The 142,195-nt window shown below is 39.8% G+C and overlaps 1 protein-coding gene and 2 long non-coding RNA genes across 9 annotated transcripts; 1 reads left to right on the forward strand and 2 right to left on the reverse strand.

The window, feature by feature from the left end:
• Nucleotides 1-866: 866 nt before the first annotated feature.
• ARMC2 (armadillo repeat containing 2) lies at nucleotides 867-69,171 on the reverse strand. Of its 7 annotated transcripts, none has more exons than XM_071806657.1 (20): nucleotides 69,148-69,171; nucleotides 68,427-68,474; nucleotides 64,326-64,544; nucleotides 62,978-63,050; nucleotides 62,562-62,699; nucleotides 60,787-60,955; nucleotides 59,323-59,530; nucleotides 45,444-45,514; nucleotides 41,733-41,825; nucleotides 38,941-39,119; nucleotides 37,574-37,676; nucleotides 34,940-35,163; nucleotides 29,470-29,615; nucleotides 27,167-27,266; nucleotides 15,412-15,733; nucleotides 13,755-13,877; nucleotides 10,619-10,732; nucleotides 9,309-9,441; nucleotides 6,914-7,071; nucleotides 867-1,701 (listed from the first exon to the last, which is right to left on the reverse strand). In XM_071806657.1, the coding sequence occupies exons 3-20, from the start codon at nucleotides 64,538-64,540 to the stop codon at nucleotides 1,565-1,567; spliced, it is 2,706 nt and encodes a 901-aa protein (XP_071662758.1). In that variant the 5' UTR covers nucleotides 64,541-64,544; nucleotides 68,427-68,474; nucleotides 69,148-69,171; the 3' UTR covers nucleotides 867-1,564. The 7 variants fall into 7 exon arrangements, with proteins under 7 accessions (XP_071662758.1, XP_071662759.1, XP_071662756.1 ...); XM_071806658.1 differs by having other exon boundaries at nucleotides 38,941-39,116; nucleotides 69,080-69,166; XM_071806655.1 differs by having other exon boundaries at nucleotides 69,080-69,166.
• An 11,697-nt stretch (nucleotides 69,172-80,868) lies between these two features.
• Nucleotides 80,869-101,520, reverse strand: LOC139827602 (uncharacterized). Its single transcript, XR_011738424.1, has 4 exons — nucleotides 101,400-101,520; nucleotides 97,809-97,900; nucleotides 85,260-85,361; nucleotides 80,869-85,020 (listed from the first exon to the last, which is right to left on the reverse strand). It is a non-coding gene; the product is annotated as an uncharacterized lncRNA (long non-coding RNA).
• Nucleotides 101,521-101,582: 62 nt separating this feature from the next.
• LOC139827601 (uncharacterized) lies at nucleotides 101,583-104,069 on the forward strand. The gene is made up of 2 exons (XR_011738423.1): nucleotides 101,583-101,713; nucleotides 102,875-104,069. It is a non-coding gene; the product is annotated as an uncharacterized lncRNA (long non-coding RNA).
• Nucleotides 104,070-142,195: the final 38,126 nt, after the last annotated feature.

A 142,195-nucleotide genomic window follows, 5' to 3' on the forward strand; every position in this document is an offset into this window, starting at 1 on the left:
GCCACTGCCAAGAACAAACGCCTCAAGCTCCCTCCCCACAGGGGAGTACTTACCCATCGGCCTTTAATGCCTCCCAAAAGCAAATCCAATATTTTTTCAAAGACACAAGTGGGGCACTGAAGCCATTTATCTTATCAACTTCAGTGAAAATTTAAATGGCAAAAGGAGGAATGATAATTGAGATGTTTCTGAGCTCAGCAGAGCTGTTGTTGGAGCCAAACCTGACAGAACTGCTGAGCACCTCTCTCCTGTGGATCGCAGCAGTGGAGGCTGCTGCTCCTCGTGTGATTCACTGCAGGGCTGCCTTGCTGGTCACAAGAAATACCCAAGCTGCTGGGTCAAAAAGAACATTGCACATTTCATTACCTTCACTGACGTTTCCTCCTCACCGCTCCCAAAACCTGGACCATGAGATCTCCTCTCCCCTGTCCCATCAACAATAAGGAAGTCCCCAAGAATGTAGAAGCAGGGACCTAGACTAGGTGCCCTCCTGACGCACCCAGTGCAGTGTGAGGCTGCTGACCCTTGGGATCGGACTCCGGTGGCCCCTGCACAGCAGGTTAGTCACCTGAGGTCAGAAAAGAGACAAATGGGTCAGGTCTGCAAAGCCTTCTGCAGTCAATTGGGCTGTTGATGCTTGAGGCCAGTGATGCACATGCTGAGCTAATCCACGGGCTACAAGCAAGGACTTATATGCACTGGAAGGATGAAAACAGCATTAAACAAGGCAGCAGCAGTCAGAAGGAAGGTGAAGGATGTACAACCTTTTTCTTCTGCCTTGTGGATGGAGACACAAGCCCAGGGGAGACAACTGGCCAAGGTGGTTTGAGAAGTAAAGGCACACACGTGGTTCCTGGAAATGTGGGAACATCTGAAACAAGAACATACCCAGCCATCTAAAATCTTCTCTTATATCAGGGTTATGGGTGTTTTGCCTTAAGATGTGAAGTCCCAAATCAGAAAAGCCTCTTACTGGCACAGCTGTACCTACATCCCACAAGGACTGAGGGAGGAGCTGGGATACTGTGGCCACACAGCATCAGGTAAAGAAAGGGGATCTCCAAAGGAAAAGGGAGCAACTTTCCCCCAACCACTGACCACATTTAATCACATTTGGGTTAGTCTGTCATAGAATTTCATATAAAGCAAAAGTATCCAAGTTTATAGGTGAGATGTGGCTCCTGTCATGCAACATTCTTTTACAGTGCACAGTGTTTTTCATATCACAGAGGTCCAGCTACTCAGTGGTAAACTACCTTTTAAAAATTACTAGTTTAGCAAATAGTTTTTGTTTCATTTTCCTAGCCAAGCAACTATGTAATTAATAGACAAATAACATGGAACAGCTGCTTGATCAGCTCAAATATATTGTTAAAAGTAATTACACATGCTAAAATTTCATTCAAGCTTCTCAAAATATAGTATCCAGTATATAAATACCAGGTTTTACTGACTTTTTAAAAATTAACTTCCCATGCTCTCCAGCGTACAGGTATATTAGAAATATAAAACTGTACAATCTACACCACAAAAAATAAAAAGACTGATTAAAATGGAGTAATAGTCACAGTGGGAAGGAATGATGGCTTTGAAGTCTATGAAGAAGTTTTTCTGCCACAGGTTTGAACTCTCTTTCCCAATACAGTCTGTGGTAGTCCCTTAAGTCTCTGTTGAGGCTGTAATCCAACACTAGCTCTTCATCTGTAATAAAAGAAAATATCATCATCAGTTCTGAATAAAAATATACCCAACCATGTATTTTATGACCACAGCACATACAACTTATGAGTTGTGGATGCTGATGGCTTAAAAACCACCCTATGTTTAAGACAAATTCTGTGTGTCACTGTCTGAGGGATTTCAAAGTAATTGAAAATAAAGGATGTTAAGGTTAATAAAACAGTTAAAACGGTATTGCAGGTTCTTTCATTCTCACACCACACAGGCGCAGCTAAACTGTACTTCCAAGATCAAGCATGTATTGTGACTGCCTGGAAACTAGCTGGGTTTTAATAATACCCACAGCAATTTTGCCAATGTAAGTCATCAATTCATCTAACTACAACTATGTTTTTCCTGTCAAAAATTGCTCTGTTAATCTGGTTCATGAAGACTCTCTCAAACTGTATCTACTATCATACTTAAAGACCTTGAACCACATTAGTTACTGTATCACTGATGCCCTCCCTCCCTCACAAACTTCATAAATAAAATAACAGGGTACACTTAATAGAGACAAGCAATGCTAGGAATGAAAGGAAGTCATCACTCATTATTCCCCCTCCATTCTGCCTGGTGGCAATGAAACCTTTACAGAAAAAAGAAATCAGTCTGCAAACAGAAGCTTGCCCCTGAATTAAGAAGCTACAAACACAACTGATAATGCCAAACAAATCACAGAATCACAGAATGATAGGGATTGGAAGGGACCTCGAAAGATCATCTAGTCCAATCCCCCTGCCAGAGCAGGAACACCCAGATGAGGTTACACAGGAAGGTGTCCAGATGGGTTTTCAATGTCTCCAGAGTAGGAGACTCCACAACCTCCCTTGGCAGCCTGTTCCAGTGCTCTGTTAACCTCACTGAGAAGTTTCTTCTCAAATTTAAGTGGAACCTCTTGTGTTCCAGTTTGAACCCATCACCCCTTGTCTTACCACTGGTTGTCACCGAGAAGAGCCTGGCTCCATCCTTGTGACACTCACCCTTTATATATTTGTAAACACTAATAAGGTCACCCCTTAGTCTCCTCCAAGCTAAAGAGCCCCAGCTCCCTCAGCCTTTCCTCATAAGGGAGATGCTCCACTCCCTTAATCATCTTTGTTGCCCTGCGCTGGACTCCCTCCAGCAGTTCCATGTCCTTCTGGAACTGAGGGGCCCAGAACTGGACACAATATTCCAGGTGTGGTCTCACCAGGGCAGAGTAGAGGGGGAGGAGAACCTCCCTCGACCTACTGACCACCCCCCTTCTAATACACCCCAGGACGCCATTGGCCTTCTTGGCCACAAAGGCACAGCGCTGGCTCATGGTCACCCTGCTGTCCACCAGGACCCCCAGGTCCCTTTTCCCTACACTGGTCTCTAACAGGTCGTTCCCCAACTTATACTGGAAGAAACTAGAACTTCCTACCCAGATGCAAGACTCTACAGTTTCCCTTGTTATATTTCATTAAATTTTTCCCCGCCCAACTCTCCAGCCTGTCCAGGTCTCACTGGATGGCAGCACAGCCTTCTGGCGTGTCAGCCACTCCTCCCAGCTTGGTGTCATCAGCAAACTTGCTGACAGTGCACTCTATTCCCTCGTCCAAATCACCGATGGATATACTGAATAATACAGGTCCCAGTACCGACCCCTGAGGCACTCCACTAGATACTGGCCTCCAACTGGACTCCGCACCATTGACCACGACTCTCTGGCTTCTTCCCTTCAGCCAGTTCACAGTCCACCTCACTACCCGATCGTCCAGACCGCACTCCCTCAGTTCACCTGTGAGGATGCTGTGGGAGACTGTGTCAAATGCTTTACTGAAGTCAAGGTTTTCATACAGTTTAAGAGGAGGACATTTGATAGCCTTTAGGCCATAAATAGACCTAAAATGAGGACACAATCCTGCACCCAATGGGCAGTGTGACTTACCTTTGTCGTAGATTACAGAAGAGCACCAGATTCACAATCTGTTAAATAAATCAATCCCTCTGTGAGAGAGCTTACTGCACATTCACAGCAGGAAAAAGACAACTTGGAGCTGAAGAGAAACTTCAGTTACCCACATTTTGAGTCAAACTTTGCTTAGGAAGGACACTCAAACAGCGTCCATTCCCATTTAAAGGAGTGTCAAGCTGCCCATGCAGAGCACATGGCCTGAGCTGCAGCACCAAGAAAGGAAGAGACAAAGTTACTCGTGCACGGAGATGGGCTCCATTTCATAGAAAGTGGCCAGTCACGGCAAACAGTACTGGACTTCTATGCCACTACAGTGTTTCCAAACTACCAAAATCAAAGAGATGCTGAGGTAGAGTTCAAAATAGGTTCTGCATTAAGAGAAGATGCCATTTAGAGGCTTTCTGTAATAAAATAAAGATAAAAAAAAAAATCAAAACAATATTCTTTCAAGAAGGAAGACATCGTATCTCTGCAGGAAGAAACCCTGGAATCAGAGAAAATCCAGCCTCAGACATCAGATCTACATTTGATGGTATCATAGGATAACTGAGGTTGGACAGGACATCTGGAGCAGAGTCACCGTCAATTAGGTTGCTCTGGTCTGCATACTGTTGAGTACTGAACGTTTCCAAGGATGGAGATTCCATGGCCTTGCTGGGCAGCCCGATCCAGTGCTTGACCCCTGCCATGGTGGAAACTTCTTTTCTTAACATTTAATTGGAATTTTTCTTATTGCAACTTGTGCTCTTGTCCTATCTATGGCAGAGTAGCCCAACACATGTAAAATGAATCTCAGCAGCAGAGAAGCGAGAGACCCTGAAGAGGAAGATAAGGTGTTGTGGTTTTTGTTTTCAGGGAGAATTGCTTTGCCTACTCCTGAAATGATTCTTCTACCCAAATTAACTATCTTCTAACACAGGACAAGAGACATTTCTCCCTTTTATTGTGCTCTCCAGGAGTTGGTTGAATGTTTATGGAATCACTGAGGTCAGGAATTCCAGCCTACAAGCGCAAGGGTCAGAACCAGTTCAAAAACTGAAGTGTTGAACCAAAGCAGTAAATTTCCCAAAGCTCAATGTGAGTAACACCAGGGATCAGCAAGTATCAGTGTCCCACACGCAAGCTGTGCATCCTCAGATAATTTAATTTTCCCACGATTCTCCTCAAAACTAGCAAAATTGGATACTGGCCAAACACTGTATGAACTGGCTGCAAGCCCAGGAACACGACAAGCACACTGGCTCTATGTGCTACGGGGGAAGCTGAAAACGAGACTATGGACTCTGGTCTGCAAGGGCTACCCATCCCTGTAACACCAGCAAGACAGGGGCCAGGATCCCTGGAAGTTCATACCATGCGATGTGGGAGTTCACGTGTACTGAGATTCCAAAAATACCCTCCTCTAATTGATAGTGGAGGTAAAGGTGAGCAGAAGCAAAGTCTGCAAAAGGAGAGGGAAAGAAAGGAGGTTTCACTGAATGACGAAACAGAAGAATGTTCTGGAGACAGAAGAGCCTGGAAACACCAGCCTGCAGCAGCTCTGAGCCGGTGAAGTGACAGGGAACTCAGGAGCAGCTGAGAGAAGGCAAATGACAGTGCCCCTGGAAAGCAGTGCCACCGCGTCTCAGGCTGCTGGCATCAGGTAGGGAAAAAGAAAAACAAACGGCATCTTTTGTCCAGCCTTTCTCAGGCCCAACATCTTTTCAGGCCATTTCCACTCTCTTTTGGCTCCCTCATCTCTTTTGTAGTCTCGTGCCAGGTAGGGGAAAGAAAAACAAAGGGGAGGAGGCCAAGCACAGCAGGTGAAGTGAGGTGTCTGCTGTGCCATCTCTGCGTTTTCCGCTTCCTGAGGGCGTGCTGATGCTTAAATACCGTCCAGCGACTGCCAGCAGTTGCCTCCTGCTTCCTGAATGATAGAATCGGAGCTATGAGGGTTCAAGGCTGTTACTGGACACAATGGGAGGAGGAAGACGCAGGACAATATTAACCAGTTGCTATTACTAAAATTTGTTGGCTCTTAACACACAGAGGAACCAGAGCTGATGAATAAGATGCACTTTTTTTACAGCCACTCTTCTGACTACAATGTGAAGAAAGACTAGCCTTCTGATTTCATTCTGACCTATTTTTAATTAATTGTCATTACGGTTGCATTAGAATTGCAATTGTATCTGCAATTGTACATGAACTTCCAGTTGACAAAAGCTGTACTGGTTAATCAGAGTTCCAATTACTACCCAGCCTGGACTCTGCAGTCAAATTAATTGCTGGAATGAGCAGTGCTAAAGGCAGAAGAAAAAATAAGTAAGAATTTTCCGAAACAAAGACATCTATTCCTTGCTGCATGCCAGAAAATTCCAGCATGATGGTGGCTGTAAAGTTCGCAGTTCTGTTGCAGAATGTTAAAAAGGGCACTAATGATCTTGAAACACCGAGTATTTTCAGATAAATAGACGGAATTACTGCTCACATTAAAACATGCTCTATCATAGCAAAGAACGTAATGCAAGGAATGATTACAACAGTGAATAACAGCAATTGTGCTGTAACTGGGAAAAAAAATCCTCACAAATCCACCCACTTTTCTGATTGTCTAAAAACGAAACGGACCACGGGGGTCTCGCTTTCTATCTGAGTCTGACTAACACGCAGCCTTCTCCACACCAAGCATACGTATTTAGTAAATTTCTAATTAAAACCAAACAAAATTAGTTAAGGTTATATTTTATTTCATTTTCATTTTCAAGATCTTTTTAAAAGATAATTGCAGATGACCTACCCAAAATGAAATCATAACCAAAGCAGTGCTCATAAAATAAAGGAGGAAAATGACATACAGGTAGAATAGGACGATGACATAGCAGTTAAACTTCATACATTTGAAAAAAACAAGTGTGCAGATTAAAAGATCCAACTAGGTAAGCGAATCGAGGTCTGAACATTCCCATGTAGGCACCTCCCAGCCTGTGTTTGCGGAGGAGTACACCCTCCCTAGCTTTTGGGAGCAGATGAGAAATGATCAGGATGTTGTCCCTGCTCACAAGGAGGTGATGATGAGGGGAAAAGCCACATTCTACAGGGTGCACAGTGTCTGCAGCGCAGTGACTGGGTGCATCACACAGGGCCCCCACTTCTGTCAGTACCTGCAAGGACCTTTGAGCCAGAAGGACCACCCAGCTAACACTGCTTTCATTTTGCTCCTTCAGCTTATTTCTTTTATTAAGGAAAAGAGATCAAGATCATGGATCTCACCTAAGAGCGATGTGAGCAGCACGAGCAACGTGTCGGTGTCTTCTCCAAAGCATGAGGCCACACTTGTCATGTTTTCACTGTAGTTCCACAGGGTTTTGCATATCAAGCAAGCCAGCTGCCAGTCTGTTGGCCCAAAGTCCTCTAAACAGTCAACCAACCTGCCAGTATCAAACAAAACCAGAGTTTTGCTCCATGTAGTTTTCTCCTGAGCCCTTCAAAAGCTGATGGTCTAGAAATGTATGCAGAATCCACGAAAGTTTGTAGGAAAATTCTATATTAATAAACTGAAGATGCTACTTTCTTCCTCAGTAACTTCCCTCTTTTCATTTAGTCTAGTTCCCTAAGGACGTGACCATGCTTGTTCGTCTACACACATGTGTATGCCTGCCTGCATCTGTCCATCCCCTGGAACTTTTTAACCTAACTGACCAATTTCAGTCACATCTATCACAAATGTAACCATCTCAAAGACACTAAAATTCCACCAAATTTCATGACAACTTGTGACTGTCCCAAATCTGTGCCTACTACTAGAGCAGAGATTGAAGTGCGAGCCAAACCTTATCATGCACCAAGAATTCATCTAGAAAAGATGGTATGAATGCACAAAAAGCCTCGGTCAGAATATTCAGCTTATCACACACCAGAGGATCTGACCAGGACACAAAACCAAAGGAATTCTCTACTTCCATGACTCACAGAATTACCTTTTACATTCTGTGAAGTCTGACTGTTTTGCAGATCTCTCCTCTTCTTGTGTTTCCCCAGCCTGCACTCCCAATGGGCTCCTCTCAGAAATGCCAGTTTTGTTATGGACCATCATCTTCTTGACATTTCTCCAAGTCTCGCTTCCTTACAGATACCACATGCAGGCTAGATTGTAAGGAGGACTCCAAAATTAAGCTATAAGTTTTCTGCCTGCACCAGCTATGTGCAGTAGCTACCTAGAGTTCCCATTACCAGACAGCAGCGTTCACAAGTCCTGAGGCACAGAATAAGTGTTGTTTTTCACCTGCTGTCCCTAGTGACTTCTCTAACAGTAATTCTTCACTGCTGTTCTCTTCCCCAACTCTACAACCTCCTCTTCTCTTTCCCTCACTTCACTGGAAGGTTTATAATTTGGTGCTTACTATGATACTCGGGATAACTACAATCCTTGCTTACAGCTGAAAATAGTGGTAATTCAAAAGCAACCAAAAAGAGGTTTGCATTTTTCCTCCTCTCTGAGGCAATCATTGTGGAAGACCAGGAGGCATCTAATGAAAAGCCAAAGGAACTTGCCCTAATTTTTTAAAGTTTAACTCTCTGATGAGACTAATTCCATGTTTTATTAGGGCCACTATATATCGGTACATATTCTCATTTCCAAAAGTCCACAGAGCTGCTGGGATGACCTCCCAGGATGACCTCGCTAACAATCACTTCCAAATTCTCAAGATTTATTCCATACTGTTACTGTTTCTTCTTCCTTCTTCACAAATTTTCAGACATAGTATAGAAAATTCTATATTCCACAGAATTCTGCATAATAGAAATTTCTCACATTTATTATTCAATTCGCCTGTAACTTATTTTTGTTCTTTTTCAGCTTTATATTTTGTAAGCTAATGAGAACATGGGAAGGAAGGATGAGCAGACTGTGCATCATTCACATTGTATAAAGAAGTAATTATATGATATATGAACAAGAAGGCATTTCAAAGTTAGGCGTATTGTTTCATAAATGTGGGTTGTATCAACTGCTTTACAAGCATAGGAACACGATCTTTCATGTTGCTCCAATTAAGCTGGATCCACTATTATCTGAACATCAAAGCCACAACTGTTGCATCCACAGTGGTTCTTCAAGATCTAAAACCACTTACAATATAAGTGCCTTAAACTTGAACTCTCAGAGAGAGGGGACTCAGGAGCTATTATCTGCTGAGCATGGCTACATCAGATACTCCTCCCTGCAGTACTAAGTAGTTACAAAGAATTGCAAGAGACCATGTGGGTATCGTGGTTCCTGAAGTAACCTTTGCACTTATAATACAACAGATACACATTAATTGTGCCCATTAGCTGTAGCCCACACAGGATCCACGTAAGTCAAGCATAAGCAGCTACTGTAAGGACCTGCTTTAATCGCTTTGTTATATGGTTCTCTCCTCTGCTGTACATATTAGGAGGATCTCTGGGAATTTATTCTATGGTTTTTTGCTCTGCAGCAGGCTAAACCACCCTAATGCTTTTGCAAAAAAGGCTCTTTATTGAAGAACATCAGACGCTGAACATCTATCAAGTATGTATCCTTAATACTAGCTGTTTGCCCTAGTAAAAAAGAATCCGTTTGAAACTTCTTGGCCAAACTACTCAAAATTGTCTTTTTCATAAAGCATAATCAGTAACTTACTTTCCAATTCCTCCTTCTTCCATCAGAAGAGCTCGTTTGTTCTCATCTACTGTGAGATTGAGCAGAACTCCACAGGCAGAAAAACAGACATCTTGGCTCTTGGCATCAAGCAAAGCAATCATGAACTTGTATACTGGATTGTAAAGAAGGAAACAATATTACTGGGAAAATGGACTTGTTACACAAGTGGCATTATGACATACTTATTAAACATATATACCTAGGAAGCAGTCAAATGCAGGACACCCTTCCCAAAAATTTAACCTTGTAGCATATTATAGTGGCATTTGTAGAGTAGACACATGACCCAGAGCAGCGGCCATCATAACATCATGCTGAACGCCAGTTTTCTTAAAACAACACACACAAAATTCTAGTTATAAAAATACACCGAAGTAATGTGAAAATCCAATCGGAAGAGGTTAAGTTGACCAAACTGAATTACAGCATATTTCTTAGAAGTATCAGCTTCCTTTCAATCGCACAGTGGGCTCCTCCTGAGCGTAGCACACTGATAACACCATCTCTCCAGGTGGAAAATTCTGTCCTTTGGCTGAGACCACCAGCACCCAGCTGCTGTCAGTTCTCACTTTGCAGAGACCTTCTCCTCCAAAAGCACTGATACATCCACCCGTCAAAGAAGGGGTTGTACACTTTGGCATATCACCGCACTTTCAGCACTGACAGGTAGATACAAAAAAAAAATTTATGGTGCACGAGTGTTTAATTAAACTTCTGACACACCTTCTGTGGATAGCAAGGAGTTGCTGTTTTTCCCAAAGTTCTTTAGACACCCAAAGCAAAAGGACTTGAGAAGACTTGTATCCTACTTCACCCAGGGGCAAATAGTAGGTCTCTTTGTTGAGGCTGTCAAACATCTTAAATGCATGTTACAAAATGCTAACAAGAAGTCGAACACGAGAATCAAAAACCTGTGATTACGAACCGTAATGAGAACTTAGTTGGATTTTCATTTTATATCATATGACTACTAACCTGTAGGAGTTAGTAGTGAAGGAGTGAAGGGAAATTTCAAAATTATAATCTTTGGGAAAAACAGCTCTTTTGTAGTATTTACCTTTGTGAAGGCAGCATGGCATATTTCCCCTACTCCAATATTTCCATTTTAATGAAACTGAAACAAAATGGTGTTTGTAACGACTGCTATTGGATTCTAACATTTGCCCATTTGAAAAACATCAGAGAAGATTGCTTCTACCCTTTAACTGAGACAACTTATTAACAATCTTTCCTTTTTAGAACTATGGACATTTAAAAACAGGGCTTTTACAAATACAAAAGTAACTCACTCTTCTTCTGTATGATGAAGTCACAGATCTCATGATACTGGGAAAGATTGCCAAAGACTCTGACAGCCTCCACAACTCCATCCATATTGTTGCTCATTAACAGCTTTAAAAGCACTATTGGTTTGCAGAAAAATGAAATAAAAACAGTTAGTTGTATATCACAAACACGTGCTTGGCTTTTTATCAATAAATGTCAGAATGGAAGCAGCAACAGCAATAAATGTAATAAATGGGAACAGTTATCTAACTGACTGGTTGCAGTGAAGGGGGTGAGCAGATGGTAGAACAAGAGCTAAATTGTGTAGGGCTTTGAAGATGAGACAAAGAGCTCCAATATGGGGCTAAATGCAAAGGAACAAAGGAGAAGTTACGAAGATAGCCTAAGTACAGTTGTGATAACGGGAGCCAGTTCTGCTATACAGTTTTGAAGGGGCTCATGTGAAAATCCAGGAATACAAAGAAGAAAAACAGTTGTAATATGTAAGAGAATTTATTTAGATCCTGAACCTGATGCACTCTCTAGAGAGGTGTGCTGTGTACCAGGGGCTCATATTAGGGATGTCAGTGAAACACTACCAAGCCTCGTACATCCACTGACTTATCTGCTGCCATTGTTTCATGTGGGCAGCGGCGATACAGCCAGAAGCAGTCCAAGGAGCATCAAGAAGGATAAAGATAAGGAACTGGCTGGTCATGGTCAATGGCTCAATGTCCAAGTGGAGACCAGTGATGGGTGGCAATCCTCAGGGGTCGATATTGGGAGTGGCACTGTTTAACATCTTCAGAAGGACTGAGTGCACTCTCAGCAAGTTTGTGGATGACACCAAGCTGAGTGGTGCAGTCGACACACTGGAAGGAAGGGATGCCATCCAGAGGGACCGTGACAGGCTTGAGAGGTGGGCCTGTGCAAACCTCATGAAGTTCAACAAAGCCAAGTGCAAGGTCCTGCACATGGGTTGGGGCAATCCCAAGCATAAATACAGGCTGAGCAGGGAATGGATTGAGAGCAGCCCGGAGGAGAAGGACTTGAGGTGCTGGTTGATGAGAAGCCCAACATGACCCAGCAGTGTGCACTTGCAGCCCAGAAAGCCGACTGCATCCTGGGCTGCATCAAAAGTAGCATGACCAGCAGGTCCAGGGAAATGATTCTCGCCCTGTACTCCACTCCTGTGACACGCCACTTGGAGCACTGCATCCAGCTCTGGGGCATCCAACATAAGAAGGACAAGGACCTGTTGGAGCAAGTCTAGATGAGGCCACCAAGATGATCAGAGGGCTGGAGCACCTCTCCTATGAAGACAGGCTGGAAGAGTTGGGGTTCTTCTGCCTGGAGAAGGCCCCAGGGAAACCTTTTTGGAGCCTTCCAGTACTTAAGAGGACCCACAAGAAAGATGGAGAGGGACTTTTTACAAGGGTATGTGGTGACAGGACAAAGGGTAATTGCTTTAAACTGAAAGAGGGTAGATTTAGATTAGATATACAGAACACATTCTTCCCCAATGAAGGTGGTGAGGCACTGGAACAGGCTGCTCAGAGAAGCTGTGGATGCCCCATCCCTGGAAGTGTTCAAGGCCAGGTTGGATGGGACTTTGAGCAACCTGGTCTAGGGGAAGGTGTCCCTGCCCATGGCAGGGGGGTTGGAACTACATGATCTTTGAGGTCCCTTCCAACCCAAACCATGCTATGATTCTGTGATTTCCTAGGAAGAGCTACCACCATGTAGGTTTTCAGTGCATGGCAAGGGAGAGATGTTACAGAAGTCACATTTGTTGGTCTTCTATGAGTATGAAGTGAACCACTGAAATCAGTCCATCATATAAAGGGCTCAAATCACTTCTGCCACAGAAAAGTGAGAGCAAAAAAAATATAAAAGAGGTTGGCTTTATTCCCATTACTTCTATCTTTGAATGTTGCAGTTCTGAATATGCCTTGAACTTGTCTTAAAGAGACATCCAAAATGATTTTTTGTTTATTTTTGGGATCCACCCTTGTATTAAACACCAAGTATTCCTAAAATGTCTCCTGAAGGAGGAAGCCTGCTGGTCTTCTATCAAAAGGCTTTCTCTCTCTTCAGTTCAGGCAGAGGAAAGGTGATAGGACTGGTTCCGCATGCCAACAATAAAAACAGGAGAGAGCGAGCAAACAGGACTAGCAGAGAAGTCATCTGTTTCCACATTTCTCCAACTAGCAATAAGAGACTGCTGGCTTATGGCTGATAAAACGGCTCATGACAGAACAGGAGAACTGTTACCCAGAGAGAATATGAGATCTACCAGTCAGAGCACTAGCTTGACAGCCAGAATATTAGGAAAAAGTTCTTCACCCAGAGGGTGGTGGAGCACTGGAACAGGCTCCCCAGGGAGGTGTCACAGTCCCAAGCCTGACAGTGTTCAAGAAGAGACTGGACAATGTCCTCAGAGACATGGTGTGAACTGTGGGGTTGTCATATGCAGGGACAGGAGTTGGACTCCATGATCCTTGTGAGTCCCTTCCAACTCAGGACATTCTATGATTCTACCTGTTGCGTGAAATTCAGGCTCTATTTCTCCCCAATTTCTTGTCTATTTGGAGAGAAAGGTGTGCAAGACGTAGACTCACTGATTTTTGTATAACATTGACTCCCAGAATTCGGGTGCAGTTTTTACACATCACTGAAACAGAACTATTGTCGGTACTGTCAGAGGGAAGAGAATCACACAGCTCCTATACTGCCAATGCATTTATAAGCCAGAAACAGTCATAAACCAGATTTTCCAGGTCTACAAGGTACTAAGAAGAAAAAACCTTTCTTACCATACTCTGATTAGAAGTAAAAAGCAACATAATTATTTTGGCTCAGGTGCATGGTTTTTGAACACGTCTAGCAAAAAGTACTAAACAGAAAACAACATGACAAATTCCTTTGGGGAGGAAAACAATGGGTTTTGTCAACAAGCTGACTATTTTCACACAAGTCATAGAACTATATTTCAAAAGAATCATTATAGGAAGAATTTAACTCTATGAACTTCGTATTCCTGCAATATCATACCATAAAACACTACCCGGGTCTTTATTTTCTATAGCGTCTAAATATAGTATGTATAACTTCCACTTTCAAAAACCTATACAAAAAGTACTGTTTAAAAGTCCTTACTTTCAGCAATGTGTATCTTCTTGTCTTGAACAGCAGAACTCTCCACTTTGTAGTAGGATAAATTGTTGATTGTTGTTGCAGCATTGATGACCAACTCCTCACAGTCATCAACTGACTTGTATTCTGACAGTGAAAAAACACAAAACAAAACAAACCACATATGCATATATACATACACACGCACATGACTCGAACTTAGCAGTGCATTGTATCTCAGAAGCAAACTGAATCATAGTTTACATGGCCACTATTACAGACACCTATTCTGTTTTACAGTAACATGGCAGAAGCAAACAGGAACAGCTGATCTAAAAATGGCAATTCAAAGTCATTCTTTCCAACTCTTCAGCTACAGAAATCATTGTGACTAAGGCAACATAGTTTAAAATCAAGTTAGTTAAGAAATTTTACAGATCCTGTTTGCTGCTTTAAGATGGAACTGAGGAAAGTCCACATGCAGAAATAGGCCTGTGTGACAGACACAGAGAAATACCAAGGACTATTATACTGAAATGTCAGGTACCATTAAAAAGAAAATAAAACAGAAAAAAATTAACAATATTTGAAATATTTTCTCTCTTAGAGTTCCTGACAGAATGTTAACAAGTGCAAAATCACATCAGCAATTCTGAAAGTTGTGCATACCGATTTCTCTGGCCTCAGAAACAAGGAGTGAAGGAAATAAAAGTGGGATAAGCTCATGGGGAGAGAGAACATTTTGTGGTAAACTAAACTGATAAAGTGCTCAGAGAGTGGAGGGTGACAGAGAGAAGCTTCGAGGCTTGAAAGCACTTACACAACAATCAAGACTGTTCCAACCTGGGAATCTCCTACAGAGTTTAAGACAGAACAGACAAAGTTGGGAATCTGCGTTGTCTAATCCCCCATGGCTGGTGGGTAAGACTGGTAAATTAGCATAGCACATAACCAGACTGACTGCCTTTACGTAATATTTAATGTTCTCATCACACACTGAAATATACTGAGTTCTTTGAGACGTATCTTGTCACTGCTAAACTCTGCTATGGGGAGAGCAGACTGACCAGTCCTGGCCTGTAATTAGATTTACAAACGGATCAGTAAGCAGTAAAGGAACTGCAGTCATAAGCATCTGTTCGGAAGGAAAAAGACACGCGCTTCCACCTGAAAGAGATAAAGACTAAAAGTTCGAAAAAGAAGAAAAAGTAAGAGGAAATTTTTTTTAGGAGGCTGAAAATTATGGGTGCAGGGAAAAAAGGAATACTCTATCCAGAACAGTCACAAAACCTGCAAACCTTGAAAACACCAAACACATGTATGTAGCACCTGATAAGAACAGACTTCCCTTATAGATATGAAGTCTTACTGAGATGTATTTAAAATAAAATTTGTTTCCTTATCTTTAAGGATCATATCTGCAAATCTTATTACTGAAGGGAACACTTTGACATCTTTCCCCAGACATTAAAATGCCAGTACCAAAGCAGCAATGCTTCCACTGTCTCAAACAGACTTTCTACATTAAACAGTTTATGAATATCAGCAGCCTGACTTTGTTATTTTAGCAATGAAACCGATTTAGTTATGGCTCAACCTAGGTAAGAAGACCACATAGAAAAACACTAAACTCTCCTTACAGACTGAACAAAGATAACACACACAACGTAGATTTTATTACCTAGAACTGTAACAAGTAATTCTACAATGCGAGGGGCAGCTGCCAGAGCTGCTCCTACACTGGGATGAATGGAGAGATTGGCCAGCACTCTTATCAGTTTTATCAGAACATCTTCTGCTTCTGAAGGATGCTTTGGGTGTTTTCTTTCTTCCCCTCCTCCTTCATGGTACGATTTCTGTGCATCCAAATCAAGTTCATGGTAGGTTTGGAATAATGATATCAAGGTGTTAACACTTCCTCTTTCTTTAAAAAATTGCTCACGGGCCTGGTTATTCTTTTCTGTTAAATTACCAAGAATGAAGATGATACGGATAACCAAATCCTGCGATAAAAGAAAGAAACCGTATTACACAGAAAACATCAAAAGCTATTAGCTGCTTAAAAAGAAGATAATACTTAATTTGCTTCACAATTCAGTTAATAGCAGGTTGAGAACAACTGAAGGAATGCCAAATACACCAACTAGAAATAATTTTTTATGTTACTATTTTTCCTAACCTTGTTTACAAAAGAAATAAAAAACATCTGACAGAACTAGTATAGCACTGGGGTAATTACTAATGGGATATACTTAGTATAGGTCATCTATTTTTACCAATCCCACAGTAATCTTAAAACAGCACTTTATATAACTAGAATAATCATATGGGCCAGAGCTTACTAACCTTTCAAGTAAGCAAATGTCAGCTGTGGTGGCTCAAGACCACCACTTCCCCTGCTGCTCCAGGACTCTTACCCACTGCAGAGGTTAACGAAACAACTTTCCCGTTGATTTCTTACCGTTAAATCCATGTTGACTCTTACTTATTTCCTTGTTAAGTCCAACTGCTTACAGAGAGCTGAATTGTTTGTTCCAGATTTTTACCAGAAATGTAATCTTAACTGACCAGTCTGGTGTTCCTTGGTTTTTTGTTTTGTTTTTTTTTCAAGTTCCTCCTCTTTCTCCTTTTAAAGACAGGTGCCCTACAGCCTTTCCATCCTACAGAACTTTTTGAGAATTCCAGAGACATTACCCCTTTCTGTCCTTTTGTAAACACCAAAGGGTAAATTTCATCAGGCCTGGCTGGTTTGAAAACACTTAAATATGCTGCAGCTCATTTGATAAAGAACTCCGGCTGAAATAGAGATTAATCGTTTGACTATACTTCACCCTTTCAGAAAAAGAAGCAAGAAAAGCCATTCCACACTTCACTATTCACAGTGGTATCTGTCAATAATTTTAATCTTCTGAGCACTGCAGCAATTATTTCCTTATTTTCTTCTCACTATTAATGCACTATAGAAAGCTGATTTGTTTCTTTTTATGTCTCTTTCTAGTTTGATCTCATTTTGTACCTTTTTTTTTTTTTTTTTCTGATTTTGATATTAGATGTTCTTGCTACCCTTTTGTTCTGATCATTGCTAAATGAGACCTACTTTCTATTTCTATACGGTATCTGGAGATCTTATGGTCCAACCAAGGTGCTCTCTTAAAAGCACTTTCCATCCCTGGCCTTTAGCGGGATATAGAATTACATCCTCTTGTTGCTTCATTTTGCACATACTGAGAAATAGCCTTTTTTTGGCAGGACTCGTGGATCCTAACTGAATGGTATGCAACAACATCCCCCTCTTTTTCTTACCCACCTGCATGGAAGAAGAAAAAACTAAATTCTGAAAGTCTGAGCTAACCCAGGTATAAACTAATTAAAACATTGACCTTTGTCACTTGCATCAAAACCAACTCATTTCCAAAAAGAGAAGTACATAGCTTTATCTTAAGCGCACAGGAAAAGTAACAGCGTTTCTTCAAGTACTGCACAGCCCTCTACCCTTAGCTGCTAAATTACCATACTTGCACTCACCTAGAAATTTGCTAAACAATTTACATGCTGTTTTAATTCAAACAGTTATATTCACAGATATTCTAATCCTCTCTGGTATTAATAACATAAGTTAATCAGGCACAGTGCAACTTGTTGAAGTATTGAAACTAATACTGAAGGGGGAAAAAAAACATATGTGTAAGCAGTGAATCCTTCTTTCATACATCCCTTCATCAATAAGTTCCAGGTCTTACGCCTCTGCCACAAGACACTTGCAACAGCATCCTCTCAGGGTCAATACAATGAATGTTATCCCTGAGTATAAGAAGCAGGCAGTGTCCTAGGCGAGAAATAGGTTCTCAAATCCATGTATTTAATATGATCACTCTGCAGGACCCACTTTTTTATTTAATGAGGCATCATATTTTTGCTTGTATCTAAATGTCATCAAGACCAATTTTACAATCATTCTTAGTGATTAACCGCTAAAAGCTTTCACCTTTGCTGGCACAACCCCCAATTCACAAAGGCTGTAAGAATTTGAAACAAACAACTGATGAATCAGAAGAGAGAACTGAAAAGAGCAGGCAGTCTAGTTTGACTTGTTTATATTGACTTTCTAATTTTGGGCAAAACAGTATCAGCCCAGCAACAGCCGTACCCAATGGGAACACAGACAAACAGGTACCTACAGCAATCAACTGGTATTTTGAGAAGTGTGATCTCAGCTATGCTTTCCACCTCCAGGCTAGCAAAACCAACTTAGAAAATACTTCCTTTTCGCTAAGCGCATCCGGTTTTAATAGCACATTACCCAAGTTTCATTATCTTTCAGTGAAAGTTTAACTAGCAGAGTCAAAGAGAAAAGCTGGTACAGCTTCTCCTGAGTAGCATAATACTGAGAGGGTTCATATTATTTTTTGCTATATTTTTAAAAAATCTTCATAGGTTAAGCACTGACAGAATAAGAAACACCAGTTGTATAAAGAAACACATGTAAAAATGAACGGCATTTTGAAACTGCTTGCAAGACTAAACCTGTACAAGGCCCACAGGCCTTTTTGTACATAACAAAAAAAACCCCCAGTATAATAAATGAGATTATACATTTCCAAATGTTTGGAGTATTAAGGCATATGGCATTTCGGACATTCTTGCACACTTAGAGAAAAATTACTAGTCATTTGTATATGCTTTATATAATATGGACGTTTTAACACTAAAGACAAATGAAAGATAGGAATTACACTCAATTATTTCATCTTTTTACAATGAGGTGTTCCTGTGAGACATGTTGTCTACAGTGGGTACCCAAACCTGATTGGAAAGTTATATAGGAGACCATGCAGCTTCAATTATACAAACAAATTTGACAAAACATACCAAGAAAAGCTGAAAAGGAGAACTGATTTTTGTCTTTGCTTCTTCAATCTACAAAGAAACTGCTGTTGTTTTTTTTTCTAAAGGGATTAATGGCACCACATATTCCACCAGCATTTAACTGTTATTTTCTGACAACCAGAACCATATATGTTTGATCACTGTTGGCAAAGACTCCTTTGCTTATCTACTTGTAAAAATCTATTTCTTGCACTGCCCCAGTACCAAAGGTACCCAGTGTACTCGGTGAGTCGCAGAACTTGACAGAAGTTTATCTTGGCATTTAAAAAGTACCTGCCTTTCAGTGTAAAGCATGATAAACAGAGGTACAAATAGTACAGGTTTACTTATCAGTAAGAAAGGAAAGCCAGTTAGGTCAGTAATTTCGAAGGAAAGCAAGATAAATAAGGGAGTCCATTCTAGAGCTGGTACATGTTGGCCAAGTACTTGTTGTTAGTCTGTTTGGTATTTGGACCCTCAGAAGGGGAAGGATAGGATGAAAAAAAATTTTAAAATAATAATTAAAAAATCAGATGCCAGCAGCTGGTTTCCTATTGAATCTCCAGCTGTTAAATGAAATGTGGTCCCCATGTTACATAAACTCAAATGGAGGCAGCCAAAATTCTACCACCCGTCCAGCAGTACGAACTGCTTCTAGGGCTCATTCAAATCTCATTTACACCTCACTTCCAAATTTGTATTTCTGCTTTATTGTGTACCTTGGAAAGAAAATGTAAGGCTTTCATTTGCAGAGTAATCAGAGTAATCATGCTATCCTGGAGCTAATCTCTTCCAAACACAGCAAGGATTCACCTAGAGGTGACATTCTGGCTGTGAAAATTCCTGCTTAAACCCAGAAGTAACAAATGGTCCAAAAGGAAAATTGATTTAAAGAATAAATAAGGGGGAAGGGGAGGAAGGATGTGTGTATGGGAGAATCCAATCCCTAACATTCTGTGATTCTGTGAATACCCTGGAAGTATCAAAAGCAAACGAAGCAGTTTTTGACTGAGGGACCTGAAACAAGGAGCAGAGAAGCTTTGCCACAGTGACAGCAGGGAGTACTTTGTCAGTAAAAAGTGAACCTCCTTCCCCTGCAAATATAAATGCATTTGAGGAGAAAGAGCAGCCATTAGAAGAACGTGTTTATATTTACGTGTATCACACACCACAGGACCCTACCCAATAACTCCTACATCCACAAATCTGATCTGTTTAGGTAATCTTTTCAGAAAAGAGTTCATTTGCACTTAGTGACTTTTAGCAATGAAGAACTCATACCCTGAGGTTTGTTTGTAAAAATCTGGGAAAAGTAATGAAGAGAAGCAAGCCCACTGTCACCAGAGCAACATCTGACAAAAAGCAGTTTACGCTCTCTCATGAAAAACATTTCAGAAATCATGAACTGAAAATAAAAGTTGAGAATCGTATCCTCCATGGTATTGTTTCAGTGCTTACTGATCTCCCTGGTTAAAATATGTATTGTTATTACTAGTTTAAATTTGTACAGCTTTATTTCTTCTTATCTCTTTTGCTAAAGGATGGTCTGCTAACAGAAAGGTCTTTCTTGTGCAGATACTATTAATAGCCAACTTGCTAAACTTGCTAATGGTCTGACCTTTGTCACTGACAAATTAATTTGCTTAACCTTGAGTTGTTTGGTTTTGTTGTTTTTTTTTTTTTTTTTAACTCTAATCATCCTTTTAGCTCTTTTTAGAGCTGTTCTCAAGCTTTCAACAGCTTTTGTAGAAATGAATACCAAAAAATAAGGCAAAATATTTTAGTGACAGTTTCTGTCACACCAGGCAGTAATACCTTCTTATTATTCCTATCTGATAATCTAACGTTTATCTATCCAGTAATTACATTCACTCTCTTGTATCTTTTGATACACCAGAATGGCAGGTTTCTATATGATACATGCCAATGGAGCCTGGTTGACTACAAACTTTGAGATCTACATTCCTGGTAACTTTATATTCAGAGTACGTATCACACATTTTGCACATTCCCTACTACATTTACCTTTTGAGACCAAAAAAAACCCCTCAAAACACGGTATTAGGAAGATGCAAATACACTATCAGCTCAGCATACTGTCAGAAATCATACTGTATGGAAAGGGTGGTTATTCAGATTTATGAGCAGAGAAATTCCTTCAGAGTTCCCAGAATATCCTAAAATGGATACTTCCTTCTTGGAAAAAAATGTTAATTCAGGGAGAACAAAGGTTCAGTTATGAATATGTATGTGCACATACAAAACACAGGAGAAAAATCTTATATATTGGTTCTTTAATGGTCAATATCCCCTTGCAGCTTTTTCTAATTGTTCAAGGTACTATTATGCTGCTGGGCTAGACGGGGGAGGAATACAACTGAAAATATGTATTTGTAAATATAAGAGAAAGGATTCACATGATCTATGCAAGTTCTTCAAAGGGTCACCCTGACAAGGATTTCAGCAGAAGTGGTGGCAGGAATGGCACCCTCTCCTTTCCAGTCAGTTTGGTTCCTCTCTTGTATTGTTCCCCCAATATTTGTGAACAAGGAAATGTTTATGTGGCTGTTCAACAAACTAGACGGGAAAGCAATGCAGGTGATAACCCAGCAAAGGACTGGGGTTCTTTTTTTCAGTTTTTAAGGAAACTGGATTAATTCTGTGACCTGATGTATCACACAGTCACACAAACAGCTGTCCCCTGCCCCAAAGAAGGATGGCACAGAAAGGAAAAGTAAGATAGCAAAACACAAAGAACACTTATGTCAGCACTGATGACCATTTATTTCTTCAGAGGCAAGTTATGGATACAGAAACACACCACCATACCCAATTAAAATAATAAAAAAATATTCCATGCCTTATAAGACTATGATGGTACTGAGCAGAGTATCAATAATACTCTCAAAGCATTAAAGAGGCAGGCATGTATATTTAAAGTGAACACAGCTGCAGCATCAGATTCATGCTAAGTGCCTGTGGTTGCTTTGGGGTATTGTATGACTTATGTGACCGACTGAAAGAGTCAAATAGTGGGTTCCTGGGAACTCACCACAGAATTCTCCATAAGCCAGACAAAAAAACAGCCAGGAAGGCCAGCCATTGCATGCAGATAAGCCACTGTCTAATAAATAAAGCCAGAAACTAAGTGGAGATATTATCTGCATTTACAGGCGCCCACTGCAACAATCTTCCTCCCTGCAGCAACACTAAGAGCAAAAAAAGGACATGCAACAATCCTAAAAATGAGTCTTTTTCTCAGAGGGAGACAAGAAAAAGTCTCACAAGCAGAGGCCTGCTTGCTCACAGAAGACTATAAAGTGATTTGGGACCCGTCATCTGGCAGATGCATTTGGGAAGAAAGCTGGGCAGGTCCAGGGATGGTGAATCCAATAAACACGGCTATCTCCTTAGAGAAGATGACAAAGCAATATCAGTCTATTCTTCGTTTAATAAATTGTTTCTGACAAGCTGATTATAAAATCAAACAGGTAAAGCAGCATGCAAATTAAAATTGTAAATTAGTGCAGTTCTACTAGCTGATGCAAGAGATGCAAAAATAATAAATATTTTCAAATGTATCAGGACCAGGAAGTTTGCCAGAATCTGCAGAGCTGCTTAATGATCAGGATAAACCAGGAGCATTCAGAGAAGAAAATGCCACTGCAGAGAAGCTACATGAGTTCTTTGCATTGGTTCATGCCTGCCATGAAAGCAACTGGGGAGATCTCAATGCTACAGGCTCCTCTGGGGAAGACTCATCACAGGATCTGCCCAAAACTGAAGTGATCGCAAACAATTTTAAGGCACCAACTGACAAAACAAACAGTAACAAATCATCGCCCCTGGATAATCACCCAGCAGTTCTAAAAGAACTAATGACTTAAATAACAGTGATGTGCAACCTCTCAAAACTGCTTTGATTGCCTAAGGACTGGAAGGGTAACAAACATGAAATCTATTTCTAGAAAAAGATCCAAGTGAGATTCATGCCTGGTGTCTGTACCAGACAAATTAGAAGAAACCATAAAAAAGAACAATAAAATTAGTGGACAGTCAGAGCAATCAGTTTTAAGACTTCTAAGATCTCACCCAGTTCCTGAGTTCTTTGAAGGGATAGACAACCATGAGTAAAGGATACCCACTGGATGTCATCCATATGGCTTTCCAGGAGACTTCTGACAAAATCACTCACCAAAATCCTAGTGAAACTAAGCAGTCATGATGTACTGGAGAATGTCCCAGGGTGCACAAATGACTAAAGGATGGAAGACAGAATAAATCAGCAGTTCCTGCCATGGCAGAAGATGACCAGTGGAGTTCTACAGGGTTCTGTGCTGGGAACTGTTGCCTTCAGTTTCTCCACAAACAACATAGTAAAGTGGGTTACAGCAGTGATATGGAAGAGTTTGCTGATGACACTAAGATATTCAAATTAGCAAAGATAAAGGCTGACTGAAAAGCAGAAAACAGATTTGTTGTCAACTGGTAATAAAATTGCAGATGAAATTTAAATGCAGATAAGCATGAAATGATCCATGTGGAAAAACATAGAACAGCCACACTTTCATGTATAAAATTAGAGCTTTTGAACAACCATAACCACTTGGAGAGCAACCTCAGGGTAAAAGACAGGTTCCTTATGAGGGTCTAATGCTTACAGGAGGTAAGGAAAGCAAATAAAATTGGGAAATTCCTGGAAAATAAACTTATGCAGGAACACAAATCCATGATATTGCCACATCTTAACTTCCATTTTCTGTTATCCCTATATCAAAAAAAGATGCAGGACATGAGACTGTAAAAAACTCTGAGAAAAACAACATAGATGCACAATGTAGGGAATAGCCTCTATATCAAAAAGGACCAAACAAGCATGGACTCTTAAGTAAGCAAGGACTCTTCAGCCTGGAAAAGACAGAACTCAAAGAGGATATAATAAAGGTCTAGAAAGTCAGGAGTGGTATGAAATGAATACTAGGGATTAAATATTCACCAACTTCTCAATATAAGAACCAGAAGGAATCAAATAAAGATAGTGAAGGCCAAATTAAAAACAAGCAAAAGGAATTATTTGTGCAATGGGCAGTTGCTACGGACACTCCTTGTCAATGGATGTTTAAGATGTTGGAAGTTTATGTGGGATAGAGGGAAGACTGTAGAAATTTCATGAAAAAGAAGTCCACTGAGGTTTATTTCATACACAGAGAACCACAGCTGGCCGAGGAAGTTTCCAAACTGGAAAGAGCCAGAGGTTTGGTGGGTATACGCAGGAAGTATCATATATGCTTGCTATGTTTTAACTGTTTTCTGGGCATCTGATTTTCACCACTGCTGAGTATGGACAGTCACCTGGATGAAACTTTCATGTGACCCAGCATGATTATTCTTTTGCTAATTAGGCAATTGCTGCATCCAGTGATGTCAGATACTTAACAAATGTTTTCTAATTAAGGAGGCAGGCTACACAAGTATAAAGGGACTTTTCTATACAACAGGCACAAGATTTCTTCTATGCAAATATCGGTACCACACGTTGTGTTTGCGTACGTAAGATTGAAAACAAGAATCCTCATTGTACACTGATAAAAGTTGACATAGAAGCTGGCAGGGCAGAAGCTACTGCCCGATTCAGGCAATCTCTCTGCTCCAAAATCATGGCGTCCTTGTGACTTATGACATTAACCATAGCCTGAGAAAGTCATCCTTTATATAGCTTATCTGAAAAGTTTAGAGATGATCTGGGAGAGGGGTACAGCATCATGTTAAAAGATTTCTGGAGACAGGCAAAAGACTGTAATGCTAACTAGAAACAGAAGCACACACAGCTCATCCTGCAAGGTGGAAGCTCTACAAGAACACTTCTGACATCTTTTGCAGCATCTGGCAGCCACCAAGGGCTTTTTGGTTACTCCACAAAATTAAGCTCCAAAACCAACCATGAGTGAAGCCCAGCAGAACATGTACTTCAGATGTAGAGAAAAGCACTGCCGAATTCCCCAGTCCTACCTTGCAGATCCAGCTTTTCCAATCTTCTGTAGTCTCCTTACCTAAGACTATAACACATGGAATTTAGCAAGCCTTGCCAACTCAATCTCCCCAAAAGTCTTTCTCACATAATTAAATTACTATTCTCCCATTCCTTCTGACGCTTTTTACCCAAGAGAGAAAACGAGCTGAGGGGGGGAAAAAAACAAGAAAAAGGAAAGAGCTGAACCTGCATGTGGTAAGAAGAACAGACTATTTGAGTGGCAGCTGTGGAATTCAGTGTGTGGTATGGGAGCAAGTCATTAATCCTATTTCCACTGCTCACATTTTTATTTTCACAATATTTAATGCTTATTTTAAAAGTCACAGTTATGAAAGCACTTGAGAAAATCTGAATGCTGGTTTTCTTTTAGTTTTTCCTGCAGTATGTTTCTAGCTGCCACGACTGATAGTTAAAAAACCCAACCCCACGAACTTTGCAACCTCAAAGTTTAGAAAACACACTTCCTTTCTTAACGTATCAGTTCTTAGTCCTGATGACTTTTAATTATTTGAATTAATAATACTGATCTATCCTCCTCTTGGCTGCTTCTTCCCATGGCAGACAATTTTACTCACACTGCTGTTACTTGTTTTCAACAGATACCAACTCACGCTATAACTCACTAGCTGTCAGCATTTTAAAAGAAAGATTAGCAATGCCAACTACACCTCAGGAAAAACATTTGCACTCCTTACAGCTCAAGTGTTTATTATATACTACAGAAAAAGTCGTACATTACATTATCCACGTCCCTCTTCTTGTTTCTGCAGGGCTTCCCTACACTGACAGCTGACAGTTGCATGCTTGTTTAAAAACTGCAGTAAGAAATAATTATTCTGAAGAAACTGCATATACAATCATCACAACATAACTTTTTCATTACACAAGCTATTTCTTTACTAATTTGTATTTTGATGAAACAACTGACAGTTTAACACAAAAAGCAATACTAATCTGGTGAACAAAGAAGTATTTTAGGACCACTTAATAAAGTAGACAGATGAGAAGCTAAACTCTGAACACTACCTGACAACAAACAATTTGAATTTGTATATGAGCCTATAATTCATTATGACACAAAGCTATTATCTCAAGAGCCTATAAAAGTTCCCCTTAAAATTACAGATGAAGACTGAGACGAAGATGTTACTCAATTTAAGCTCCTTACTCCCAGTTCCATTATTTTTTGAGTTCTTAATACAGTGCTCACACAGAAAAATAACTATAAATCTAGTAAAATATCATGCCTTTGATATTTCTTGTATTATTTACATGCCATTTACATAGCATTTTACTAAGGTGTCTTTGAAGAGTGTACAATGCAAGAGCAGCCTGAACCTAGAAATACTCCGATATGCTGTAGAAGTGTTAATCAACAGACATTTAGAAAAACAGAAACAACTTAATCTTTGTTCCTCTTCCATGTGTATTATCGCAGAAAACAGGGAGGCAGGTAAATAGGACAGGGATTAATTATTTTTGTATTTGGCAAGAGAAAGAGTAGACTGTTCAGCATAGCTATCTGGTTACCTTCATTGACTCCTTTTAACAGCAGCAGCACAAAAGAACCTCCTTCCAACAATTCTCTAGGAATTACTAACCCTGGGATAAATTCTGTAGGATAACTAAATGTCCTCCAACTAGTTTAGATGCTGAAACAACCAAGAAAGATCCTTACATTTAAGAATAATCTTAATGTAATTCAATGTTCCATGTTTTGAAACTTCGTTCCACCTTTGAACATCTATGCTTTACATATAAATTAGCTTCTTCAGTCTTACCTGGCAACAGAACTGAGTAATTTCCCATACATGGGGCACCCCACTCTTACCAACGTGGCAAACTTCCAAACTGTGATCCCGCACCAAACTCCCATAGCCTTTCAGTGCTCCGGTAAACGCAGGAAAGATCACTGTGCTATAGCAGGACGCTACAGCAACACCTGACCCTTGAAGTTCTAATGAAGTTGGTAGCAACTACACTCTTAGAATTTTACCTTGCAATACGAAGCATTGTGACAAACCCTAAACACTTACTTCTAGGTGAATGTTCCAAACGCAGTATTCTAGGCATACAGTTTTCTCTGGTAGGGGAGAGGTAAATTCTGATATCTTACGCAGTTATCGAGGAACAAATTTTCCCCTGCTTTCAAATTGCTTAACTCTGGAAAATGCACACTTCTTTTGCAGGGGAGGAAGGCAGGAGAAATCCCAACAATTTCCTACTATTAAATATTCTGATAAACTATTTGCTTTAAAACAGTGTTTTTTAAAACTAAGAAAAACAACTACTCAAGGGACTGTTTCTACACATGCAAAGGATAGACAAGTTAATCAACTCTCTGTCCTCTGAATTGCTTTGAATTTTTAATATAAATTATTTCCTTTATTTACTATAATACTTAGGAATGTTGTCAACCATTTAAAATTTTTATTTGGTAAATGCATAAAAGTAGGTCACTGAAAACAAGCTTATACACAATAATACACAGACACATCAGAGGATTAACATATAAAAATCAAGAGATAAAAAAACTGACCTGCTGCTTCTGGTGTTTGTTTAGTAGAGCTAAAAATACCATGTAACATCTGGAGCAGTCTGCTAAAGCTGCACAGAAGTCATCGTAGGATGAAAGTTTGCTACAAAGGTACAAAAATAAAATATAAATGAATGAAAGTACTTTTTCCCACAACAGATTTTTTTTTTTTTTAAATCACTCTGCTTTTGAGTCTCAGAGCCGTGTTTTCCAACAAATGAAATTAATGCCAATACTTTGACTCCTGGTAGAGGTATACGCGGTTAAATAAGAGCACAACAGACGCCCAGCTATCCTTGCCACAACGAATTACAGGAAGACACAAACATAAGGAGCTTCCCAACCTGCTTGCCATATGGGCACAGTATGCTAACTCTAGCACTTCTTAGCGTTCAACAGGAGAAGTGTAATTTCAAGATGACATGGGAAGTCAGACAGGAGTGGAAATGAAGGGTCCCCTCCTAATGCAACAGCAGCAACAGAACACGTCTCTCACCAGCAAAAATAATGGAGAACACATCTTCTTGTGGTCACGGTTTTACCTCTGCCCGTTCCCTAAACGGCTGCTCCAGTCCTACACTGCTCACCTAGACCATTACAAAAATAGGGAACTGGACATGCTTTGACCATACCAGAAATACTACAGTAACAGAATAAATGAGGATAACTTATTATTTCCCATGTAGTCAAAACTAGCAAATATCTGTCTTGAGGTTCAATTACAACAATGCAGCAAGACTTACAGACTTAGAGAAATGAATAATATGAATAATTTGAAAATATTCTCTACAAAGAAGCTGCCTAAAGTTACTGAGGGAAAAGAATAATAATTTTACATTACTAGAAGACAAAATCCAAATTTGTGCTCTGTGCTGCATAGTATAATTTTGTTTTGGTTTGTTTTTTGTTTTTTTTTTTTTTGTGACTGCAATTTCCAGGAAGCTAATTAAATTGATTTTATGGCTAATTTGTATCCTCAGAGTATGCAGTTCACTAAACTTAAGAAAAAAAAATTGAAGCACTAGGAAACTTTAAGACAATTACTTTTACTCCATATTGAATTCTAGATCAAGTAAATGTCCTTGTCAGAATTACAGTGTAAGTATCAATTACATTTAATTACAAAGCCATTACCCCACTCTTCATGGCATTTTCCAAGTAAAAGAAATGCTCTCTCCTTAGAAGAAGTAAATATGCTCAAAGTGCTGTAATAATTGCTAGAACTCAACTCATTTTCAGGAAAAAATTAGGCAGATATGGACAAGGTGGCATGGAATCTGAGAAGCAATTCACGTGCTTTGCAGGTAGCACAAAAGGCAAAGGACCAGATTTGCCTGTTTTCAGCCGTGGAGAGGAAGGAACAAGAGTCTCTTATGTACCTGCTCTTCAAAGCACAACCAGTTCTCATCTAGCAAGGTGAAAGTGATAGATAATTTGGAGGAGCTGAACAGGAAGAGAAGTCCATAGCAGAATGACTTCTCAATGAACGTGGAGCCACAGGCAACATGGCTCATGACAATGACAAAAAGCAATGGCAAATACTTCATGCAGAAGGGCATCCATAAATCATGGTTATAAATCAACTTCTCCTGAAATTACCAACAGTTAATTTCACAACTTCTTCAAAAATCCTTCAACTGTTTGCAAGTCCATTTAGCATTGGATATTGCAAGCTGGTGCTTACAAAAGGATCTCTTGGGGTGATTCACTCATACCAGTCTCCCTCTAAAAAGCACATCTTGGGAAACCACCACTGAGCAGCTCATAAAACAGAGATTCTTCCAGTGCTTCCATCTGCACACTCGAGACCTGAACACACAGACTAATCTCTTCAAACACACTGTGACAGCTCAGTACAATGCATGCTGATCACATTTTCTCTTCCCCGTATTTTATTTCACAATACACAGTCCCCAACATAACTTAAGCTTGTGTAATTTCTGTCATTCATTTTTAAAAACATGGACTAAAATAGGATTAATAAATATATAATAATGCATGTAGCTTTAAAATATGAGAAACGGTACTTTAAAAAACTCAGAATCTGTGGAATCAAAGAATAACACAATACAACGAAACACTTTTAACAGGGATAATGAATGCAGATTTGTATGGCTACAATTAAACAATTCTATCAGTATTAATAAAGACACAGTTATCATACAAAATCATCAAAAACTACACAGATCTTTAAAAAAAAATAAAATCAATGTAATCCTCCCCATTCTAGTGCTTGATCCCGCCCTCCTCGAAGCAGTAACACTGACTTGCCTGCTTGCAGCAACAGCACTGTGTTCTATACATACCTGAATATCCTGATGATATAGGTGCACACGTCCCTGTCGCACTTACGCTGCTCTAGCGCCACGCAGAGCTCAGCGGCTGCTCCCCTGCAAATGAGCTGCTGTCTTGCCGGGGGCAACTCAGCCAAGTTTCGCAAAGTCGCTGTCAGCTGCATGGAGAATATTGAAAGATTTATTAATCACAGCCTGTTTTGAAAATCTAATAAAGCTCATATGTCCTTTATAACATCTAAGGCAGTGTGAATGCGCTGGGAACATTCTGCAGGTAGGTATCTACTAATAAATTATAATGGGAAACGTGTATGTAACAAAATTGTGTATATTGAAATAATTGTTTGAAAATGGAAGATTGATATGCTGGCCTTTGCCTGCTTGTAACCTCCTCCTTTGAAGGAAATATGATCTTCAAAATCTTGTATGCATGTATACAATCATACACCAATGGGAAATTAGGTGAAATGCTGCGGATAAAGTGATTTTTTTGCATAATGTCTGATCTCACAAATTTACATTTAAGTCTTGCAAATTAATACTGATACATAATATATATTTTTATAATAACTGTAAGTTGCAAACTCAGATAAATTGATTTTAAAGACAATAAAACTTATTTTTATTTAAAAATTAAAAAGCTAATCAAGATCAAGAGAAAACTACTATTCAAACTGCATAGAAATGAAAAGCTCAAGTCCTCATGTTTATTTTGGAGAAACTTTCAGAAGATACTGTTCTACTTCAAGGAGTCTTAAGGATAAAATATCTATCACTTGTAGATATGCAAAATGAATCAGCTATTACATATTTTGAAATGCTCTGGTTCTTTTCCAAGATAAGGGTATTCAAATGCCAAGGTCAGACAGGTAAGGACATGTAAGTTAACTGTGGATCTAAACCAGAACTTACTATAAAATTAATGTGAAGTCATTTAATCTAATATGAATGTGGGGATTCTTCAAATTTGCCTTATTTTAAGAGTAAGGTATTTAACTTAATTTGGTTATAAATGTAGTTTGATAAGATACAAAGACTATCTGTTCAAATTGTCTATAATCACAAAAAAAAACCCTCTAAAAATTAAGTATTTATCACTGAATTGGACTGCTTGTCCAGAGACATGTAAATGCTAACTTTAAAGAAAAATCTGACAAAGAGCAGGTTAAGTTGTTGTGTTTGAGGAACTTTTGCTTGAAGGATTCTATGCACTACCCTGTCCATTGTTCAGCAGCTTTCAATTTGCTGTCCTACTGCAACAAATCTGACATAATGTGCATGTCCTCAGTTACCACATGAATGAAGAATGAAAACACAATTCAAGATGTCATGTAATGGAACAACAGGAGAGGGAACAACGTGGCAAAATGGAGAAGCAAGGTACAGAGGGAAGAAAAATTATGTGCCAATGTGAATGTGATATGCGAATGGATTTAGCTTCAGCACTAAATATGGATTGTATACTATATTCAGAATAACCATAAACTGAACCTATGGAAGCCATTTGCTTTTACCTCATTTTTTAAGAATATACCTGGAGTTTTTTACTTTAACTAAAGAACTGAAACACACATTTCCAGATATGCATTCTTTCACAAGTCATGGTGCTTCAAAAATCAACACAATCCTGAAATAAATATTTTAAAATAAAAATATTCTGATCTAATACTTTGCTATTCAAAAATTTTGGTGGAACATTTCCTACCAAACGGAACAGACACAAAAGACTCCATTCAACACTCACATAAAAGATGTTCACAGTCAGCCTAGGATGGTATTTCTTGAGTTCTGGCTAAACTTTGCAATGAAGAAAATTAAGGATAAGCCACATATTAAAAGTGTTGTTCAAACTTTCACTGCAGCAAAAAGACTTATATATTAGATGATGAAAAAAAAAAAATCTTTATCAATAGATAATGATGCAGAGGCCTCCAAAAAGAGAGTAAAATTTTTCACTGCCTGAGACAGATAGTTCAAAATACCCTAGAAGCAAATTCTATGAAGAGGCATCATCACACAAAGACAGGCTGGAAAGGAAATGCAATGTAAAATAACGTATACACTTAAACGTGTGACATAATGAAATTCAGAAGTTCATAGAAGTACATGTGCACAAAAGAAGAGCTAGTACGCAAGTGAAATTTGAAGAGTACAAATTAAAAAATAATCGAAGCTACCCAGATTGCAGATGAATTCAAGAGATACACTGACTGCTTCAAGCAGACACCGTGATTCAGGGAGAAATGCATAACAATTTGCTCTAGCAATCCCCACCAGCCCTAATCCCTATATTGCCATGTGGAAGATCAAATTCACCCAAATAGAAAATTTAACAGTAGACAAATGCTATTTTTAAAGGAGAAGACATTTAAGTGCTTTTCAATTAAGGAACACGGAGTACTTGTTAAGTCTCGTCAGTGACACTTTGTAAGTCTCGGCTTTTGAATAAACATTACCATATTTCGTATAAATATGATCAGACTATTAGGTGAAACAATATATAATGAGTCAAAGATTACCTTGGTTTCACGTCCTCTATTAAGGAAAAACAATTATTATTACAAACATTTTTATTCCTGTACTGTGGGACTGCTGAATAAAATCCATTGTGTAACAACAAAGAAATCAGAGGGACTTTATTCTCACTAAAAGGACCTGGCAAGATTGTGTATAACACTGCCATCTGGTGATTGTGCAATTACGCGGTTAAAGAATGAAGAGTTTGTCCTAGTTAACTGAGCTACTTCAGTTACCGGGATTAAGAGATGGCAGAGCCTCCCTCAGAGATCACTGTAACTATTACACCTGTTTTTCTCCTCCAGTATAATTTGCTCTCATTTCCTGGAGACTTGTATTTATTCATTATCTTTTGCTACAAGTTAAAGTATGCCACAAAAACTCCCTTTATTCTTTAAACATGAGTCACTGAAGAAACTTTCTTCGATACTATATTCCTGAAAACAGAACTATTCCTACATCTGTCTATGATGACTGAACAATTAAATCACATGGAAGAAATGGTGCATATTAATGTAATTTGTTGAAGGAACTGATAGGAGAAAATCACACAGGAATTCCATAGCAGCAGGAATCACTATGTTTCCCCCAAGAGGAAGAAAAAGGAAATATTTGTACTACTACAGAAGAGAACACAAGTGAAACAGCAACCTCAACAGATGTCACTATACTCAAGGCCTTGTCAGAAACAGCCAGTCTGTTCCAACTCTACAAAATAATTTTGCTACACTTCCAATCATACTGAAAACAGCAGAGATAATAACGGCGCAAAAAAAAAAAAAAAGAGTGTAAAATATAACATTTTCCTTTTACACATTTGCAAATTAAACCCTTGATTTAAAAAATTAAATTTATCCACGTGAAAATGATGGAAGAATAAACATTTCTGCAAAGTTGTGGGGAAGATCAGACGGCTAGTCAAACAGCTGAAAATAATCTGATTCATTAGTTTTATTCCTTGGACATCACTTGTTATTTTAAAATGCTGCAACTGACAAAAACTTCTTTTTTCTATCTATTTAGCATTAATTTCGCTCTCTTTCTACTCAACAGGATTCCCAATTATATGTATTATATGATTAATGCCAACAGCAGCCACCAAACATCAGTAATGTGCTTTGCTTTTAACCATCCCCTTCCTGCTACCAGAAAAATCAATATTTTTAAACTACATAGACACTACAAGAGATACAGGATACATATCTCTCATTTAGGTTTTAAAATGCTCATGCAAAACTACAACCTAAATTTCCACTCACTGAAACCACTGCATAGCTTCCATATGCGAGGCATAATGCTCTACTTCTTCATCTAAGCCTACTTTTCTTATAGTTTAGGTGTTTTAAGTCACTGTCTATCATCTTGCAAATTACACTGAGAACAGAATCTATCCTGGACCCCCAGTCCCTCCTCAATACTTTTCAAAAGGGGGTTTCTAACTCAAACGATTGCCCAAGGCAGCACTATGGTAGTACTGGGATTTATGAAGTCCAGCATTCAAGAAAAAGAAAATCTTAATAAAATAAAATCATTAAAATCTTGATTGCATGCAGACCTGAAGTTTGCACACCTACTCTTGAAAAAGAAGGCTTGGAAATCCCATATACAATTTTTGTATAGAATATAATGTATGATATCGCCAAAATGGCACAGATTATTTTATAACTGTTTGGAAACCCACAACTGGACAAGAAATTTAACATTCCCAATTCTAAAGATAGAAGCATATAAAAAAGAATTTTATGATTCATATAGGAACTTAATGATGACGGGATCAGATAAGAAAGAAAATAGGAACACAATAAGCACAAAATTTCCAGTTTCATCATGTATTCTCCCAGTCTTCAGCAATTTGCCACTTTGGGACTTCCATAGCCAAATGTAAGTATTAAGCCACATAATTTCACTCAGTGCTTTGTAGCATCTCCCAGTCTGTTTATGTTTGTATTAAGAGTGTATACACTATTCCGGAGAGACATACCTCATGGCTTCACTGAGGTAAACAGCCAAAATCAGTAATAGCAATGTGATTATGCAAGCTATCTGTTTTCTCATACAATCTCAAGTAGTATAAAATCTCTTGTTTGTAAATTAGTAAACAATTAAAGAAATTAGGTAGAGAAATTTAGTGTAAACACTGCCTCAGAAAACTGTCAAATTTATTTTCCTATGAAGTCTCAAAAGCTTACAATTATACCATTCACTAATATTTACATCAATAATTTCGAAGACAAAAGCCAGGAAACTACCTGGCAAATCCTTGACAAATACAAAAACCCCCCCTATGCATAACTTAGGATTTACCTACATAACCTCTTTATAACCTTTTTTATTTTTTTCCTAAGACACTAAGATGTAAACAGTTCTAGGGCAAAGGATTAGTTTTCATAGCCATCAAGGTACTTCACATGTGAAAAGATAGTTTTGAGTCTGCTGTCTTCAAAAAGTTTCAAAAACTGTTCGCTTTTACAATTACCTTATCCTTAAATGACAGTTCTTCAAAACCACTTTGTCAAAAAAATGTAGCTATATTTCACATGCATTTTTTAAAAGGCATTGTGCTTGTAATAAAAAGCTTTTGGTAATCTCCTAGAATATTGCAAAACTGGGTTTCATGTATTATCTCAGTTTAAGTAATTTACACAGGGAACACATTTTTTTTTCCAGTTTACTATAATATCCAGAACATTGTCAGCACCATAAAGTAATAATAAGAAACTGGTTTTATTAGGTACCTAAAATTATTTCTATTAACTTCAGAATTTCTAAAGTTTTTAAAATTGACAACACAAAAATGTCTACAATAACTTAGGTCCTGAACAACTTCATGTAAACTACTTAAAAAGAAGCCTATTCAAATATAGGTACAACTCTGTCAGTAGCACGCAGGGTTAGCTTATCTCCTCTAATTAAATTTTCAATTTGTCCTCAAGTGTGTACTTGCAGAAAAAAAGTAAATACAAACCTGGACTAATAGATGGCCCAACTTGGAGAAATAGATGTCATTTCCTTTTGTATTATTATTAATCTGCTTCATTAATTGCAGAAACATTTCAATAGCTCCTTTGTTGACCATTTCATTAAGGAGTACTGCATTTCCAGACATGAATTTTATAGCTCCCATGCAATACAGGAGAGCTTCATGGTTTTTGTGTAGATCTTCAGTTCTCAGGACCTCCAACAAACAATCTAAAAGGAAAATCAGTATTCAGAAAGTCTAATATAAACATTTATATTTGAAATAGTTCAGTCACTGAAGAGATGAACTGGGAAAAAAAACACATTCAGATTGAACTCTTTACTATACATCTCTAATAAGTGGGCTAGAAAAATTGGGTGTTTGGATTGAAACCAAGAAACAATTATTGATGAATAAGAGAATGGGCCTGACTTTTGTTCTCCCAGGCTTTAAGAACCAGCACCAGTTGTAAACACATAGCAGTAATCATTGAAATCCTCAGTCAACATTTGCAGAAATCCTGTGTGTGCTTGGAATTTTGTGTACTAAACTTTACACATTCCAAATAAGTTTATTCCCATGACTTACTTAAAAATCAAATGTCTTAAAGCATCTCAAATAGAGTACGAAAAAGCACATCTCACATTTGAAGTCTACTCATAGCCTTTTTAGATTTACTTTTTATGTAGGTAAAGTTACTGTAACATTTTTGTTTTATGCTACTACTGCCAGGTATCTGAAATGTTAATTGCTGTTAGCATAAGCCCAGTGTATCCTTCACAGTCCAACTGAGATATTCTAGATTTGGTGGGTATATCTTAAATAAAGAAGTAATCCTAACCAATTTTATACTTTTAAACTTCTAGTAACTCACTGAAACATATATTTACTTCTGCTTCCTGTGTTCCATCCAGGTGAATAAAAATATCTTCCCATCTCATTAAACTTGAGATATTTATGAAGTTTTTTCTGTCTCACCTCAAGTTGAAATTCTCCTTAAGTATAATATAAGGGCGTGTACGGATGAAGTACACACGATCCCAGCTCATGCCCCAACTTTTACCCTCAACAACTGCCCTTCTCAGTATCTAGCTATTTTGAGATGAATGGTTAATTTATTTCTTCTACTGGAGCTGTTCACGGGGCCAGAAGAAAGAAAACGGGATCTACAACCCAGAGACTGCAACAGTAATCAATGTGATTGTGATGATGACCCAGGTTCACGTCTTCAGCCTGGATAAGGTGGGTCCAAACCATAAAGAGAGAATAAACAAACAAACAACCCCCCTACCAAAACCATTCCTTCCTTCATTAGTTTTTAAAATACAGGGAAAGAAGAGCAAGTGAAAGAACAGTGAGTGAAGCTGAAAATCAGAGCAAAAAACCCAACGCTTCCACAGACATAGCCACTCAACTTGACCAGGTTTTTGTATAGTGCAAACCACTACAAGACTGTAGTTCTCAGTATCTGAAGTCAGTTGAGTCATCTGAGCTCTCTCTTTTCTCCAAGTCCTTTACTGTTGATCTTACTACTGGAAAGGCTTATCCAGTCTTTATCTCTGACAACACTCGCATACTAAACTTTAAAAATCATGACTACTCTCATCATCTATTTAAGTAGATACATACATATGCTTTAACTCATGCACATGCAAAAATGCTTGCAAGGTCAAGGCCTACATTAATAAAACATACTGTTTTAATGAAAAGAATGGCCATCAGTTGATACTGACTATCATACACTGCCATTTTCTTCATGTTTCTCATATTTGCAAAGTGTGTGTGTATGACAAAGTTACAATCATGAAAGAGATCTTAGAGCCATTGCTGACAATTCTCCAAAACCATTGTCTAAAAAAGCCAGTGATCATTCTCAATATCCTTCCTGATGACGGCCAACAACATAAACAGCATTATTTTGCTTCAATAACATTTGGTGCAGACGCATCTTGACTTCCACAGTCAGTTTTGTTCTGTACATCTCAAAAAGGATCTACTGGAACGGGAGAAAGTATAGAGAAAGGCTACTAAACAATGGAGGGAATGGCACAATATCCTTTCAGAGACAGAGCTAAAAGGCTGAGATTCCTCAGGCTGAAGAAGAGAACACAGAGATTCATGATATGACTGCAGTTTAAAAAATCATGAAGGTGGAGGGTGAGCTGACTGCAGAAACTCTTACAAATCCTGCAAAACTACAGGCAGAGGAATGATGAAAAGTAGATACGTTTAAAACAGCAGACAGAGAACTTCTGGAACTTGTTGCTCTATTAGACTGCAAAGGCAGACAGAATCAGAAAGTTCAAAAATGAACTAGACAAGTTAACAAACAAAGGATCTATAAACAGATACTAAAAAGGATTAGGCAGGGATGCACCATCTAATGTCCCTAATAGAATGTAACAATTCCAATTGCTGGGTTAGTATAGTGGAAACAGAACACAGGAAACATATAGACCTCCATGCTCTCCCTAAACAGCATCCCCTGTCGCCATCATTATACACAAAATCCTGGACTAGATGGACTGTTAGTCTGACCTAGTAGGCAATCTGTAGGGTGTGCACAATGTTTCTTGAAAGATGATCAATCTAACTATTGAATTTCAACATCTAACTTATATACAAGAATGGAATACATACCCAATAATTTATCATTTTGAATGACACCATCATTTTCTTCATTCCTGCAAATTTTAAATGCAAGCTTGCAAACACTGAGAAGATTTTTTCCATCCACTTTCATCTGCAAAGAAAAGACATAAAAACCACAATTAAAATCTACATACAAAAATGCACCATAACATTTTATAAGTTCAGACACCACGGCAAACTTGTATTCTCACAAAACTATTAAATTCCAGCAGAAGCCCTGACTGTACACTGAGCCAAACTGAAAAGTCTGCAGAACTAAAGGAGTCTGAAACATAGCTAGTTTAAGCTCTACTTAGCAAATTGTGCTGACTTTAAAATAACAGATGATATATAAACTTTTAATGTATTTTCTGCAGGTAGGATATCAGTAACTTGCAATTTTTTTTTTTTTTTCCTAATGCACTGTTACAAAGAAATTCAGCATAGGATTCACTGGTTTGGCAACTATGGCCATATCACAAAGAAGTCCAGTACAACAGTACGTCATGATGGCAGTTATCCTCAAACATCAGAAAATAAGATCTTGTGATGTACTAATTGTCATTGACAGCTCATGAAAGGGAAGTAAAATTCTTAAAAATACAACAACAAATCTCTTCCTCTGCATTTCAAGGGCAATTTCTTGTCTTGTTCATGACTTTTATAAGATTCCCACAAAAATAACTGTAACAGAACTTTTTTTATAAGCGCCATTTAACATCCAGGTAGTATCTAAATACATAATTATATCTTCTGATCAAAGTAACACATGCTACCTTAAAGGAGAACCCTCCACACACACACATTACTAAAACGTCTACAATACAATGCTAGTCTGTATCCTTTCACCAGCGACTGTCCACACATACTTAATAGAAGATGAACCAATAGGTTCAAAAGCACCAAATTAATTTAGAGTTTTAACCAGAAATACTAGAGAAACAGATCATTACACTTACATTCAAAAGCCCCATTTTGGTATTTTCAGATAAAGCTTAATAAGGTCAAGATATTGTTAAAAAACTAAGCTTCCTTTCCATGTGTATTTTTTTTAATTATTGTTTTGTTTAAATCCCTGCACGTGTACCACAGCATAGGATACCATCTCTTTTTCCATGCCTAAGCAAGATTCCCGCCACCACACACCAACTATGCTATTTCATACCCCTCCTTTTTCTCTCAGATGTAACTTCCCTGCAAAAAATTGCCTCCAGCAAGTGCCGATCTGGAGACCCGTATCTTTATGGCAAGAAATGGTGTTTCGGAATGGATTACTTTAGACACAATTTAAAAGTATGACATGAAAAACTAAATGCAAGTTGTAATTCACAATTTTGAGCTTCACATTCTACCAAACAGCATGTTAAAACACTTACAGCCAGAATAATCTTTGCCAGTTTCAGACAAAGTGGATCTGAATCAACATCTACAAGTTTATATAATGTCTTCAGAAGCACACTTCTTCTTTTAAATCTTTTTCCAAGCATATTTCCTTCACTCAAGGCTTGATAGAGCTTGGTGCAAGCCAGACAAAGATTTTCTATATCGTCTTCTACTTGAAAGGGGTGGGTAGGCAGAGAAAAATAAAGAATAATTATCAGTGCCACCTTTTCCAGAGCATCTCAATAGAAAATGACAGGTGAGAACAAAATAAAGAATGGCCTGCACAACAACAAGATAAAAAGGTGCTCAATAAATCTGATAAAATGATAACGCAATCTTCAGAAACAGTTTTATGCTGCTCTTTCAAAAAGGTGAGGTTCAAGCCAAGCAACCACAAAGCCAAAATAATATCAAAAGCCAAAATGAAACTCACCTTTAATACCTAATAATCAGATTGACCAAATGTCTACCAGGAAACTGTGAATCTGCATATACTCTTTAAGGAGCTCCACCAAACATTACATTTGAAAAAGAGACAGTTAAGGAATATTTTTCTGCCTGTATACATAGACTAATACATCAAACCTTGCTGGGATTAAGAACAAGTGAATGTAAAAACTTGTTAGAACTCTCTAATGCATAGTAGATGTGCAAGATACATCTGAGTGACTGTTGGCCTACTGACAAAGAAGTCATCTACATCCTAGCCAGTATCTCTTAGGCACTATTTAAAAACCACAAAAAAAAAAAAAAGGAAAAAAAAAACCAAACAAAACCAAAACAAAACACACACACAAAAAAACCCCAAAAACAACAACAAAAAAAACAAACCACAAAAACCTGCAGTAAACTATTACAAAACCTGCATCTCCATACAATGGAATCATGTACATGTTTACTTTAGATAGAAAAGGCAAAGCCTTGCCTATTTTTAAAATTCAAGAGTGAGGGTTTTTTTTTTTTTCTTTTCTTACATTTGCTTGTGTCTATAAGATGACACTAATAAAATACCATATAAACCCACTTAAACTGCTTGTATTGACTCTGCATTTACTAAGGATGTACTGTACAGCTGAAATAGAGCCATATTCAAGGAGGAAAAACATGTGTGATGAAACATATATGGACAGGAAATTACATTAGAAAACATTATATCTAAAGCTCCAAACCTGTAGGCCCATTCAAGGACCCACCTCTCATGCTGAGCAGTGCCTGGAAGCTTTCGGTTTGCAACCATCACACTCAAGGAACAGCAACAACTATTTCATTTCTGCTCCCATCATGACAAAAAAGTTAACAAAATTTAAGATTCCAAACCCCCTGCTCCAGTAAGCAGTGAAACAGGAGTGGCAAGGAACCAAACCTGAAAGGTCTCCATCCCATTTCATGAAAATTAACATCAACAAAAATTACTCATCACTCATCCCACGGGGCATTTTTGAAGCTTATCCTTGCTTGAGTACTGGAATGTAACAAAATTAAGTGTTTGCTCCTCTAGAAAAAGAGACTTTAGGGTTCTATTTCTTTTTGTCACGTAACAACCATCTCAAGTGCATAAGATTTTACACAATACTTAAGTTTCAGGTTACACTTCAGATTTTTGAATTGGAAGTTTTCTGCAAATATTTTTGAGGGAGAAAGGGGAAGAAAAAGGCTTTTCTATTAAAACATAAAAAAACAAATGTGACCTAAATGCATGTGCAGCGTATTAGCTGAAATATATGAAGCAAGTGACTGCACACAAAATTAAAAAATACCAACTACCAACAGATCCACTCAAAACACTAAAATGATGAAATTCTAACATTCATTTTGATAGGTGAAACAGTCATTGTGCAGTAAACAGCCTAAATAAAGCAATATAACAAGCAGCTGCAGCAGAAAATTATGCAGTTCAGTTACAATCTGTGTGAACATTCAAGAAGCAGCAGAACTCTTAACTTCAAGGTTTTTGTAGTACTACTAGTAAGAAGGAATCATTAGGTGATTTCATCTGTTATTAGAAAAACTAGGCCATAATCAAGTTTTTTAAAAGCTAAAAAAAACCCAGCAAACTAACCAAATCAAGTAAAGACTGAAGAAAAGGGGCATGAGAATTGCTTTTCCATAGTTACATTCATGACAAGGGAAACACATTATTAGATTTTACCTCTAAATAATGTTTTGCTTACCTACAAAGAACATCTCACTATGCAAAACCCTAACTCAGGGTCTCATATTTGACAATCTCAGGAAAGAAAATGTGAAGTTGCACAGTTGTTTTCAAATTTCCTGATTGCTGTTTTTCTACATTTCAGTGACAGATGTGGAAATGAGAATCCCGTCTTTTTAAAATAATGATATATTTTGGAAATCTGTGTTATACAGGTGTTTCACACTCAACAACACACATTCTATGCTTAAAACAGTAATTGTGTGCAGTATTTTATTGTTAAAATTATTACCTTGTCAGTGACTAAGCTGGCAGACCTATGTTGTCTAAAATAAGGTAACTGAATTAGACAAGATCTTCTCTAAGCCAGTATTTTTTTTACAGAATCACAGAATGGTTGAGGTTGGAAGGCACCTCTGGAAGTCACCTGCTCCAAGCCCCCTGCTCAAGCAGGGCCACCAAGAGACAGTTGCCCAGGCCAGTTCTACACTGCAAAGTCACTGAACATATGAAAGCATAAAAGACAACAGAGTCCAACTACTGTTATTCTTTTGTAGTAAACACTAATAAGTCCCATGTTTACTGCAGGAAATAGTGTGGAAAACACACCCTTTCCAGAACAGCGTGACCCACCTTTCTCCAGTTCATGAAGAATTGGTAGAATCTTTCTATGCCAAAAGATTTCTTCCTCTTCTGATTTATCTAGTCTTGTTTCATCCTTTAAGCCTTCAAAATACATTCAAAACAAAAGCACATATTCAGTGAAGGTTTCAGCTTCTACACAAATAAATAGCTACAAATACTTTATTCATTAGTCAGAAAAAAAAAAACATAAAAATGTAACATTTTGCTATATTCTGGGTTATTCTACGTATTCAAGCTCTTGTTTTTACTTACCTTTTCTCAAAAAAAAAAAAAAAAGTTCCAAACAAAACTAGATGCATAAATGTTTTGATATGTAAAGCCAGATTTGTTTTTGTTTGCTGACATTAATTTTTTCTTTATCACTTAACTGGAAGGTAATGGCTACTTTTACATCAACATGTCCTACTATTTTTCAACTCTGTGTCCAAGTGACAGCTTATTCTGCGTTAAAAACTGTCCATACTACAGACAATCCTCTAGGATTGTACAATTTTATCTAGTACACATGTGCAATATTACACCAAGCTCGGTTAACTCTTTGGTCAGTTAGGCCTTGTTGGCAATTCTAACCAGTTCATATAATTAGTTTTGAGAATGTCTCAACTCTAATTTTGTAAAAATAATGTTTCCCTCTTATTCCTTGTTACATTAGACAATTTTTCACACAAAATCTTGGGAAATGAATAGCAAACTACAGATATCTGATTTTTTTCCTCCAATAAATATACCAAAAAACTTGAAGGCAACCAACTCCCAGTTTTCTTGGCCACTCTCAACAGATTTCCTCCACAGTGACAACAAATATCAAGTTAAAAAATGGCAGAGCAAAAAATCAGCAGTCTGGAATTCTGGAAATAAGACTGGGAGTGTGGACCGCTTTACAGGTTGGACAAGCGAGTTGTTGAAACACAGTTTATTAAAACAAGGATTCCAGGACTGACTTTCATCTGGATGAAATATTACTAGGAATTATTCCGACTTGCTGAACATCCTTGTCACATTCACCCGGCATTACGTGAAGCAACAGAATTCTGGTCTTGACCATTGGCCCACTACAGTTGGACTGCACAACTTGAGTTTTAAAGGATCTAAGGATTGCTTACAAGGTGCATGTAGGCATATTTTTGGATTTCAAGATGAGGTCAAGCTCCTTAACTCACAGGCAACCAAAGCTGTTGTTACAAGGACAGGGTCTGGTTTGTTGTTTCTTTGTTTGTTTTCAAATAGGAAAACAAAAGAAACACAACTCCCCTAAACATGAAGAAAGCCTTTAAGACTAGAACGTATACAACTCTTGAAGTAACAGATTTGTCAGAAAGTGTCTCCTATTATTCATTACTTTCGCATTTAAATGGCAATGTAAATTTTTAACATACTTACTATCAAAACAAAAAAATACTGTACTATATGAGAACACTGATATTGAAGGGTTTGTCTCATGAGGACAGTATCTCAGACCTTAAAAAAGTTACTGACTACTGAGCATTACTTGGAACAGTGAAACACTTACAGATTTCCTGACTATTTTAAAAGCCTGCCCTTAAAAAAAAAAATCCAGACTCTTTTTGTCTACCTGTACTAAATTTAACTGTCTACCTATATTTTACACAGAATGAATCTATTAATTGTATCTATTTCATCAGATTATATAAAAATGCTGCTATTTCATAAGTAATACACTCGTAAGTATGTTATTACAATAACTATATATTGTTGGTATATGCATATATACATATTGGTATAAGTACATGTTGTTAGGTAATACTATTGTTACTTATCTGCACACCTTTTTATTTTCTAGATCAAATGAGTTAACTGTCTTACTTAGATCAATGAGTAGCTTAATTAATAAAGCACTAAGCAGCATTTGCAATGAAGTGAAAGTTCTACTCTAGATAATGTAAGAACACAGCAAATGAGAACAGTAGAATAGTTTGCGTTGTTCCTTCCTGCCACAAAACCCACATATTGACTCAGTTATTTCTTTTGTTTCCAATTTGTAGCTACCTCTCAAACTGAAAGATGCACTGACTTTCTAACTATGCACACGCTTAACTTTATTATACAAGAAACAGAATAGTTCATGTATGCATTTCCAGATATGACCCAACTTCTTACTACAAAAAAAAAAAAAAAAATTAAAAGCCATTCAATTTATAGTTCAGAACAAAAACAAGTGATTTTTTTCTTTTTTGCAACTCTTCTGCAAGTTGTCTCACATTCACCAGAAAAATACAGGAACCTAAAAGGTATAAGGGCATAATTTTTTAAAACAAATATCTCTTGTAACAAGGGAAAAAATATAATAATCTTCTAAACAATATTGATCCTAGCAATAAGAATGACCAGGAAATACATTATTATAAAGAAAAGCAACATTAATACATTGTAATGCATTTGTCTCAGTCCTGGGATATTTTTAAGTGCTGATTAAAAGTTATGGCACTAGTTGTATTTAAAATATTGCAGAAGCTGTCCTGAACCTCATAATTGAGCAAATCGAAATTCAACAGTAAAAATAACTCAAGCAAAAGAATTCAGCAAGTTGAAGTTCATTGTCTTAGTTTTTCACAGGTCTTAACCACAGCTTTGCATTCTGGTCAGAAAAAAAAATATCACTAATCAGTCAAAATTTATTGGTTGCTGTTTTTAGCATGTAAATACAAGAGCCTTAGCAACACTGAGCTCTCAAAAGCTGTGTACTGCCTGACTTATCATGTTTAGCCTTTTCATGGAATACTGAGTGGCTATTAATACATAAATATTAAAACAGTCTACCTCCTCTTTAAAATGTGAAAATATAAATACAAGTCATATCAGAAAATAGGAATAATGTGTAAATGAACACTCTTTCCAGGACCCCACTATAGAGAAGAAACAACTGAGATTTCCTTCTGCCATCCCACTGTTTATTCTGAGATTAAAGATATAGTATGCACAAGCTACAGAAACTACATAATGTTAAAAAAAAGCAGATATAAAAAGAAACAATCCTAATAACACACATGATTTTTCAACAGCACAAATAAATTAAAATGTTTATAAACATAGAAAATACAGTCCCACAGAATACTAATTCCCATGACATGTTAAATACTCTCAGTTCCTCTGGAGCAAATGAAATCAAGAGTACACTACAGCCTTTGCTAGAATGATCCAGAATAATGTAACTTCTCAGTTCTAGAAGAATATTAACAAGGCATAATAATAGCAGAGTAGAAACTTCAGGTTTCCATAGCAGATTCTCAAATGTGCACTTGCCATGTATTAAACGTGCCAGCTATGAGGAAAAATGAATTAAAATCTGTTATGTAAAATTAGCAAAATGCATCCCTACAGGGCAATCCAAAATCTGTATCTTCAGCTAATATAGCTTGGCATAACTTTTCTAGTTCCTGTGCAATTACGCCAGTTAACAAAAAGTGATGGGCAAACAAGGTGTTAATGGACTGGCAAATTATTAAGCCTGCATGTGGGAAAAACAAGAGAAAATATCAACGGATTTTTAGAGTTACAATCCCTTGAATAGTGTTTCTCTTTAGTAACAACAGTAAAAAAAAAAAAAAGTACATCTAGAAAACTAAAATACCGTTCAGTGATTAAAGAAGAAAAAGATCTTCAAATCGCAAAATCTAGATTATTTCTATTTGACTGTATTTCACATTTTTTGACTAGAGATTGAAATGCCTTATGAAGTACCTGTTACTTTTCTCTTCCAGCCTGTACTCCTTGGCCATGATGAACTTGTGCCAGGCTTTTTCATTTGGTCACTAAAAGAAACAGTACGTACACATACAAAATATATCAGAACAGAATGCTCGAAATGCCTCTTTCTTCACAGGTGCTCAGTATGAGATCTGCATATTAATAACTCATTGGAAAAGATTATAAGTTATTTTACTAAGTTAGTAGGTTATCTGCTTATTAAAAATGACATAAATAAAACTCCCTCCAGCATGTATTACAGAAAGATCTTTCAGAAATGCTGACATATTTACACCACAAGAGGTCACCATTATGGAAGACAAAACCTAAAGCATTTCCACTTGTACAATAAAAGTGAAAGCTGAACCAAACTTAACTCGGAAAGAGCCAATTTTTACTTTATCATCTGTTTCATTAACTGAATATAAACTCAACTAGCTTAAAACTGTAAGTTCATCCATTCACAAGGACAGTGATCTCTTCTGACAGAACTAATACTTTTAAAAGCTTTAATGAGAGAATTTTAAAAGAAACAAACACTTTAGTAACCTTCAGTGAAAATATTAGCATTTTCAGGTCTGTGCACTATTGCTAACTGCACAGTGGTCACTAATTCTCTTAGCGTAAGAAACATGTATGTCGACGTTTCTTTGTGAAGTGACAGTGAATAATGCCATAATTCTGGCTGATTGTATGATCAGTCTTTCTTTAGTCACAGGAAACTATTACATATACCTGCGATAAATCTATTCTGTTTGCCCAGCTACACACTCAAGCAGCACTGATCTAAAAGAACTAAACAAGATATAGACTCTCTTTGCTATTAAACAGGAATCTCTCCTCCTTTAAATTCTGTACTGAAGACAAAATTCTTATCTATGTTTTCTATTCTCAGTGTATGTTTAATTTAATACTTCTTATTCGATTTGCAGTTCATGTACCAATACAACCAAATCTTCTAACCTTCCTTGTAAACATAATAGTGGTATGTTAGCAATGTTATTTCTGGGTTTTTAAACCTGTTAATTTAGTTGCTATAAGGCTTAAAGCTAAACTGTTGTTTAAGTGGTTTGCCGGACTGGCGCCTAAATCCTATCTGCCAGTCCAGACAGAAGATGTAACTCATCCTATCAACAGATGGGGACAGAATAAAAGACAAAGCTCTTGTAGGGTCACTTCCCTACAAAAGGGACTGGATGGCTCCCTGTGATCAGTTAAAGATTTCCAAAGCAATCACATTACAGAGGAACACTTGCTTCATTATGGTTAACAGTGGAGAACGCTTTCCTTTTACTGCATGAAGATGTAAGTGCTCCAAAAGACAAATGTGTATACAAACTATCTTGACATATTTTCAGCTCATATACAGTGATTCCTACACCTCTGGGGAAGCAATGCTTTAAAAAAAATAGGTAACTGCTTACATCTCTAAAATAAACCAACATCTGTAAAAAACAGGGTTTCTATAGCACACAATAAACACAATTCAGTGTATTAACAGAAATCAAAATTTGGTTCCATTTATCTGAAAACCTCCTCCTACAAACTTTAAAAGTTTAGGAAATTATTCCACGAGGTTCGACCATCCCTGAAATCAAGACTATAACCTGAAACAACACTGTATAGGCAAGAGAATAACAGCTTCAGTCACCTGATACTAACCCAGCTACATTCAGAAATGTATATAGGCATGATACTATCTGCCTATATGAATATGGATATTTGAGTTTGCTTCCCTCAGAAAAAAGTTTTGTAACTATATTCTGTCTGTGCCTCTTTCCCTAAAAAGTAAATCCACAGGATGAATCCAAGAAGCCGTAACAAAGACAAACCTGCAAGTTTTGCAGGAAACAAAAGCAGCTGAATAGAAAAGACACTGAAGCAAAGGATGTGGTAACCAGAACACTTACCAGCTAAAAACACCACATATTTGAGATGAAGGGTAAGATCATGTCACAGTCTGAACTGTATTTTTTTTAAAAAAAAAAAAAAGTCTGGTTTGAACCTATGATTTTTTAAACACTGGTATAAACCAGTTTAGAGACCTATGCGAGTAGGAAAGCAGATTGCTGTACTGCCAGTATTCACAGAACTATCTGTACTTTTGGGAAACATCCTCACAAGTTAAACAGCTTAACTGGAACTCTCATTATTTTGAGAAAAAGAATACATTGAGTACATACATAAGAATGACTGGTGGGGAGGCTTGTCTTTAGGGAGTATGCACAATTTATGACTTTTGTGCGAGATTACAAAATCCCTTCATGTATCTTTACCATGCTGCCAACTCCATTTTAGTTACAGAGACTTTTGCTTCTTTGTTATCTTTTCACTTTCTTGTAAGGCTGAAACTTGAGCAATATCTTGTTAAGAACTATGCAGTTAAAATGTAATCAACCTACTCTAAAAAATGTTACCTACTATTGAAGGGAACTGGCTTGTCAAGAGAGTGGTTGCCTTGGAAACAAAGTCATTTGGCAGAAATCTGATCATCTGATAAGGGACTCATCAAGAAATCAACTGACAGAGGCTCTGATTATTTACAGAGGAAAAAGAACCTGGCAACTGGATCATCTCTATCCCTCTCATATAAGGGCAATCATAGTAGTCCCAATGAGGAACACTGCTTTCTTGAATGCTTACAGACTAAGTGGACTTCCAAAAGGAAGGTGAGCCAGCACTGCAGTAGTGTGTTCAGTATTTTTCCCTGCATAATTAAGTGAAAGCAGCATTTATTCAGAAATTCTACATGTTTAGATGTTTACTTGCTTGTTCTTGCCACACACCTCTTGTTAACGGTTAAATCTGCAAACTCTCACCTTCAGTGGTATTCCAGGGAAAACCACATTTCTAGAAACTGCATCCCAGAGGCAAAGAATTGGGGTAGTTCTCCCTAAAGAAGCTGCACACAACAGCAAGGTGCGATTCACAAATGTGAGTGCAAGATCTCAATAGAGGAATAGTGCCTGGGCTCTTCCCTCATGCTGCAGAACCTTAAACACCCGAGAATCCAGCTACGTCGTTACTTGTAAAGCAGTCTGGCAACGGGCTTGAATGTTGCACCACACCTTTCCATAGTGTTAGATCCTCAGCATGGTCCCTGCTACAGTTTTGGCCCAAGAAAGGCAGTACTTTGACAAATGCCTCTGCACAGGCCACAGACAAGCAGAGGCAGGGGCATCCCCAGTCAACACTTTTTGCGTGGTGGAGAGAGGGTTAAAATACTTTCATTGTATTACCATAATCCATGACACAGCAGTTGGCCACAAAGCCAGAGACTCTTTGTTTAATTTTTATTAATTATTAGTACAGACATAGCCCTGGTGCCCCATGGATTATTCAGTTACCATTTAACAGGGACACATAGCCTAATACTAAAAAGTCAATGCTGCTCTACAGAATTGTCCCTCACAAGCACCTTTGATCAGTGAGGTAGCAAAGCTTAACTGGAAAGAAAAGAGAACATGATTGTGTTTTCTGAATAGTCAAACTGAAAGGCATTCCCTCTAGACACTACTCTCTCTTCTCATCATGGTACGGTTCTTGTAACACCTACCTATTCTTACAGCTTTGAGAGGCAAAACTAGAAAATATGGAAGTGGGAGAAGAACAAAGGAGCATAGTAACTGAGATAGTGCAATAAAGGATGAAGAATATAAGGGTTAGTTTTCAAAGAGTTTTCAAAGAATAACGGAGAATGAGCAAAAGGTAAGGGCAGTGTGTATGAAAAAGGCCATTAGCCCCCTACTATCTGCTTCTGCAAGTGCCAAAATCTCACATGACTTTGTCCCTCCAGAGATTATGAACCTCTGCTCTTTCACCCAAGTAAACTGAATCTGTGGATCCTCTCTCTTGAAGTGGAGAGAGGAAGTGGCACTATCCCATGTTTACCAGAATCTGAACAGTGTCTTAAAACGGCCATGAGCTACTCACATGCAGGCTGTGCACAGCGTGTTTTCAGTAAACACTGTGAGGAAGCCATACACAGTAGACACTAGCTGCTGTCTGGAAATACATTTATTTTCCATTTTTAAACAAGGAAATGAAACTCAGTTGTGAACTTTGTGATCCAGAACTTAACAAGATTCTGCAAAGCACCCATAAATTTGTATTTATAGGTATCTTGTTGGCAAATTCTATATGACTGGTTAAGGCAACTTCTTTGGGATGAGGGGTGGTTGAAGACATTGCAAGAACAAAACTAGATTCCATCATCAGAAATAGAAGGAATATGAGGCTTAACATCCAAGGACTTTATGGAGACTGACTACCGAAACAGCATTTTCTCTCACTCAGCTCCACACAAAAATTTCAAAATCACAGTAAATCTTAAACATGAGCAATATTTAAGCAACATTTCTAGGTAACTTGGAAGATAGCTTGCAAAAACCCACAATACTAAAATTTATAGAACATATGTTTACGTACATTTCATAAAAATATGAACTAGATTATAGTCTAGTTAGTCCAAAAGCTTGTCTTCAACTTCCTTTTTTAGTGTATCAGAAGAAGACATAAAACTGGTATAGACACCATAAGAAAAACCTCTTCAGAAGTTCCTTCTGATAAGAAGCATTACTCTGTGTTGTCGCCACATAAAAGATCTCTTATCATCCATGTGCTCTCCATAAAATGTTGCCTCATTGCTAACTTCTAGTAGCATTTTCTAAAGTAAAGTAATATTTAGTTGAGGGGTGGAATTCAGTTTATTTTTAAACAAATTTCTAAAGCATCTGAGTTTATTGCCTTTACATTTCCTTTTATTTCTTTGGTGCCCTTTTTCTTAAGTCAGAAAACTGTAATTATGAGCATACAATTTTTGAGCATCTATATTTGCAGAGCACTTTCTATACATATAGCACTACAGTTCTAATCTTCTAAGTTCCTTCCTCATAAGCAAATCTAAGCCCCGATAGTCTCATTGTTTGGCCTTACAGCCCTTTTATGTCTTTATTTTGATAAGGTCAAAACCAAAAGCAATCATACTTCATGTAAAAATACGCTAGCAATTTATGTAACAAAAATATGCAAAAGTCATAATAGGTTATGCTGGAAGTCCTACTTGTCCAGCATCTTCTAACAGTGACCAAAAAGCTTCTTAGATGTCTCCAGCAAAGAGGGTGCTGTTAGGATGCCCAGCCTGCACTTCTCCTTCAGCTTCTGCCTTTGTGTTTTCTACCCTGATGCATTCCCCACCACCACCCTGTCTTTCTTCTTCCATTTTTCCCCCCATAGTCATGCTATTTCTCCCCAGTATATTTTCCTTCATTCCTTCATTTCCTCCATTAATCCCCTTCAACCCCCAACAAACTTCCTTTCTTCTTGTCAATTTTAAACCTGAAAACATGACTCAAATTTTTATAAATTTTTTTTTGATCCTTCATATATTGATGTTTTCAGTTCCTCAAACATCCAGGAGAGCAATTTCTAACTTTTCACAAGGCTCTAAAAACAGCTTAAGCACTGCAGTAAGTAAAAGATGCAGACTGTTTATACATAAATACAAGCTCTGAACATCTGATTTTACAAACACGCATTGTGTGCATTGGAAAGCCAGACATGACCTATCTGCACACAAAAATCAAGACATTTCACTAAGTGGGAAGAACAACAGATTTAGAGGAATGCTAAGCAGATCCTGGGGGTCTGCTCAGGCAAGCCACATGTATCAAAAAGACTACTACACACAAAGGTGTTCCTTCAGACTTGATCAGAGCTCAGTCCCCCGATTGTGGGTAATCCTGAAGCAGGTATGTCCTTCAGAAAGACAGTTCTTTGAGACGTTACTGACAAGTACATTCAGACTGTGACTACATTCGCACTGTAATGTGGGTTTATTTTTAATGCTAGCAGTATCCAGGATGGCATGCCTTCTGTTGATAAGGATCATTTGGCTATTTAAGCAGTTGTGTATTCTCCTTTCAGCCAAAGATTCCCAAATTCTATATAGACTACAAAGGGATAAGCTGCAAGGATGTGTTGTGAAAGCATATACAAAACAAAAAGTCTCTAAAAAGAACAGGTAAATAACTAGTTTTTCCTCTTTTGAGTGCCCGCTACTGGGGAGAAGGAAGAGCTCTTTTCACACAACCAAAGAGGATGTCACAATGCACCCTCCCTCCAGGTATCTATGTACATTGATAGGACCCCTTCCAAGCCTCCTGTTCTCTAGGATAAACAGTCCCAGCTCCCCCAGCCTTTCCTTATATGAAGGACTTTAGTAGCTGGACTCCCTCCAGCAGCTCCATATCTCTATTGCACTGGGGAGTGAAGAACTGAACCCAATACTCCAGATGCAGAGGAGGTTTTCGAGATGCAGATGAACAGGATGTTAGGTAATCTCATTTAGGCTCCCTTTTCCACAAAAGATTGGACTAGATGACCTTTTGAGGTCCCTTCCAACCTGAGCTGTTCTATTAACTTGGAATCCACCAGGACCCCCTGAGTCTTCTTCCACAAATCTACATCCCAGCTGGAAGGCTCCCAGTACATACTGGTGCCTGGGGTTGTTCCTCCCCAGGTGCAGAACTTTGCACTCACCTTTGTCATTCTTCTAAATTTTTCAGAACGGTGATCTTATGAATCAGGTCTCTTGGGAGGACCACAGGAGAGCATGGTGCAAAGACACCGAAGGGTCCAGACCAAGTTTATCAGGACACAGCCAGACACAACAGCTTCATTTCAAAAACGAGCATGGCAGCCCCGGGAAAATTAAAAAGGAACTAAAGGTGACCGTGGGAATCCGAGCAAGAAATATGATGCAGCAGACCCTGAGTCTGCAGCAAGGAACAAGGTGGTGCAAGAACCCCAAGGCAAAGGAGAAGGGGAGTCTGATGTGGAGCTGGAGCAAGTGAGAGAGATTACAACTGGTTTTCTCAGACAACGTTCAGTTACACAATGCTTAAGAGCCACTGCTTTAGAACATAAGTCCTCTGCTACTGGGATTCTTCTACCACAAGTGTTCAGTGATCAAGAAACAAGAGTTCTAACTCTAAACTATAGTTACTGATTTTTAATAACAAAGACACTGTTCCGCAGACTTTGAAAAGAAGTGTAAACAACAGCCTAGTATTTTTGCCAAAGCAACTAATAGGAATTGGTTTCAGCTTTTGGAAAAATGAGAAAAAAAATAGTATTTTATTGTTCATCCTCATAGAAATTAATTTTTTCCATATGCCAATTAGCATTTCCATTTTTCATTAATGCATTTACTCCTATTTATACTATGCAGACCTTTTACATTGCCAAAAGGACATCACAATTAGTTTTCTGTATTTCTTTTCATTGGTTGAATAGTAGGGAATATGTTTTTGTGGGTTTTGTTTTGTTTTAAACCAGGTGATTTCTTCCTGACCCACAACTTAGCACCTGAAAGACACTTGGTGTCTTTTTAGAAAAAGAATTTAGATATCTTTTGAGGCAAAGAATTGTCCTTCACTGAACCACTGAAGAGAACATGTCCCTATTTTGCTCAACTACCACTGAACTTTCCTTTCTATAATGTCATCTCAGGGACAAACAAGACAGATACAAACACAATGTGGAAACAATTAATAGGTGGGCCTCAAAAAAAAAAATGACTATAGCAGCCCAATTTTTAAAGACTATTTTCCTTTTAGAAAACATAACAGAGACATAGTAAATTACTTGCGGACACCTAAAGGAAATATAAGTCGAAATATTAAACCAATGACACAAACTTCTAGTCAGTTCTGTTTCTCAGCTACTAAGATTTTCAAAAGCATGCAAATTATTGAAAAACTGATAATATAGATGTCCTGAAATTATTTCAGGAATTGTAGAGGATTATGTCATAAGTAACATCACCAGAAAAGACAAAAATAAATGCAGTGAAAACTATAACTGAGACTATAACTATAACTGATTCCACTGATATGAGAAAGGATAAATAGTAGAAAGGCAATGTAATTTGCAAAAGTATGTTGACAGATAGGCCAACTACACTCTGAGTCATCCCAAAGATGAACAAATAACAATTCCTCTATAAACACAGCGATGGGCATAGCCCATTACTGATGACGGCTCCAGCGATAAAAAAAATATAGCATTCTATTTACACAGGCTGTTGATAAAGAACTTCATGCACATGTTAAATAGTACGGCCTCAAAGAACAATAGAGGTTGATGAAAAACCTATATCCTTACTCTTTTTATTCTTCACAGTCTTTGCATCTTCTGCCTAATACAGAAAATATTAACAATACGTATTTGTGGCAGGGCATCTTTAAGCAAACAGAAAACTGATAGCCTAATTCTAACCATTAAAAAAATATCTAAAATACTAGCCTAAATAGATTTAAATCTGAAAACCACAGCACCTTCATCTTCCTAACTTGAATTTGCATAAGCATTCTCATTCTAAGCAAAAATTCAATCTAAATCTGTTGTTATTATAGTCCTACCTGGACTGAATTTGCATTCCTTTTTCACCCCTTGCATGGCATACTATCCCATTCTAGAACTAACATTCAATCGGTCACAAGGACCCTCAAGACCTGCATCTCCCAGATTTGGAGACCAATGCCCTTATCCTGAGACTAATGACTAGAGTGGAAAGACTCCCTGTGGAGTAGGCTGTAAAAACGAGCCTAAACCCCACTCTCTCTTTCACAAGAGGCCAGAGATTAACAGCTACCTGTTGCTCTTTTTTTCAGAAGTCTATAAAATTCTGAAAAAAATAATTCTTCATTCCCAATTTTCTCTCAGTATCCCCTGACCCTATACAAAAATACGCACCTTCTTGGAAGGGCAAGTGTCCTATTTTATTTGGAAAACACTGTAGAAAGCTCCACCTGTGAAAGCTTTCCCACCACTCAATTGTTTCTTTCTTAAATCAGTGGTCTAAACAGCTAGTGCACCTGAGGCAGAAATACAGAAAGATTAGTTAGGAGTAGATTAATGTCCTGTTCCCATGTCTGTATGAGAACTCCAGAAGTTGAGAATACAGGTAATGGGAAAAGACAAATCCTGAAAGAAGTCTGGACAATCTGCAGCAATATCAGCTAAATCATGGTGTGAATATTAGTTTGTTGTATGTCATTCATTTCAAAAATTCACCCAGAGCAAAACAGAACAGGCACTTCCTTCAGGAAAGAAATATCTCTCTTCTGTTGGAATTCTTTTCTCTGAGAAGGACTTAATATTTTGGGTGCAGATGTGAAGCTAGTTTAAGCAATCAGACAGCAATCATTTGTCCCCTGCTTTTGTAGTTTTCTATTGAAGCATTCCGAAACTCTAAAAAGCACAAGAAAGAGAAAATAGTCTCACGGAAGCAGTTGATAAACACCTCTCAAGGATTCTGTCAAACAGGCATTTAATAAGGACAGCAATGAAGATGGAAGGAAGGACACAGTATATCTTCTTTACAGCACCTTCTAATCCTTTTGTAGCTATTTGTGGTAATCACTTTTTTAAAAAAAGTATAGAGCAGCCCACTTGGGAAGCAACTGTTTCCCAGCAAGTTTTTCCTCATTGAAGGCATTTATGTTTCTAAGAAGTCCTGGAATGACATCTAAGCTTTCAGAATTTTGAGAAATTGGAGGAAAAAATAAAAGTCATCTTTTCACACCAGGGAAACTGCTGCCCTTCATCAACAAATCTGCTATCACTGTTGACACTTCTGTTGAAATATATGAATGCAGAAAACGTTTTAGAAGTTTCATTTTTTATAGCAATCACAATAGATGGCAAGGCACAATGGCTGGATGAAGATGTAAACAAAACTTAGCTTCCTTATGACTGTCAGCAATTGTTCCTTGCTTTCCTGAGGCAATATGTCAATAAATTCAATCTGCTTCAATTAATATACCTATTCTGTTATAACTAGATGGTTATTTCCAAAACAGAATTGCAAACAAAATGACAAATAACTCTTCCCTTAAAAGGTCCTTTTCTCTTTTTTTTTGCCCTAGTACCTTTATAAAGGGGTAATGATTTCATTAGCACTGTTCATTCTTTTCATCAGCCCTTGGGACAACAAAAGAATTTGAGATGGAAAGTGAGCAAGTCTCTTGCTGGAATAAAATACCTCCCTTCTGTTCTCCTTGAAATAAATGTAACAGCACTAATGGCAGGAATCTGCCATACTATTTTGGCATGCTCCACAATTTCATCATAAACCAAAACAGAGTTTTATTGGAAAAGTAATTTTGGTACATATATAAGAACTTGGGCAAAGGAGTAAAGAGCCGCATGCACTTCCTCCTATACGAGGTATACTATTTCTATAATCCCCTTGCTTAATTAGAGCAAGGATTTTAAGTCACTGGGATACAGAATGGAGGATGACAGAACTGCTCCATGTGGAGAATGACAGGAACTCCAGGTAATAAAAGTCTTCACATTCCTTTAAGCTCTCAACCTATTAATCCTGAATACAATGTACTCTAAATAAAAATATCTTTTAACTTCATACAAGATGCCTCAAGTATAATATTTATGAGACAGACAAAGATGCAATCTAATCATAGTGATAATCTGGTAGCTGTAAACATGTTCTATTGAGAAAGAATTCCAAAATTCTCTTACTGCAATGACCTCTCTATGGTATTGGAACCTTTCATATACAATGCCTATCAAGACCAAACTCAATGAACTATACTGAAGGGCAGGTATTTGATATGTTTCAATCACCTTGTCAGATGAAGAATGACATCCCTGCACTCAGAAAAGATCAAGGTCTGCCTGACTTGTATAGTACCATATGTGAATACTGAACTGACATGTTTATTGGTCTAAGTCTTAGCCATGAGTTAAAATGTATGAGAGCAGCTGAGATTACTCAGAGCCATTCTATCATACGATAGCATGAACTGCTTGGGCTGATACAGATAAGGAATCTTTGTCCTTTACTAAAGGGAAAGTATCTGTTATTATTTTTGTGCATAATATCATAGAATCATTTTGTTTGAAAGACAATGTTCCCCCAGGATCACTGAGTCCAACCATAACCTAACCTAACTCTAGCACTAAACCATGTCCCTAAGAACCTTATCTAAATGTCTTTTAAACACCTCCAGGGATGGTGACTCCACCACCTCCCTGGGCAGCCTGTTCCAATGCCTGACGACCATTTCTGTGAAGAATTTTTTCCTAATATCCAATCTAAACCTCCCTGGTGCAACTTAAGGCCATTTCCCCTTGTCCTACCACTCGTTACTTGGGAGAAGAGACCAACACCCACCTCGCTACAACCTCCTTTCAGGTAGCTGTAGACAGTGATAAGGTCTCCCCTCAGCCTCCTTTTCTCCAGACTAAACAGCCCCAGTTCCCTCAGCCACTCCTCAGACTTGTGCTCCAGGCCCCTCACCAGCTTCATCACCCTCCTCTGCACTCTCTCCAGTAATTCAGTGTCCTTCTTATGATTATTATTGTTTTATTTTAGAAGTCAGAATAGTTTTAAATGTCCTTTATGTAAAATAAATAAAATGTCCTTCTTATGATGAGGAGCCCAAAACTATTGCAGCTTTACAGGTATGTCTGGTACTCTAAGCCATATGAGCATCCAAATGTTGTTAGTGATCCTTGGTCCAAGGGTATAAAGCAGCACAGGCAGCATCTCTTGGGCAGAATTGGCAAAAATTATTTCTCTCTCAAGTACACAGAAAGCATGCAAAACCCACAGGAGAAGGTAAAGATGCATTGTGCAAAAATACAGATCTTGCATTCAACACAGAAAGAGGAAAGAATGTTACTTCTCTGTTTTGGAGAAAACTAGTCAGAATAAGATTGGAAAACTTTCTTCTGTATTTTCTTAAGGCTTGTAATTTGAGGTCTAACTTAAGTGATGGGTGAGATTCAACTACTTCTAGTGTTATTCTCCCTAGTTCAAATGTGGATATGACAAGTTACATGAATTAACATTCCCTCTTTTATGGTTAGAATCATTAGTATCTTAGCTATCACGTTCAGAATGAGAAAAGTAAGTAACAGATCATAAATTAAGCCAGCAAAGCTTGCACAAAATGAACCTTGACAGCTTGTTCTTCAAATATGCATAAGGATAGCTGAAGAATATAATATTGAAAATACATAACTTTCCCCTTTCCACTTTGTATAATTTCTAAAACTCCCCTGGAGAAGTTTAGAGAAACTGAACTGAAAACATCCTATAAAACTTCATGTTGCAACAAACAATCTTTTTGGTAATAGGCTTTTTTGCCTGTCCCTTAGAGTATTTCAACAGAGAAGCCATTAAATTTCAAAAACTATCAAGGTAATCAAGGTTAATCGTGACATCCTGTGGTTCAGGCTGCCAGAAAACTCCATGATCATGGTACACAATGCCACATGAATGAGTGTTTGTGAAAAGTACCAGTAACAAAAACCCCAAATCAAAAACTTGCAGAGCTCTCAATCTTATAAAGGAGAAGTATTTAACTTTGAACAGATAGCACAGATGTATAATGGGTCAACTATTCAATCATACCTGCAAGTTTTAAAATTATGACTCGGAATGGCATTCTTCCAATTAGTAAAAGTATCGACTGGTGCTTTCTTATTAGAGACACTCAGATACTATTAACTAACTACCCATTTCAGTTGCAACAGTAAAGTACTCCACACTACACTAAATAGAAGTTAAATTACAATAACTTATGTAGTATAATAATCATCCATCCAGTCCTCACCTAAAAAGTCTTTTGGGTCACTGATTTTCATGGGAGAAAATTATTCTCCTTGGTGCTTAACTTTCCTTCATTCACAATTTTCCATCGCTGGGTTTGTTTTCTTATTTTCCCTCCCTCCATACTCATGAAACTTTTTCTTTGCTCCCACAAGTCTCCAGTCTTTCAGATTTTTTTTAATCCTGTTTTCAGTCTGATACAACAGAAGAATGTTACAATAGCTCTGCTTTGTATTATTTGCTGTAATAGCCTCAATAGACAACATTCTCTAAACTATTCAGTATAATCATCAAGTTAGTAAATGAAAGGTGTTACATTTTCTGAAATTAAGAATATATTACTTAGTATCAAAGGTGCTTAAGAATATCCATGGAATTTTTTTTCCTAAGCATAAAAACATACTAGAAGAAAAGGTATCTACTGGTAATTATTTATATTTAAGAGTAACCAAGAGTTTCTAGGATGTGTTTTGAAAATAAACTGTTATTCATTCTTTGTTGTAGAGATTGTCAGATCTGTCAATGTTATCACAAACCAGTTGTTCATCCAACTGCTCATGCTGTGACTGATACACCTATTGAATACAGAGCCACAGACTATTCCTCCCTGTGCAAGAATTCAGACCTGTGAACTACAGAATAGATGTAATAATCCAGGTTCAGTAAAAACAGAATGCATGCACATAAGTGTCATTCATCTCTTAGATCTGTTTGGTCATAAAAAAAAAAAAAAAAAAAACTAAAAAAAAATTCAAAGACACAAAAAAATGCTGTCTCTGTTGCCAATGAGTTTAAGCCTGGTTTTTTGTGTATGAACACATATTTCCCCAATACCAGAACTGAAAACATAGCTCTACCCATCTGCAGAGCTAAGGGAAGAATTATAGCACCTTCAAACAAGAGGCCTGAACTATAAAAACAAGCACATTGAATTTAAACTTGAGTATTCTACACGCAATTATTAGAAGACTTAGTTTTGAAATGTTAATTAACAAAGAAAATTAAAGTTCTCATATCAAGCAATTCCTACCAACAATTTTTGGAAAAATTAGTCTTTTCAGTGTAGAAACTTCCTAAGAACAGAAGTATAAATATTTTTGTTTTAATGTATAAATAGTGCTACCTTTAATTTCCATCAATTTTAACCATTTTGATACTTGCACAATTGAATATGTAGGCAGAAGGCTGTGTGGAGTGTGCACATTATCACACTCAAGCAACACTGACCTTTCTCCTCCCAGTTGAAAGAAAAATGTTCCTGTTGTCCCTTTTAGGAAGTCTTCCCTCTCCAATCTGCTGATATGCTCATTACAAATTAATTGTCTACTGTCATCATTAAATGGTGTGTGTGACCTTTGCTCTGCTAAGCAGTTATCATTACTTCTGCAAAGATTACTCTTCATAGAGGGTTCTTCAGAATCTGGATTCTCTTCATCTGAAATTGCCAAAGAGAATATATTTTGTAGAAGTGATATAATAACTACATGTGATGGAGTTCAAAATGAATTACTGTTTGTCATGTTATGTGATCAAAATTTGCTTATATCTATTTAAAAGGTGAGACAGCTTAAGACTATTTAGAGCAAAGTAGTCAAAGTCTTCTTATGAACATAATTTCTAAAAGTCTTTTGGATTTGTGTTTTAACATTTTAATTTTTTTTTTTTTTTAATTTCCATTTTACATATAAGTTGATTGTACCTTGTGAAATGAATGTTTATATTTCAGGATCTGTATATTATGAAGGACCTGAAGCAAAAGATAACTGTAAATCTTATACCTTGGTATGTATATATGATAAGAATCTGCACGAAAAACTTAGGTGAACATTTGCCTGATCCCCAAAGGGAAGAAGAGGTAAACTCAGGCTATAATTATAATACATTAGGTTCTCAACTTGTCCAATTAGTAACATCAACTTTTAAGGCTAATGGATTAAACTACATATAGGGGTATAAGATGTAAATACATATTTATAGAATATGTACATAATAATGAAGTAAAGTTTAGTACTTTTTGTATAAGACTTATTTTGCAACAAGGTTAAAAGTGAGATATTCAGTCTATCGTGTAAAGTAACAATCCCAGGCAATGTAAGAATTGTCACTATTACAAATAAGTCTTCATTAAAGACAGGGTTCCAGCACGTTTTATCATGACCCAATGTAAAGGAAACCAAAATGTCAAGTCATTCCCCATCTGCAAGAAAATTACTTTTAAATCCCACATTTAGCAACTTTTATTAAGTCTCTGCTAAGGAAACTTTTAACAGCAAATACGGTGTAGTTGGAGGCTTGTTAAGACATATAATTCCTTTTTACTCCTCCCTTTTTGCTCAAAAATCCACCAGGGAATCTCCTTAGATGATGCCATCTCAATATCTCTTTAAAAGATATCAGCATTTAATGTTATTTTTCTTCATTGAAGAAAACTTTCAGTTAAAATTCCTTTACTTAGACACCTATAGAAAAGAAATGCACCTGAGTAACTTTAAACTCACTTTCACAAGTGAAAGTCAGTGTCATTTCTGGAAATCGCATTTTCAAATGGCCTTAAAGTCATTTAAATATTTTAAAAATTTACTCGGAAAGGACACCTAGGTCCTTTGATATAATAATTAATGTAATTAACACTATTAAAACCCATCATGCAGGCTTTTTTCTACAAAATAATATGTATCAAAACAGTCTTACTCTGATCAGGAGAAACCATTTTAGCAGAAAGGAAATTTCCCTGAGAGGTTCTTCTAAATAAGCGTGCCCGTGCACTGTTGACTTTTCTAACCTCTGTGGCGTCCGCAGGAGGCTTTGGAAGGCAAATGGAAGAATCTTCATCTTTTGTAAAAGTGACTAGTATTGGTTTCTGTCACAAAGATAAAGAAGACATAAAATCACAGGCAATTTCATTTTCATATAAGCAATAAATAAATAAAAAAAGAAACCCAAATTATTTATACAATGGGTTAAGCTCAGAATAGAACAGATTAAAGTTACATAAGTTCACTTGTTAAAAAATGTTCATTTTCATACCCAGAATCTAATGATAGCATTACACTGAACAAGCCAGACATCTATACCATTAGCATCACAGAAAGCCATGTAAAAGCAAACATCTGGGGTGCAGAAAATAAAAACTAGCCTGAGTAGAGCAACTGACACTCCTAATTATTTATTTCCCTTGTAAATATTCATTTAACATCATCTGCAGTATGCTCATGTGTCAAAAAAGAAATTGTGCCAAAGACTTGCACTAACAATTCTAGAGGCACGTCTATTCTTTCTGGTTTGTTCTTGAGTACTAAAGTAGGATTTCCAAAACACTTCAAATGTGTCCATATCATTTGTACCACTTCCTATCACACTCAGACAAATCACGCAGATCAGAAACACGCAAGTTCTAGTTTTATTTATGTCAGTATCTTACGTGACCAACCCGCTGAACCTCTGGTACAAAACATTTGTGCCCTACACAAACACATCGACCTCTAAGATCAAGGTTCTCTCCAATTTCCTTAAAACAAGTTCTACATCTACAGTGTACTAACTTATCTCCATTGGTAAAACAGAAAAGGCATTTTTTGCATTGGTCATAACAGTAGTTTTCTCTATTTTTTTCCACTCTCACACACAAGAGAAATGAAAATGTAACACCAGTATTTTAATCCAACTGTAGATATATCTAATCTAAATATAAGTATGGTCCGTTTTTATTTTTTAATTTGATTATTATAAATACACAACTTTATCAAAATTACTGAAGTATAACTTTTCTTGGAATTTTTTTCAGCATTTCCTAAATAATGTTACATTTAGATTACTATCTTGAAGAAACAATATATACAGCAAGCCTATTTGGCTGTTTTAGCATGCTCTCTGTTCTCTCAGATCCTAAACAAATGATTGTGACAATCTTATTTTTAAAGATTAAACATAAGATACCTGAAAGAATAAATACTTATGAATAGAAAATAGTCCAAAATTTCCACAGAGAGGGAAAAAGGATTCTTTCAAGTACCTCTATCTGGTTTTTAAATAAACTACAATCATTACGCTTTATAGATGTGTAAGTCAAATAGCACAATCAATCTAGTTACTTTCAAGTTATTGATCACAGAAGCACAGAATGGCTGGGGTTGGAAGGGATCTCTGAAGGACATTTTGCCCAAACCCCCTGCTCAAGCAGGGCCATCTAGAGATGATTTTGCCCAGGACCGTGTCCAGGCAGTTTTTGAAGATCTCCAAGGACAGAGACCCCAAAACCTCTTCTACCCCCGCTTCAGTTATTTATATATGGAGAAGATCCTCCCTGAGGCTTCTTTTCTCCAGGCTGAATGGTCCCTGACCTCTCAGGCTTTCTCCAGTCCCTTAATCATCCCAGTGGCCCTTCACAGGACTCTCTCCAGTTTCTACAAGTCTCTCTTGTACTGGGGAGCCCAGAATGGGAGCCACCACTCCAGGTATGACCTTACCAGTGCTGAGCAGAGGGGAAGGATTGCTCGCCCAAACCTGCTGGCAATGCTGCTCCCAAAGCTCTCCAGGATACCATTGGCTCTCTTCTTGGTGGCAAGGGCACATTGCTGGTTCAAGTTGATGCTCATAACCTTTTTCTATTTTAGTAAGTTCACACAAGAAAGTTGACACAAATATCTGTTTTCTGATTCCTGTTCATGTCACTTAGAATTATAAAGAAATATAGCAATTTGAAAATAAATTATTTTCAGGTTTATTTGGGGGAAAAAGTGGCAAAACTGACTTTGTAAGTCTCAGATTAACATTACAAGAAGCTTCCATTTCTCTCCAACCTGTTTAAACCATATATTTTCCTAACACTACTGATACACATATTTTTATGCCAGTACTGAACAGTCATTTCCAGAGCACTCACGTGATCCAGTGGGCTCAGACGAACACCAGACACTGGTCTTGATTCAGTCACATCAAAACTGGATGCATGAAGACTATTATAAAGAAATGAAACATAATATGAATAAAGCTGATCCAGTGTTCTGTGGTTGGGTTTCTTTTGCTGTTGTTGTTTTTGCTTTTTATTGCATATTTCTTCCCTTTGCCAATGAATACAAGGGAAAGGAGGAAGAAAGGAAGAGTGACAGAGAACTTTAACACCATCGTGTTTCTTCCACGAACGCTATTTAACCTGGATATCCAAGAATTCAGCAGCATCAAGGGAGAAGAATTACAAGATCTGCACATCTGCCATGATATGGTTTATTTCATATACATCCATAACAACTCTCTAATATAAGCTTAAATTCATGCACGAAGCCAACTGCAGTTTGTGGCCAAGCTATCTGACACAGGCTGCAGAACAACGCGGGGCAGAAACCCCAGGCTCACACAGGCATGGGCATGCTGCTCGCCATACACAGGAGAAGCATGGACAGAACAAGCATGGATGTCAGCCAGAACGACCTCATTACCTGCTCACTAACAAGCAGCCAAGTCACTCTCGGGCTCCTGCCTTCTGTAAGGGCACAACGCTATGCAGCAAGGAACACCTGAGACATTAAGTGCCTCAGGTCATGCTGCCATGAAAAAAGCATCAACCCTGACTTACTTGTATGGTCACTCAAACATGTTTCAGCGTCCCTTCCAGCATGCCTGGACACTTAACATTACAAACACAGCTCATATCTCCTCTTTACAGTCATTAGGTTATACGGCATATACGGAGAGCAAAAACACACTGGGAAAATGTAAAAAGCCCAATAGACATTTGTTTTTCTCTTTCATCACAGGAGACAGATCTATTAAGCTCTGCGAATTATGCTACATAATAAAACTCCTACAATTGAGTTGAGACCTACAATTTTGTATTTTAAAAGACATGAGAAAGCTCTGAAAAAAAAGATCTAGCATACAGTTTATGTGGAAACAAGCAAGCTTTCACAGCTTCTAGGAAAAAGTTGAAGGCTATCTCAATTACAAGCATACATTGCCTTAAGAAAAAGGTGGGGTACAGATCACTTTCCTATACTATTCTCCACATACAAAACTAGTGTAATGACTGCGTCTGGTAGCTCTGATCCACAGGAACTTCCTGGACAGGTAGATTAACATCAACAGTAAGGATCATCAGAAGAAAGCAAGGATGTGATTAGGAATACAAACTAACACACGGGGGGAAAAAAAAAAAAAATCACCAGAAACATAATTACAGAATCAAATCTTTTGCTGCTAAAGGATATTTGAAAAAACACTTGAAGCTACGGTACCTAAAAACAGAAGGGGGTCTATTCTGAGGAGCTCGTGAGGATCCGGATCCAAAAAGTTTCCTTTGGTCATCTGTAGGTGTGAACGGTCTCCGAGTTCTTAGTGTTCGCAGGACATTTCTGGCTTCATTTATAATTTCAGAACTGGTCGGCTGTGGGACAGAAAGCCTGTAGAATGGTTCTGCCTTTTGTGTATTTTTATTCTTTGAAGCTTGCATTCCCCTGCAAAGTAGTGCACAAGAAGAACACTGTACAACATAATGGAAGGTATAGAATATAGTGTTAGCTTTAAATTATAACCTATTAATTCATCAATGTTTATGCTACCACAATGTAGTTTAAAAGGATATTATAGCAAAATCCTAGACAGTGGTGCAGTAGTGGACAATAAGGCTTGTTGATATTGTATTTTCCTCACAATTTCTCACTTCTGTAGGAAAATCCTGAAGAAGAGCAGAAAGCATATGACATGGAAGACCTTCAGGTTTTTGAAGGAGCTAAAATACACCACACTCAGTACCGACAGTGCTTTCTGGGCCAAATGTAGTACTCTCCAGTACTACAGAAAACATGTTTCTTAACACCTGGTTACTTATAAAACATCATAACCAAAACAAGAATTCAGTAATATGCTGTAATCGGAAACAAAGTTTCTCTTTAACCTAAGAAATACCCAAATAAGTTATCAACCTTACCAAGGGCAGCTTCCAATAAATCAAAGAGATATTACTACCAGTAACTAAACCACAGTCACCAGTAATTGATAAGCAGAGACAAGGAAGAACAGGCAATCTTTTTTCTGCAAGAGAAACAGCTCCTGAACCCACCCTCAAGCACATGCAGAAATAGCATTAACATAAGATAAATTATCAATCCAAACTCTGAGTCTGTGTTAAGTCTTGCTGCATCTTGTAGCAAATGCAGTGAGCAGTGAAAGACTTGCTTCATCTTTCAAGCCATGCAAAATCCATCACTATCCTGGTGCAATTCTCTGTAGATACCATCCTCGTCATTTTACAGCCAAGTCATAATGAACCTTAAACCATCCAAAGTTCCTCTTCTGCTTTTCAAACTTACCTAAAGAGAAAAATATGTTTCTGCACTGTCTTTGACTCAGACCATCTGGTAGGTTCTATTCCCTCACATAGTTTAGGACAATGAAACAACAGTAGATCAGACGCCATCATCTTGGTTATTTCTACACTACGGAGCAAAAATCCTATTTCTCTAGTTTCTTAGTTCACTTCTTCCTGTTCTGCATTTTTACATTTCCAACTGCCTCTTCTGTTCTGTCCTTCAGAGCCTGTACATTCTGGCACAGTTTCTTTAATTAATACACAAACCAACCCCTTCAGCTGAACTACACAAGATAAAATTGGATGCTAAGGAGCAGTGCACCAACCTCTTTCACTAAAACATGCATAATTACAAAACAGAGGAACAGATCAGGAGCCTGTCAGTGTTTTAAATCCTTTTGATTACCATTAATACGTTACTTTTCTTCACTGTGACTGAATTTGGCCCTCTATGCTCCCTCCTCTTCCCTCTATTACAACATGATTCAAAAGAGTTAAGTAAGGAATTCCACTGCAGCCATCTGAAGCAATTATACAGCCATTCCCCACTGAACAAGGAAGGTAGATTATCATTCCCTATTCTCCCAGCTACTAAGAATCAAGATTTTGACCTTCAAGTGGAAGGTCTTCTGCATAGGCCATATGTCTGATACCATTATTATCCAGCATACATGGAAAAAATAGCTGTTAATAAATACTAAACGATAATCAACACAATTCTACAAATCAGAAATTTGAACTAATTCACATTTCTTCTTTTCGGGTCTATATATTTCCATCGACCTTGCTAAATTTTAACATAAATCTTCTCAAGAAATTTAATATCTTACATTTCATCTCTGAAGGACACCACTTTCTTTAGTTCTTAAAAATCTCTGTGCTGTGACATTGAAATGTGTATTTTATAGGAACTCTGTATATGTTCTTCATTGTTAAACTAAGCAGCAACCTGAGAGAGATGATGTGTTTCTGTGGTACAGCACTACCATCAGCTTAAGCTTTTGTTAACTCTACTGTCAACTGTAACTTTTCTGTCCTAGAGGTACATTTATTTGCTACAGTTCCATTATAATAACTTTTTTGTTGACGCCTTCATCTCTTACCTATTTCTTCTGAACTGGCGTAGAAACTTTTCCTACTGTAAGCCTAATTAGGTCGTGTTACTTTGGCACTTCCAATCCATTAAAAACAAGGTTTTATTACTATTGCAAAGGGAACCTATGACTTAGTTCAAATGCCTGACTGAGTTGCGTTGCTGCTTTAGCAGAGAGGGGAGAGCAGCAAGGCTGGTGGGCACAGCCGCCGCTTCCCAGCACCGAGGCTGGGATGAGAGCGAGCCGGGAGCTGCTGCGCTGCGGCGGCAGCAAGCAGAATGTCAGACTTACTACCAGCCCAATGAGAGCATTAACACTTTGTCATTTTGGCATAAGGTAGTATTATACACATTTAGAATTGTGGTAGTGATACAGTACCAATATATTATTAACTGATATCCCACAACCATTAGCTAGAAAATGTAACAGAACACAGAGAAACAAGCACACAGTGTTACAAAATGAGAGATGTGTGTATGTATATATATATAAATATATATATAAATATATATATATATCTATGACAAAATAAGAAAGCTTACTCTTTCTTGCAAGCATTTAAGAACCACGAGTAACTCTTTACCCGAATGAGTTTGGCTGCTGTGCCGTCACAGTACAACCACCATCTCTTTCTCAAAAGAAAGACAATTTGCACTCTCTATTTTATAATGCCTAAGGCTGAAACAATTAAGCATCAAGCAATTGCTCTGCTACAGCAGCACTCAAGAAAGAAGTTTCATCCACTCTCCAGTGTCCCATGCTGCAGAAGTTTTGAGGAAGCACCTTCAGGTATATTATGCTGCTTCTTTGACTAGAAAGCAACAACCTAGAACCATGCATAAGGGAAAAACCTTCACAGTCACCAGAAGCTTTCTTGACTTTGATGAGAATAAGGTACCTGAATCACACAACTGCAGTGCCAGAGAGTAATTTAAAATATGGTGCAACAAAGTAACAAGCAGGATGTGAAAGTATAAAATGAAGGAGCAGCACAGAAGTGGAAGGAGAACAAGTGCACTGGCTGCCCAGCATACAATGTTTTTACCCTTGGTTTTCATTGTTTATACAAGACTATTTCTGTCTGGTTTTGTATTTATTTGTAAGAATTTATGTTTGTTCACAAACTCTACTCTGTAGCTCTTTAAAAATAAACTATCTCAGTTGCAAATAAGAAATAATTCTAATTGTTAGCGCTTCTTTCTGAAAATCCAGTGGCATTCCCATTTTGCTCCCCAATCCCAGTAGGGGACAAATAAAGGGAATGTTGCAATGTCAACGGGGACAGCATAACTGGTACACACAGATCTTGTCTCCCACTGCTGTCACTGTTTCCCAGGTAGCCTTTAACTTGCACAAATGAATAGCTCCTCTCTGACTCTCTACTGGAAGGCAGAAGAGTATTACACCAGTCTCTGAAAAGCCATACTTGGGCTCTGGTCTTTTTTCTCCCGAGTTGTTTAATCCAGAGGTCTGGTCTTGTCTGTCTAAGAAGAACTGAAAGCAGCAGAGAGTGACATTGGGTCAGAGAACCCCAGCTCAACAGAGGACTGGCCAGAGAACCTCAGATTAGTCCTCGCTGTCTCCAGAAGAGAAACAGCTGCACCCTGACAGCCCTTATCCTGGGTCAATCAGCACATGCGAGAAGCATGGCTGACTATACGAGATGTGGCACCACACTGACTCTGCCATCTTATCTCCCGTCTCAAAGCCAGGGTCATTTAATTGCCAGCACACAGAGCTGGTATACTTGCAATCACTAAGTAGAGTAAGGAGAAACCCTGTACTCGAGTCTTGAACACTGCTCACCAACATCTGAATCCAGGTTCTGTCTGCTCAGGCAAATCTCTAGAATACTTAGCATCCAAATGCAGGCTTAATAACAGTGAATTAATAAGGCGTATTATTAGATACAATCTTAAACATCAGCAACTTACCAATCACAACTGATAAGCTTTCAGCTTGGTGAAATTTTGAAGCAATCACTGTTAAAAAGAAATGAGACCAAAGTTATGAGAAATTGAGCCTGCAGCCTTCAACCAAGCAAGATTTCCAGTGTGGCTGTAAGATAAAATGTCCAAGAAGAACTCCCCATATAAGCAGCACCTGTTGGAGTCAAAGCTGATCCAGGCTTTGCAGAGTAACCCACCGAAATTCGGCAAACAAGCCTCTTCCCTGGACACGGTGGACAGCAAGCTGCCGGGAAGCGGCCCGGACGTTCTCCCTTCCCAGCCACTTCTGCACAACCTCCCGCCCGACTCACCGCACACCCCAGCCCGGGGCTCCGCGCCCCGGAGGACGAACGTTACGGCCGGGCGAGCACGGCTGTCGCCAGCAGCGGGCTCTGAGCAAGACGCTCTGCCTAATGGCCCCGCCAACATCCCCGCCCCCCGCGGCGGAGGGTCGGGACCCGTCTCCGCGGAGCGCCGGTCGCGGTTGCGCTCTCCCTCCCCGCCGCAGCCGGGCCCCGCACCCGGCCGGACCGGCGCCCGCTGTTCCCATGGCAACAGTACACACCGCGGCCGCCGGGCCGCGGGTGAAATGCGGTCGAGGCGACAGCGCGTTGGTGCGGGGTGGGACTCGCACCCACCTCCACCGGAGAACCGCGGCCCCGGTGCCGCCGGTGCTGTGCAGCCCCACGCAATCCCACAGCCGCACCTGCGGGTCTGGGGGAGCCCGGAGACGCCATGGCGCCTGCGCGGGCACCTACGGGCGCATGCGCGGCCCAGGCCGGGGCGGGAGGTGGGGGAGCGGCGCGATTCGGGGCTGGTCTTGGGGCGGTTGGGTTGCTGATTGTCCGCGGTGGCGTCCCCGCACCCCAGGGGAAGGAGCAGTGAGGGGTCCTGCTGCGGCGTTGGCCCGTTGATTGGTGGTTTTCTGGCGGCGGTCGTTTCCGCCGAGCTGTCCTGGCGCACGTTTAGGGCACAGTAAAAGTGGCAAAAGTCCATATTCGGAATAGCAAAGGTTGCTCGCTTTGGAAATGCAGAATGTGTCCTGTTGTGATACCTTCTCTCTGAGGTCGGATTTACAGATGGGACATGGAGACGCAGAAAGCTTTTCAGAGTAAAATAAAACCAGGGGACTGAGGTGTGGTGTGATCAGCCTCAAAACCCCTTCCCAGGGTCAGCCAGGTCGGCCATCTCAGTGGCTTCCTCTTGGTCCAGAAGTGCAACCCTGCTCTCTGGCAGGCTGAAATATGGGTGTTTTCACATCATGCACAGCAGAACTCTGCTCAGTCGGTCCCACGAGCTGGAGAGCCTTGTTGGAATGGCAGGAGGGGATCACATATGGTGTGCCCCCCAACCAAGCTGCCTCCTGGGTGAGGCTCTACCAAAGATGAGCTTGTCTCCAGGTTTTGGGACCCCGTTGGCAGGGGCACCAGGTGCTCACTGATCAGCTTCTTTGTGCACCTCCCACTGCCAGGATGGCTAATGCCATCACCACCGTGTATCAGAAGATCTCCAGGCACCTAACAACAACAAAGACAGGCCTGTGACTGACAAGGACAGCCTTTGTTCGCTATCTCTGAATGCATTTTGAAATCTATCTAAAAACTGCTACAAAAGAGTGGTTATTATGTCTTTGTGAGTAATAGAAAAACACAACAAATACAGCTCCATCTGACCAAGCTTCTTCCTTGCTTCCTTTATAACATCAGATATATCTGAAAGCACTCTCCAAATAAATTCATCTTGTATATACATTTATATGTAAATATAGATATATATCTTAGTGACTTAAAGCTGCTTTTACTAATTGCTTACTAACATTATAACTTTTACTTCCTCATGTTTGTTAGACAAGAACTCCGTGGACATTTTAAACTTAATTTGTCTTTCTGAATAGCTCTACAGGACTGTTGTCCCCCTTTCTTCTAGAAAAACATCCTTTTCCAGGTCGTCTTTTGATTCTGACAGACATGATAGCAGTAAAAAGATCTCCATGTGTAACCCTACCCAGTTTACATAACACATGCCATTATCTTTGCTGCCTTCTACTTTATCTCTAATAATTAGACATCTACTCCTCTTTCTTCTGCAGCCAAGTTCAATATCTGATGTAACAAAAACATTGTTAGTATTGTACTTGCTTTTCTTCGTATACTCTTCCTTAAAAGCCAAAAGAATGTGTGTGCGTGCACGTTATTTTCAGATCATTCAGTTAGTTCATTCTCTGTTATTTTCTTCTGAACCTGTCTTTATTGAGATAATACAAGCAAAGTTTCACAGAAAAAAAATGTGTAGATCTGTTTCCTGGTAAAGCCAGTTTGAATCTCTTTTTACTGTTATCATCTCATAATTCTTTAAACAAATTTTAAATCCACCCAGTTAAACCCACTAAGCCTTCTTTCTTGGCTTCTTCTTTAATCCTTTTCATATGCACATTATTTCTCCTCTATTTTCTAGGTCATCAAATTGAAGAGTTAATTTTTTATTCATTCTCTGAGCTTTGGCAATTATAGCAAATATTTCTTTTGTGATGTCTGTGCTATGTCTCAACTGATACAACTTTCTCACTTAAATCCCGTTTCTCATGTGCTTTTCATTGAATGAACTCTCTCAGCACCTATTTTAAATGTGGCTACTTAATTAAATCTTCTTCGCAATAACACTGCTTTAGGATGGAAGTATCATCAAAACATATATAATAACTTGGTTTAGTCAGGCTGGTATTTGTTCAAGAGATTGCTGAGGTAAAAGCAGTGTTTTCTGAGCAGTTCTGCCTAACTGACAAAAAAAAATACAAAGTATTCAATTATGTGATATTCATTCGAGTTACTTTATTTTTTTAGATTTGAAAATCATGAAAGGAATTTTGTGCTGGTATCCAGTCTCACTTTTCAGTTTGGCTAACTTAAATTTATCTAGAAATTAAACTTATCTGGATATCCAAGCATACAAGGCCTATATTTCAGAGCAATTCAGAATCAGTTAACAATGTTACACTCTCTGTCTGTTCATCCATCCTGCTCGCTGCTGCTTGTTGCTGACCTGCAAGACCAGCCTCCAGTGCCATTTCGGCAACACAACTGGCAATGCAAGCCCTGTTTTCCCCTGTTTCTTTCCTCTTTTTTCAAAACAAAACAACAGTCCCACCTCCAATCTGGAAAAAAAAAATCTTCTTGTCGTATTCAACTTTACATAGACCATCTGGTATGTGCTGTTAAATAAGCTCTGTGTTTCATATCACTTGTAGCTCATTACAAAAGCAGGTGAAACAGTTCATTTTACAGCAGTTAGAAACAACCCCTACATTATGTGGTCTAATAAATTTTAATCAAACAGGTATATGAAGAACTCTATTATCTGCAGCAAGGAAATAAGTCATGGGAAAAGAATAAATATATAAAATATATAATAATATATAAATATTGGAAGGGAGGGTGCAAAGAAGATGGAGTCAGGCTTCTTAGTGGTGCCCAGTGAATGGACAAGAGGTAGCAGGCACAAACTGAAATACAGAAAACTCCATTTAAACATAAGAACAAATTTCTATGGTAAGGGTAGTCAAACACTAGAACAGGTTGCTCAGAGAGGTTGTGTGGTCGAGATCTTTGGAGATCTTTGGAGATATTCTAAACCTGATTGAAAAGGTCCCTGAGTAACCTGCTGTAGTTGAGTGCTTTGAGAAGGGGAGGTAGACTAGATGATCTCCAGAGGTCCCTTTCAGTCTTCAATATTCTGTGATAGATGTATCTTTTTTAAATTCCTAAAATCATAGTCAGATTTGGCTGAAATTTAAGATTTTGGAAATTTCCATGATCAATCTCTAGCTTGCATTGTTCAGTGTGATTTGGTCACTGCACCAGCATCCTGCAAACTCTGCACCTTACCCTCACTCTGGCCAGCACTTGATTCCCTCCCTGCTGCCTGTTCAGTCCTGTCAAGAAGAACCTGAGCCTTCCTGGTGACGTTATGCTGGCTTCCCAAGTGAAATACCCTTCCGCTGGTGCATTTCTGCTGACACACGGCACGTAAGGACTTCTTGTACCAATTAAGCATTGTGAGCCATCCACCAGCCACACACCTGCTATGCGATTGTCCCTACATCAATGTCTGCTTTCATTGATTTCCTGTTAATTCCGCTGCCTCCTCCAGGGAGTGGAAATCCCTGGCATGTTAGTGAAATGTCTGCTTTTCTTCCAGTCTGCCTTTTGACCTGACTAGACTGACAGAACTCAGCATGACTTTGGTGCTGCTTTTCAGTTTAAGACCCAAATTTCTACAGCCAGAGCAGGAAGGGATACTTGGGGCAACAGCCTTTTTAAAGAATAAATAGATATGGAAGGAAAATTTGAAGATCATGGAAGCCACAATGCAATATAAAGCCTAAAAGCTGTGATAAGATCCAGTGACAGGTGAAGATGTTTGTTTTCTCACAAGACACAGCCTTAAATTTAGTGGTCCGAGGTGCTCCTTTTATGACCAGCTGGTTGTGCACTCCTTACAATGGCTGTGCACTCCTCATGGACAGCATGCTGAGCTGGGATATTGCTCTTAGCATTCATATCAGCCTGCAGTGAAGGATACCAAGAACTGCCTAAATCAGAAGAGATTTTTGGGAACAGAGATATGGACAGAGTCAGGACTATTGAGATACAGAACCCCTTGGGAAGCTCACTGAACACATGTAGCTAATTTAGGAAGGGAATTCACTGTAAAAGGGCTGGTACATTAATGTAGTGATCATGTTTATTTTCTCAGGGTTTCTGAATCAGCATTTCTTCCTAACCCATTCTCCTGTCACATTGTATCTACCAGCTGCTGGTGGGAGGGAAAGGGGAGTGTATATTATGAGTACTGAAATGTCAGTATTCAGAAAAAGTCCAAAAAGTTAAAACCAAAACTTTCACAGCAGAAACAAAGCTACTGCAGTGACTGAGCACATTCATAATTTACAGAACATGCTTGCTTTAAACCAATACCATGCAATATCATTGGAACAAGCTCAAATTACTTTAGATGATTTTTAGTGACAGTGGAACCCAATGAGTGAATATATATTTGCAATAAATTGTTCTACAGAACTTGGACTTCCTGATTTGTGTCTAAGAAATCTAAGACAGATGTCCCAGCCATGTACAGCACAGCACATACACAGTCATGCCAGACCTTCTGTGCATGTGTTGAGCAGAATATTTGTGAATATGTGATAAACTGGACGTGTCCAGAACACATCGCACTTGCGCTATATATACAGGCTGCCTGCAGACCACAGGTGCTGCATGTTCATAATGTGTCAGACTCATTGTTCCACAACTCGTGTCAGACTCATTGTTCCACAACTCATGTTACACATATGGTTATGCAGAGGTCCAGCAGGTTCCATGCATGCATATGGTCTCTAAGTGCTACATATTCTCCATCCATCTATATATTCTACATGTATGATAGCCATCTAAGGAATGCACTTATCACTAATATCTGGAAATGTCATGGAAAAAAGTAAAGCAGTGTCACTGACTTTGTGCTGATTCGGGAAACAAGATGAAACTCCACTCAGCACATGAAGGGACCCAATGAGACCCTTCATGATTTTTGCAGGAGAACGCTAAATTAGAGTTGTATGGTTTGGTGGGTATTTCTTTCTTTTTTTTTCTTTTTTCTTTACAGTTACCAGGTTCTTTTTTTTACAAACATCTTTGCAGCCAGAGCTGCCTTCATTGCCAGAGCTGGCTTTGTAACTCCATTAATACAAACAGGATAGATGGGGAGGCAAGCATGGGCTTTCTCCCAAACTACATGGACGCAAAATACTGTCTAGAGAGATCACCATGGAGAAGCACTGCTTTCATTTTATGTATTCTAAACAAGATGGGACCAAAGTGGACATAAACCTTATTTACTGTTCCACCAGTTATGAAAGCCCATTTTATCAGGTTCATCTATTATTTCCAGTACATTACCCAGCATGAAAAGACCGTGCAGCAGGAAATACTTAATTTTGTGTAGCTCGCTAGAGACTGAGCACCCCAAGTAATGCCAAAATAACCAGATTGGCACAGCTTTCCAAAAAGCTGGCACCACCTATTTCTCCACTGTCTCCTCTTTAAGCAGCTCTTAACTCAGGGTGAATGTGCTGTGAGGCTGCCATGAACTTGACATCCAACCCTGAAATTTTCTCTCCGTGTTCTCAGTATGACTCGAAACTACAATTTGTTCTTGTAGTGCAGCAAATACTTACTGCAAATAGTTAGCTATCATTCATTGCCTCTGTGTTCCACTTGTTCACACTACCCAACATTTTAGGCTACTCTTTAGATATGAAAGAATCCTTTCATCTGCCCTAAATGAACAAGAGACCTCTGCTGTTTGATACGGTCTGGATTTCTGGCAGTGAACAATCTACAATATGAAGAAACCATACAAATAAAAATAGGTTATCACACAAGACAGAAGATTTTTTGAAAACCTAACCCAATATTTACACAAATTTTATCATGTGACATTGTATCCACAGTATACAATGGCAGCTCTACAACATGCTGCAAAAAATTACCAGAAGGCAATCACCCAAACACGGCACAAGGTATTCTGGGTTAGCCTCCCGTCATGCCAGACTTCTTTTGCTGATAAAAGCCTGATGCTCTGAGGACACACTACATCTTTAAAAAACAGCCAAATGTGAACACATCCTGCCAAAACAGCTGTGTCAGTGGCACATGCCAGCAGAACTTCTGCCAGTAAAACTTTCTTGTTCAAACAAGAACAGCAGCATACACAGCCCCAGGGCACCTCATGAGTGTCCTGGTGGCTGCTGGCACCGCAGCAGCAGTGCAAGAGGTGAGGGGAGAGCCCAGCTGCCCTTCTCCTCACCAACACCCCAGCCAGCATGTGTCCCCAATCCCCTCTATCTCCTCTTCTGTACACCTGTTTCTGACCTTGTTGAATGCTCTCTACAACTACGTGATAGGAGGTTGTAGCAAGGAGGGTGTTGGGCTCTTCTCCCAAGTAACAAGCGATAGAACGAGAGAAAATGGCCTCAAATTGCATGAGGGGAGGTTTAGATTGGATATTAAGAAAAATTTCATCATGGAAAGGGTTGTCAGGCATTGGAACAGGCTGCCCAGGGGAATAGTTAAATCACCATCCCTGGAGGTGTTTAAAAGACACGTAGATGAGGTTCTTAAGGACACAGTTTAGTGCCAGTGTTAGGTTAACAGTTTGACTCGATGATCTTGAGGGTCTCTTCTCACCAAAATGATTCTGTGATTCTATGACAAGGCAATTTTACTGGCAGAAGTTCTGCCTGCATGAACTCTTGATATTAAATGGTTGATCTGCAGAGGGCTTCTCCGTAGGTCCAGTTACACTGGCGTTATGTAGCACTTCTCACTAGGCTGCCGTGCAACCATTCATTGTTTTTTGCTTCCTCCTTCCATACAAGCTGCAGTCCCCTCTCTGCACTAGTGTGCTGATGCAGCCAACCGAGCTTCCAGTAGGTTATTTTCTGCTAAATGAAAACAAGACACTATCTACACTCTGCTGGAAAAAAACCAAAACAAGATCTCTTTCACTCTTCTGAGATTGTTCTGCGACACAAATGTAGCGTTAGACACAGCTGAGATGGGTATGAGTTTCAGTTTGGCTGGTATAAATGGAAATCTTTAAAATATTTGACAAAAGATCATGTACTGCAGTGACAACAATTTTGCAAATAAAATGCTAAAAGGAAAAAAAGAAATATCACCAATAATTTTCATTGATTTTGCTGACACTGAACTCTCCAACTGGAAAAACTAACAAAAAACACAACCACATAAAAAGCAGGGAAGGGGTAAGAAGGTGTGAATCTAGGCCCAGTGTTTCCTATGAGAAGAATGGTACAGCTGCCTAAAGTAGGAAAATGAGGAAATTTTAACTTTCAGACCCACAGAGAACAGGAATTCATGGAGAATATGATCTCAAGCATGGGGATCATCTTCTCTAGGGAAGCTGTGATTTGCTGGAATAGTATGAAAGCAAAAAGAAATTAAAGATAAGACTGGTTAAAGGGTAGAATTGATTGCTAGGGTAAAATAACTTAAAACCAAATATTTTAACTACCAGAGTCAAATGCTTAGAAACAAACAAAGTGACCACTACACTGTGAGTACAACTCTTAGACTCTAAATTTTTATAGCTGTAAAGAGATCTGTACATGGAATTATGAAAAGACTTATTCTAATATTTTAAGTAGGTGTTATTAAATTTTGGGTAATTTCAGGTATGAAATAGTTCAGATTTTTGAAGACAAGAGTTTGGAGAGTTTATATCCACTATAATCTAAAATTTAATTTTCCCTGAGTTGACTTTTATTGCCTGCAAATGCGAAACTGAAGAATTTGGTTCCTACTATTGTGATACCTGGCTTTGAATGGTATTTTACTAACAGAGTTCCTCAAAGATACATTTTCAGTCATATTTTTTTTTCATTACCTTAAAATATGAAGATGGAATTTGTCAATGAAATTTGCTGATGACACGGAAGTGAGAGACATCATTAATATGGAAGGAGATGGCAATATGATACAGGAAGACCTGAATAACCTTGAGAACTAGAGTAATAGAAACTGAATGAAATTTAATAGTGCAAACTGCAGGCCTGTGCCCTTGTGAACTAATACAGATTTCTGTCATAAGTTGCAGGGTCACCAGTTCAGAAACAAGGATATGCAAGTTGTGCCTAAAGTGGAAGTTAACCACTAGCTTGGAATGTTAAGGGGAAACGAAAAAAGCACATTTGATCCTAGGGAATCCTGGGCGAAATATTTCCAGGAGGCAGTGTGGGGGAGTGTGGCTGGAGGAGGCAGTCAGTGCTGAGATCCCCTCTGGAGCTCAGTGCCATCCACAGAGTCCATGTTCAGGAGAGAGGGATTGAGATGGCGATGGGAGCAGGGAAGGGTGATGAGACTGATGAAAGGACAAGCCCGTTATGGCATAAGACTACAATGGCACTGCTTGTTTGGTCTGCCAAAGGGAAGGGTGAGAGAATCTCTCCATGTAATCTCTTTAAAGAAGATAAAGAGCGATTTATGCTAAAAGATGATGTTGATTCAGGAATAAATGGGGATTATCCAACCTGGAACATTCAAAATGGAAATTCTTAAAAAGGTGTAAAACCACTGGAGAGGTAAGATTCTGAAACACCCTCCCAGGAAGACTAGAGGAGGCAAAAGACACACTACATTAAGAGCTGTATGAAAGTTGTATATAAATAATGGGGTGAGGGATTTGACTGAGAAAGCTGGAGTTGAGACCCAGTTGTCCCATTCAGTATTCCTGTGGAAAACTTTGAAGTGACTTAGTAGTCATTCATATAAAAAGCCAAAGTAAAGAGCCTTCATTTACAAATGAGCTCTGCATTAACATGAATAAGATCATTTTTCAATTGTTGAGCCAGTTCTTTGTTTTTCTTGGTAATATGAATAGCAGTACTAGTTCCAAGGACAAGATGAATGCATGCAGAATTTTGTATTTCTGGTTACAGAAGTGAAAAAAACAAATATTATTTCTCCCTCAGGTAACACTGAAGTCCTCAGAGCATTATTTTTTCCAGTAGATCACTTGCAGTAAGGCCAGTCGGCTGCCTTAGTCAAAGAAATTCCCATTTGAAAGCTTAGGAAAAAGGCAGCATAGCACTGCGAGCCTTGAAAAGAAAACAACTGGTTTTGCTCTGTCTGTGCATGTGTGTGTGTGTGTGTGTTTTCTCTCTTATGGTTTGTTGTGCAACAGCAATAATCTCTATTGCTTTGTAGTATACTTACAATAAATGGCTTTTTATATTGATTACATGCCTCAACTTTGCTTTGGCTATTAATCAATCTCAGCAGCTGTTTATTGCTTTGTACGTTACAAAGCAATAAACATTATCCCTTGAAGAGCTGTTAATGCCTCATGGAAAAGTTTGAAAACCATTATTTTTAGAAATAGTACTGCTGATATATAATTTTCTGGCTTTTCTTTCTTCCTTCCGTGTTATTTTAAGAGAGCTCAGTGCTTGTGAAGCACGCAACCATGTGTCTAACCATCTTTGTTGCTTCTCTAGATTCCTTTCTATTGCCTTGCATATCTTTCCTTAAATTGCTAAACAGAGTGCTCTGTTGCCAACAGTGTTCTGTGTAATGGTCCAGATTCGTTCTGAGTCAGCATTCTGTGTACAAGGGTAACATCCCCAGGACATCCCAGCACCAATACTATTCCTGTTCTTCCTCACATTTTTTTACCAAGTAATAGTTTTAGGACTTGCCTACACTGAAAAATGAACCAGTAAAAATCTAGCAATATATTTATGAATGTAAGGCTGCCTGTATGGATACTTTTATTCCATGATAAATAAACTAAGAAAAAAGGCATTCTTTATTATTTTGGAACAAGAACATCCACGTGGGGAGTGAATACTATCCTACGTACAAAAACACAGTTCTACCTGTATAATTATGTTGGCAAAAAACAATTTAATTTCTGGCAGCAGCTGCAGCTCAAATATACAGACATGTTTGAGGGATATTTGTGTGACCTGGTGACTGTCCTAGATGTATGCTCTTCACACTTGTGTCAAGCCCACCTACTTTTGCAAGCCTGCCAGCTTGCTCAGCACAACCTCCAAAGAAAGGTTGGGTTGCTCTGTACTTTTGCAGCTGCTGTTTTTCAACACATCTTGTATTCTACAATCTGCCCATGAGCACAGAAAGGAAGGATTGGGTGAAAGAATTATTCTTCCTTCTCTTCTTGTTCCTATGCGTACTTCCCAGGAAACTATAATCTAGCCCATCCTGTCTGTCTTGATGCACAGGAAAACTGCCTTGGAGATTTCTTGTCAATGTTAAACCGCAAGCTCAGGTTTTGCAAGCTTCTCTGTGGTCTGCTGTCAGTGCAGTTTTCAGTCATGATGTAAGCAAAACCATTTCAGTCATCTACTTTTTCTACTTGAAAGTATCAACAAAAGACCAAAGACCAGGGTGTGCAAAAAAAATTCTAATTACCTGCTCATTTAAAATTGGACTCTTATCTGCCCATTCTTATCACAAATGTTAAGCCCATTAATCAGCCATTGTTTGATGCTGAACTTGGTTCCAATCATATTACTGATGAATAGGTTTAAATATTCATTTAAATATCAGTGTATGTGTAACAGGTACACTCTCATTAATAATAAAAATACAGAAAATGCCTAGAAATAAGTAGAAATATTCTCTCATATAAAGGTAGTGTAACTTAGAATATGCAAAAGTAAAGAAAAAAGACTTACGAAATGGCAACAGAAAGTTTATCTGAGGATAGAAACAATAAAATGGAAACACGGTGAAGAAGCAGAGGAAATAAGTATGAAAGGGTGGCTGGAATCCCTCCCCTTTCTTTTTCCTTTTAATTGACATCTGTCCTAAGGATTTTTTAAATCATCAGATATTCTTAGAGGATACAATTTCACGTCTTGTTAGTAGGTTAATGCAGCCTGTTCATCTTATGAGTCTACAGTTTTTAAAAATTATGTACAAAATTAGATCCTGCAGACTGACACATGCGAGAGGGAAATACTCATCTAAGAACATTTAAGCTATTTTTAGTAGCTGTATTGAATGGAATGGATAACTAAAATAGGTAACATGCCATGATGAACTTTCCTGGTCAACCTCACGTACAACATCTTGAGAACTTACTGTAGACAGAGGGTATGTAGTGGAAGATTCCTTATCTTTCGAGACATCACCTGTCATCATTCCTACTTCTGCGGAGAAGATATAGAATACAGGCAGTGCAAAGGATTGCTGGTAAATGATACAAAAATTCCTGTTCAGCAAGGTTCAATATAATCAGAAAAGCCAGCATTGCCAGATGCTGTGAAATGTTAATAGCTAGTGTTGCATAAAAAAGAGCCTTAAAAATAGCCTCATTCTGGATGAAGTAAGATTTTTCAGCTACATTTAAAGACTAAATATGGTGGAAATAGAGTAAGTGCAAGTTGCTAAAACCAACACTGCAACGTGGTCTGATTTACTTTAATTTCCGCAATATAAATACTTAAAAAGCAAATCCATTATTTTGAAAGCTAAGGTTATGCTTCTGATGGTAAGCCCTGGACACAGATAATGTGTTTTCATCATGCAAGGTAGCACGGCTGTAGTTGCACTGGCTGCTGCAGTGTCACTCGGCTTGGTTTGGGAAGGATGCACCCAGCAATCAGATTAGACTATTGATAAAGATCTGCACAGATACCTTTTCCTTTGCTGTCCTCATGGTGGCTGTGAATTTCTATTTTTTTAGTACAAAAATCAAGCAGGCCTCTTGGCATCGAACAACTGAGCTTGTTGGCTCTACACCACTGGTTTAAAAGTGATCAAGTCCTTCACACATTAAAAGGATTTGGCACAGATTCAAGCAATGAAAATTTGTCCAAGATGTTTAATCCCTGTAGGTACAGGAGGTCAGTCAGTAACAAGACTATCATTAAACATACTCCAGAGTCACGCTAGAAAAATGACCTTTCCAGCTTGGCATATGTTTAAACAGAGTCGACAGACAGGAAGTAAGATAATCACACCCTATGGGGTCTTGCAGGTGCTGACACCATTGTTCCAAAGCCGGGGTAATTTTGAAAGGTAGGCATTTTTGGGAGGATAGACTAAAGGTACAATAAACAGCACTGCTAGCTGGGAGGGGTTTAAAAAGCCCTGCATTTCTTTTAGCGGTCTTCTTCTATCACACCACTTTTTCAGATAGTTCTTTCCTACCTTTCAGCTATCCACTCACTGCTCCTGGAACAAGCCCACACAAGGGAAAGACACAAGAAGTTGTGTTCAGGAAGCTCTCAACTACTTTCTACAGTCTCCAGCTGTGATACAAGCAGAACAACATAATATTAATCAATGTGAGAAGCAAATAAGAGTCTCTTATTGTACAGCTGCAACCCTAGGACTACAACCATATGACGAAAGATAATTTACTGCCAAGCTAAAGCCAGCCTGTCATGTTTTATGGTAACATAGTGTATTGACCAATAATCCTCCCACTTCCTTAGGTTTCTAGTAATCTTCAGGATTAGGTTGTCTCTGGGATGGAGCACCTTTTTGCTAGTGTCTTTATACAACATCTCACATGTGCTGGACAGAGTTTTATCAGTCTGCAGGCAATAGATGAACCAAACAAATAAGGATGAACCACAGAGAAAGGGTTCAAAGTGAAAAATAAGAATGTTTTGATCACTTAGACCAAATTTTCTAATTTCTCAATTTTTAGAAGACAGTTGTTGGAAACTTCTCAGGTATGGAGGTTTTTCCTTATGTCAGAGGATATGAAAGGAAAGACATTTATGAAGAACTGGTAGATTTCACTTCTGAAACAGCTGTGCCCTTCCCTTAAAAATTTGACTACTGGCTAGTTAATCAAAAGGAGATTTTGGACCCAGCGTGTTCAGTAGAAAAGTTCACTCTTTGTACTTTGGCAGCAATGTCAGATGCTAAGAAGAAAATACTTGTTCTAGTCCCAGGAAGTTCTGTGGGGACACTGATCCCTGAATGAGCTAAGAATTCACTTTTTCAAGGGCATGTGATTCCAAGAAAATGACCCACTGCAAATTTTGACTGCAAATTAAATGTGGAATATAACAACAACAAAAAAGTATAGGAATTAAATAACAAACTAACAAAACCAATAAACAAACCCTCCTATCTTATTCTTACACAGCAAAATTGAAAATATGATTTGCATACTTTACACTAGTTTTATAAATCAGTCCAATGATGAAACTAGAGAGAATAAAGTAACCACTTACAGGCCATCATCACGCAGCAAGTCTTTGTTAGAATCAATAGTAGAAGATAGAAAGAGATGCTGTGTCCCATCTCTTGAAGGCCAGTACACAATTCACAGCCAGCAGTGGGGTGTGCAACAGCAGTTTGGATTCCCCACTGTGTCACCTTCATTCCAGTTGAATGTGAGGACTGAGACCTTCCTCCAGCAAAGGCTGATGGATTGTGATCCTCTGGGTTATGGCAGAACACACAGGCAGCACAGCGACTTCTCCCCCACTTCGCTGTGCAAGATGCTGTGATTTCTACCACGTGCTTCCATCACCAAGCCTGTGTGAAGCCTTTTGCAGGATACTCAGAGGTGGAACACGCAATCCTGGTTCAAAAGACTTCTCCCCAGCTAGCAAGGGACTTGTACAAAGCTGGAGTCGGGGCAAGTGTGAAAATTTTCCCCGCAGAGTTCCCACACTCAGCCTAGTGCTTCAACCCAAACTCTTTTCTTTCTTCTTATTAGATCTTACTGCTGTTATATGTATGCTTCAGACAAGTTGGAAGCTTGTTAAACTACCATAGTTTTTGTTCCAGCTTTTCAGTATTCTGAGCAAACACTCATCAAAACAGTATTTCAGGCCCAGTCATTGTTAATCATCCCACAACAAACTGTAGTCAGCAGAAACCTACCATATTTCATGCAAAATCTGGTCTCATTTTTTAAATAAAATAACATATTTAACTGATTGATGGGAAGTGCCAGCCCTGAAGCACATCTTGAGGTGCTTGTGGAAGAGAAATTCTGTGCTAGATGAGCAGATGTGGCTTTTGTGGATCTACTTTGCAACAACAGGTGCCAGGTTTTTGATTAGTAAAACTCTGGCTGGCTAAAGTGAGATAACAACCAGAAAGATCATAGCCTACAGCATTGTATGGATTCTTCATCTTGCATTGACTTGACATAGTTGGAGGGGGTTTGTAAGTAACAATCATGTCACGTTTTAAACACACAGCAACAGCTCTTTAAATAATCAGTATCTCAGAAGATTTCTCCACTCCTTTCGCTATTGTCCATCCTAATCTTTCCTGTCCCTGACATTCACTAATTCATCCTCTAGATCATAGCATCAGATCAAAAATTCATGTTTATTGTGTCTTTTGATAATTTTTAAAGTATCCTTCTCCTTCTTAAGCCTTTGTACATGTGTATTTTCATCTTTTCTCCAGAAGTACAAGGCTAGAGACACAATTTTCCTCAAATGAAAACTGAGAATCTCATGCAAGTCACTTGACCTTTTGAGCTGGTGCATTAATAACAATGAAAAATACCACAAGTCAAATACAGCCCCTGATAATGGACTTAGCTTGGGAGACTGCATTCTTCCAGGCCTGACACAGTCCCCAATACACAGTCTTCAGTGACACTCCCCACTGACCTCACACACTGCTCTGCCATGGAGCAACTCATAACTCCAACTGAAAAGCCCCAAACAAGTGATGGAACTGGAGCCTGGGCTCAGACTTCTACTGTCATATTAACAGTAACCCCCCTAATGCACGTTAATGTGAACTAATGAATAATAATCCAAAATCTAATTTTCAGTGCAGCTTATATTTATTTTGACTTCCATTTTTCCTCTGTGAAAATTATAAGTTTGCAGTTAAAGGAAGTGATTTCATGTATAGCAAAATATAAACTGTTCCACGTGGTAATTAGTGGTGTTTGGAAAATGGTCTAACCTGGAGCAAGCCCAAATCAAAACTGCAGAGCTAACACACCTGTCCTTCAGGGTACAAAGACTGTGTCACTTTGTGAGATGAAGGTAAAACAAACATCACCAGACAGGTTTTCCCTCTAAATAGAAGAGGTGAACATCATTATTGTGTCTCTCACTGCCACAAATATTTGTGATTAAATGCAAAGAAAAGCATGTAGTCTGGGAAAATCAAAATAACCCTTCATCTTAGTAATAAACTGTTTTGAATATTTTGTGTCAAATTATGGTTTGTCATTCCTATTGCATAGGACAGATGCAATAAAACAAACAAACAAAACAACGCTACACTCATATACTTCCTGATAATGGACATAATAGCTTCCTTTCCTTATTCTTCTTTAATAGTATAAAGTTACAAACTTTACAGTGGTACCTGTATTGTTGTTCATCAAAAGGAAGGGGGAGTACAGCTGAAGGCCTAGTGTCTGTCTAAATTTTGCTTCACGTTCATGAAGGTAAGCAATATTGCAATTTATAGGTGGTTGCTATATCTGAGATAGTACTAATGTGAGGAGTAATGTAGAAAACCTTGCATAAAGGAGACATCACATGTAATTTTAAAATTACCTTTTTTTTTTTCAAAAGTTCTGAATTTTTAAAATATATACTGAAGGATTTGTTTTTACTGTAACCTGTATTTTTGGTTTTATTTGAAGTATAAAAATTACCTTCAAACATTCTTTAAAATTTTTTACTATTTTACTTTGTGTTGGATGCCACTAGGTAGAGCAGCAGCTGCCATTACCATCATCTTGGTTTGCTCTTGTCGAAGTAACACAACCTTGTCTACATGAAACTCTGGCCATTTCTTGGCTGACTGAGCCACGGCAAATGCTGAAAGAAAAATCATCAAACTGATGCAGATGATGTTCTGGTTCTGGTCAAGGTGGAGAGTGGAGAGATGTGCAGTACAGCAGCACTCAGAGACAGCACCAAGATCTTCCATCTGTGACAGGGGAATGCCATTCAGGACAAGGGCAGCAGGGGAGGCGGCACATAGCTTGGGAAGGAGGGGTAGCTTGTTTCTTGCCTGCCCTGGGAGATGATGGTAGAAAACCAGCAGTGAGACAGACTGTTGGGGGAGAAGAGCTGAGCTTTGGTAAATGGGTGGGTTTCTGTTGAGAAGAGATAGCGAAGAATGACAGAAATGGAGCTACTCCACCTTAATTTGCAGATCACTTACCATCTTAATTAGCATGTCGGTTACATACAAAATACATACACACAAATACAAACAGGAAGATGAAACAGGGACTTGAGCTAAGATTACTCACCATGGATTGTCAGAGCACTGTTTTGGGACTGTGAACGCAGTTAAACAGCCATAAGGAGATATTATCAGCCTCTCTTGTGTATGTGTGTCAGTTGGTGTGGGGCTGAAAAAAAATGGCAGAAATTTTGGTTATGGGAGTTGTTGTTTCTGTGCAACTGGACAGTATCTGAAAAGGCTCAACCTGCCTGTCCACTTGAGGACAGCAACATTTTGGGGTAAGGAAGATGTGTATCTATTTTTTCGTTAAGATTTAAAACCTTTTCTTCTTCCATTATATTTTATTCCAGCTATTTGAGGCTAAACAGTATTTTAGTTGAAGTGGGTTTATCAGTCAGTACACACCGCTAAGTGACAGCATTCCAAAGAGATTGCCACACCAGTTGGCCCTGTGGGACAGTTTCTATATTGGTGAACTAGTCTGAGACAGGGCATTTAGCCTGGATTCTGGCTTACCCCTATTCAGACTGTTAAATTGTTAGACTGATACCTGCCATTTCTTTGTCTCAGACACAGCTGAGACTCCAGCACTAACCAGGAAGGATTCCCACTGAGCATTTTGGTTGGTCCTTACTGTAAGAAGCCCAAAAGACAGACATGCAGCATAGTTAGAGATGTCTGTGGGCAAATATTACAAAACCAATCACCCAATGTAATCGTATTGGTGAGTTTTGCTCACATTTACTCAAAATTCTTGGGGTGAAATTGTGACTTCACTGGGTTGAAAGACTTGCCAGGGATTTCAGTGGGACCAGGAGTCTGATGATGGACCTGGAGACATTTCAGTTCATGACTGCAACCTATTGCATCTTTCCCTTGTCCACATGGAGCCTAAGGGCCAGTATGGCGTGAAACTTCTGCAGCATTTGATACCGGTGATCTGCCCTGCAGCATAAAGATTTGGCTAAAGATGACCAGGGCTTAGACACAACAAAAAAATGGTCCCTCTATTCTTCTTATCTTTTTGCATTTCAAAGGAATTTATATTTTTCATTTCCTACCCTCAGAGGAATATGGCCTGCTAGGCAATAATTCCATTTTGGTTGCTCATCCAAGCAATTTTCAGTAGCAGCATTTCTTATGTAATGATATTTATACCGAAGTAAAGAATTATCTAAATGCACCATATTTTAAATAATTTCAATTATGATGCTGTCACTTATTATAATGGATGATAGCACAGAAAAACAATAGTCCATCAGTGTAGAAATGTAAAAAATTAGTTGTGATTGGGTGAAAAAATTGAGCATTTTTTCCTATGCTTTAAGATGTCGGAGAGAAGGGTTTTCATATAAAAAGTAAAATTTCACCAATAAATCAGTAAAAACAGCTTTTAGACATGTGCTCTATACTTTCATTAATACGCTTTTTTAGATTGGTTGAGTCTCTTTCTGTTTTGTAATTAACTTATCAAGGAGTAATGGTCTAATTTTAAAAAGCCAAATGGATGACAGAAATACTATTTGTTTTAAATTGAAAATATTTCAGCATCTGCCAAGATTAGATTTCTTTAAATTACCCTTTAAAAACATTGATTTCTAATACCATGTTTCCTTTTCTCAATAAAATAGAAATATGTGTTCAGAGGAAGCTGTTTTTAAGGAGGCATTGCTGAGAAACAAAGCAATTCCAGTAATATTAATCCCTCTCCGATGAGCTGCCAAAAATATAGTCTCCAAGTTTGGTGGGTAGTCATTTTTTATTATCCACCAGACTAAGAACTTGAAATTAAATGTTCAGCAATATTTGTATAAATGAAGAAGCCCCCAGCTCTATACTTTGACATAACTAGGACACTGTAATGTAATAACTATAAAGATTAATTCTCCCCAAAATTAGGGCCTGATAAAAACATATGGCATGGTGTTTACCAGGAGGAAGAGCTGTATTCTCATGTATAGGCTTGTTGTATTCATGGCATACAACCAAAGCCACTTGAATATTTCAAGGCCCTTTGGATATTTAATGTAATGAAATGTAACATTTCAATATTTGAAATGTAATCTTTGAAAAATCCTTTACCTGTGATAACCATATATTAGGTGGTTGATATTTGAAGGCTCATTAAAGTCATTTGTTCTGTTTGGAAAGTAGGAGTTAAAATGCCTGAACTTGGGCAGACCAAAGGTCTTCATAGCTTCATTCCCTCTTACCCACAGTGGCCAATTGTGGGTGCTTGTGAGTAGCTCATTAGACATAGAAATTTATTATTTCCAGGGCATATCCTGTAGCTCCCAATAATTCGAAGCTGGAGATTTCTTTCCAGACCACTGTATAATAGTCCTCCAAGGGCCTGTGTCTCAGATCGCTCCAATTCCTTTTTTTAACCCATTCTCATTTTTGTTACCCTAACAGTATGTGTATTCCACATTGAATTCTACCTTATGGGAAAGATAACTTCCTTGTGTTTTGAATCTATGAACTGAGAATTTGACAGACTTCCATTCAGTTCTCTTATTGTGAGAAGCTGTACAGGATTGCTTCCTATCTGCCCTTCTCCATATCAGTCACCATTTTCAAAAATATCTTTCATAGTATCCCCTCAGTAATCCTTTCTCAAAACAGAAACAGCTCAGTGTGTTCAGTTTTCATTTACTATCTCCTCATATGAAAAAGATTCCACACCTTTGTAATAAAAGTAATAAAAGACCAGCACCAGCTCAAATCTCTGTTGTATTTTTATCCATCACCACAGAGCTTTTAAACAGTTACTGACCCACAGAAGATTTTGGCTCTTACCTAATCAGAATTTTTTTTTTTTTTTTTTTTTATGAGCTTTTACTGAGGGACCTGGTCAAAAGTATTTTGGAAATCTAACTGGATCACTCTCAGCTCTTTGCTCACTTTCATATACTCATTATAAAAAACTCTAATAGATTTATGAAATACAACTTCCCTCTGAAAAAGCCATATTGACTCTTATTCTATCCACTTACTGTATACACTAGTTGTAGTTTTGGCTACAGTTTTACTTTATTTTCTTGGTACAGGAATCCTATATACTGGCTTACTCTTACCAAATGCTTGGCAGAGCCCTAAAAAAATCCCAAATGCTCCACCTTTGATTCTTCTGTTACTTAGGCCAATTCAAGTGGCACACCACAAAAAGCAACACAGCAATTGAGCTATGCTGGAATCCAAGAATAGATCCTGTCAAGTCCTGACAATTTGCACAATTCATTTTTATCAATCTGTTCTAATACTTTTTTTTTTTTTAGTGAGAGATTTTAGCAGTTTAAATCTTCTGCATTGCTGCTAAAGATATGGACAACCTTATGTCCTGCCCCTGCCCCCTTGCTGTTTGTTGGGACTGGGTCCCATGAAGTTGTGCATTAAGTGAAGAGACCTGCCTTAGCTGAAAATAAACCCTATTCCCTCTCCAAAAGCAGCCGGCTTTGCCAAGTCAGGTGGCTGATCCATGAGGATGTGACTGTAGGACCATTTGTGCTGCTGGCAGGTGTGGGGCACAGGGGAAGGATGCAGCAAAATGGACTGAGAGCAGCCTAAACTAATAGTGAAACTGCATCCTGATACTTCAGCTTGAGGCAGTTTGCTGTCATCACAGTTTTACTCATTTATGTGCATTATGGATTTCCACAGAAACTCATGCCAGCTAAGATTTAATGATACTGTTGAGAAGGGAGGTGGAGTGATGGTATCTGAGTGTGGGAAGCCTCTCTGACCAGCAACATCACATACAATGTCTCCCTTTGCTGTCACAGGTACAAAAGAAATACACTCAGCCAACAGCTGAGAAAAGTGGGAACTCCGCCCATTCAAATACCAGTTAAGCAGGATCAGATGAGACATTTTGAATGGGCTAATTTTTTTCTTTGCATCTTCCTGAAATCCATAATGAGAACTGCAACTGACATTAGCAGAACTTTCAGGGGTTGTATGGATATGGAGAATAGGCATTCCAGCAGAAGTTTCGTGCTACTTTGTAAATGTTCCTGTGATTTCAGTTATGAACAGATATACTGCTCTTTCCACCTGCCTACCCAGGGCCCCTGCATTTTTATCATTGGCTTAGGACTATGTAAATATCAGCTCATCTCTAATTTGTTCTTCTCATAGGTGTGTACATATAAATCTGTCTTTTCTAATACATGTATGCATACTTTTAAATTATGTACATAGAAGTGTGAGTTTCTTGCACAGAGGGAACATTTCTGAGTATTCTAACAAAACTTTTTTGACGGACAATAATGGGAGTACACAAGAATAAAAGGGGTTTTCATTGGCAAACCAAGTCCATACCCAGGTGGGACATAGCATACATCTATCAGATGATGGAGTGTTGCAGATCATCTTAAATATGCAATAACAGGCAATAAGGGTTTAATGCAACCTCAGATTCCTCTGCACACTGAGCAATTTTCTCATCTATTAGGGATATTAATATAAGCCAGACCCCTAATGCAGCACAATTAGAACTTGGGCTGTGACTTGTGGGCTTGCAGGACACTGGCAAGTCAGAGTTCAGTGGAAAGAAGGTTGATGAGAAAGTTCATCTTAATCATCAGATCTGCTAGTAACAGTCTTAATTTGAGAAAGTACTAAAAAGAGTGGGATTTGGTCACAAGTAAATATTTAACTTCTGTATCCTGCCCTGTTATTCCCACAGTACATCCAGAGATCTGCATTATGATTTTTGTCACTAGTGCAGGAAGAACAGTGCTCTTGAGCTGGGGAAAGAAAAAAGAAACATGGCTCAAATTCCATGTTCACATCATGTCTGGGATTTTCAGGTATTTCTACACAATCTGCTTTCTTAGTTTTGTTTATGTTCTTTCATCTTCAAATACATTGGTAAATTTCTTTAATTGTAAAAATACATTCAACAGTTACACTTCATAAAAGCCTTGCATTTTTTGAGTGGGCATAGTTGGATTTTCATGATGATACAGGCAGATAGTGTCCTTTAAGAATCTGGTGAGATTACACATCTTAGAAAATCTACTATTTTATGTATCCAAAAGAATACACAGTTGCTGAGGTTTTGAAACTGTTCTGTCCTAGTATCACAGCATTCCTGCAGTGAAGGTCGATCAAATTTGTGGTCTTGTGGTAAGGGTCCAGATAAACACTAGAAGTGCTAAATATTGGTTCTACAAATGAGATAAGAAACCATTTTGTGGATAGAATCCTGAATGACTGACAGTTTGTATTTTCTTTCAGGAATATTCCACAAAAATCTCCAAAAATACTCCTTAAAATAACATGCTCTTTTTTAAATGAAAACATGAATAAAATAAAAAAAGTCTGTATTTCTGTAATACCTAGGAATTCCAGTCATGAATTATAAGCCTACTGTATTAGATGTTTCTCTAAAGACATAGCAAAATGGTGACATTCTTCACCACAAAAATTTTGTAAGCTAATTATTAGGAAAAGAGGTGAATGCAAAGAGAGATGAAGTGGCTACAATAGTGACTGTAAATCCCACAAGCAGATTCTGGTCACATTTTGGTGCCTATCATGACAGACAGTTTTGGAGTGACTGGGAGAAGGATAACATTTTAAATGGTCTACTGTATATGTTTGTAAAGGACTACTCTTCTTAGACTTCAAGACCAGTGAGAAAGAAAGCATTTTGAAGCATGGGTTGGAACTCAGACAAAGCAGTATGGAAGCATTGACAAAGATAGGAATCAGCTTCCTTGAAAACCAGGAGAGAGAGGGCAAAGGGCTAAGAAAACAGCCTTCTCAGACCACCGAAACTTATCTTTCATTAACAAAGCTAGGAGATTAAGAAAGTCCAGGTAAGTTGCAATTGTTCAAGACAACTGAAGTATTTTAGGGATAACTCAGGGGAAGACTCAGCCAGTTTTACACACTCCATGGATATGAGGACTCTAAGGAGACCAAAGGTATCACCTGAATGAAGGGAAGGTGGTTAATCATGTAAGTCTGCAATAAACACATAGAACTGTGTTTTATTTATGCTAGGAGACAGAGGACAACATCAATGACATGGATAGGTCAACTGGCCAAGATCGTAGTTTGGATAGAAAACAGATCTGGAGTGAAAAGGAAATGTTTTACTTCATCAAGGGATATTCAGTTAGCATTAATTCAGTTGCTCATTTAAGCTCAACACAAAGCTGCACACATGTAGCCTCTGCATACACTCAAATGTATAGAGAAAAACAGGCTACTGTGCCCATTAGCTGTCTTCCCACTGACCTGTGATCCTGATGTATCCGACAGTCACCACCTCCTGACCATCACTGCACTGAAACCAGACTTTAAAGGAAAAGGGCAGAAAATGGGAGAGGAACTTGGAGAGTGTGTGCAGGAAATACCTACCATTAATTGATCCTAGGTTAGAAACCTACAGGCAGACTTGAACTGACTCAAGAGACTTCATCATCTTGTGGTCTAGGTCAGGATGGGCTAAATGCACATACTAATTATTATGCAATAATTGGATCTGTGTGAAGGAGTGCAGATATTCATTACCTCTGTGAAAGGGTGATTAATAATGCAAAGAACCCTACAAAGTTACAGAAAAGTGGTTATCTCTCCTTCCCCTTCCCTTGCTGACCGGACCAGCAGCTGTCAGTAGTCAGGAGGAGCATTAAATGTGCTGGTTCCAGATGTTCCTGAAGGGCCTCCACGGCCAGGTGTCCCTGAAGATAGTCCTGTGTTACTGCCCTTCAAGTGGAGGTAGATGAGTTTTATGAGGTGAAGAGCACATTTACTGATTGGTGCTCCACTCTGAAGTGTTGCTCCATGATGGGTATAGCAAGTCGCTGGGCAAATATTCTTCTATTAGGTCAATTTTGCTACTTCTAGCAATTATGTTTTCTTCATAACACTTGTCTGATCCTGCTTTACCTCATCAAAGTTTCATCCCTAACAACTACACAGCAACATCATGAAGGACAAACTGACATCAGTGTGACTGCTTAAGTGACGTCAGCTCAGTAGGCCAAGACAAGGCAGGGCAGCTGAAGACTGTAAAGGGACTTGGCCGATGCCTTGGGTGACAGAGCCTGCTGTTCTGGCCTAAATAACCCTCACCCACCTTCTGCCCCACTTAGCTTTGTAACAGGAGCCGCCCTGGCACCCTCTTCTTTTCAGGAGAGAATAATTAGAGGCTACAGCAAAGCCATGAGGAGGTTTTTTTCTGGGCACAATTGAGTTAATAGAGGAAGACAACTATGAGGTGAGAAAGAGATGGCTGTGGGCTTTGGAAACAAGCTTGGAACTCCAAGAACATGAGGAGCCATCCCTGGGGAGGAAGAGATGGGGCATGCTGAGAGAGGGGAAAGACACTGAGTACAGCCCCCTCTCACCAGGTCTGCCACAGACCCAGGACACCCACTGGCTTCTCCCAGATTCCATTCCCTGTATGCATCTCCCAGATGTGTTACAAATACCCTCTGAGATTTCCCCTCCCACTCCCAGGAACCCGCTCTGACTCCACAAAAGCTGAAAAATGGCAACTGCTGCCAAGGAGCTTTAAGCCGCCAATTCCTAACAGCACTCTGGCCTGGAGGCTTGCCCCAGGCAAGGAGGTCTGAAGAGCTTTAACCCAAACAAGCAACACTGTTGCTTGACAGCTATAGCTGTTCCGAGCACAGAACCAAGTGTCCTGTGGCTCTCTCCGTCTTCTTTACTAAGCTTTCCTCCCCCCCTCCTGCTAGCCCCATACCAGATTATGAGGGACCACAAGCATCAGCATCTGCAGATCCCAGCAGCTCAACTGCCTTTAGTGCTTGTCTCCATGTTGCAGTACAGCTTGCACATGACTTGTATTCTAGAAATATTACAGAAAAAATAATTAGATCAGCAGGTCTGCCGTGCTAAGCAAACAGCACTGATACCACTCTTCAGTTTCCCACAGGTCCTAGCATCCCGTGGTAGGGGCTTAAACTATACCATAATGCTACACCTCCATTCTATCTGTGTAATCCATGCTTGTTTGCTTCTGCTTCTGTTTCCTTCTGCTCCTCTCCTCCCTTTTGTCCTCCAGCTGCTGCTGTGTCCACTCCAATGCTGTAGCTGTTCAGATGCCCTCCACCAGAGTCCTTCAAATAACCTCAAAATTGCTATGAAATAGCACTATGTAGTCATAACAAGCAAAAAGTGGAAGTTAAGATGATACTAAGTGGTCCACACTGGGCTATTTGGCAACCATACAAAGCCAAGACTCTGCCACAGCTCAAGCACTTCAGCATTTGAATTCTGCCTGATTAACAGCACGTGACATGAGTTTATTTACAATACTGCAGCTAGTATGAAGTGTCTCATAAGATTTTCTAGCAACACGCTTCTCCACATACCCAACCAGCTTGTTTTGCTGTGCATATTATTTCCACCCACACCTACAACATGGTTATCTCTCTCCAACATCTTATCGGAGATGCTTTACTCGTAAATTAAATTTACTTAAATTAATGTAAAGATTAACATGCACCTTCAGCTCTCTGCAGCAGATCACAACTAGTTCTTGGCTCTCATTTTTTGAGGATACCATACAGAGTTTCACCCCTTTTTCTGAGCAGCAGCTGACGTGCCACCAGACACAGTTTCTGCTTAACAGTCCGTGTTTTCCCTACCCTGAAAAAAGTCACGTAAGATTCAAGCAAATGAGTAAGTGGGACCATGCTTTTTCTTACTTTCTCCTGTAGCCTAAACTTTATTTAAAGACATTCTTTAATGACATCTTTATAAATGCTCTGTGCTTTGGTGCTGCACATTACCTATTAGACACTGAATGCAGTGTACAAAAGCAAGATACCAAAGCACTTGTGACACCAGTGTGCCCATAAATACAGACTTTCTCTCTTTGTTTTCCTTTTTTGATGCAGGTATTTGGATAACTTAGAAATCAAAATTACATTCTGCTCTAAGTGATCATGCTTATCAGACAGCATGAAAAGGGTACTACTTATCCTTTCTACTACTGCATGCTTTGCTGTCTTGTGAGCCCATCTCCTTTAATTTATCAGTTATAAATCCTGGTATGTGTATTCTTTATTATGATTCCCCTGGAAAAACAAAACCAAGACAAGTCAATTCTGTGATTCTGTGACAAGTCACCAACCAAACACATGGACACAGTTCTTACACAGGTAAGTAATGATAGACTCATGCCAGGGGCTTTTGCTTTGTGTTAGGACAAGTTAACCCAGCAGCTGCTCAGCGTTCTGTATTGCTCAGAACAAGAAGTTTTAAGTGCTCCTTCTTGCAGGTGTTGTCTCCTGAATGGTTGATGATTCAATTTCAGTCCATAAATTTGATATGTACTTCTCCTGCATGCTGAATTGTATAAACTGAAAAGTACTGTGTGACTTACAACTCCTAACAGAATAACTATTTGAAGAATGCGAAGAGAAGTTGAGGTAGAGAGTACCTGTACCCGAGCAAAGATGTACATTTTTTATCTCAGAAATTAAGGAAAACCTAAGGAAATCTCACTAGAGGCATTTTTCTCTATCTACTCAGAAGTCAGACACAATTTCAGTTCTTGTGTTAAAATTGTCCCTTTCCTTACTCCAAACTGTGAATTCGGCAGAAACCAAAGGAATATAGCATTTTAAGTGCTTATAGAAAGGAAAACAGTCCCATGCAAGCATGGAAAAGAGTAAAAATCAACTCTGAAAACCATAGAAGAGACTGTGTCATGATTCCACTCAGGCCACTAAGGTGAGATCTCTCATCTAGTAAGTGGAAATTGTTGTCTGAGGGTGCTGAAAGTCTGATTATTCTTGGCAAGTTCTCTAATGATTGACCATTAGGCAAGAGGTGGCCAATAACCATCTTTGCCGGTTTGCATTCATGACTGGAAATAGCTCTGTGCTGAACTCAGTAAAGTCCATGTTTGCTAAAGATGCAGCTGTCTTCATGAAGCCATTCCACATAGGATTAAAACAGTGTCATGAAGATAGTAGGTGTCTGCATATGCTCAGATGATGAAGAGGTGATGAGTGGTTTACACGGATTTACTTTTCTGGAATGTGGTGCTTAAACCCCACCTAGATCACACTCTAGTACCAGCACATACATATGCATACCTATAGGACCTTGGCTTTACCAGACATATTTTAGGCAATAATTTATATTAAATGTCAAGCTGATATTTACTGTAACAGTCATCCCTAGACTTAAATTCTATGCTAGCTATTGAATAAGCTGTTCTTTGGGGTTGTGGAGCTAACTTTTAAAAACAAAAATAATCCACATACTGGGAAATTCAGCTGACAAGCTTTCCCCTTCATTATATGGGGTTGTAAAAGGACATTCCTCTCAAGTTCCCTGAAGAGATTAATATTATGGAAATTTATGGAAAATTATGCAGAGATTAATATTGCCTACTGATCTGATATCACATCACACTATACTTTGTCCCAAATCTAAGAGCAGCTGCCCAAACAGGCCCATATTAAAGAAACAGACTTTGTAATAAGTTTCATTAAAGAATAGAGTAAAATTTTACACTGCCTCAGGAACACTGTACCTAGGAAATAGTGCATAGAATTCCTACTTGTGCTACTTTGAACACATTCTTATAGCCTTCTTTTGTGTCCACTGCCTTTTGATCTGTGGTCCCGAGCTACTAGGAAACAAAACACCAAAATACTAGTCATATAGGTTTATCACAACAGGAAAGCTACAATTCAACGCTGTTTTAGAAATACTGATCAATAACATTGAAAAAATCCTCTAAATCTCAGTGATGCTAAATAACCCCTTCAGTCTTCACAGATTGATTGGTCTGTTGGGATGCATTAAACACAGTATAACCAGCCAGTCAAAACAGGCAAATATCCCACTGGATTTAGCACTGGTGCGGTCTCACCTTGAGTACTCTGTACCATTCTGGTCCCCACAATTTAAGAAGGAGGCCATTGCTTCAGACTGAGGAGCCCAGGCCCACATTTTTTGGCATACTAAAGCTTCTCACTGACTGCCAGGAGGGCCATTAGGTCCGACACATGAGGACTGAAGAATTTTATTCCTTTAGGAATGGTGCTGCTAGTTGCAGTGCTAGGAATACAAAACCATCTCACAATTCAAAGTTTGTCTCAAAGACAGGAGAAAACAACTTTCTAGGAAAACAGATGTGACAGTTACCATTCTGTGTTGCCTTCCATGGCCTGCTAACAGCACCAAGATGTACAGAATTGCCCATAGCAGATCCAGGGACACACTTCTGACACAACACACCATTTAAACAGCCTCAATAAGAACAAAGACTTGATCATCTAAATGAATTAAAAGGTGATTTTATCTTTCAATCAACAACAAGAATTATTAGTAACTATATTTCTGTGAGGAAAAGGTTAAATCCGAACAGCTTTGTGTGCCAAATTCCTAATTTTAAACACAATTAGTGTCCATTGGTACCCAAGATTAATTCATGCAACAGCAACTGCAGCAGGGGTTTTTTCACTGCCAGAGAAAAATTTACACTCAAATGTGGACTAAGGATATGTCAAAGATAAAATAAATAAACCATCATAGCCAACACTAGGCAAGAAAATAAGATCCATCACTGCAATCCTTTATACCACTCACTCTCTGGTTTTCGTATTTTCAGCTTGTGCAGATTTTTTCTTTGTAAACAAAATGTCTGCTGGGACCGGGAGCAGAAGTTGTGGTTAAACCCTTTTTCTGTCCAGCCCCATTCCTTGAATAGTCAAATGAAAAAGAAATAAACTATGAAGTCTCTCTTCCAGCAGAGTATCACAAAATAAATTGTGGTTAATCTGTAGCAAGAAAACTGTCTATTTCTTCCAGGCAGATGAAATATCAAATATGCAGTAATGCTTACAGCACTTACTAATTATTTAACAGAGGGATTTTCCACACAAAACACATTTAAAAATTGGAAAGCTTCACCAGTCCTGACCAGAACATTTAAAACAGGTTTTTACCAATGATATTTTGGAATGGAGGACTGCAACTGATGCCATCTTGCAGCCTGTATTCAGCTGAATCCTGCACAGTAGACACATTATTATGGACCCTTCTACAAAATGTGTTCTTAACAGGAAAAAGGTATGGTATTACATAGCCCTAACCTGAAGCAGGAGCGATTTCTAAAGACTGGCCAGGAAGAAGCAATGTCAAGACTGGGAAAGGTTTTAGACTTCTGCCTTGTCTGAACTTCAGTTACTTACATGCTTCCTAGTTGCTTTGTACCTCAGTTTACTCAGCCTTAGCAACAGTCTTTGTGTACCCTGTGAAACTCTGGAGCTGATGTGCTGCAACACACAGCAATCTCCAGCGAGTGCCATTTACAGTAACATTTTAGAATTTACCATTCAGCATCCCCTTTCCTTAAGCATGCTAAAATCTGGGGTTTGGTGTTTTGTTTTGTTTTTTATAGAGCTGCACACATCCCTTTATCAGCCAGCTGCCCGTGTCCCTCTTTTGATCCGATGCCACCACTTCAGCACTGTCCATCCATCTTCCCCTGCAGTGTGTGCTCCTTTCCTAGGGGCTGCAAATTTCACCTGCCATTAATTTTGTTCATTCACCATGGTTGTTTAGTAGAAAAAAAGGACAATGAGGAAACGTTGACATTGCTACTTGCCTTCTTTCTCCAGACCTTTCTTAAACAGATATGTAGGACTGAAAGCAAGGAGGGGTCAAGGATTGCCGTCTCCCAGGGTCACACGCAGAGAACTAGAAAAAAATTATTGATGATCAAAAATTGAACAGATTAAGAGTTTGGTTTACCTAAAAAGAGAGAGAAGACTGAAAGCACACATGCTGACGATCTTCAAAATACATAAATTCTATGGTAAAAAGGAAGGGAATGACCTCTTCTCTATGTGGATAGGGCAAGAAGTAACGGGGTTGAACTGCACCTCAGAAGTTTCTGATTGAAAGCAACAGAAAACTGTCATAAGCTAAGGAAAGTGCAGTACTGAAAGAGATACCGGAGGAGGTTATAAAGTTCCATTCCCGGAGATCTTTACATAATTTGGATATTTACCAGGAAAGAAATGGGGAGATTTGATCCTGCTTCATGGCAACGAAATCACAGGATGGATCAGATGAACTCTTTATACTCCTTTCCGCCTGCTATGTCCATGCCTTAGTTGTGAAGCCCAGAAAGATTTATCCATTTTTCCCTCTTCCATTCACATATTAAAAACCATTCCCTGCCCAACACACTTGAGGTTTATACTACTGCAGGCTGAGTACTCTGCCCAGTCCAGCAGTTCCTGTCCCCAAAATACACAAGTTCATTTTACAAAGCAAACCATGTTCCAGCTTGCAGAGAAGGGTGAACGCCTTCCCTTTCCCTTTTTCCCTCAAAATGCCCCCATGTTAGAGAAAAAATTCTTCTCAACTCAAATCTGATCATAAGATTAGTTCCAAGCAAGATGCGTGAGCCAGAACAGGACCACCACAAACACCTCTGTCCAGCTTCTCATCTCTTCCTAATGCTGATCTGACATTTCAAAGATGACACTTCCCCAAGCCACCTGAGGTCACACAGACAGGGACCATGAAGTGAAAATTCAATCAAAACAACCAAAAATTATCATTAATATTTCTTGCCCTTTGCAGGCAACTGACAAAATCTGGAGTGTGGGATTGATGGACAAATACAATACCTAAAAAACATCCTGAGTGTAGTGAGTTCATCTTTACTCCAAGCAGCTTTCCAGATAGGGTGGGAAGAACAAGGAAATGGCAATGGGACTGAAAAGGCACAGAGTCAGTTCCTGAAAAGGGCTCTCACATCCTTCCATCTGACTCATAGTGAAAGAAAGTCCTTAAATGAAAATCAAATTCACCTTGAGGACTCCAGTTTATGACAAGCCTTTCCTTCCCCTCACAGAAGCCACCCACATGGCCATTCCTCCCATGCTGTCTCCTACCTCTGTTGCCTTATACTGCCTCAGTGAAGAAACATGGTCTCAAGGACATTTCCTTCACACAAAACAAGAAGGGCTTTTAACCCTTCCTTGAGGATATCAACTCCCCACTCCAGCTTTAATTGCTAAGCCCTAGGTCAAACCTGCTCTCTCATACTAATTGTGACTGTGAATTTATGAAGCTCCACCATGAGACAGTGTAGGCTGTTTGCTCTTGCTGTTCTGCTGTGAGACTGTTGGGACCTTCACTCTTCTCGTTGTCAGCAACTACCTTCCTCCTGGTTTCCAGTCCCAGTTTCCTCACAACAAATCTTCTCTGGCACCAACAATGTTCAGCTCACTGCACCACAGTACTGCCCTTAAGGAACCACTTCCACAGGTCATGAGACCACATGTCCTTCTTAAGCCACAGACCCAGACATGTATCTTTAGGCAACCAAAATGCATGTAGTTACAGGCCAAAATCTATGGTCACAGCACACATCCACATTCAAACTGAGAAAAGTTTTCATTCTGTTACCTGATGCTTATTTGTGCTCCCATCACATAACGAGTGACATGCCATTGTATGATGGGAGACGTCTGAATTTTGGTCACATCTCAGGTAAGTCTGGGTCAAACAAGAGAGAAAGAGCTGTGCAGCCATCAGGGTATTGGGCACCAGGCTGCAGACAGGATGATTACACATCTCAGGTCAAACAACTTAAATCCCACTTTTCAGCCTTTATTAGGCTAAACAAGATGAGCTCCAGCACAGGTCTCCCAGCACACTGAAGTGCAGAACAAACTACAAGACGTTTTCTGCCAACACAGACCAGTGCATTTGGATCTCATTTTTGCTTATCTTCTGTTGTAACATAACACCATTTCAACTCCATCTGTGACTGCTGTGCTGGGAAGACAATAGAAAACAGAACACACACAGCTAAGAAACATCCACCACGTTTTAGCATCTAAAAGTCTGTGACTCATAGAACAGGACCTGCCATTCACAGGAATCAGAAATGCAGAAGGAAACTTGGCAAGGTGGCTGTACACTACCATTGGTATGCTTTGTGGCCTCAATGTGCACCTTCAAGCCAGCATCATCACTTGAGGATTTCCCGCCTGTGGCAGTCCTTCAGAATCAAACCCCGGCAACCCTGGAATGCCAAGGGGTCAGGCATGCCTTCTTGAGGGCACGACTCAAGAGAAGAAACGCAATTAACTTGATGGCTTTTGCAGTATCACTGAGGCCATAGGGAGGCACTGGACGCGAATCAGAGCGGCGAAGAAAGGTACTCTGAGGTAATCCCTCCCCCTGAAGTGTTTTTAATGCGGATGGTAGCGCTTTTGCCTTCTCCTCAAGAGGTGGCTTAGCATGGAACTCGCACAACTAGCGAGCCCACCTGCCTGCGCTCAGTCCCAGCGTGCGCCACGCCAGCACCTCCGAATTAACCCACACGTTCCAGAGTGGCCACCAGGACAAGCGTCATGCTCCGGGTGAAGAGCGAGAGTGGGGGGGGCTGTCAGATCCCCTAACGCGGGGATGTTTCGGCAGGACGCTCGGGGCCGCTCCCGCTCACCTCCCCTCGGAGGCAGCGGTCCCGCTGTGAGTAACGCGGCCTGACAGGCGCGGCCACCGCGCTCGCCCCACCATCAACCACCCCTCTCCCCCGCGCGCAGCCCCCACCAACCGCCACCCCCGCTGACATCACCGAGCTGGATTTAAATAGCACCACAGCCCCCTGCCTCCCGGATACAGCGCGCCCCATTGGCGGCGGCGCCAGCCTATGGCCGCGCCGCCGCGCTCTCCTCCACCAATGGCAGGGCCGCCGCCGCCGCGCCCCTCCCCTGTCGCTAAGGGAGGGAAATACAGCGCGGCGCGGCGGGCTGTCAGGTGCGCGGGGCTGCGCGGGCTGGGCTGTGCCGTGCCCCTCCGTGCCGCCGCCCAGGGACGGGGATCGGCCGTGGGGCCGGCCGGGTGGGTTTTCTTCCCTTAACCCCCCCCATGGTTTTTTTACCCCTGCTCGGCGAGCTCCTGGAGCCAGCCGCGTAACGCCGCGGTGCCGGCGCGGGAAGGGAAGGAAGGAATGGAGTGTAGAAAGTGGCAGTTTTTATCCTTCAAAGGCTCCGGCGGTGAAATGCAGGACGAGCACCGGGTGGAGAGCAGCTCCGCCGGGCTGCTTCCTCGGGGGGGGGGAGCTTAAAAAGAACGAGGGCTGTATCAGTGGTGACTTGGGGGCCAGCCAGGCTGCTGGGGCTCAGCGGACGGTGGATTCGCGGGAAGAGGACGGGGTGAGAAATAAACGCACCTGGTGGTAGGAGAGGCGGAGGGAAGGAGACGGAGAGGGGCCGGGTGCCCCCTCGCCTACTGCCGGAGCCCGTGGATGCTCGCACCAGGGCGGGGAGGTTCCCCGCCGAGCTGCAATGGACGCTGCCCGCCGCTGGCCGCACAGCGGAGCCGCCCCGCCGCCGCCGAGGAGCCGGCCCGCAGCGCGCCCGGCGCCTGGGAGGGACGGACGGACTGACGGACGGGGGTTTCCTCTCCGGCAACGCTCCGCTGAACGTAGGCGCCGCAGCCGGCCCCACAAATAGTGTGCGTGGCAGCCACGGCTCGAGCAAATAGGTAAACGCCACTGCGTACATGTGATGTTTGGAGAGGAGAAAGAAAAGAAAAAAAAAAGGGGGAGGAAAAAAAAGAGGATGCGGATATTGGGCCTGGCACAGGGGACTGGCGCTGCACGGAGAGATGCAATAGCCTCCTCTCCCTTTGCCTCCTGCGGTGGCGAGATGTAAGTCTGAGGCAAATGCGATCCTTACGTAAGGCGGGTTGGATACCTGCTGGGCCGCGCAGCGCAAGGAGCTGCCCTGCCAGAATTGCTTGGGTCTCTCCCTGCCATGCCGCAGCCTTTCACTACGGGGCCTGTCCTAAAAGCAGACCTTTATCTGGAAGGGCTCGTATGTCTTGAGAGCTGCATAGCATTTTGGAACAAACAAAAATCAGTGACATTCTGAACTTGGAGAATTTAACTCCTTTTACTTGTTATCAGGCTTAATAGGCTTGAAAGGAGAATTAATTAATTTACTTTGCCATCAAGCTGTAATAATGTTGCTTAAAGCATTTCGGCTTGGTTACTGTTTACTGCTTCACACCCTCCAAATATTTCTGGCTTGTTTCTTTCCCTTATCCACGATGTGTTAATACGTTGCCTGAATATCCTAAAGATGTTGGTGTGCATACTCAAAAGGCAAATGTGTGTGTAAGAACTGTAGGCAAAACATAGAACAGGGTTGAGACATTGCTTGGATTTAATCTCAGTTCCTGGCTCTACCTACGGTTTAGAACAAGGTGATGAACTTTCTGCTTTGCTGCTTTTAATCCCCTCTTCCTCATTCATCCTCCAGTTGAGAACAAAACTTATGTCACAGTTTTGCTGGGGAGATATTTTTTTTATGATAAAAAATTCCTATGCAGCATGGAGTGTTAATTATTGTAGGAGAAGCAGCAAATACTTACTGCAGAGGCCCTGATAAAAATAAAAATTAAAAGAATACTTTATCCTTCCCTGAAACAAACCACTGTGGAATGAGAAATCTGAGGTGCATAGCTGTTTATGGTTTTATGAAATGATGACGTTTGTGTCAAGGTTTCTTTCTTTTTGGGAAAGAGGTGCCTGTAATAAGAAATCTTTCACCTCCTACATTTCTGTTTCCCCCTTTCCTTACGTATTATCCCTGTCTGTGAAGGATGAGAACTGTGAAGCCTTGTTTCCCCTTGTTGTTGCAGGACTCCTTGGAGGAATGAGAAGTAGGTGCCAGGAACATTTGGTGATGTCCGTGAGAGGAAGGCAGAAGCCACCAAGGCCCCGTTCCCTCCATCTTGAGCTTTCCATGGTGATTTGCAGCAGCGCAGGGAAGTATGAGGCACTGAGAGACTGAAGTCAGAATTTAAACCTGACTTCACTTCAGCATAAACGGCCGCGCATTCAGGTTCAGATCAATGGAGGACAAGGGGTAGAACAGCAGAAGTACTTAAGGTGCTTCTTATAAAAGTTCTCTTTTGAGTATTGAAAGATTAAGGAGCTATTGAGAAAAGGTGGTTCTCCCCGTGTGTTTATGTGTCCTAATAGAAGATGATGATCTGTGTTATCTTACATGCTATATGCATCTTGGGTGAATCTGTATCACCTTACTTGTTTCAGGGAGCTGTATTGATTTAAGTTAGTTAAGGAACTAACCCAGCTAAGATATAAATAATTGGAATAATATTCTTCCTCCCAGTCAGATTTGCCCTTCATGTTACTTGTGTTTCGTAATCCACCTAGCTCTCCATCATTACAAGACCAGCATCTCTATAAAAAAAAAAAAAAAGGAAAAAAATATAGTCTTTTTTTTACAATCTGATCTTTATTTTCATGTTTAAATAAATTCAGGGCACAAGCTCATCCTAATTTTTTTTTTTTTTTTTTTTTTTTTTTAGTAGGACAATTTAGTTTCATTTACTTACACTGATATTTTTTTAAAGCTCTCAGGAAGAGAATGTGTTCGATGCACCAGAACCCTTTAGGGTTTTGATAAAAGACATGATATCATGAGTAACATCTCCACTTCTGTTATTCTTCTTATACAGTAGTGACAAGATTGAATCACCATTTTTAGCTATTCTTCAGCTGAACTCGTAATCTATCAATGTGTCAGCTCAACAGCAGTTTTCTCTTCACACTAATGTGAACCAGAAGGTCCAGCTATCAGTGATTTTGACAATTTTATTTTATCTGAGATTGCATGTATTGCAGAAGTTTAAAGAAAATTATTTATAGGACTTACTATATTTTCTTAAAGATGTACAAAACATAAAAGATGTCATCTAAAACATTTTAAACTCATTTGTACTGAATAACATTCCTGAGTTAGGTGTTTCATAAGCCTAAAACTATAAGCACTGTAAAATATTCATGTGATAAATAACACATATAAGATCATATGTGGGTCCTGTATTTTTTTGCATGCCTTGGGTTGCCCTCTGTGTTGTTACATAATGCATCATAAAGAAATACGTGCCTTCATTCTCTTTAAATCACTCCGGCATGGATAGCACTAAGCCTTCCTTCAAGTCCTCGTTATGCAAGTCCTTGCTACTGTTAATAGCTGTCAGCTCGGCATGGTTACTTAAAAAACAAGGTAACCGTGGACTTTTGGTGAAGCTGCTTGCGTTTCTGGAATTTACGATGAGTCAGTTCCAGGTGTTTTGTACCCTTTCTCAACTATAAACTAAATTATTATGATCCAACAGATTTTTTTTCCCCATTAGAAGAAAGTCCCATTCATTCCACTGTATCACAAGGTAATCTGCTCTTTTGTTTAGTTGTGTCTATAAGCATATTATGAGTATCTGACTGCGCTTCTCCAGCATCATAATACAGTGGAATAGACCAGAATACAGAAATATTTTGAGTGTGTGTTGAAAAATTCAGGCATATAACTAAGTACAGAAAAAATACATATCATAGTAAAAATCCATGACCAATCTAGCAAAGCTATTAGAGACAAAAAAATCCATACAGGCATTAAGTATTATTACTTAAAGTAAAATCTGTGTTATACAGTATAAGCAGTATTCGAGTGAAATTGGTGAGACATCTGTATAGAACAGAAAGAACTATTTTTTTTTTTTAAAACTATGATGTTACGAAATTCTGTATTTTCTTTATTTGGGAAGTGGAATTTTCCTCATCTTTTCGTAAAGGCATAAAATCAACAACAGGCCCTTCAGATAATTAGATGCACTACCTGTTTTGTGGGTTTTTATCGTCTATCAAACATAGAGATCATTGGTGGAAAAAAATGAGGAGATACCTACCTGTGTTTTCCAGTATCACAGAGATCTTTCCAAGTAGCCTGTCCTTTAACAAGGCCTCGGTTTTAAAGATCCTGAAATACGAATATCTCAAAATTCATAATACTGGCTATATAAAGAAAAATTTTGCTCTCAGTTTATACTTGTAAAAGTAAACGAGTAGTAACTTGGTGACGTGTCACCAGGAAAGGAAGATTTTGTTTCATATTTTATTAATAGATCTATTAGTTTAACAAATCTCTATTGCATTTTTACTTTTTTTTTTTTTTTTTTTACCTTTTTGTTGCTCTTGTAAGTTTGGGATGCTACCTTATTTATTTACTTCCCTTCTTCCACTAGTCATTATTTTTAAAGATTCAACTATATTCTGTTCAGGTTTTGGTATGACACTTGAAAATTTTTTTTTATTATTATTATTCCTTTTGCAAGCAGTAGGTTGGTAGGAGGAGGTCTGCACTGTAAAATAGTGTACCTACTAAATTGTACTCCGGACGGAGATTAAATAAGAAAGAGCAGAATGGCTGGGACCAGTCATTTGTCACAGACGTTCATGCAGTTCTGTGTTTTGTTTTAAGCAGGATTCATCAGACATGATAAGGAGTAATTTCTGTCTGATATGAAGTTCCCATTCCAGGAGACTAAGTGGTTTAAGTTTACATTGTGATTTGCAAATACAGGGAAATGTTACTGAATGGCTGACAGCTTGATTCGGTAGCCAAAGTGGGTACAAGGAAGTAAATTGGAGAATGCTGGTTTTGCAGTGTGTGTAACATGTCAATTTTCAGAAGAAAAAAGGAAAACGCATCACAAATATGTTACTGCACAGCAGAGTTATTTTAGGTACAAGATACTTTTGTCTATAAAGCACAAATATTTTTCCGTAAACATCTGAATTACGTAAGTTATAAAGGGTACCGAGGCTGTCGGAGAGTAAGCATGAGATGTCGATACGAAAATGTTTGATACTGAAGGGGCATTTACTGACTGCTTTTACAGTATTTCATAATTTTATAACATAATTTAGTAATAAAACTTAGTGAAAATGCACAAGGTAAGCACTAGTGTAATTTTTTAAAATGTTTTTTGATAGGCTGATGATCATATTTAATAAAGTAGAATACGAATGAGAAGGCCTAGGACTAAAATTAATTTGAAAGGGGGATTTTTAAAAATGAATATCAGACTCATTCTTAGTTTGTATTAGTTACTATCTCTTTTAATAAAATTTTCCATTTTGTAAGTTTCTTTCTGTCTCTCTACCATCAGAAATACAATGCCACTGCCCCAAAAGGAAGAAATGTAATGGCTACAGTTAGCTTCTGTTTACTGGAGAAAAATGTTGGTTTTTTCCCAACTGAAATATACGCATTAATTTGCTAGACTTCTGGCTATTTTTACCTATGTTATTTCTGAGAAATGAATAATGATGTCCTTTTTAATGCAGCTTACTACAGTATAGCAGCTGTAATCTAGCGTTTTTCTCTTTGGTAGCCAGATATACGGAATTGTCAGCCTGTTTGCTTTTAAGTACCTGAAAGCTGAATTGGAAAAAATATTCTTGATACAATAAGTTTGGCTTTTCAGTCTGTACTTCTTTTTGAGTTTTCTAAGTAAATGCTACATAGACTGATGATCAGAAAATCGAGGCTTACATAATCAAGCCATACATTTTTCTGCTGACTCCCTTCCCCCACTTAGCTTTCATTTTACTCTGAAAAAACAAAATAATTTGAATAGAAAATTACTATGGGATACTGGTTATATACACATTTGTATGAGACTGCATAGTTAAGCTATTTGTATGTATTCGGTAAAAGAAAGCAATTATCAAAACAGTAAAACCTTGAGATGGCTTAACTTTAAAATTATAGTAATCATTAAATACGGCATTGTACCTAGCTGTGTGACATTGAGTCTTTTTTCTTTGCATGGGAAATTAGGGTACTTCTATGTATTCCTTATTCAGAATAAGAAAAACAAGAACGTCGTACCCCGTTTTTTTTTTACTCGTTGTAAAGCTGATGCTCCTTCATAAGGGAGTTGGTTTTAATACCCAGTTTTCAGAGGATGAGCAGTGATTGTTGTTGACAAAAGATATAGCAAATAAATGAAAACTCTGTCTTGCTAGAATAATTACAAATTGAATTAATTACAAAGAGTAATACTGAAATTTTATCTGAATATGTTAACATGAACTCTTACCCATAGGTGGCAGTCAGCTTTCACTGTAGTAGGGATGCCAAACTTTTGGTTCATCGTATTCAAAATTATGCTGAAATATTTTTGATGGGGTATGTGTATGTGCATGTACATAAGCATATACACGTCGATGCATTGGGAGAGAGGAAAGCAGGTAAAATTAACCTGAAATTAATTAGTAATTAGAAGGAATCTGAATTGCTATGTATAAGCAAAATAAATGTCATATTCTGGAGAAAAGATCCAGGGATTAATCTTTAAAACCACATAAACCATTTTTATCTGTCCATTGCTGACGCTCATCTAAAATAAGTAGTGATAATTCAAAAACGTGCAGGTGCCCCTAGAAATTGATCAGAAAGGCAAGTATCCTGCTAGCCTTGCAGAACATGAGCCCGTACTGTGCCCAGTCCCCTAAACTACATTGCTGTTTCATGGCCCATTAACTGTAAATCGCAGAAGCACCTCAGTGATGACACTCTGCCTCGGAAATCCCAGCAATGAGCTCCTTTGAACATGGAGCAAACAGAGGAAAGGTGCTGGGGGCGAGGGTGTGCTTTCAGATGTGGAGCGGGAACAGAACCTGGGGGCTGCAGTTCCCTCCTCTTTGCAGAGCTGCCATCGACACCCTGGCAGTGCTGAGCAAGGAGGGGGGGACGCTGCCTGCGAAAGCAGAGATCTACTCAATTTTGCCCTCAGCTTTTGCAGGGCTTTATGAGGTTTATGGGGATTTCCTTTTGCAATATCGCTAAGGAGGCACTTGGGACCCCACCAAAACTGGAGGGGATAGAAAGAGCTAATAAGGCCAAGTTTAAAACAAACTGAACTTGGGGAACTACATATGTGACATACTAAGACAATAGAGCTCTTATGAAAAAAGGAAGACCGAAAATTGAAATTCATGAGTAGGTAAGGTCATATTCTTTTCAATGTTACAGCTACACAGGAACTCTTTTCAGTTAAGATTAATCTAATATTGTGCCAAGGTAGGCCACTGTACACATTTAGCAGAAGTCAGGAACTAGCATTTTACAAAATGAAAAATTGGAAAAATACACAAATACGTGTTGCTACTGCAAGTTTTTACTGTGGTGCAAGATTAAGGGCTCAAAATGGTGCGGTATTATTAAAACTGAAGGCCTAATTCTCCTTATGCAAGAGTCACAGCAGCACAGATCGTTGTATAAGCCAAAGCAGTCAGTATGATTTCAGAGTCAAACAGGGTATTTCCACATCTATGCAACCACAACGTGACTAATTAGATACTTGCATATGCACAGACCCATTTGTTCCCCAACTCTAGTAATTATGAGGTTTGCACTCCATGTTCATTTACACTCTTGTGTAACACTACTGAATACAAGATAGCAGGTGGTGATAAACTGGCTGGTGACAAATGTGTAAGTTTGAGATGCATTTTGAAAATCGAAGCTTTCATACTTGGGTCTGACCTTGATGTAGGCAAGACAGGAGAAGACCTCCTCAGCCCTAGGGCCCGATCCCAGCTGTCGCAGGCAGCCATGTCGCATCGTTCAGCTGACTTGCAGAGATACCAGACTCCATCTTGAAGCCACCCTTGTCATGAGGTTGCTCCTCATTTTCTGTTCCTCTGAATGGTGAAAGATTTCAGATAACATGTATGCAGTACCAGCTCACCCCCTTATTCTTTGACTTCAGTTTAAAGAGCATTTCTCTCTCCCCATATGACGTCCCACAGCATGACCCTCTTGAGCTTTCATGGGTTAGTGCCAAAATCTGCTCAGCCTCAGTTCAGCCAAAATAACCATGCCACACCTGTTATAGAGGTGGAGGCCTTTCTCCCACCATTCTTCTATCCCTCCTTTGTACCTTTTCCACTTTCAGTGCAGGGTTAGGAACAGACACGCTACTCCACATAGACAGGGTGTCAACCAGTGCCTCTCATGGTAGCATTAATACCTTCCTATCACTCCTAGATATACCGTAACTAAAATACTGATGTTTTTTAACTTTTAGATTCTTTTCCAGAGCTACCTACTATCAACATCTCGCAGGCCATGAGGACTGCCTGAAACACCCGACTTACCCTTTTTTATGGATGCTGATAGCAAAAGTTCTTGTTATTCATTCCTAGTTTATGACCTTGAACTTTGCATTATTATACAGGTATTGCATGACCAGGGTGTCAAAAACCTTTTTATAAGAAAGGTGTCATCAGTTTCAGCCAAGCCACAGAATTCCTGTGAATTTTCTGGCGTGTCCAGATTTGTTCAGGAGTCTCTACGCTATGCATGACTATAGACGTGAGGTTGCATGTGCCTGTGATATGGTGCAGGGCTTTACAGGTGACTTGGCTTGGTTCATGATACAGAGCTGTCTCTCGTATTACGTTGCCTCAGGCACATCATGGTATGTTATTTCAGGTAAGCCTTTAGAAAGTCGTACAGGACTTCTGACTCTGTGTCCTGCACTGGCTTCGCTTGACACCTCTGGGAGCAAGAGACTGAATTCTGAAATATTTTTCCAGGATCAACAGAGGAGATTGACTGAGTGTCACATTATATTGTTTCTATTGATCTTGTAGGTTAATTTCCAGTTTACAGGTTATGCCTGAAAGATTAAAGGCAGAGTGGGATATACAAGAGTTGTGTGGCACTCTTGAATAACATGTAAAAATATGATTTTTTTTTTTTTAATAGAAGGATCTGGAGGATTTTGGTGGCTTTATTTCTGGTAGCTAAGTAACATTATGCCTGTCTCTCATTAAATATGCAAAACTCTATTCTTTTTCTTTGCTTGGAACTTGCTGTATGAAATTTGTATTGCGGCATTTTTATACAGCAGTATTATTTGATATATTTTACATATGTGCCCGTGGGACAACTAAGAAACTTGACCATTGTGGTTTATAGTGAAAACACCATATTGGAAAGCTTTTGCTGGGTTTGGTGTATGCTGAGTTCCAGGATCATGAGTCAAGCCCATCGTGTAAAAAGACTTTTGTGCATTTTGTTATACAATAGTCCAGTCCCTCCTCGTGCAAACAGTGCCCCAGCGTTGTGTCATTTGCTGATCATACACTTAATTCCTAGGTTAGGGTAGTCAGTGAAAATAATTAGTAAGATCTGTCTGGGATCTTTCTTTAAGGGAGTCCACTTGCAACTTTCCTCTAGCCTGATACTTCCCCTTCAAAACTCCTTGTAAGCTTATGAGGAGTTAATTTACTAATTGCTGTCCTTAGTTTAGGGTTTGTTTTGTTTTGTTTTCAAGTAGCGTACTAACATTTTCCTGAAATCCAGTCAGATTAGGTCGACTCATTTCCTTGATGTTGGAAAGTAGGGTTTGTTTTGTTTTTGTTTGAATGTCTGGCTAGTGTGCTGTAATCTGTTATTAGGAAAGCTTTGTGGTGTTTTTCTTATTTTCTATTTATCCTATTTTATTCTATATTTTCTTGCATCCAGGTTCTTGGTGGGCAGTCTCAATTTTTCCCCCATTCAAACTCTGATTACTTCTAAAATCCTATTTGGGGTGGCTGCTTTTCTACCTGAATTCAAAGGCTAATCTGTACAAGTTTTTCTACACAGGAATTTTAAAAGCCAGAACAAAACTTGGTGTAGTTGTTTTATTTGTTTATTTGTTTTGCCTGTTTGTTTTGTGTTTGTTGTTGTTCGGGTTTTGGTTGGTTGGTTTTGTGGTTTTGTTTTGTTTGGTTTTTGGTTTTGCCTCCATCTAGATGATTCATGGAGAAGCTCACTCAGAGAGATGGTGGTAAAATGATAAAACATGGATTTTCTTGGAGTCTTTAGCGTGTAGCTGAAAAGGTGGTTGACATAAGAGCCTCTAAATCCTGCAATTTACTGCTCCAAGACCTTCATGCTTCACTTCTAGTCCAGCCAAGGGATGGTCATAGAAGTTTTAGAAAGTCTTGAAAAGAAACTGAGCATAGTGAAACAACTTGGTGAAAGTTGCTACGAGTTAAAAGGCATCCTTTAAAAACCTGAGGCTAAATGAAGAAAACAGGAAACAACATCTGTCTGGCAGCTTATGTATGTAAAAACACCACTAAGTGTATCAAAAAATGAGTTTGAAGAATAACTCTCTGGCTCACATGGCACTAATTTTTAGCAATGGTTCTATAGAATGGTGCAAGTAAGTACAGACATTAGGCCTGATGACCAAGTCAGGTGAGCTAGTTAAAAGAATTAGTGAACAAATCGTTAAGTGTGACATAGGGAAAAAGACAGGCAGCTTTTATGAAGGGAAGCAGCGCCTCGCCAGTCCCGTGGTACGGGAAAAGGAGATTTGGTAGCTACACCTTCAGAGAATTAAAAAGAAAGATATTTGACATTTTTACCAAAGGCTCTCTAAGAAATTAAACTGCATGGGCAAATAGGCAGCTTCTCACATGGGCAAGTTACACATCAAGAAATGGGAAGCTGAGTGACTGAGCAATAAACCAGGAGATGAACCTGGGCGTAGGTAACTGCACTGAGATACCCAGGGGTAAATGACGGGGCATCAGCTGGCTGTTTCCCCTGCGGAGGAGTGGTGTGGGGCTGGAATAGACACTTCCACAAAAACATCAGTGTGCTTGGCAGGGCTTCAAAAAGCAAACACCACCAACATTGCAAAATCAAAGCTAGAAAGCCAATATCAGACAAAAAGCCAAAAAACACCCTACTAAAAGAAGACTACAGTTTACTTCACAGGCTTCTTCCCCACTTCCCAAGAGGAAAAGAAACAACCTAAGAGGGCAGCTGTGGCACTGCTGGAAACGTGCTAAGGAGTATGAAGAGTACTCTGATTATACTTCAACCCTTACTTGCACTTCTCTTCCCCTATTTTATCCTCCTAGATAAAATCTATTAATAATGGTAAGGCAGTTGTTACAATGTCATGCTAAATATCATTAGTACACAAGAGAGAGCATTATGGCCAGGACTGTAACACACACACAAAACACTAGGCAAAAGAGATGGAACAGCAGACGCTGTTGATGTGGTTTCCTAGATGAGACAACTGGGAGTACCTCAGAGATCAGGGTTATTTAATATTTTCAGTAATGACCCTGTACCAACAACACAACCCATGTACCAACTGTACTGGTGAGATTTGCTAACAAAGCAAGAGCTGGGAGTCGCTGTCGGTACAGAAGAGGACTAGGCTGTTGCGGTGGATGTAAACAGCTGTGCCCTCTGCCTTAATAAAAATGGGTAAAAATGTAATTAAAAACCATGTCTGTGTGCAAAGGAACTAGTAGGAGTTTCAACTACAGATGGGAGCTTACAAGTTAGACTCTCCAGGACAGAGATGAGAGTCTGCGGAGGTCACCGGGTGGCCTGTGGGGCACTGTAGTGATGCAGCCGTGAAAGAAGCAAATGCAGGTGTAGGGTATAGCAAGTGAGTATGAGAGATTTCCAGTATCGGTACTGCTTTCCAGGCCAAATTGCATCTGCGGCATCATTCATGGTTCAGGTCACCTGTGCTCAGGAAATATGAAACATAACCACATGCAGAAGGACAGGACAAGATGGAGCTTGTCTTGCGAGATCTGGTTAAAAAAGGTTGTATTCCTTAACCAAAGATGGACAGGAAGGGGGTACTTTTTGAACAAAAAATATCTTTCTCCATCTGTGCTGTTCAGGTACATGCAGAAAACCAAAGGCAGGGAGGAAGCTGGGCTGGATGTACTTACCAACTCCTCCGCAAGGCATGGAGAGTGATTGCGGGAACTGGTGTTTGGCCAAGGGGTCTGCTGTATGGCCTGGTGAATGGTAATGTTTTTCACCACTGTCAGGCGGCAGCAAATATTTTTAAGCATGGTGATCCATTTTGTTCTCTAGCATATAATTGAACATCAGTAAATATGATATTAGGATGCTTGACAGCATGCTCTTTTGCAATCAAGGCCAAGATGTTGCCAGATACTCATCTTAATCTCTCCAGACACATTTCTGATGAATTTTTACAGTGCCTAGAGGAAAGGTCCATGGTCTGAAGTGGGACACTTGGATGATAAAAGTAAATTATATTGTGTTTATGATGTCAGATAGATTGTCATCTAAAGACAGTGGTAAAACCTTGTAATATAGGCTACTGCTAGAATCCTATTAATAAGGTAGGATGTTTCTTTGTTGACGGTGCTTTCTCTTGACTATTTATATTTAACTCCCTATTTATGATCTATCAAGAAACCACCCAGTTGTGAGAGAAACTGTATTAGGGTTAGTATACTGTCTCCCTGATTACTCATAACTCTATTTCTTCGAGTAATCAATCCACCCTTCCAGAATGGTAACTTTTTAAGCTCCTGTTTTCTACTGGGCTGGAGGAACTTTCATTGGAGTAAAATTTGTAAATTTTACTCCAAAAAATTGGAGCAAAAAGGTCTGCTAAGTTCCACCATATACAAAAGCCAATCGCAGCAGCGTATACTACACAAACGGATTCCAGTTCCTATTGAAATTCACATTTATGGTCAACCTAATTTTACTATAAAAGCATTTTGTTTTCCTTTGACCCCTAGATTTTCTTATTCTTTTTGAACCATTGAAACAGAAAGGGTGGAATCCTGACCCCATTGCAGTGCTGGAAAACCTGTAGATAACTACACTGAAATGAAGGCCCAAGGTGTTCAAAGTTCAAACAAAAGCTGTTAGAGCAGTCCTGTGAACGTTCTAGTTCAGGAAACTACATAACCATTCTAGAAAAAAAATCTGTTTATCACCTTGTGCAGTGTTTGAATAATAATAAAAAAACCCTGAGTTATGAATTTTAATGGTCCGCCTTTTTTTTTTTCAATTCTATACTTACTGTTAGTTGACTCTTGTATGTGCGAAAGCATACATACATATTAGTTTTGGGGGGTTATGGCATTGCTTCTGGAAAAAATATAAGTGAAACAGTTTTGCAGACAATTATCTAATATTTCACAAACTCCAAATAACTTGTGGATGGCAGGCATGAGTTAGAAGAAATAAAAAATTGACCGCATTAAGATATTTATCAGGAAAGCCTGAAGTGGGATATGATGGACTAATTTCCAATAAATCATTATTATCTGTTATGAAGTAAATTTTCCATTCATTATGGACTACAGTCTTTGGACATTCAGCTTTGACCTAGAGATTATTTTGGGTTTTTTTAGGAGACAGCAGAATGTGAAACCTTTATTATTGTAATAACATGGTATGTAATAACATGGCAAAAATTAAAAGGAATCAGGTAGACAGCAGATACCCAGAAGGACACATGGTCTATACCATAAACCCAGGCAGAGGTCAAACGCACAAAATCAGTCATTGGCCTGAAGCATATGGACTGCCCAAGAGACTGGGATTCCTGTGGCACCTGCCTGTGCCATGGTCTTGTTTCTTCTTGGAGAAGTTGTCAGCTATCACCCAGCAGGAACAAGGCTCATGTTGCTTCAGCCCTGTCCCACCAGCCAGGAGCAGACTGAGTGCCCAGCCCTTCCACCCAGGTGAAGGTGGGTGGGTGGGCACAACGATGACTTAACTTCAAACGGACTGCAATGCAAGCTGAAAGAAAAATACCGACAACATCCTCATTCTGTCAGGGAGCTTAATGAAACTCCCACTGCCAGCTGCAAAATCTGGACGCCTGGTTTGAAGGGTGTCACTTTTTAACCTTGGGGCATGGTCGCAGAGATAAAAGCAGAGAGTGGAAGATCATAGTAATCTTTAGGATGTGGGGCATCATTATCCTCAGACACTGCACAAGCCCAGTACAATAGCTCCTACCATGTTTTGTTTGAACTTGAACTATACCTTCTTTAGGGCAGAGAAACATTTTCAAAATTGCTTGAACATCATAGCATTTTTTCAAGGTATAATTTTCAGCTTGTCCATTTAGTATTTTTTGGGCAAGTCAGTAGTTCACTTTCCCTCAGTTTATTTGTCTGTATCACAGGGATAACTGTATTCGCCTGCTAGGGTGAAATGCTGGAAGGTATTGCAATTTATGTAGTTTCAGATTGCGGTTTATCTTGATAGGGAACATTATCCTTGGATACAAATATATTAATTTCCTTCCCGGAGCAGGAGGTTTTCAGCAATAAAAGCCCATTCTTGATCAGGTGGGGAAATGAGGGCAGCATGGCATATCCAAAGTGAGACAAAATATTTGTTATTTTAATATAAGATGCACATGTGTGTTGACCTTGCTTTTTGGAGAACAAGGAAATACAAAAAATGATAATATTATTTGACTCGAATTATATGAAATTCTCTTTCATACAAGAGTTAAACCAGTCCTGCTGTATATGGATAGCTGGGATTTAAGAAGCAGCCAAGGCCACCTAGAACTGTGATTCATCTGCTGAGGGTCACTCAAAGACTATTCAGTTAAAACCTTGCCATTTCCAGTGCCTTTTTCTGAAACAAGGTCTCAGCCAGCACAGCCAGGGACTGGACTCCCTCTGCTATCCTTCGCACTTCCCCACACCTGCACGATTCCTGGATTGCCAAACCAAACACTTGAGCTAAATGCTTTTTAAGTGAATAGCCCAGCAGTAAGAATTACATCCCAGACTAACCACAGTCTGCTGGAGCAATCATTCTCCTCTTAGTATTACTTTCAATTTTATTTAAATATTCTTCCAAGGCTATAGCTACTACTACAAGCTGTTTGTACAGATGCCTTAACAAAAACCTTCAGATTCGCCTCACCCATCTTTAAACATCCACAGCGTACGCCTGGTCTTCTCTGAACTCCCCTTATATTTGTGAGAGAGAAATAAGTACAAAGTCATCTCAGTCTGAACCAGGGGTCTGATATAGGTCATGGGACCTGTGCTCCAGAAAGCCCATTTTTTTCCATTGACTACAGGGAGGCTGCAGAGTTTGTAGAAGTCATGAGTGTTTTGTTGTGATACATCACAGAAGGGTTTTTTTCATTTTATGGTTAAATTCTGCCTCATTTGCACCCGTTGTTTCTCTCTAATAACAGTGGAGCTGCACAAGCATCCTTAAAGACAAGTTGTGGTCCATCATCTCAGTATGTTAATGAACTCCGATTTTTTTCCCTGCATTTTATGCCAAAAAAGCTGGGTATGGGGACAAATACAAAAGAATCTTGTTCATCAGATTTTGCCTTCTGCTCAGGGATAGAAGGAGGCTTTCATTGGATGCAGGACGTATTTTATTCATTTAATAGATTTTGGTTTGCACGTGATACAAGTATTTGTTTTGCTGGATTCTCAAAAGTTCTGCAGGAAAAAAAAAAGTAAAAAAAAAAAAAAAAGTTGCCATTGTTTTCTCTCCAGAAAACAAGCAAACAAACTGAAGAACCAAGATCTCCACCTTGGTGCTGCTCAGCTGACATCAGCCCCTTTACACAAGTAGCCTGGACCTGCTGTAGCTGGACCTGCTGTAGCTGCAGATGAAAAGCAAGGGCAAGATTTCCACTGACCAGGGTTTTGTCCAAAGAGGACATCTGCTTTCTGTACACATACTAGCAGCACTCCAGGGATGGGGCAAGTTTCATTTCCCGGTGACAAATATGAAACGCCCTTTAGGTGCCTGAAGAAAACCGGGAGAGTCAAGAAGAAACAAGGAGAGGAAAGCAGGGAGTATTAACTGCAAATGAACAGGACAGTGCTTAGGAGGATAATTTTCTCCTTTTAAATCTGGTGCCCGTATTAAAATTTCTTGCAGCAGCACGTGCATGAGTGATACTTACTCAGCTGATAACGCAAAGCAGCAGTGACCCTGGCACCAATGCCGAGGCAATATTTACAAAAGGATGAACTATTTTTGAACAATGTCTCCAATGTACTAAGCACAAACAGGCTTTTCTTCAACATCAGGCATGCATGTTGTCTCGTTCAAATGAGTTTGTTCATGTACAAATGTATTCATTGTGGACAATGCAAGGAAAATGTCATTCTCTATTTATATCCCAGCTTCTCTTTGTCCTCTTTACAGTATCTCGGGGCAGCGATGCAGAGGAGAATCTTGCTCTAAACTCCTGCTATTTTCCTCCCCATCTTCTTCTGAAGCTGTCGCAGTCGCAGAGCTGCAGAGAGTTAAAAGGCAATCTACAGCAGATTTTTTTTTTGAGACACAGAGATGGGTCTCTCTCCCTCCACTTCCCAGCAGAGAAGATCTAAGTCCTGCCTCTTGCTCTGTCACTCAGAGTACATAATGGTCTTGGCAGTGGAGGATGTGGTGGTAGCAGCGTTTTGAGCTGTGTAAGTGGATGCACCTGGCACATCAGCGTGAATAGGCGATGTTAAGGCAATTCTCCCACAGTAATGTATGAAACCATCCACTTCATGCACAGCCTCTCTGTGATAAAGGCTGCCTTTCTGTTGACTTGGATAAGTTCCCCAGTATGGTCAAAACAGAATAATGGAGGACTTTGAAAGAAGGGCCTTTGCATGAAAAATAATTAATCTAGCAGTGGAGGAGCAGGGAGAAAGACTTAGTGACACTTGAAAACAAAAAATAAGCCCCCATATTCTAGTACTAAACTAAAAGCATGGGTGCAGACTTGCAATGTGTTTTCATCGTGAAACAAAACTTCTGTCCAGATCATCATTCTTGGGCAGGTTGACCACCTTTTCAGGTAGGAATTAGAAACATTACTTCAAGTAATATTTCAGAAAAACACGATTTTGCATTTCAAGTATCATGTGTTTTTCTCCAAAGTGGAAATTTCTACTGCTCGTGCATGCAGCATCCCACTCTGATAAGCTTCAGTTTATCAGTAAACTGATAAGCATCATTTTAGTACATTTAAGTACATCTTTAAAAAAAAAAAAAATCAGTTGATAAAAATTCTTGCTTCTGTAATTAAAATAACTTTGAATTGGAAGCTCAACCTTAAATAGAGTTTGCCTTTAATAGATTTCTGCAATCTTTCCAACCATGTGTATACAAAGAAAATATTCATGCATGCCTCAGATGCAACAGTGAAATGAATATAACACATTCCACATGTTCTAAGAAGTTGAAAAACTTGCATTTCTAAAGAAAAAACATGTGACTGTTTTCCCATGTGAGACTCCAGAGGCCTGTACACTCACTTGACTGGATCTCCCAGTAAAGAACATCGTTCATACACAGGATTCACATCCAATTCGCTGTCAAGCATCAAAACATTCACGGATGCTTTCAGACTTTGTAAAATATTTGCTCTCTTTTTCCCCATGTAAAATATCTCAATCAGGTTGAAGCAATTTTGTTCTCAGAAAGAAGAGTTTGAGACTTAATGAATAGTACTAAATGAAAATTTTTTAACCACATAATGCATTTTAGATAAAGGTTATATATAACACCAAATAAATGAACTCCTCTTGTAATTCATACTTCTAATAACGCATGATTTCATATGCTTTAGCACATAAAAGATTAGATAGCTTTAAAATTAGAGCAGTCAAACTTCTAGCACAGCATGAGATAAAGATAAGGAGTATTCAGTCACTGAAAACATCTTTCCTTCATCACTGTCTTTCTCATCCTTAAGGAATTTTAAAATTGCAATTGAGCAATTCATAACTACTGGACAAAAATAACTTTTATTAACTGGAAAATATTTTAGAATCTTTCAACTTCAGGGTATAGAAATAAGCTGTCATGTGAAGGCATGCCTTATCATTCCCATGAATTTAAGTTTGACAAGAGTTGGTAATTCTGACATTTGGAGCGATGATTAAACCACCTAAATGATTGAAAGCTACACATAACCCTCAAGATTAAAGATTAAATGATCATCTATTATGGATATATGCAATATATATGATTTCAATAGTTAGCTTGGCAGCAATCATTCATTCTCATTTTTCATTAGTGTTTTAGAAAGTAGTATCTCCCAAAGCTAATATTGGCATCTCCAAATAAGGATAGTATTGAAATTCAAATAATATAGTTGTTATATTTTTTTTCCAAAATTCCTAACATTGCTTCATTACCATATTGCAAACACCCAGACAAACAACTGATTAGTCCCCCTTTCAGATACTGAAAAATCTTTGGAAGTGTTTTAATATTATTTGAATCTCTAGTGAGAAGAAGGAAAAATATGCTCTTTTCAGCAAAGTTTTTAAAACTGTTTTCTCAATTTACAGAGAGCTTCACCATGTACGCGTCAATACAGAAGACCTTTTCTGCCAAAACAGACATTTTTATCTAAGGGCAAGTCTTGGAAAATGCTACTTAGCAAGTTCTTTTAATCGGACGATATATAATGAATGATGGCAGCTAATGATTCTGTATGCTTTCGTTGGTTGTGCAGCAACCAGTATTACTGTTTTTTGTAACTTCACATTTCTTAGCAACAAAAAAAGTTTAACTTCTGCTGTTGGAAGCTGTGCTAGGATTATTTTCACAATCTGCTCAATTTGTCTGCTCTTACATCTGACAATCCACCATAAGCAATTGAGAAACATTTTCTGCACAAGCTACATTAAGCCCCATGGCAATTATTGCTTTCTTGACTGATCCATTCAAAACCATTTCTCCACTTAATACAAAAGCCTAAAGCTCTTTCTTTTCAGGCTGCATATCTTGCCTCGTGGAAGGCGTGTTACCTCTATAGTCACAGCCAAAATCCAGGTACAGATGCAACGTGATTGATTAAAGCTACATAGGCTCAACGTTAACTTATAATCACCCTGGCTATTCTGACTCTCTCCTGGGTCAATACACTCTGGATACTGTGCTAGACTCATACACAGTATTGAGACTATTATAAAAGCATGTGGTCACCATTTTTAGGTACTAAAATATTAAATACGGGATGATCCTAACTGCGCTTCTTCTAGTGACACCTCTAGTCTGGCCATGCATTTAAAATTCATCTTTTTACATTTTGTGATGGTTCAGTTTGCAAAGCAATTTAGGATCTGTTTGTCTTAAAGGTACCATATGGATGTAACACCTGAAATTAGAAGAAGGTGTGGGAAATAAGAGAGATTTCAGCAAAGATGGCTGAGGTTCGGCATGTGAGAAATCCTGCTGGGAGAGTGAATACTTAGCACTTTTCTTAGTAGCCGTGAGCTCTTTTGTTTGCTCTGGACAGATTGGGTGATTTTCAAACTATAGAATCACAGAATCATAGAATCCTCTTGGTTGGAAAAGTCTTTCAAGATCATTGAGTCCAACTGTAAACCTGACACTGCCAAGTCCGCCAATAAGCCATTGTTACTTGGGAGAAGAGACCAACACCCTCCATGCTCCAACCTCCTTTCAGGTAGTTGTAGACAGCGATAAGGTCTCCCCTCAGCCTCATTTTCTCCAGGCTGAACAACCCCAGTTTCCTCAGCCACTCCTCATAAGATTTGTGTTCCAGAGCCTTCAACAGCTTTGTTGCTTTTCTTTGGACATGCTCCAGCAGCTCAATGTCTTCCCTATAGTGAGGGGCCCAGAATGGAACACAGGATTTGAGGTGCAGCCTCACCATCACTGAGTACAGGAGGACTATCACTTCCTCAGTGCCTGAACCAGTGCCTTGAACCCAGAGCCTTGCCTGTTATTTCGATTTTGGGCAGGGTGCATCTCCAGGTAAACACAGACACACACACAAAACCCACAAATACCCAGCACTTAGGAGACGCGTTTGCCACATCCACCCTGTACCGACCATGGGTTGTAGATGTGCCTGGCCCTCTCGCTGCCCTTCCAGTCCTGGGCAGGGCAGAGGAGCCTTCCTGACCCAGGTGGAAGCAGGCAACCAGCAGAGCAAACCCAGTCTCTGCACAGCGGCCCTAACCCCCTGCTGCCCCTGCCCACGGCGACTGAATGACTGGATGCTCTTCATTTACTGGCCTCCACTAAATTGAAAATGTCCTACAGTTAGCTGCTATTTGTATTTCCTTGCAGTGCTAGTAGTCTGTGTTATGAACGTTGGCCACTGTGATGTATAAATATATTATAAAAGCTGGACATTGTGAGAAACAAGACATTTGAGCTCTTAGGCAGGTGAAATATTTAATGCTTTGGAAAGGGTGCAAAATCCTGTAATACAAGTTAAGCGGCTGTTTTTGCTGCGGCAATGAAGTGCAAACATTTATTACTTATTTCATAATTCAGTTTGTCTTTTGTACTCCAAAATTAGCAGATTATTTCAGATAACCACAGCTACTTTGCCAGAAAGAAATCTACTCTCTGAGCTGGCTGGCTCTGCAGACAAATACTGCACAACTAACTTCTCCCTTCATAAACTGGACATTTTCTTCTGCAGCTGTAAGCACTAGAAGTGTTGCTTGGGGTCTGTGGGAGACGCTATGTGACCCCAGTAATGTCCATAGCTCAGTGGCCAAGAAGCTGGGAAGCTCCCAGCTGGGCTGGCTCTGCATGGGATTTAGTCACCTGCATGCCCTGTTCCTACTGCTCAACAACACTGCATCTTGGGCTTTTATCAGCCTCACACTCATTCACAGACCTGGGGCAAATGTTTCTGAGGCACAGGGGGATTGAGAGACAGGGCCAAACAGACCTCTACCCTCAAATCATTTGGGTGCATGCTCGTGGAGCTAAACAGAAACATCATTCCCTACTTCTGATCTGGCAGAATCTCAGTAACATCACTGACCTTTTGCCCAGTCTTCAGGTGAATGCTCCCTCTCTTGCCTGGCAAAACATTTTAAGAAGATGCTGGGCCACGTCCAAGCTTTACTTAGGTCTGAGAAGTTAATAAAAAATAGTGGGATTTAGTTTTCATTTCAATTTTAAGTGAAGCTTTAGAAAACATTGATTTTTAAGCTGTGATAAACAAATAGCTGGAAGAGAATATAAAATGCTGCTACAAATTTTACCAGCTGATAGTTTTCAGAATTTTGTCAGCCAGAGGGTGGTGGAGCCCTGGAACAGGCTCCCCAGGGAGGTGTCGTGGCCCCAAGCCTGACAGTGTTCAAGAAGAGACTGGACAACGCCTTCAGGTACATGGTGTGAACTGTGGGGTTGTCATATGCAGGGACAGGAGTTGGACTCGATGATCCTTGTGGGTCCCTTCCAACTCAGGACATTCTATGATTCTATAATATTACTGTCTAGTATGGGTCTAAGGGAGTTAATGGATCTAACCCCTTTCCCCACAACTGGGATATCCAAACATCTAAAAGAGAACCAAATGTCATAATGCTGATCGTGTTTTTTTCCCCTGTAGCCAACTGCTCTTCCTAATGAAGAGGATGATTTCTTGATTAAATTGCTATTTATTTCAGTGCATTCCTGGGAAACCAAGCCTCTAGTCCATAACAGTGACAGGTCACTGAAAGTGACTTTCATGACCTCGAGCACTTCGCACCTTCTAGGTCAGGCAGTCTTGAGGCATGGTCTTGTGCTAAAGCTTCGGTAGGATGTTTTACTTCATTCTTTCAAGAGTGGCATTAAATTTGATACCAAAACTGCTTCCACTCTCTTTATATCAGTAACTACATAAAGGTAGGTTAGAACACATGGTTTTAATTTAGCCTTTAGTGGTTTTATTTGGCAGGGGAAAATAACTGTTGAGCACTAACCTTGAATTAGAAGCTGACCTCCGAATTAGTCAGCCTTTTTCTTGTAAATGCATTTTGTAGAGTATAAACATGAACCATCTATTTACATAACGTTAGTGACAGCCAAATGATTTCTTAGGAGCATTAATGCTGGAAATCCCATACACTCCTTCCTTGCTGGAGAATGGTTTATAACTCCTGAGAGTAATCTCTCCACTAAGTAACCACAAATAGAAAAGTCTGATCATTTTCCAAGCAAATTCAGGATTTTTCTAGTATTTCCCAAAGAAACCCTGCTACAGTTGCTGGATAATAATTATAAACTACTGTTAATGAAATGCAGGTCATCTTTCTGGATGCAGGTGGAAAGCTCTGACTGTGCTGGTGATGGTGGTGGAGCCTGATCCTACACAGCGGTGGCTTTCTCCACTGTGCTATGGGAGGTGCCATGAAAGAGCAAAGAGCAGCCTGAGTTCTGCTTGGCACTGGGCAGCCCTGGTGCCATTAGAGTACCTGTGATGTCCTTGAGGGATGTTGGCCAACAGCAACCCTATTGTATGCCTAAGTTTCTCCACCTCTCCTATTCCTGCTCTGCTGAGAATCCAAGAGGTGTGAGGAGCAAGGGAATTTGGTCTCCTGAAAGTGAAGCTGAGATCCTCCTTCAACCAGAGGAGCCTCTAGCAGGTCTGCAGCCCACCTCTGCTTTCCCAGCTGGAGCAGCACAAGGAGGCAGTAGAGCAAACCGGTGGGCCCAACGTACGCTGCTGCCTCTCTACACACATGCAAGCACTATGTCCTAACCCAGCTCGCTGCAATGTCTTAAAGGTTTTTAGCTTTTTTCTCACATTCAGGGAAAATTAAATCCATGGAGTGCCACTAGGCTTTTGAAGTGCCTGTGTTTCTTTGGCTGCAAGCTTTGAGGTTTTTTTAAGTACAAAATTTGATAAAATGGACATATTAAGTATGATGAAAAACAAATCTGAGAAAGATACAAAGCACTTGTGTAGAATATTCTGGAGGTCACAGGGGTATTTAACAGGTTTTCAGGGGCAGAAGAATAACTTTCTGAGTCTTGGTTCATTTTAGTTTATTTTTGCCCACTTTAAAGAGAGAATATTTTGTCACTGTCATAGCTTTAGTCTGTTTTTATTGTTGAATAAAGAGCAGAACATCCTTTCTTTTTCTGAAACTGTATTTCCTGAAGGTAATTTTTAAAATTATTGCAATAAGCGTACGTACCATAGCATAGCACTTCTACCTTGCTCTGCATTTATTGGCATGCTCTGCCATAATATGCCATAATAAGTCTCTAAATGAAGATGGCATTTTTTATGCTTTCAGCAACAGCAGCAAAGTACTCTGCTTTTTGCTTTGTGTTGTTATTATTAGCTCCCCCATGATCGAATTCCACCCTCAGGCACTGCTTGTGTGATGGGGCTGAGCTCTGATGGCAGGTTTCAGCCCTTGTTTTTTTCTGGCTGTATTTGCCCTATCTAATTCACTATAGGAAGCACAAAGACTTGACTGAACAGAAGTGCACAACCATTTTAGCTGTCCTCAAATTACAGCTTATGACTTGTCCCTAAACGAAAGTGACTTCTGTTTAACATAAAGGGTGGGAAGAGTTTTACTCCAGACAGAGTTTTATCAGCCCCAGCAGCATCTCCAGCAGGTGGGAATAAGAAACTGAAGGGTTCTTAGACAACCATCAGCAGACCACTTCCCACTGCCCAGCACGGTTTTTCTCGCTGGTGTCCTCCATGGGATGTACACTGACTTTGCTGTTGGTGCTGGAAGACATTTGAGGTCAGGCTGCATGGGGCATGAACGGTGTTTCTTCATTTTTCAACATCGCTAAACATGTGGTTCGAAGCCACCCTTCTGCCATCTAACACATGGAGCCCTTCCTGAGAGTTTGGCACACTCTCACTTATCACTAATAAAATAAGGTAAACATCTTCCCCTCCCACCAGGGGAGGGGTTGGTGAGTCTCAGCTGAGGATGCAGTCCATTTCTCCTGATGAATGGCCAGAAACATCCAGCAATGTTCATGTAACTGCTCATAGGTGAGAGGGCAGGAGCACTGACTCCCATGAGTGTATCTCCTGACTCTTCAACAAGGCTGGGGCTGATGAAGCTTGTCCTTCCCCAGGCCTCCTTCCTGCTGCTCTTTTCTGTACAGCAGAAAGATTGTCCTGTAAATAAACCACCTCCCTCTAGGACCAGAAGCCAGAGCAAAGGGTCATGTGCATTTTCTATGCTGATTTATATTCATTTTGCTCATTTTACTCGTTGTGGTTTGCTATAAAAGCAGTGTCGCTTCACAAATGGGAAAAAGCAATTCCTCCATCTCATTTTAGGACGAGGAGCATGGTGCTGTGGGTCTGAGACACATGTCCTTCTGAGAAAGAGAAGATTTCTGGTCTTCATGAAGCCTGTAGAAGTTCCTTGGCTGTCTTCTGAAATTCCCAGCCCTGGACTTCAACACACCTGGGAAATAAAGTATTGCTGCCTATTTCTCTTCAGCGTGCCACTCTTAAGCTATGCAAGGAGGCTTGCTGGTTGCATACCCCTCTCCTGCTAAAAGAGCTTCTTCTGCAAAGGGAAAGAGTTGAATGGAAATTTTAATGTGATTAAAGCACAGTGCTCTTGGAAAAAGCCTTTGCCTGGCCTATCAAGAACATATCTGTTTCAGGATAAATTACATATCACAGGAAAAAACCAACCAACCAACCAACCAACCAACCAACCAACCAACCAACCAACCAACCAGCCAAACCAAACCAAACCAAACCAAACCAAACCAAACCAAACCAAACCAAACCAAACCAAACTAAACCAAACCAAACCACACCACCTTTCTAGGTAGTTAATGATATAACGAACAACAGGAAAAGGTATTGCCCTTTGTCTAGCTTGTTTTGTGTTCAAAATTGAAGTGTTCTGCTTGCTGTGCTTTCCAGCAGTAAGATTCCCTGCACCAACTATGTTCTTATGTAGGAGGAAAAAAAGAAACCTTGGCAAGAACCTCGCAATCTCTCACCAGCACCATCACTAATAGAGCATTTTCAGTAGTCGAGAAGGTTTTCTAAGCTAAGAAAGTGAGGCATCTTCTTTGTGGCTCGCATGATGAGCAGGAGCACAGCTCAATGGAGATCAGGTGAGCTGGAGCATCTGCTGCCACGTTTCTCTCTGCAGCTTTGGAGGGAAATTGTTCCTCCCAGAGGTCTCCACCACCAGCAAACAGCTGCCACTGGGCTGCCTGTCACTTGTCTTTTGCTCCTTCAGGTTACAAAGCTTTGAATCATCTTCCAGCTCTGTGGTGGGCAACACTGATGGCAACTTACTTGTACTCCTGTTGTCTCTAGAAACCAATGATTGGGATCCTCCTGGCATAGTTTAACACGCCTACTGCCTGCCAAATATATGTTTTTTTAATCCTAAAAGCCTTTCTGTTGCTAGGTGGAAATTTTTCTGCCTTTCAGATATAAAGTGACTAATGGGTTACGTTTCATAATACATCAGCAAGCATAGTACTTGTTATTATCATATTTCAATGCCCTTTAAATATTACCAACCTGCACTGGAAGGATGGGATAGTATGTAAATTGTACACAATAAAGAAAAAAAGAAATTCTTTATTCTTTCATAATAATGTTTTATAATGTTACAAGATTTATTTCATTTGGGAGATGAGGTTTAAAAATGTTGTGGGTTGTTTTGTTCTTGTTTTGTTTTGTGGGTTTTTGTTTGTTTGTGTTTTTGTGGTTTTATTTTGTTTGGTTGGTTGGTTTGGGGTTTTTTTTCCATTGTTTTTTGTTTGTTTGGTTGTTTTTTTTTTTTACCAGTATTCTTCAGGAGATGAACAAATGTCCGACAGCAAATGTTAGGTGTTGGGGCAGGGGTGGAATTTAAATGCCATAAACCTCATCCTGCTCTGATGCAGATCTCCTCTCACGTTTCCACATTCACAGGCTGGGAGCACAATTTCTCCCATCCCAGCTGGATAACTGCTGTTTGTTCACCTCCTGCTGCTGCTTCCTCCGGTCCTGTGTTAATAGACAAGTCAAAACATCAACCCATAGGAAAGAAAATGAATGGAGGAAAAGTCATGCGGATAAAAAAGGAGGAGTGGACACTGACAGTGGACAACATGTTGGGATAGTATTGAGAGTACATCAAGGAAAGAAGAGACAATACTATTTAAATCAACATACGTAGTTACAATTTTTGTCCTTCAAGCTTCTGCTAACAGGTCTTTGTGCTACTGACTCTTGGTCACTATAGTCACCATCTCACAGGTGGGATAGTTCTAGTTCCCAAAAACCTGGAGCAGCCTTGCTAAGAGAAACAGGCTTGCAAGAGTCACCTGTGGCTTAACAAAATAAACCAGTCAGTTCCACCTTTGCAGGTTCATGGATTCCAGAATAAAGAAGATTTACATTCTTCTTGTCTGCTCTGGTGAGTTACTGCAAAAGAGGGAGTCCAGCTCCGTACCAGGGAGCTCATCACAACCCATACTGCCATGCTTCACCTGTTTTCTATTCTTAAATGCTCCATTGGTTGATAATTTCAAGGCATATATGTGAGAAACTTGTATAACAGAGGTTTGTCAGTAAAAGTACATTTAAAACACTAGGCAATTCAAGTTAGATACAGTGCGATGATTTTTGGTAATAAAAACATAAGGGTTTTGTTAGCAGATTGAAGCTGTTACAGAATAAAGCTTGGCTATATGATCAGACATAGCTTGCTGGTTCTGTTATGCCTTCTTACACAATATTTGTAAGGGAATTACCACAACGGTTTGTGAAGGTTCCTCTTGAGAATTCGTTCACTCTTGCTAAAGAGATACCAAAAGGTATCTATCTTTGTAGTTTTTAATCATTCCCTAGCCTTCCAGTTGAAGGTAACAGATTTATTTACTGTGACTGATAATACTGAAGAGATAAATTAACTTGTACCCCTGTTTTGATTAAAAAGAAGTGTCCAAATCTGGAATAGCTCTAGATTGAAACAGAAAGCATATACTAAAAATTGTGAAGCAAGAAAACTTGATTTTACTATTGTGGAATAATTTGGGTTGGAAGGGACATCTGGAGCTCATATGGTCCAACCCCATGCTCGGAGCGTGACCAGCTTCTGTGCTAGTTCAGGGTCCTCAGAGCCTTGTTCAGCTGAGTTTTCAATATCTCCAAAACCAGAGATTTTAGTTTTGTGCATTCTCTTATTCAAATAATTTGCAAAGAAACAATTCACTCCTGATATTTAAAACAAGGTTTGTCTGACAGTGTAGGAATTGTGTTTTCAATGGCAAATTTTTGGTTTTTTTTAAATTCCTTGACGTATCTGAATAGCAAAGAGAAGTAAAAAATTCATCATTTATACTTCTGTGGAAATAAAAGCATAGAAGAAGTCAAGTATCATCATTATTTTTAACAGACAAAAATGAAGTTATGATGACACTCTTAGCTGCAGAAAATATATTTCTAGGTATTAATTTGGATATATGAAAAAAATTTCTATGCCAGTCACTGGAAAATCTCAAACAGATGTCCTTAAAATCTATTAAATGTACTGTGTACTTTCACAGGTTTTTAATTTTTAACCTTACATGTTCTTGGCAAAGCTGAGTACCTACCAATGGACTCATTATAATGACTCAAAACATGCATCAGAAAGAGGAGGACTACACAGAGGAAAAGTTTATTTTCTCTTGGTTTAAAAAAAAATAATAAACTCATTAAAAATATTTGAAAATTCATGTTGAAATTTTGAGGGTTTTTGTAAGAAACCAACCATTTCAGACCACACTTAAATGCAATTTCAAACAAAAGTATCTGGATTAGGTTTTTCCAGCCCTTTTGATTGTTTTTATTCTAGTTATACCATTGTTAATAGAAGCTACTTTAAAAAAAATACTATAACATTATTTTATTTTAACTAAGTGCACAGCTTCATATCAATGAAGCGATATTTAACAGCCAGCTTGCCTGTTCTGGTCAAGGATGGAGCGGTCTTCAGGCATGGAGGTCTTATCTGATGCCATAATCTTAGAACTCTGACTCTCACATTCTTCCTTCCACTTTCCTTCCCACCCTTGGCCATTATAACTCGCATCTTTTATGCCACAAAAAATGTAAAGTAAGTCATGTAAGGGAGAGGCTGTATTTTTATCTGTACCAGATTATCTTGCCCACATGTGCTTGGAAGGATGAATAAGTAGAAAATGTTTCAACTGTCCAGGCTTCCCATCACATTTACATTTATAGTATTACCAAAAAATCAGCTAACTTGCATTTAACTCCTGACAAACAAAATGACGCAGTTCGCACCACATTTCCCAACAGCTTTTCTTTACAAGTCACCTCTCCCAAACCCATCATACCCAAAAAAACACTGAGGAATGGATTGGTCTTGAACTGAAGACCCGTCCAAAACATTTTGAAGGCAAAAAAGACAGGAACAAGGCACAGGACCAGGACCATCCCATATGAGAGCCGAAGCCCAGTGCTGGACCAAATCCACAACTGCGACACGTTGTCCCAGCTCTGCTGGCTGTTTAAGCACGGTGGTTTTCACAGACTATGAGTGCCAGGCACAGCACTCGAGTTTTGGGCCCGATAACCAAAATGCAGGCCCTAGACTAGATCTTTCCAATGAATTCAGGCACACAGCTTGTGGTATGGTTGGAAAGGCCTGTGTGCTGGGGGCAGAAGCAACAAAATAGGGGGTGTGTGCTGTGTGTTTTGCATAATTCACGATCCAAATTTAATCCAAAATATTTGGATGCTGGCCCGCCCCATGCTTGCTTGGTGGAGCTGGAGAGTCATGCCAAGTGCAGCACCAGGAGCTGGGGAGCCTGGGAGGGTCCCACTCCCAGGCTGGAGGCCCTGCACCTGCACAGAGGCACGATGCAGAGACTGTGCAAGCAAAAAGGATCCTGTTTTTTTGTGATTGCTTTTTTTCAAATAGCTCTGGGGTAGCTGAGGTTTGTCTCAGTGAAAGCAAAGCAGTGGAGAGCTTTCAGCCTGTATGCCACTTCCAGACCACCTCTCCTTCCAAAGCTGTGAAGGTCATTCATTTCTTGCAGTGTTTTATTCCAGTGTCTGCCAGGAAACATCTGGTAAGTCACTGCTGTTTTGCAGGTGGAAGTTCAGCATAACCACACCTGACAGCAGCAAGGTGGGGACTTGCAGAGTTTTAACGTGTAACTGTTGATGTTTGTTTGCCTTTCAGTGCTGCTTGCAACCCAAGATTTCATTTGAGCTGGTAGAATACACTTACATCATTAACAACAATTATTGTTGTTCCATTTGGATTTCTCTAGCTAATTAGATTCACTCCAACAATCTGTATGGTCCATAAACCTAACCCCAAAAGGAGTATCTTCCCACAGTGAACAGAATGGAATATGAATAATCAGTTTAATAATTGTATTTGACTTAGCTTCTCAACACCAACCCATTTATCAACAGACTGTCAGGGTTCCCCGGTGGGAGAGACCTGCTCTGCTCCTGGTTACTCTCACAAGAAGAGCGGGAGCCCTCCTGGCTGTTCTGCCAAACCTGCAAAAGCTGGGTCTTGCTCAACTTTTAATTCTTGTGGTTTTGCACAGGCATCCAGCTCTTCTCTTATTTATTCTTATGATCTTCCTTTCCCTCTCACCCCTCTCTTTAGAAAGGCATCAGTGATTGAGACAATATTAGCTCCTGAGGAATCATAGAATGTTAGGGATTGGAAAGTACCTTGAAAGATCATCTAGTTCAATCCCCCTGCGGGAGCAGGAACACCTAGATGAGGTCACACAGGAATGCGTCCATGTGGGTTTCGAATGTCTCCACAGAAAGAGACTCCACAACCACCCTGGGCAGCCTGTTCCAGTGCTCTGTCACCCTCACTGTGAGGAAGTTTCTTCTCATATTGAAGCGGAACCTCCTGTGTTCCAGTTTGTACCCATTGCCCCTTGTCCTACCATTGGTTGTCACTGAGAAGAGCCTGGCTACATCCTCCTGACACTCACCCTTTATATATTTATAAACATTAATGATGTCACACCTCAGTTTCCTCCAAGCTAGAGACCCAGCTCCCTCAGCCTTTCCTCATACGGGAGATGCTCCACTCCCTTAATCATCTTTGTTGCCCTGCACTGGACTCTCTCCAGCAGTTCCCTGTCCTTCTGGAACTGAGGGGCCCAGAACTGGACACAATTTTCCAGATGCGGTCTCACCAGGGCAGAGTAGAGGGTTAGGAGAACCAAATAAATTCAGAAACATAACCACGCAGTCCCTCCATAAAAGGCCCTGCAGCCCAGTTTTGACAGTCCTGAGCACCTCTGCTCCCCTTGCTGAGCTGAATATTTGGGTGGTAAACCTGGGCTAGAAGCCATTTCTTAGCATCTTGTTGTGTCTTATCTTATAGCTGCCAGCAACAGCCCCTCTCTGACAGCGTCTCAGACAAAGGCAGCAATACAGCTTCCAGACCTGGGTTGCTCCATGTCTGACAGGATTGAGGCACAGCCAGAGGGTTGAACTCCATTCATACCTGTTTGTTTAGGTTTCATCTGAGGCTGTCCTGCAAATTACCTTCTCCACAAGACATGCAGAAGAGCTTCTCTTCTGGTAATTGCTAGGCAAAGCAATCTGTAGTTTATCGCTCTGTCTGTGAATCATGCAGGCAAGAAGTTGGTTTTGTTTATTTTTCAGTTGCTTTTCCAAGCTTTGAGGAAAAATATTAAAAACCATTGTAATTGCACACAACAGCAACTGTTCCTCATGGTACACCGTCGTTGGAGTTGGACCTCTGACGCTGCAGCACAAGTGCTGGTGGAAGAGCTGACAGCTACCAGGATGGAGGGCAACACATTGCACCAGGGCTTAATTTGGTACAAAGCACTGGGAGACACCACTGAGCTGGTTAATGCGTCTTTCCCAAAAGGAGGGGCAGGAAGGGAGGAGGGTTCATCTGTGCTGTATATGTTGGCACTAATATTTCTTCATCTCAGCTAGAAACAGATGCAACATAAGGATCAAACTCTGACTATCTAAAGCTGTTTTTTATTTCTTCTCAGTTGTTTTCCCAACTGATACACTCCCTCTTAATAGCAAAAGCCACCTCTGACACCAGTTTTCACCTGCATGACTCTTTGTCTTTTGCTTGAATGTCATCCTGCTTTTATTACAACTGCTCTCGAGGTGCCCTGCTCTTCCTGTCTGGCCTCCAACCACCTCAATGCCAGTAACGCATCATGGCTTTGCGCAGCACTTTTCATCAGCACAATGCACGCAATTAATGCAAACATTAAAACAAAAATTGATCCCGAAACTCCTGTTTGAAGAACTCTACCAGGTAACTCCTTCTGGCCTGAGATCTCTACCCTCAGCAGTCATTGTCTCCTCCTCTTACCAATTATGCAATTCCTCTGCTAATCTATTTTGTCTCCAGCAACATCAATTGTTTCACACTTGACATCATAGCAAATACATTAAAGTAGCCTAGATAAAGGAAATCTGGCACATACCACCTGTCTGGAAAAAATAATTGTTTTATCAAAGAGAACCATCGGGTTAGTCTGGCAGGATGTACCTTCAGTTGCATTTCATCCCATTTTTCATGTGCCTTTGCATTTTTAATTAACCTTCAAGGCATGTTCCAAAGCCCTGCATACCAGTGAGGTCAGAGTTACAAGGACGTTGGTTGGCTGGATTATTTTTTAACCCCATGCAACCAAATGCATTGTAATGGATATTCTGCAGTCATGGACCCTTTCACAGACTTGACAGATGTATAAAACCAGTTGCTATTAGACGTGCCTTCTCACATGCTGGTCTTTCCAGAACTCCTGGGCAGGCATGACCTGCCCCCACCAAGAGGAACCCAGCCTGCTCTTTGAGCTTTGCTTCCCCACAGTAGTGATTCCATTTCCATATCCTTGTTCCCATTAACCAGCCTGCTTTTGCCCCTAGGAATTGTCTTCCTTAAATGAGAACAGTGGTAAAACACCTCTTTGATTTTCAGCCATGCCTAGATTATCTTTAATCTCATTTACTGCACAGTAGCCTGACTCTGCTTTTCTTCTTCTCTTACACTGACATTTGAAGAAGTTTTTCCCATTTTTTCTCAAAAACTTCCAAAGTTTCAGCTCAGGTTTGCTTTTGACAGTTATACTGCCTTTTCTTGGCCTCTAAATTATTGGGTCCTCTTTCTGCATGCTGTGAACCCTTGAGTCTTCCCAACAGCCTTCCTGAGGCTCCCCAGGACTAACCTGAGAACCGAGTGCCACGGACACGTGCAGCGAGCAGGCAGGGAGCGGGATCCCTCACCTCCCTGCCTCCGCCTGTGCCACCCCGGCACTCAAATCTCCACCTTCTCCACTTGAACCAGCTTTGCTGAGGAACATCACCCATTTCATCAGTTTGCCCCTTGGTGAACTGCGTCTCAGATGCATACGTGTTTGTGTTTATTTCCCCATTTGCTTCAAACAGTGAGAGCTACTCAGTTCAAAGCTCTGCTCTGTGACTAGATCCATAGTAACTTAATTGCTCATCAAAACAACATCACCTTGTACAAGTTCACTGATGAAGATGTCTGTTGGTTGTCAAATCTGAGAGTATCTGGGACCTATCATTGCTAGCTTGAAGCATCATCAAGCAATACAGTCTCCTCAGATTGCTAAAGCACTGAATGAAGATATGTATAATTTCCCAAAGGGTTTTTCTCGGCCAGAAACACGAGCAGCAGCTAAAGAAACAAAGGCAAAGCGTACTTCTGACCCTGCAGCTTTACTCCTGCTGAGTTTCAGAGGCCTCATGTGACTATCAGAAGTGCAAAATCTTCTCAGTAAAATGTTGCCAGAAACTTTAATACTAGGAAGCGTGTGGTTATCAGCCCAAGGTCTTCTAAGACACAAAGGAAAATGGTCTTTGCTACCTAGAAGAGGGCCAAGTCCAAATGGTGCCAAAGAAGATTTTCCTTGACCGATCTGTCCAGTGCAGACATGTACATGTTGCACTGTTTGCAAAGAGGACTATCTGGCCCTGTCTGCATGAGGCTGGGATCAGTGTCAGGAGTGATTCTCTCAAGATCTGCTCTTCATTTCATCTAACCTCATCAATTACCTCTGCCCTCCAAATCCTGCAGGATGTGTCAGCTTAGCAGTTAAAGAAAAAATAATTCTCCTCCCAAGACCAGGCACACCACAAGTGCTGTCGTGAAGGAGAAATTTCTAGATTTCTGCTTTCTATGTGGTTACACTCTTGAAAATATTTTTGAGAGCAACAGCAGTCCTTCGGTGCCTGAGATGGGAAGCTGGGCTGTCAGGGTGGCCACTGATGGTTCGGATCACCAACAGCACGGATGCACAAAAAAAGCCTAGGAGCAGCTCCCTACCTGCCCAGCACAACACTTCCTGAGGTGAGGAGACTGAGAGAAACGGTCATAGAAAGAGCAGGGTTTTAGGCAAAAACACAAGCAGGGTGTTGTTTTCACATTGACTATGCGGTAGCTTCAGACTGCCCCAGGCCAAGGGGTTTGATGGCAGAAGGACAGGCAGGAGCCAAACATCCACATCCCTTCAGAGCAGCTTTTTTTTCTCCTCATTCACCCTCTTTTCTGCATTTTTGAGACCAAGCCATGTATCCCAGGGCCATGATCTCAGCCCAAAGGGACCACAGATGCACCCTGAAAACATATGAGGACTGAAGCAGCTGTGCAGTCAGTCCATGGGCCATACAGCACACCTTATAGGTGTGACTAGCAGTCAAATAAAATGCATAAGAGGTCACTGTTGTGCTGAATCCTGGCCTTAGCAGAGAAACCTCAGCAGGGCTAGGTCCACATGTCCCATTCTGCACCAACGGATGGATGCGAAACAACGATTGCATTGTGAAATATCATGGGTCTACTGAGTAGCTCCAAACATGTCAATATTGTCTTCTGATTGCATCGAGTCATGATGATTTTGCTTGACTGCATGCCTGGATGAAACAGCAGAGAACACAAAGGGAGATGGGGCCAGAACTTGCCTGTGCACTGCTTTGATCTTCCTGCCTTTCCAGTGCACCCATCGCAGCAGCATCCAGGTGATAAGTCCATCTCTTTACAAAACAGGAAGACCGTGGGCTGGCTGGCTTCTCTGATGAGCTCTAAATTACACGGGCTTTGCCTGGCTCCCAGCCTGTGCTGTACACTAGGTAAGGGAGGCACTCATAGAGGGTGCTGTGGTGGCCAGCGATAGGATAATTACTGTTATTGCATTAGGAGAGAATAGCTGAGACTTGAGAGCCGGAGGGAAAAAGAGTCCCAGGAAATGGAGCACCAAAGGCATTGCTAGCTGCACGCACACAAAGGCGACTGACCTACAAATAATCTGACCTCTTTGTTCCAGTAAAATGGCACAAGAATTCAAACCCCTCTTCAGGAAGAGACTTAAAATGCATGACTAAACTCGGCAGAGCTGAGCAGACCTATTGACGCCCCCGGGGTCCAAAGGCATCTCTGCTTTGGGAGCCTTTGTGCTCACCTGGGAGAGCGGCTGCTGGAGGTGTCCTGGTGGCAGAGCTGCCTCCCAGGACTGTGAGCTTGATTACTGCAGGTAGATGACTGAAAGCAGCCTGTGGAATTTTGAGTGGGACTCAAATACCTAGAGTTCAGCAGAGTACTTTTTCTCTGCTAAGTTACAGCTGAAGAAAGAAACCTCTGTTAACCTCAGTTATCTGATAGCAGTTAGCAACCTGAGAATGCAAAGCTGACATGTAAAGCAAAAATATGAGGTGTTAGAACAGAAGCCTAATAAGTGTAGCCCAGAAATTTGCCAGTAAAACAAACCCAAACCAAAACAGAGAAAAAAAAAAAATAGACAAGCCAGCAGCAGGCAGTTCATCTCATCTCTAGGTTAGTGTCACCCTGCATGTGTATCGTCTCTCACCTGTTGGGAGAAAACCCACCCAAAAACATGCATGTTCAAATGAAAAGGCTTGTCATCAGGCTCTGCAGGTCCTTGGCAGCCTTGATTAAGCAAAACTAGAGCTACTTGTGAAAAAAAAAATAAAGGCTTTCACAGTTGTCTGGCATGGGGAGTAGCACCATTTACAATTTTTTTTTTTTCTAGCTCTTGATCAACAGAGACTTAAAACCATTATATCTGAAAATTATTTGTAAATATAAATAGATCAGAAAGCCTTCCTAGCTTTTTCTTTTTATCTTTGCAGTAGAATGACAATACACCTATTTTCCTTGTACTGGAGGTGGGGAGCAAACCTGGATAGGGTGTGTGACTGACCCAGCATCACGCCACATGGCCCCCCATGATTGGGATCCACAGCAGATATATGTGTCCCAGGGAAAACATATACAGGATGGGTTTAAGATCCACTTTGTTGCTGTAGGGATGAGTAACAGGATTTGTAAGCATCTTTGAGCCTGGTGGCCTGTCAGGCTTGGTTGTATGCTACTGGGTTAGCAGCTGGCTAGAAAAGGAATAATCCAGCAGCCTTTTTCTCAGGTGAGGGGGAAAGAATAGGAAGCAAAGTGATCTGCCAGAAAGTTTGCAGTGGCTGTTTGGGCAACCACAGGAGGTCCAGCCACTCTCAGTCTTGCTGTGAATACCTGGAAAGCAAGGAACTCTCAGTTGCGTACCCATCTCTTGAGTGTACTGTTTTTTGATGGATCCGGGGTCACTGAGGGTGAAGAATGAGCCACATTCTCCTCCTATAACAACTTACCCTGACCCACAGCACCTTTCTACTTTCACTGCCCTTCCCCATGCCTTGCACGTATACACAGTCCCTAAAGCAAGCACTTTAAAAAGACTAGAAGCATAACCCAAGTTTGCATTATAATTCTTCCTATGCAGCTTACTCATTAGTTACCACAGAGCAATTAAGAACTAACAGGTCTAGCAGAGAGAGCTGGTGTTTTCTGGTTGCTTTCTCCAAGCTCCCAGGCCCATTTTGGTCTATGTCCTGGATGGGTCTCAGCCCCATCACAGAGTGTTATATGGCAGAAACTCCGTGGCCAACTATTCTGCAGCCACACATTTTGTGTGGGCTGTGTTTATACTGTTTCATGCTGGGAGCCACGACATCAAAAGCCGTACCGTCCACCTGTTTCTCATGCTCCTCCCGTGGACATCGCCCTGGTGTCCCAAAGAGCCGTCAGGCTGCAGAAGAAGCCAAGAGGCAAAGTTCATCTTTTTGTTCTGAGGCAGCACAGCGCCTGGCATGGCTATTCCTGGTCCCTGACTCAGGGCACAACCATCTTTGAAATAAATAAAATGAAGAAGGAGAACATCTTTGGGCCCATATTTGACACTTGTAGTCCAACGCCACTTGACATTATATAAACCATACAGTTTGGTATGGTAGTTATTTTGACTCATCTGTTTAACAATCATTTTGTTTTAATCAATATTTATTTAACTTACTGGCTAGACAAAATGGTCCCTAATTTCTTCATCTGATTTAATTGGTGTTCCCTGACAGAATGAAACTAGACTGGATAAGACACTACAAACTGTGTCGGTCTTCTTCATCTTCAGTTTACATCTCTTTTATCAAGTCCTGTGATTGTCACAGAGCCAAGGCACATCTTATGTCTCACAGATGAACTAGGACCGTACATGGCTGTATACCCTGGAACAGGAAGGCAAGAAACACACCAAAACAATAAGCGTTGACACAATAATTAGCATATTGATTCTCAATGCAAATTATCTCTTCATACATTGTGAAACACTTCAGTTTCAGAAGACTTCAGAGGAGCCTGTGGTTTCTTATAGACACCACAACAATTAAATATATGTCTTCAGTTGTAATATTAAAATACAATTCTGGGTGAAGGATCATAGAAACATGCATGTTGCGCAGGTAATGTATGGGATACATCTACCTGATATTCTGCCTGCCAATCATGCACCATAAATGACATCCCTGAAGGAGCTTTCAGATTATGAGTATTTCAGGCCTTCTTAGAATAACTTTTTGCATTTTCTTTGAAGTTAATGGTTTCTACCTTGTGTCACCTCAGCCTTGTGCCAAGGGAGCGAAGTGGCTGCAAGCTGAAGGATTGAATCACAAAGCTTAATATTAGCCCAGTACTCCACTTGTCTGGAAAGAAAAGTTCGCTTTAGTAAAACCTAAAATAGACTGGCTTTCAGAGGAACTAATTTTTCAAGCTCAGTCACAACAAGTGCAGGGGAAAAAATGAACTCTCACATTTACATACTGTGGAGTCACAAAGAAACTCTGATTCTGAAGTCACCACGTGGAAAAGCTTAAGTGAAGCAATGCTGTAACTTGCTGCTCAGCTTAGTACATGACCAGCTCTCACTGCCGACATTTAAAGTCTTTGTGAAACGCTAAAGAGTAAAAGGTAGCACTGGCTCTCGAGTCCAAAGTTGACTGATATTAGGAAAGCGTACAATAATTTTATGGCTGCTAACAACATTAATGACCCTGTGAGCCAAGACAAAAAGCTGCCAGTCCTCTTGCTGCATTAAGTCCCAGAATCACCTCTGCAAGGAGGAAAAATCCCCCTCCCCTCCACTGTAGCATTGTAAAAAACAGCTAGCTACCTAAATTACAGGCTGAGGGGGCAGAGCTACCCTCAGTGCTGGAGGCAGACCTGACATGGTGAAGCACGCACTGGGACAGAGAGGTTTAAATGTAGATCCAGGTATATCAGAGCAGGGTGGTAAGCCCTAATACAGCTGTCTAGAAAAGGGAGCCACCTGACCGCAGCAAAATTTTAGAAACCTGTTGTTGTCCTCTGATGGAAGGCTCTGAAGTTCACCAACAAGACCAAAGCTCATACATGATGCCTTTTCCCTTTCCTCCAAAGTGAGGCCCTTTGTACGCTCTTCACCTATAACAGATGTTGCTATGTGCTACCATAGCCTCTTGCTGAAAACCACCAGATTGCAAGCACACTCAGGTGCTTTTGGAGGGACTTGAAAAAGGCCAGGGAAAGACCCAGACACCCTTTGAAGAGTTCCAGGGAGCAGGAAGCAAGTGAAGATATTTCATCTTCTGCAAAGGCATTGAGGTCAGCTCAGGGTTTGTTCAAGCTTGGTCTTCTACAGAAAAAAAAATCACAGAATGTAAGATGGTCCCTGTGAAGAAATTCCTGAAACAATTGGCTGGTTTTGGTTAAGCGTGGAAGGACATGGAGATCTCTGTGATCACCCAGTTCCTGTGAGTTTTCATACAAACATTAACTTTTCCTGGTTTGCGTGGTGAGGCATGAGCAGAGGGATCAGGGATGCCAGCAGAGGACATGACGCTGCATAAGTTCACTGGGTTTTTGTTCTCCATGGCAGAGGAGCAGCCGATTACAACCCGAGTGATGGGCTACGTCTGCTCCAAGGCCAAATCCTTGACTTCAAGGGCACACATCCAGAAATGAGGGGAGGTCCCATCCCCAGAGATTTGAGGGGCACAGTTTGAAATGGCTTTCATTCTGAAACAAGTGCATTTCAGCTCCTCACGTTTGTGTCCCAACAAGTCCTGGCTGTGAGAGCTGCCACCCTCAAAAGCTGCCCGTAATTGTAGGAATTCTGCACACTGAAAGGGAAGGTACTGTATAAAAAACACCTAGGGTCTTTGAAACATAGAAAAGATGTCTGAGTCAGTTCAGTAGCCCTTTGCGGACTCAATAAAAGGTTAATCAAATCATCCACAATGAAAGCAAATTTGGCATCCCTGTCCCAGGGTTAGCAGTAATCCAGAATCCTCACACAGTTTCTTACAATTAATGCTATTATTTGGGAAAGGCCTCAAGTACAGTCCTACAGGGGGGTCACAAAAAACCCACCCCAAACCCAAAAGGCTGCATGCAATTTTGATAAAAATTTGCACTTTTCCTGCCTGTGAAAATAATTCATGCAGTTCGCACTTTATCAAAACTGATTTAACCCCCTTCTTATTTAAACTAGAGCAAAATTACTTCAATTAGGTTCCTTTAACATAAAGGACATTTTTTAACCCAACTTTTGTTCCTGTTTGCCCCATCCCCACCTGATGCTATTAAATGGCTTGAAACATGGCACAAAAATACATGCCTTCTCATATTAGTTGGCTTCTCTTGCTATAGTAGCCCTTATCAGCATGAATGCAGCCCTATTAGTGCAGTCCCCTGCAATCAGCAAGAAAAAGTAGCACTCTACAGATCTCTGATCTGTCCCTTCCTGATATCACAGGCCATTCCTGGACACTGAATAAAGAGCAGGAGCTCTTTTCATGCCAGTAGTTTGCTCCATTATATCTGATTTGCATGCCCGTGGTCCAGAGCTCTCACAGCTTGTTCCATGGCCAGACCCAGGGTTGCCAATCTATGACGAAGCTGCCCTTCCCTGGGACATGGCTGCTGGCTGCCCTGTCACTGTCACACCAAGTACCTTCCCTGTGATCATGCCCTCTGTTGAGCATGTACATTTAGGGGAAGGTTTGCTTGTATAGGTGTAACACATAACACACTGCTAAGTGCAAACTGTTTATAGATTTGCCTAAATCCTGAACTGCATTCTTGGGACGTGTGGTGGAATAAAGTGCTGGCAAAACATTCTTCATGAACTGCCAGAACTTTTGTAGAAAAAAATGCAGAGACCCAAACCTACAAAGCCTACTGCAAGGAGGCTTCAGGAGTCAAACTGTTCAGGAACTGGGAGCTGGACATCTTCACTGGGCACTAAATTTTACTTCCAAACAAGAGAAACCCAGACTCCAGCAGCTATATCTCCATTCTTTTTAGTAGAGTCATATTTGCCATGTTTCCTCATTGCATATACTGACAATCCCTTTACTGTTTTCCTTGGCTTATTTTCAGTTCATGGATTGCTGTACTTCATTTAAAATTTCCAAGAAATTATAAAGTAATTTAAACAAGTGATTTCAGAACTGTTTGCATCTCCCCTTGTTCCCTCCTGAGGAGCAGAGGAGGAGGGAACCAGGGTGTCCTTGGGATATTATACTGGATCTTAGCCAACAAACAGGGTCGGCAAAAACATATGGAGGAAGGATCTTGCGAAACACCTCTGAAATCTTTTCCCTTGGGATTTTGAGTTTGGTAGGGCAGGCAAGGCTGGCAGCAGGTGAGCAGGATGACCGCTCCACTTTTGCTCTACATGAAAGTGGGCTTTTGAGGAGGAAGTCTGTGTTCTGCAAATGCATCTTGGGCAGAGTTTACACTGAGCACGAGAGGTTACACGCTGTTTTGGGGGCACCTGCTGCACCTCTGCAAAGCCAAGGCACCTTTGTCTTCTCTGCAATGGTAGGGTACCCCCAGCACCTCTGCAATGCTGGGCTGCCCATGGTGATGCTGCAATGCCAGGGTACCCGCAGCATCCCTGCACCACCAGCGTTCCCAGCTGAGCTCAGGAGCAAGTCCTGGGAGGCCCTAGCACTGGTCCATGCCTGGGGGACTCCAGCCCGGGCAAGTCCCACTGCCATCCCATTGGTTACCCAGTCTCTGATCCACCCTCACAGCCACCCCCTGTCTGCAGTCCCATCAATCATGGCCTGTAGGGGACAAGAGGTGGACAGGGAGGTGTCTGCAGGAGTCCCCAGGGACTGGTTTTTTTCCCCTGAGGCTTTATGGGTCACTTGCAGAGTGGACGGGTCAGGTAGGGAGGCAAAATCTTCACATAGAACTTCTGTTGCAAGACAGAAACTGCAAGCCATAGTTGCTAGTTGTGAAAAAATATCCAGGGAGAAGGTTTCTCTCTTACGAAATGCACCTCCTGATCATACTGCAGAAACCATCCTCACCCTCACTTGTGCTGCCACCCCTCAGATTTTCAGTTCTACCTTTGACTTCCTTACAGGCTTTCAGAAATGTCTCCATGCCAGGCTGCCAAGCAGCATCAGCCTTGCTGCCTTTTCTAAAATGTGTGGTTTCAATTAGAGGAAAAGAACCTCCCAAGCTCTCTCCTTGCTCCACAGTATTGATGCAAATGGTTTAGTTTTTACTGGGGCTTATCAGATAAAATTTTGGCTAACCTAAGGTCAATTTTTATACACATAGTGTTGGATTATTATTCTTTAATGTACTGTACTTCCCTATATTTCTCTATTTCTGACATCGTTCCTCAATGCCTGCAGAATTATTATAGATAGGAAAGAATTATTCCACAGTTAAATAAAAGCACATCTTTTTTTTTTTTTTTTGTAGGAAAGGAGGAAAAAGCAGGTATTTTCATGTGGCCTTTAAGAATTTTTACCAGCGTATAACTGGGCTAAATTTAGTCCAGTGAGCTAGAGGTGAAAAACATGTATTGCCAAACCAATTCCCTTCTTCTAGGCTCTAGTTTGCACCAAGTTGAACATGAAAGCAATTTCTTAACATTACCCCCCCACACCCCTGCCCTGACTTGACACAAAGGCAATTTGAAAGGTATAAATTGCTGAACAAGTTTGTGGGGAGACATATATTTAGATATTAATTTAGGTAACCATAGGTTCTTAGAGCCCTCTTTGTGAAACTATGTGAAACAAATGCATTGTCAGGGCAATTAGTGGTGATAAAGAAAACTGGAGAGGTTTACATTCTCTTCTGTCAAAACTTTTGGCTTGATTTATACAGATCACCATGTCTGTCACATGAGCATTCAGTCCACAGAA

This window comes from Patagioenas fasciata, chromosome 3 (assembly GCF_037038585.1).
Source record: "Patagioenas fasciata isolate bPatFas1 chromosome 3, bPatFas1.hap1, whole genome shotgun sequence".
NCBI classification, from domain to species: domain Eukaryota; kingdom Metazoa; phylum Chordata; class Aves; order Columbiformes; family Columbidae; genus Patagioenas; species Patagioenas fasciata.

What these genes read in the sequence shown, in the direction of transcription:
- ARMC2 (XM_071806657.1), bottom strand. Translation starts at nt 64,540, where the DNA reads ATGCAAGCTTCAAAGAATAAAAATACACAAAAGGCAGAACCATTCTAC. An exon ending in TTCCCCTCTGCTCAGCACTG is followed by an intron (nt 60,956 to 62,561) that starts GTAAGGTCATAC and finishes TCTTTGTGACAG; the next exon opens with AAACCAATACTAGTCACTTT. An exon ending in GCTGCTCACATCGCTCTTAG is followed by an intron (nt 1,702 to 6,913) that starts GTGAGATCCATG and finishes CTTTTATTACAG; the next exon opens with ATGAAGAGCTAGTGTTGGAT.